We start from the raw sequence: 115,000 nt of genomic DNA, 5'->3' as shown, positions 1-115,000 counted from the left end.
CTCATGGCCACCATATCGCCCTCCTCACTCATCTCACTCAGTCTCTGACACAGGAACACTTCCAACTAGGCAGTCAGACAGAGAGAGGAGAGCATCACAACCTAGCAAACATTTCCACCCAAGATAAGCCACCATTACAGCGAGAAAGCGGTTTATGATGAAAGACGTGCACAATATTATTTATGTGATTGGTTTAAGCTGGTCATAAAATGGGCTGTAGGCCCAAAACTTTAGCACATTTATAGTCAAGCATCATAAAATTATGTTTCAGTGTTGCGATGAAGTACCTCCATCAATTCATCGATAAACTGACTTCGTGTCTGTGAGTTCTCGAGCAGAGAGAGTGCATCCTCACCTCTCGCAACACCTTCAGGACCTGTAAAACCAGCAGTCTGGCTCATTAATCTTGTGAAGACATTATGCTCATTTCAAATGTGTAATTTAATACAGAAAGCAAATGCATATTTACAGTCGGTGCCTGCAGCAACAACTTCGATTTCCACTGGAGCAGTTTCAGTTTCACCCCAGTCAATGGCACCATCACCTGTTTCCTTATATTGAAAAAGAAATAGTAAAAATATGCTGCATCAATATTACTACCACTGTGGAAATCGATGTTCAACAATAAAAAAAAAAATCTATATATGTTCATACAGTCACATACAAGTGACTACTCAAACAGCAGCCACTTGTGCTCTTGTACCTCTTTGCCAGACTCTGGTACAATGCCCCAGTCTACCCCTTCCTCAACTGTGGTCCCAAAATTCACCTCCTCAGCACCGCTGCATAAATCGCCCCAGTCAATCTGTATAAAAGGGTGCACACACACACACTTTAAAGTGCCATTCCACCATTGGATGTATTCTTTGGCATAAAATACAATATATTTTGACAACATATATAAATGGTATCACTAGATAGAGAAATCTTTTAGCTTCAAAATGATATATCAAACATAATTTTTTGACAACGACAAGTATATTAATTTTGCGACCAAAGTCACCTACCCTTTTAATTTCCGCGCGTGATGTCATCGGCAGGTTCCCCTTCTTGTGTGCCACGTGACGTGTGACGTGGCACATATCAGCAATGGCGGATAGAACCAGGGCTTTGAATCGGAATTTTTTTCCTATTGGTTCGTTCCGAACAGAAACGGAATTTTAACGTTTCCGGTTTTGGGTTCCACCATTAAATAGACGTTCCCGAATCGGTTAGAACAAAAAAATTTTGTTCCCGGAACGGTTAATTACGTTCCCTGCCAGCTGTTTAACAAATGGCTATAAAGTTATGTCTCTGTCTCATCCAGCTTAAGCCAAATGTAGGCTAATTCTATTACAACCTTCATTAAATAAGACAAGAAATAATTCAAAACAATTATTATTTCAAATGTTGGCAATTTGGATTCTCAGTATGTCTTCCCATCTACACAAACAGAAAAAGTGCCAAAAATGAAAGAGAATTCGTTTAGTGTGTTACCAAAGGCTAGTCAGGCCCTATAGAGGGCTACCGCATGACGTCACCGCGCTGCAAGATTTTGTTAGGCGCCATATTGGAAGACCAAGTACACATCTATGCAAGTACATACATACATAAAACAAACTACACCTGAAATGTAGCCAGGGCCGGTTCTGCCCTAATCTGGACCCGGGTGCAACATTGCGCAACCCCGCCCCCCAAAAAAAACCACCAGTCTAAATCAGGACAACCATCACATAACTATAACTATAAAACATTTTAGATCAACTATTTTAACTAAATGGGCTATAATAAATAAGCCTGCAGGCAGCCACGGCGGGCTGCCTCAGAAAAGTAACCATTCAATGACACAACTGAAAGCCTGCAGCCACGGCGGGCTGCCTCAGAAAAGTAACCATTTGTCCTACCTTAAAACTCGTTTTGCATTTTCTGCCTCCTTTTTTGTATTTTCGACCCTCCGTTTATTTTCTTTCCTTTTCTGAAAACCTGATTTGTGTCCAGACATTTTGTTCTGCTACCAACGAACTAACTCGTCAGGTCTCGTCTCTCGAGCCCGCGATGATTCCCGTGGGAAGGGCAACAATTGATACATTTTTACAAACAGCCAATAGAGAGGTTGCATCGTTCAGGCTCTTCTTTGCTCAGACACTCAGTAATGGAGATGTGATAGCAGTCCACCTTCCCGCTCTCTCCATTCAGTCAGCGAACGTCACACAGGAAGTGAACCCCAGCGGGTCATAGAAACTTGCGCAGGAGAAGAATGACTATTTGTAGGCTACAGAAACTTTGAGGAACGAAATAAAAACCGGTATTAACCGGTTACCATTATTTTTAATAAGCGTTTCTATTCCGGAACATAAACAATAATAAAGTTTCTGGTTTCGTTTCTGTTCCATGTGAAACAGAAAAAGTTCCCGGTTTTCGTTTTCGTTCCTTGAACCGGTTCAAAGCCCTGGATAGAACGCGATAAAAATAATACCAATAAATCTAGCTAATACCAATAAATCTAGCTAACTGAAAGATTAACTCAATTTTTCGCAATTTTTTTGGCCCCCATATACGAGGAGAAATGACTCTCTCACTTTGGGGGTTTCCTGGTCTAAAAATAGACCGACACATGGTACACAAGAAGGGGAACCTGCCGATGACATCACGTTTCACTACCGCGCGGAAATTAAAAGGGTAGGTGACTTTGGTTGCAAAATTAATATGCTTGTCGTTGTCAAAAAATTATGTTTGATATATCATTTTGAAGCTAAAAGATTTCTCTGTCTAGTCATGTTGTCATAAAATATATTGTATTTTATGCCATTTTATATAATATATTGTATTTTATGCCAAAGAATACATCCAATGGTGGAATGGCACTTTAAACAACAAAAAGACTTTGTACTTATATGCAAGCAGACAACCTGTTCATTTGATTTCTTACGGTTCTATTTGATTACTCACTGTTTCCTCTGTGACAGTGTCAGGTGGTGCTTCCTCTACTACAGGTCTCTCTATAATCGCTGGAACATTTCCGGTCTTCCACTCATACATGGTTGTATTTCCTTTTTGCTGAATGAAAGACAGCATAGGTAGAACAGGCTCAGACCTGAAGAGATACGAAAGATCCCAATTTAATAGCAGGCTCCAAAGCTAAGCAGTTCATCTTAACCTAAAAAATATTTAAATAATATTGGCTGGCTTTTTTTCGTGGTATATCAGATATATTCCATTCAGCTAGCATGATATTGAATGAGTCGAAGACTCATTCAATATCATGCTAGCTGAATGGAATATGTCTGATACACCATGAAAAAAAGCCAGCCAATATTATTATACATACACACACACCCTCTTCATATCAGCATTCTCGAAAGCCAATGCTAGCTTACCTGCAAGTTGGCGCTATTAGCATGGCAGTGGAGTCACCTACAGCCACTGTAGGGTTCATTAGTGCGACAGTGAAGTCACCTATAGCGTTAATCAGTAGCACAGGCTAATGACTGAGAAACTAAGATTTATGTCCCAAGACTCTTCTCCCACGCACACTCGCCACAGCATTTTTCACCCAGACTTAAGTATTCATTTCCTGATGTAATTTACTTAGTTACTTTTAAAATAAACATCAACAACTATACACAGCAGAGCAACCTGGCAGCCAAAATTCTCTCAAAATCTTCTGCTTTTAACAAAGCAAACCTCGCAGCCATGTTTGTTTACAAACGGTCACAGTCACTCGCTAGTGCAGAAGTTTTACATCTCCGATGTGTCTCTTTTCCAGTTTTTCAATGTCTGTTGGCATGTTTTTCTCTTTGTAAATACGCGTGAAGAATATATAATGAAGTTTTGGTAGCCTTTCGGGTGTTCAGCACGTCTTCGGTTTCAGTTTTTAGTTTATTTATTTAGTGCTTAATTATAACATGGGCTATGATAGCTAATCTTAGCAGGAGCACTGGATTAGCCTCGTTTTCTCTCTTTCCCAGCAGACAAAGAAATGATTCTGTGCGTGCGCAGCAGAAAAGTTGTCGTCATTGGATCTTCGCATGAGCTCTGACGTGCGACATCGTGTTGTCTTGACAAAATGCAATATTATAATAATATTGCACGCTCATTCTCCACTGGGGAGAGTGACGTAATACATGGAGGAAAAGTGATATGATAATGCATGCTTTCAATAAACCCACTAGAAGGAAATAGAATACATGTTTTTTTATTCCATGGAAAAAGTGGCCCGTATGTATAAAAATGTAAGATATTGCATGTAAAATATCAGTAGATGAACTACGAATGTTTAGAAATAAAATCTCTAAGCAGTCATAGTGATGGCACTCACCAATCACAGACAAACTTAGTGAAAGCTGTGTAGAGCTTTATCGTTTCCTCCAGGCAGGCAGCCTGCCTCCCCGTTTCCTCCAATACAGTGGGTAAATCCTTCACAAGGGCCTGCAGCTCCCTCGCCACGTTCTCCCCCTGAAAAAGTCAGATCAGTGTGTATTTTGCATTTATAATCTTCAGAAATGTTTCTGTAGTCAAGTGCTGGCTAGTGCTATTTATCTCATAATCAATCTGTTTCATAATTTGCAGGTTTAGAAAAAAACTGCTTTAAGAATCAGTATGAATGTACAGTGGGGCAAAAAAGTATTTAGTCAGCCACCAATTGTGCAAGTTCTCCCACTTAGGCCATGTACACACGTAGCCAGGTATTTTTAAAACCGAACATTTCCCCCCCTCCATTTATAAAAATGTTTTATCCACACCACCTCGTCTTCGAAAAAAATCCCTTCCACACATAACCGAACATCTGCGTTTTCAATCACATTCATAAGCATTCCAAACCTGTAGATGGCATTATTTCCCCAAATCCTACCCCCTAATCACATCAGAATAGCCCTCTGTTGGCGTCACTTCCGCCTAAACATAAAACATGGCGCCAAGCTCGTTCGTCTGGACAGACTTGGAGACAGAATTGCTTCTAAACACAATTTTGGAGTATAAACTTCAAAAGACGCAAGAAAACGTTGATTGGGAATCTTGTCAGTAGTTGGGCTTCTAAAATTAAACATGTAAATAGCACCTGCACAATAATTAACGCTTTCAAGGCACTACTCCGATCCATTACTCCTTGTCCATGCTTAATCTGGCTTCTGCAGTAAACAAAGGTCGCACGTTTGACGTCAGGGCAGATTTGTTGTCATTTTTTTGGCGCAGATTGTGACGTTCTAAAACGCAAAACTCCAGTTATCTCTGTCTACACGAAAAGGCATACACGGAGTTTTCAAAAATCTTCACTTTGCCTGGAGTTTTTTTAAATATTCGTTTTTGGTGTGTTTTCATGTGGATGACAGGCCAAAACGTAGAAAAATATCTTCGATTTAGCAGATACCCGGCTACGTGTGGACGGGGTCTTAGAAAGATGAGAGAGGCCTGTAATTTTCATCATAGGTAAACTTCAACTATGAGAGACAGAATGGGGGGAAAGAATCCAGGAAATCACATTGTAGGATTTTTAATGAATTAATTGGTAAATTCCTCGGTAAAATAAGTATTTGGTCACCTACAAACAAGCAAGATTTCTGGCTCTCACAGACCTGTAACAACTTCTTTAAGAGGCTCCTCTGTCCTCCACTCGTTACCTGTATTAATGGCACCTGTTTGAACTCGTTATCAGTATAAAAGACACCTGTCCACAACCTCAAACAGTCACACTCCAAACTCCACTATGGCCAAGACCAAAGACCTGTCAAAGGACACCAGAAACAAAATTGTAGACTTGCACCAGGCTGGGAAGACTGACTCTGCAATAGGTAAGCAGCTTGGTGTGAAGAAATCAACTGTGGGAGCAATTGTTAGAAAATGGAAGACATACAAAACCACTGATAATCTCCCTCGATCTGGGGCTCCATGCAAGATCTCACCCCGTGGGGTCAAAATGATCACAAGAACGGTGAGCAAAAATCCCAGAACCACACGGGGGGACCTAGTGAATGACCTGCAGAGAGCTGGGACCAAAGTAACAAAGGCTACCATCAGTGACACACTACGCCGCCAGGGACTCAAATCCTGCAGTGCCAGACGTGTCCCCCTGCTTAAGCCAGTACATGTCCAGGCCCGTCTGAAGTTTGCTAGAGAGCATTTGGATGATCCAGAAGAGGATTGGGAGAATGTCATATGGTCAGATGAAACCAAAATAGAACTTTTTGCTAAAAACTCAACTTGTCGTGTTTGGAGGAGAAAGAATGCTGAGTTGCATCCAAAGAACACCATACCTACTGTGAAGCATGGGGGTGGAAATATACTTTGGGGCTGTTTTTCTGCAAAGGGACCAGGACGACTGATCCGTGTAAAGGAAAGAATGAATGGGGCCATGTATTGTGAGATTTTGAGTGAAAACCTCCTTCCATCAGCAAGGGCATTGAAGATGAGATGTGGCTGGGTCTTTCAGCATGACAATGATCCCAAACACACCGCCCGGGCAACGAAGGAGTGGCTTCGTAAGAAGCATTTCAGGGTCCTGGAGTGGCCTAGCCAGTCTCCAGATCTCAACCCCATAGAAAATCTTTGGAGGGAGTTGAAAGTCCATGTTGCCCAGCGACAGCCCCAAAACATCACTGCTCTAGAGGAGATCTGCATGGAGGAATGGGCCAAAATACCAGCAACAGTGTGTGAAAACCTTGTGAAGACTTACAGAAAACGCTTGACCTCTGTCATTGCCAACAAAGGGTATATAACAAAGTATTGAGATGAACGTTTGTTATTGACCAAATACTTATTTTCCACCATAATTTGCAAACAAATTCTTTAAAAATCAGACAATGTGATTTTCTGGATTTTTTTTTTCTCATTTTGTCTCTCATAGTTGAGGTATACCTATGATGAAAATTACAGGCCTCTCTCATCTTTTTAAGTGGGAGAACTTGCAATTGGTGACTGACTAAATACTTTTTTGCCCCACTGTAGACATGTACCATATGGCCATAAGCATGTGGATACCTGACCATCACATCCATATATGCTTGCTTGAACATCCCGTTCCAAAACAGTGGGCATTAATATAGAGTTAATATCTTTTTTTTTTTTTTTATTCTGGAAAGACTTTCCACTAGATTTTGGAACGTGGCTGTTGGGATGTCTGCTCATTCAGACACAAGAGCATCAGGTTGGGAAAGAAGGTCTGACTCTCAGTGGGCATTCCAGTTCATCCTAAAGGTGTTTGGTGGGGTTGAGGTCAGGGCTCTGTGCAGGACACTCAAGTTCTTCCACACCAACCTTGGCAAACAAGGTCTTCATGGACCCTGTGCACTGGGGCATCGTCATGGATGCCCTGTGCACGTTTGGGCCCCTTAGTTGCAGTGTAGGGAAAGCTCAATGCTAAGCATAGAACATCATCCTACACAATCGTGTGCTTCCAACTCTGTGGAAACGCTTTGGGGAAGATCCACATACGGGTGGTCAGATATCCTCATACTTTTGTCTATGCATCTGCAGAGTGCTCATATTAGCTGTTTAACATTAACAGAGTATAAATTCATCTGCTAAAAAACTTCAGATTTCTTCTGAACTACCACTGAACTGAAGGTCTTGGTAACACTGTAAATAAAATGTGTACGGGCAATTAAACATTTCACCAATTTAGTCATTGGGAATGAGCAAACAATTAAATCTCACGAATGGCAAAATTATAGAAAGAAAAACATTTTAAACTGCATAATCCTGCCCAAAAGACGATACATACTGTTCAAAAGTGGACCATTTTGCAGATTTTTGCATGCTCGCCCCTTCTGTGAGTGAGTTTCTTCCCACTGGCCAAAAACATGCAGCTAGGCCAACTGGCTATGTTAAATCCTTTCTAGGTGTGAATGAGTGTGTAAATGTGTGATTGCATGGTGCCCTGTGATGGAGTATTCAGGGTGAATTCTCCTGCCTTGCACCATGTACTAACAGGCTCAACTCTGGATTCAAAGCAACCCTGACCAGGAACTGAAGGAGTAACTGAAGATGAATGAAAAAAAAAAAAAATCAAACATAGTGGGTATAACTGCACAACAGACTGACTTATCAAATTATGATGATTACAGATAAACTCCATGTTCTAATGTTTCTCATATGATATGCAGTTGAATGAAAAGTTTACTGTTGTGGAATTCTCATTTGATTTTCTAAACAGACATTTACTAATTTTCCACTAACAATATGCCTCATTTATCAATCTTTGTTTAAAGCTGTGTGTAAAATGTTTGCGTAAGCCAAATAAGAGTTTTTATTTTTGCCAGATTTACAACATTTTCAGAAATGCTAATTTGTATGTTGATCGCCCACGAAGCGTAAAGTGCTTTCCCAACACAATTCATCTGCATCTAGTGACACCCATAAACTCCATAAAAGGTCAAGTGCATAGAGGGCTGGAAACATGAAATGACTACTAAATGGTAAAATGCACAAGTGGAAGTTATTTTTGACTAACTTCTATCCCAATAAAAAAAAAAATGGCAGTGTGACAGCACCTAAAAATGTCAAACTCGAAATCTACACGTGTGAAGTGACGTAACCAAAAAATGGTGCAACATGAAATTAGAGGAAAAAAATGATCTACATTGTACACAGGTGATCAGCACACCAAGCACGTCATACAAGCGTACAACTATTTTTAAATACACTCATGGAGCACTTTTTAGGAACAGCGATACCAATTCTGGGCAGGGCCTCCCATCGCTTTCAAAAAAGCCTCAATTGTTCATGACATGGTTTCCACAAGATATCAGAAACATTTCTTTGAGTTTCTGGTCCATGATTACATCATGCAATTCCTGCAGATTTTACAGGTGCACTTTCAGGCTGCAAATCTCCTGTTCTACCAAATCCCAAAGGTGTTCTATTCGATTCAGATCCAGTGACTGGGAAGGCCACTGAAGAAGAGTGAACTCATGGTCATGTTCATGACACCAGATTGAGACGACTTTTGCTGCATTATCATGGGAGTAGAAGATGGTAAACTGTGGCCATGAAGGGATGCACAGGGTCAGTAGCAACACTCAAATAGTCTGTAGTCTTCAAATGATGATTGGTATTAATGGGCCTAATGTGTGCCAAGAAAATTCCCCACACCATTACACCACCTCCCCCAGCCTAGACTGTTGACACAAGGCAGGTTGAGTCCATGAATTCATCCTGTTGGTGCCAAATTCTGACCCTACGATCCGTGTGCCTCAACAGAAATGGAGATTCATCAGACCAGACTCCATTTTTCCAGCCTTCAACTGCACAGTTTCAGCAAGTCTGTGTCTACTGCAGCCTCAGTTTTCTGTTCTTGGTTGACAGCAGTGGAACCCGAAGTGGCCTTTTGCTGTTGTAGCCCATCCACCTCATAGTTCAATGTGTTGTGTATTCTGATATGCTTTTCTGCTCACCACAACTGTAGAGTGACTATTCTCCATTGACCTCTCTCATCAACCAAGTGTTTCCATTTGCAGAACTGCCGCTCACTGGATGTTTTTTCTTTATTGCACCATTTTGAGTAAACTCTAGAGTGTGTTGTACATGAAAATCTCCAGTTGAAAAGTTCAAATCAGCCCAACTTATTTTACCAGCCTTAGTTTATGGGTTTGTGTTGGCGAGACGTCTTTATTTTTCTTATTCCTTAATTAACGCCAATGATATAAAATAACTACTTTTCACAACATTTTCTCAAGGGTAATCTTAGCCCCCCTGAGTAAACTCGCATGAGGACGCATTTTTGATAGAGACTCCAAAGTCCTTTAGTAAGCTACTCTGGATCAGGACGTCTGCTAAGTGTCATCAACATTTAAAAAATAAAAATAAATTTAGCAATTTGAACTCTACAGTGGGCGGCACGGTGGTGTAGTGGTTAGCGCTGTCGCCTCACAGCAAGAAGGTCCTGGGTTCGAGCCCCGGGGCCGGCGAGGGCCCTTCTGTGTGGAGTTTGCATGTTCTCCCCGTGTCCGCGTGGGTTTCCTCCGGGTGCTCCAGTTTTCCCCACAGTCCAAAGACATGCAGGTTAGGTTAACTGGCGACTCTAAATTGAGCGTAGGTGTGAATGTGAGTGTGAATGGTTGTCTGTGTCTATGTGTCAGCCCTGTGATGACCTGGCGACTTGTCCAGGGTGTACCCCGCCTTTCGCCCGTAGTCAGCTGGGATAGGCTCCAGCTTGCCTGCGACCCTGTAGAAGGATAAAGCGGCTAGAGATAATGAGAGGAGATGAACTCTACAGTATAATCCATAAGTAAAAATCCAAACAAATTATATATGCTTCAAAGTTGATCAAGTTGAGTGTTACCGGTACATTAGTTAGTCTTCTTATGTGTAAATTCACCTAGGAGCATGAGTAGGATACAAATATTTTTCCAAAATGATGAGATTTTCATGAATACCAAAAATTGTGTAGGTGCTCCTACAAATGAATTATTAAAAAAAAAAATTGTTCATATCCAGTTCGATAAATGAGGCCACATATAACAGGAAAAAGACACCCAACACAGTAAATGTTTAATTAGAGAAACATTTTTTTTTTTCAACTTACTGATTTTGTTCTAAGAGTATGGAAACATTTGTAAGTCCTATTCAATTCTAACAATTTATTTTTTTAACTGTCAAATAATGCATAAGTTCAGGAATGGTCTTTTCTACGATATGTCTGCCTATGGGGTGACTCGCTATAGTTTTCCAGGTTCTCAAAAAAAGTATGAACTTAGTAGATGCTCACAGTAATGCCGTACTGCTTGCACGCTGCATAGTAGCGCTCCCTCATGTCTGCTGCTCCACTCTGGCACTCCAATTCTCGCCTGCTCAGCTCCTGCTGCAACTGCTGTGCTTTAGCCACTTGTTTCCTCAAAGCAGGGCCCTCGTAGCTCACACTGCGGCTCAGGAGACTGGCCAGCTCCGCTAAACGCACACAGAAGTACGTCATGTGCAACACAAACATGATTTTCTGCACCAGTGTTCAAATGCAGTACACAAAATATACATCAAGCCACTCTGATCTTCACTTACCTAGATATGCGTTGTCTTTCTCATACAAGGACACTATTTCTTGCCAGTCCTATTGAAAACAAAAACCAAGTTAAATGGTGTCTTATATGTGTATGTAGTGACACAGAGACTAGTAAAAGGCGTGCAATCACCTTCATCCTTTGTGATGAATACCTGCCGAATATATTTTTGGATGAGGCTTCTGTTCCTTTTAGTATTTCCACTATCCTTAGGCAATGAAAATAATGTATATCTGCATTGACACAAGAAAATATTTTTGTTCATGTTGTGTATGCTGTGAAATCTCACAGAAAAACATAAACGTAGACATACACTACATAATGCTTGTGTGCATGATGGCCTGAGATGGACTGACATGTCATTCAGGGTCCACCTCGGGTCTGGTATTCCCGGGACAGGCTCCAGATTCATCACAACTCTGACCAGGATAAAGCGCTTATGAAAGATGAATGAATACAAGCTACAGTGGTGCTTGAAAGGTTGTGAACCCTTTAGAATGTTCTAGATTTCTGCATAAATATGACCTAAAACATTGTTAGACTTTCACACAAATCCTAAAAGTAGATAAAGAGAGAACCCAGTTAAACAAATGAGACAAAATATTATACTTGGTCATTTATTTATTGAGAAAAATGATCCAAATATTACATATCTGTGAGTGGCAAAAGTATGTGAACCTTTGCTTTCAGTATCTGGTGTGACCCCCTTGTGCAGCAATAACTGCAACTAAAGGTTTCTGGTAACTGTTGATCAGTCCTGCACACCAGCTTGGAGGAATTTTAGCCCATTCCTCCGTACAGAACAGCTTCAACTCTGGGATGTTGGTGGGTTTCCTCACATGAACTGCTCACTTCAGGTCCTTCCACAACATTTCGATTGGATTAAGGTCAGGACTTTGAATTGGCCATTCCAAAACATTAACTTTATTCTTCTTTAACCATTCTTTGGTAGAACGACTTGTGTGCTTAGGGTCGTTGTCTTGCTGCATGACCCACCTTCTCTTGAGATTCAGTTCATGGACAGATGTCCTGACATTTTCCTTTAGAATTCGCTGGTATAATTCAGAATTCATTGTTCCATCAATGATGGCAAGCCGTCCTGGCCCAGATGCAGCAAAACAGGCCCAAACCATGATACTACCACCACCATGTTTCACAGATGGGATAAGGTTCTTATGCTGGAATGCAGTGTTTTTTCCTTTCTCCAAACATAATGCTTCTCATTTAAACCAAAAAGTTCTATTCTGGCCTCATCCATTCGCAAAACATTTTTCCAATAGCCTTCTGGCTTGTCCACATGATCTTTAGCAAACTGCAGACGAGAAGCAATGTTCTTTTTGGAGAGCAGTGGCTTTCTCCTTGCAACCCTACCATGCACACCATTGTTGTTCAGTGTTCTCCTGATGATGGACTCATGAACATTAGCCAATGTGAGAGAGGCCTTCAGTTACTTAGAAGTTACTCTGGGGTCCTATGTGACCTCACCGACTATTACATTGCTTGCTCTTGGAATGATCCTTGTTGGTCGACCACTCCTGGGGAGGGTAACAATGGTCTTGAATTTCTTCCATTTGTACACAATCTGTCTGACTGTGGATTGGTGGAGTCCAAACTCTTTAGAGATGGTTTTGTAACCTTTTCCAGCCTGATGAGCATCAACAATGCTTTTTCTGAGGTCCTCAGAAATCTCCTTTGTTCATGCCATGATACACTTCCACAAACATGTGTTGTGAAGATCAGACTTTGATAGATCCCTGTTCTTTAAATAAAACAGGGTGCCCACTCGCACCTGATTGTCATCCCATTGATTGAAAACACCTGACTCTAATTTCACCTTCAAATTAACTGCTAATCCTAGAGGTTCACATACTTTTTCCACTCACAGACATGTAATATTGGATCATTTTCCTCAATTAAATAAATGGCATGGTATGATATTTTTGCCTCATTTGTTTAACTGGGTTCTTTTTATCTACTTTTAGGACTTGTGTGAAAATCTAACGCTGTTTTAGGTCATTATTTATGCAGAAATATAGAAAATTCTAAAGGGTTCACAAACTTTCAAGCACCACTGTACATCCAAATATGAATCCGATCCACAGCACACATCTCATAACTTGACTTTTCATTCTGATTCAGTGTTTCTTTCTCTTTAACATGCCAACCCAGCCAGTTATGTAACTGATCACACACTCTACATACAAGATATCAAAAACAGGTGCACGTGCAAATCAAAATTTGAGTAGGTTAAGCCTGAAAGAGACGGACATGAGCCCATGAGCAGCTGCTTGATCTCCTCGTTCTCTGGCATGTCCTGGAGAGCAGCGTTGATCTTTTCCCTGATGGTTAACACTGCATTCTGCCATTTTAGAGAACAGTGTCTCCTGTCCACAAGCCAGTCTGAAAACAAATGTAAACATATTTTTGATATGCTTGTCCAGATGTATGCATATATATTTTTTATTTGCTTCATATAAATAAGATTTAAGTCTTACCGAGAAGTTTGCTGGTTTGAATGTCAATAGGGAGATTTTGAACATTCTGAATGACAAAAAAGAGAGAGAGAGAAGTGTTCATTAAAATAAAGTGTTAGTGAGACCTGTAACATTGTGGTGTAAAGCAAAGACTCTGGCATATCCAATGTCAAGCAAGTCAGAAACCAAAATGTAGTCCAGAAAAGTAGTTATGAACCCAAATATAATTATGACAGCTGACTTGTATACATACACAAAGCCTGAAAGGCATAAACAGAGTTAACATTACTCAAAGAGCACTTAGCAATGTGAGCTAGTGAAGCTACAAAACAACAAATGCACAGTCACCAATTGCTTTTATCCCAACCCTTACTTTACCTCCATACTCTCTATCCTCAATTTTTTTGGTATTTTTTATACACAGAATTACTATAAGATATGATACATATCCATAACGCTCTTTAAAACGAGATTTATCCTGCAGTTTTCGTTTACACGGCCATTGACACGTACTTCCACATCTAACCAATCAAAAGGCAGACTAGCTAGACGTTCCTATCCGAACCAACCAATCAAAAAGAGCAATAGTGGCAGAGCCTCTACGCAGCAAATCAGAGAACAGGTTATACACTCACCAAAATAAAAGTCCTTAATCTAATAAAACGGAGGACACCTAAATCATCATGGGGTTGTGTCGGAAACATACACTCACCGTCCACTTTAATAGGAACACTTGCACCTGCACCTTTCTGTTGTGTGTGAAAATAAGATAAGTCTTTATTGTCGTTGTCACTTTTTCAAAGGTACAACGAAATTGAAGGTGCGGTTGACTCATGAGTTATAGAAAAAAAATAAAAACAAATCAAGTATAAAAATAAATAGTAAAGTATACAGAATTGCACTGGTATAAACAGAATGTAAACATAATTCAAATCAAGTCATTTTATTTATATAGCACATTTAAATACAACACAGTTAGCCCCAAAGTGCTTCACAACATAACACAAGATTTGGAACAACATTTACAGGGAAACAGAATAAATAAAGAAATTGGACTAGATTAAGGACCTACGTTGTTTGGTCCGGACCAAACGAACCAAATTTCCCTTGGTCCGGACCTTTTGGGTTGGTCTGAATACAAACCACCGAACTCTGGTCCGGACCGAGACCGAGCTGCAAGGTCGGACTCGGTCCGGACCAAAGGAACCCTGGTGCGGACCTTTTGGAGGTGTGAAAGCAGACCGGACCTAATCTGACAGTTTTGCTTTTTTGTACCTCGGGAGCTTCCGTCGTTTGTCGAGCATTATGGGAAACAGAGTCTTGACACTCCACCGCAAAGTGCAAACACTGTTTCGGTTGTCAAGGGAACCTTACAACAGTCGTTCAGTCATTCAGACCAGTGGTAGGCTAGACTGCGGAGTACAAAAAATGAGTAGGGGGCAAACGTGGGCCGAGGAAGAAACGCGTACCCTTGTACACCTATATGGGCAGATGTCCACATATCTGAGCTTTTGGAGAGAACACACAAAAATGCCGACGTGTTTGCTGTATTCAGTGAGAAAATGAAGGAGAAGGGGTTCACGCGCTCCCCAGAACAATGTCGGCTAAAAGTGAAGAAACTCCGTCAGACCTACATTACAATCAGGGACATTCTTTCAAAAAGTGGCGGCACTAGCAACGCAAAAAAGAAATTCATCTATTACGATGGATAAGGCGAATATCCCGACACGTACCTCCTCCGTCTTGCGTGAAGAGCCAGAACTGTCACACCATGATGTGCGCTCATCAGCGCTATCCTCCGTAGCCGCCTTGCCCTTTGAAGTCTCATCTCATCTCATTCTCATCTCATTATCTGTAGCCGCTTTATCCTGTTCTACAGGGTCGCAGGCAAGCTGGAGCCTATCCCAGCTGACTACGGGCGAAAGGCGGGGTACACCCTGGACAAGTCGCCAGGTCATCACAGGGCTGACACATAGACACAGACAACCATTCACACTCACATTCACACCTACGGTCAATTTAGAGTCACCAGTTAACCTAACCTGCATGTCTTTGGACTGTGGGGGAAACCGGAGCACCCGGAGGAAACCCACGCGGACACGGGGAGAACATGCAAACTCCACACAGAAAGGCCCTCGCCGGCCACGGGGCTCGAACCCAGGACCTTCTTGCTGTGAGGCGACAGCGCTAACCACTACACCACCGTGCCGCCCCCCTTTGAAGTCGTCGTTGACAAATTACTTGTACAACAGCATAGTAATCGCACAATTGTGAAAACAGTAAAAACTGGAAAAAACATATAGCTTTGATGACATTAAAAAGAATAACAGCACGGAAAGCCTCCATGACTACTTTTGAACTTAACGCTTTGTGCGCGTGTCGTCTCTGACCAATAGCTGAACGACCTCAGGGCGCGTGGCTTCGTTGACAGATTTTGGTCCGCTTACTAAAATGTACAGTGTGAAAGCGAACCGCACCAAAATGAAAAAATAAAAAAAAACATTTGGTTCGGACCAAAGCAAGTGAACTATCGAACTATCCTGGTCTGAATACACCCTAAAATCCAAGCTAGCAAAAAAAAAAAAAGTGTAAAAAAAATTAGCATAAATCTCGTTCTCGTTATCTGTAGCTGCTTTATCCTGTTCTACAGGGTCGCAGGCAAGCTGGAGCCTATCCCAGCTGACTACGGGCGAAAGGCGGGGTACACCCTGGACAAGTCGCCAGGTCATCACAGGGCTGACACATAGACACAGACAACCATTCACACTCACATTCACACCTACGGTCAATTTAGAGTCACCAGTTAACCTAACCTGCATGTCTTTGGACTGTGGGGGAAACCGGAGCACCCGGAGGAAACCCATGCGGACACGGGGAGAACATGCAAACTCCACACAGAAAGGCCCTTGCCGGCCACGGGGCTCGAACCCAGACCTTCTTGCTGTGAGGCGACAGCGCTAACCACTACACCACCGTGCCGCCCAATAGCATAAATATGTAAAATATAAGGATAAATAAACAAAACAATTTATAAAAGTAATTAAAATAATTAAAAGGGGTAAACTTGACATCACTAATTAAAATTGAAAATAAAATCAAAATTAAAAAATGAAAATAGAAATTACTACCTCAGATTGTGCCAAAAGCAAGAGAGAAAAAAATGCGTCTTTAAATTGGATTTAAAACAATCAATGGTGGGAGAGGATCCGACATATATAGGAAGAATGTATATATAGGATCTGACATATATAGGAAGACCAGAGCTTAGGGTCAGCAACAGAGAAGGCTCTGTCACCTTTGGTTTTTAGGCGTGTGCGGGGCACTGAAAAAAGAAGTTGTGATGAAAACCTGAGGGATATGGGAGCAGAACAAGGTGTGAGGAGATCAGAAATGTACTGAGGGGCCAAACCATTTACGGCTTTTAAAACAAACAACAATACTTTAAAATCAATTCTGTACCTCACAGGTAACCAGTGTAGCTGTGCTAGGGTGGGAGTGATGTGTTGCCTTTTCTTAGTGCCAGTAAGGAGCCTAGCTGCAGCGTTTTGGACCACCTGTAAGCATGTGAGGGTGGAATGAAGCGAGCCCAGATAAAGTACATTGCAGTAGTCTAACCTAGAAGTAATAAAAGCATGAATAACTGTTTCTAGGTCTTTTGGAGCTAATATTGGTTTTAGTTTTCCAATATTTCTCAAATGATAAAAACTACCTCTCACCACATTTGCCACCTGCTTATTAAAACTCAAAGTATTGTCCATAAAAACACCAAGGTTTTTAACCTCACTGTGCAAATATGCAGACAAGGGACCAAGGGTTCCTTTGTATTGTATTGGTTCTATATGTACACAGATTGCACTGATAAAATAGTATAAACAGGGCTCTCAAGTCTCACGCATTGAGCGTGACAGTCACGCTTTTCGGTCTTTTGTCACGCACTCCTGCCATACATTTCTCACTCTGAAAAAAAATATATATAAATTTCTCTGGCACGCCGCTATCGCTATGGAAACGGCAGGAAACAAGCACATCTCCTATGAGTCAAACCTGCCACTTACCAGTCAATCAAAAAAAGGAAAGGGGCGGGGCTACACAATAGTCAGTCAAAAGCACTATTGTATCTGGGTCGATAATGCAACAACCAATGAAAAAAGCATTGTTATCCTGGGAATTGTTCACGTGATTCTGCTACAGCCAACAGCTGGTCGTGATAAATAAGGTGGTTTTGTTGTTGTTGTTTTGTGGAGGTCTCCTGTTGGGTGTACTTTCTCCCCCCTATCCGGGGTTTAGTTTTGTGGGATGTCCATTTGTGAAGTAGATCTTGAATTGGGCTTGTAGGTTTGCTGAGACACCAATTGTTCCTCATCTGTTGTTTTGTTTGCTCTGGAATGGTTAAACTCATATCTGGCTGACAGAAGCATGAGTGTAAGCCTTGGAAATTTGGAGTCCAGCTCTGCTCCACTGTTTTATGGGGTTCCACAGGGGTCCATTTTAGGGCCGCTGTTTTTTTCTTTGTATTTATTGCCCCTGGGCTCCATCCTGAGAAAGCATGGCATCTCCTTTCATTGTTACACAGACGATAGTCAGATATATGTGCCACTGAAGAAAAAAAATGCATTCTCCCTCACACCACTTCTGTCATGTCTCGAAGACATCAAGGCCTGGATGGCCTTGAACTTTTTAAATTTTAATGAAAATAAAACAGAAGTGATGGTGTTTGGCCCCAGCGGCTCTTGTGAACCCCCGCCCGTTGATTTGGGCCCTTTGGCAGACTATGTAAAGCCAACAGTCACAAACTTGGGTTTTAAGATGGACAGTGATTTTAAATTGGATCGGCAAATTAGTACCGTAGTGAAGTCCAGCTTCTTTCAAATTAGGCAGCTGGCAAAGGTGAAGCCTTTCCTTGCACAAACGCACTTTGAGACAGTAATCCACGCCTTCATAACATCTCGGCTGGATTACTGTAATGCACCTTATTTTGGAGTCAGCCAGTCCTCCCTCGCACGTCTCTAGCAGCCTCTCGCTTCCTAACTGGAGCACGTAAGAGGGAGCACATAACTTCCATCCTGGCCTCCCTCCACTGGCTGCCTGTGCACTTTAGAGTCCATTTTAAGATTCTTTTATTTGTTTTTAAGTCTTTAAATGGTCTTGCCCCCCCCCTTACCTCTTTGAGCTCCTTCAACCCTACGCTCCTGCTTGGTGCCTCAGGTCAGCTGATCTGCTGCTCCTGGAGGTACCGAGGTCCAAACGGAAGCTCAGAGGGGACAGAGCTTTCTCCACTGCTGCTCCAAAATTATGGAACGAGCTACCATTGCACATTAGGCAAGCCTCCTCACTGTCCATTTTTAAAACCAGTCTTAAAACCCATTTTTACTCCTTGGCCTTTAACTCCGCATGAGACTCTGCTCTTGTTTTAGTGTTTTATGGTTTGCTTTTATTTATTGTTTCTAATTGTTTTTTAAAACAATGAAACAACTGTTCTACTGTCTGTTTTATTTATTTCATTGCTTTTAATTGTTTTATGTCTTTATGTACAGCACCTTGTTTTCAACTACGGTTGTTTTAAAGTGCTATATAAATAAAGTTGAGTTGAGTTGTTTTCAGTGTATTGTTTTGTGTTATTGTTATATGCATAATCTTAAATAAAGAAAGAAACTGCGTTTTGTTGGTTAGTGCTGAATTAGTATACCTGCTGATGAAAGAGTGTTAAGCACATCTACTGTCTGGCAGTAGTTTTTCATATTGCATATTGCTTCATTCCTTTGTATCATTGTATCACATGGTGTTGGAGCAAATCATGTCGATTTTTATAGGTCATTTTTAAAATCATGTCATATTTTGTAATTATAATCCTTGCCATTAATCATTGCACATGTCCTTCAAAGATGTTTTAAGTGGGAGCCAACAACACAAATGATGAAGGACTCCAAAAAGGCAATTAACACTTATAATAAACAACACCAGTCATAATCTCTCTCTCTCTCTCTCTCTCTCTCTCTCACACACATACCCTGGTGAAAAATAAATGTGCTAAGTGTACTAAAATTTAGCATACTTTTGTGTACTTGAAGCCACACTAATCATCAATATACTTCAAGTGTGTTTATGATTAGTTAACTTGAGGCATGCTATTTTGGAACAACTAATTTTGTACTAAATATATTTTAATTGTAATTAAATTGTAGAAAAGTGCAACTTGAAGTGTATTTAGTGTACTTTTATGTGCTAAATTACACATAACTTTCACTTAAAGTATATTTTAGTATAATATATTTCTATAAAGTGTAATATAGTATAATTATTTTAAAGTGTGTTAAAAGTGTTAGCGTGAAAGCGTGATGTTAGTATACTTTTTATATATTTACAAAAAGTACAATTTGTGTAAGTACATTTTCAATATACTATTGAAAATATGAATATACTTTAAATACAATAAAGTACAGTTATTTTTCACCAGGGTACACTTATTCAATACACGGAAATTGAATAAAGACTTTCTATTTGGTTGAATTGTCAGTGCCATGTGTCATCCTTTCTTCTGCAAATCTGAGCATAATAATCTTATTAATGAAAGACCCTCATTCCTGCGACCCGTCCAACCGGCCCCTCCAACGGGTGTGTGTGTGTGTGTTTGTGTGTGCGTCACTCTTGCCTGCATTCAAAACTCGAGAGCCCTGGTATAAACAGAATATAAACAGAATTGTATTGGTTCTGTATGTACACAGATTGCACTGATAAGAAAAAAAAAAAAAAAATTATATATATATATATATATATATATATATATATATATATATATATATATATATATATATATATATATATTAATAAAAAATCCCAGGAGATCAGCAGTTTCTTGGAAGAACTCAAACCGGCCCATCTGCCACCAACAACCATGCCATGGTCACAACTGTCTAATCACAACTAAGTCAAAGAAATCATTATAATGGTTGATGTAAACATTAACTGAGGGTCTTGACCTGTATCTGTATGAATGTTTGCATTGTACTGCTGCCACATGATTGGCTGTTTAGATTACTGCATGAATGTACAGGTGTTCAAAATAAAGTGGACGCTGAGTGTAAAAATAACAAAAGATGCTACATTCTAAGACTGTATTTGGAACTAGGAATTCACTGAATTTTGTCAGAATCAAATGTTTTTATAGAATACTGCTCACTTTCTCAGGTATTATTTGTGTTTGCACCTGTCTGTCAAATGTTCTAATAAATGTAGATTGTTCTATTTGATGGTGTAGTGGTTAGCACTGTCACCTCACAGCAAGAAGGTCCTGGGTTCAAGCCCAGTGCCCGACGAGGACCTTTCTGTGTGGGTTTCCTCCGGGTGCTCCGGTTTCCCCCACAGTCCAAAGACATGCAGGTTAGGTTAACTGGTGGCTCTAAATTGACTGTGAGTGTGAATGGTTGTTTGTCTCTGTGTGTCAGCCCTGCGATGACCTGGCGACTTGTCCAGGGTGTACCCCGCCTCTCACCCATAGTCAGCTGGGATAGGCTTCAGCTTGCCTGCGACCCTGTAGGACAGGATAAATGGCTACAGATAATGGATGGATGGATGGATGGATGGAACCCTTTCCTGGATAAAGCATTTACTGAAGATGAAGAAATGGCTGTGGTAAAAGCATAGTGTCCTGCTGCAGGAGTACCCAGTATGTTCCCATGTAAAATCAAAATTATACAATAAACAAATGCAGTCTTAATACAGTCATTAGAGTCATATTGTTTTTGTCTTTATTTCTTATTCTTCTATAGTAAAAGAAGCTACAGGGAACTGGCTGCAAACTCACTTTTATTTGCCTGTGTACTGAAATTACTCATACCCTGACTGTCAGATAAATTTGTCACCTAAGTTTGTTTCGCTTAAACCTAGTCAGGGTAAGTCTAAACATCTCATCTCATCTCATTATCTCTAGCCACTTTATCCTGTTCTACAGGGTCGCAGGCAAGCTGGAGCCTATCCCAGCTGACTACAGGCGAAAGGCAGGGTACACCCTGGACAAGTCGCCAGGTCATCACAGGGCTGACACATAGACACAGACAACCATTCACACTCACATTCACACCTACGGTCAATTTAGAGTCACCAGTTAACCTAACCTGCATGTCTTTGGACTGTGGGGGAAACCGGAGCACCCATTTAGCAAGATGCCAACCCTTAAAAAAAGATTTGGAGAAACAGCTGGGACATTGTGGATTTGTGGACGTTGTCTAACAAATCAGCTATCAAAGCCATCATTTAATGTAATTCAATGTTTTTTGGGCTCAGGTTAGGGCCTCAGGTAATTGTAGACTCGAATTTTGGTCATGATTCATTTTTTGACCTTGTAACCGGGTGGCACGATGGTGTAGTGGTTAGCACGGTTGCCTCACAGCAAGAAGGTTCTGGGTTTGAACCCAGTGGCTGGCAAGGGCCTTTCTGTGTGGAGTTTGCATGTTCTTCCTGTGTCTGCGTGGGCTCCCTCCGGGTGCTCCGGTTTCCCCCACAATCCAAAGACATGCAGGTTAGGTTAATATGGGATGGCCTTGGGCTGAGGTGCCCTTGAGCGAGGCACCTAACTCCCAACTGCTCCCCGGGCACTGTTAGCATGACTGCCCACTGCTATGTGTGTGTGTGCTCATTGTGCATGTGTGTGTTCACTGCTTCAGATGAGTTAAATGCAGAGAGGAAATTTCACAAGTGTGTGATGAATAAAGTTGTGCTTTCTTCTATCTTTCTTTATTATTTGTCCTTGTACAACCCCAATTCCCAAAAAGTTGGGACACTGTGTAAAACATCAGTAAAATCAGAATGTGATACTTTGCAAATCATGGAAACCCTATATTGCATTGAAAATAGTACAGAGACAACATATCAAATGTTGAAACTGAGAAATTTTATTGTTTTTTGAAAAATATATGCTCATTTTGAATTTGATGTCAGCAACACGTTTCAGAAAACTTGGGACAGGGACAACAAAAGACTGAAAAAGTTGTGTAATGCTAAAAAAAGTAATTTGGTTAATTGGCAACAGGTCAGTAAAATGATTGGGTATAAAAAGAGCATCCCAAAGAGGCGGAGTCTCTCAGAAGTAAAGATGGGGAGGGGTTCACTGCTCTGTAAAAGACTGCTTGGGCAAACAGTACAACAATTTAAGAATAACATTCCTCAGTGTAAAATTGCAAAGAATTTGGGGATCACATCATCTATGGTACATGATTTCATTAAAAGATTCAGAGAATCTGGAGAAATCTCTGTATGCAAGAGACAAGGCTGAAAACTGACAATGGATGCCTGTGATCTTCAGGCCCTCAGGCGACACTGCATTAAAAGCAGACACATGTCTGTAGTGGAAATCACTGGATGGGCTCAGGAACACTTCAGAAAACCATCGTCTGTGAAAACAGTTCATTTCTGCATCCACAAATGCAAGTTAAAACTAGATATAAACAATATCCAGAAACACCGCCACCTTCTCTGGGCCCGAGCTCTTTTACGATGGACTGAGGTGAAGTGGAAAATTGTCCCGAGATCTGACGAATTGAAATCTGAAACTATTTTTAGAAATCTTGGACATCACGTCCTCCAGGCTAAAAAGGAGAGGGACCATCCGGCTTGTTATCAGTGCACAGTTCAAAAGCCAGCGTCTGCAATGGTATGAGGGTGCATTAATGTACATGACATTGGGTAGCTTGCACATCTTGGAAGGCATCATGAATGCTGAAAGATATATACATGTTTCAGAGCAACATGCTGCCTCCAGACAAAATATTTTTCAGGGAAGGCCTTCCTTCTTTCAGCAAGACAATGCGAAACTGCTTTCTGCACATTATTAAAACTGCATGGTTCTGTAGTAAAAGAGTCTGGGTGCTAAACTGGCCTGCCTGCAATCCAGACCTGTCTCCCATTTAAAACATTTGGCGCATTATGAAGTTCAAAATATGACAAAGGAGACCTGAACTGTTGAGCAACTGAAATTGCATATTGTGCAAAAATTGGACAACATTTCTTCTCAAAACTACAGCAATTGCTCTCCTCACTTCCCAAACATTTACAGAGTGTTGTTAAAAGTAAAGGTGATGCAACACAGTGGTAGACATGCCCCTGTCCCAACTTTTTTGAAACGTGTTGCTGACATCAAATTCAAAATGAACACATATTTTTAAAAAAACAATAAAATTTCTCAGTTTCAACATGTGATCTGCTGTCTTTGTACTATTTTCAAAGAAATATAGGGTTTCCATGATTTGCAAATTATCACGTTTGTTTTTATTTACAGTTTACACAGTGTCCCACCTTTTTTGGAATTGGGGTTGTACAAATTACACTTTTACAACTCAAAAAGCCGTAATTTTAAGATTTGAAGGAATTGGAAAAATTAGTCCTAAAAGTACAAGATAGCCTACTACTGGGCAAGGAAAGCAGTTAGAGACTTGAAACTCAATTCGCCAAAATTGTGGAATATGCAGAAGACATGACTTGAAACACATGCAAGTAACTATATCCCATGAATTGATCTAAATGTTTTAATTAATTAAGGTCACCAATACAGGCGGCACGGTGGTGTAGTGGTTAGCGCTGTCGCCTCACAGCAAGAAGGTCCGGGTTCGAGCCCCGTGGCCGGCGAGGGCCTTTCTGTGTGGAGTTTGCATGTTCTCCCCGTGTCCACGTGGGTTTCCTCTGGGTGCTCCGGTTTCCCCCACAGTCCAAAGACATGCAGGTTAGGTTAACTGGTGACTCTAAATTGACCGTAGGTGTGAATGTGAGTGTGAATGGTTGTCTGTGTCTACGTGTCAGCCCTGTGATGACCTGGCGACTTGTCCAGGGTGTACCCCGCCTTTCGCCCGTAGTCAGCTGGGATAGGCTCCAGCTTGCCTGCAACCCTGTAGAACAGGATAAAGTGGCTAGAGATAATGAGATGAGATGAGGTCACCAATACAAGTGAATGGAAAAACTGAGGCCTACACAGAATTTTAAGATATTTCCCTACCTAGATAGGTCACCAAAGCACCTACAGCATTGAGATTTGACATTTGAAACCTGGGGAACATGCAGATGACATAATCCAAATCACATGTATGTAACTACAATCCTTGAATTTATATAAATATTTTAATTAACCTCCTAAGGCCCAAGCTGTTTTTTTACATGCATTTTTTATTTCTCTTTGCTATTTGGGCTTATTAGAATCTGATTAGAATAAAAACTAAGCATCATCTTTTGATAAGATGTACTTTTAGAGAAAAAGTATGTCCACATATGTGGATTCTTGTTCCGAATTTCTAAAAAGTGCTGTCCACGCATGTGACCACTAAGCCCTAGGAGGTTAAATGAGGTCGCTAGTACAAGTGAATGGGAAAACTGAGCCTAAAGCTACAAGGTTTTGGCCTACCTAGACTGGCAATGAAAGCACCTACAGTATAGCTTTGAAACTCTACATGCCCAAACTGTCGAATATGTAGATGACATGACCTGAAACACAGGCATGTAACTGTATTCCCTGAATTTATATACAAATTTTAATTAATTAAAGTTGCCAATATAAGTGAATGGGAAAACTGAGGCCTACACAGAATTTCAAGATATTTCCCTACCTAGACAGTACACCAAAGCACCTAGAGCATTGAACTTTAACATCTGAAACCTGGGGAACATGCAGATAAACCACATGTATGTAACTATAATCCTTGAATTTATATAACTTATTTTATTAATTATCATTCCATCCCATTAGGCTTTATGGGCCCAAAATACCCCAGTGAAAGGGTCGTAAACTTCCAACGGTGCAACGCTTGTCCACCAAAATTGGCATGCCGCATCAAGTCATGGCCTAGTTCATGTGTGCCAAATTTGTGGCCCCTCGGAGATATGGTTTTGTGAAGGGCCCCCAAATTGCCATTCGATTCCTTCAAGGGATTTGGGCCTAAAAACACCAGAGGCTTAGCATACACCAATGGATGGGGCCATGAATCTAGAGGTCTGAAATTTAATTTGCCAACACTTGACAATGTACAGATGACACATTTATTAACATCTGAATCATGCATCTGAGTCATTTCATTTAATCTATATAAATATTTTAAATCATTTAAATCTCATCTCATTATCTCTAGCCGCTTTATCCTGTTCTACAGGGTCGCAGGCAAGCTGGAGCCTATCCCAGCTGACTACGGGCGAAAGGCGGGGTACACCCTGGACAAGTCGCCAGGTCATCACAGGGCTGACACATAGAGGCAAACAACCATTCACACTCACATTCACACCTACGGTCAATTTAGAGTCACCAGTTAACCTAACCTGCATGTCTTTGGACTGTGGGGGAAACCGGAGTACCCGGAGGAAACCCACGCGGACACGGGGAGAACATGCAAACTCCCCACAGAAAGGCCCTCGCCGGCCACAGGGCTCGAACCCGGACCTTCTTGCTGTGAGGCGACAGCGCTAACCACTACACTACCGTGCTGCCCTTAAATCATTTAAATATTATTTTAAATAATTTTAAATGATTTATGCCTATGAACCGACTCCCTCCCCCTCCCCAAGGCTTAGCATACACCAATGGTTGAGTTTTAATTGTTTTTATTTTGAATATAAGACATATATGGAAATTATGTTATTATACTTTGTTATGGGATTTGCACATTTCGATCCCACAGCAGGAAGAATGGCAGGAGAAAGGAGAAGCCAAGAAGCACTGCAGAAACAGAAGAAGGGTTCTTAGGAGACTTTGTGAAGACAACCAGCGGAAGCTTACGGAGATCAAGGATCAACTGCAAAGAGCTCCATATCACCAGCGACTCCTCAGGCTGACTAAGGAAATTGAAGTTTTGTCTGATCGACTGCATACTATGAGCTTTGTGTCACGTACTGAAACCTGCGAGGAAATCCCCCTGCATATGCAGCTTCGACTGACTATCGAACAGAGTGTCTTAGAGAACAGAGTGTTCTCTCATACGTGTAAAAAATAAACTGAGGGATTATGCGGAAAGAAATATATTTAGCCTGTCTTGCAGAAGAAGAATTATATTTAGCCTATATCGTAAAATATGTTAAAGGTAAAATAAGAATGATTCCATTCCTTTTTATAGACACATGGTGATATCATAAGGCTGTTCTGTGGTTTATGGTTTAATTTTGGTTTGGCTCATTAACTATAAAAGACACATGGTAAACACCAGTAGGTTTTGACCCTAGCATGTCAAGAATGCTTAGAACTCAGGTTCTTAGTATCCACATTTTTAAAGGCATTAAAGCCTTTTTGCTGACAGTTTATCTGTCAATCCTTTATTTGCTCCCAGATATTATGCTTAGTTTATCAAGAGTTGTGTTGATAGAATTGCTTATTGTAGCTATTTTTATTTCATTTTTTACTATTGTTTCAGATTAATTTTGTACTCAAATAGTATACTAATTGCTTGATATACTTTTAATAAACCCAAACCCTTTAAGGGTAATTCGGTAAAAGACAAAGCTTAGTGTTGTTTATCAATTCATCTGAAGACTTCACTGAATAAAAAGCCTCCACGGACATTTCTTCAAAAGAAGCCCTGCGCTAAGGTAAGAACACATTTCCTATTTTAGTGTAACTCTTTAAGGGACTGTCTCTTATGCCTCGGCTGAGCACAATTTACCTTTACACAGAAAAGTTTATCTGATACTACTAGACTTAAATTTGGATAAATTGCACCAAGGATCATTCAAATTATAAAAGTATATATAAGACTTATTTTATACACATATAAGACATTATTTTTTATTATAAATAGACAAGAGATATGTACACTGATCAGCCATAAAATTAAAAACACTGACAGGTAAAGTGAATTACATTGATTATGTTGTTACAATGGCACCTGTCAAGAGAACAGTCAGTTCTTGAAGTTGATGTGTTGAAAGCAGGAAAACTGGGCAAGTGTAAGCATTTGAGTGACTTTGACAAGGGCCAAATTGTGATGGCTAGATGACTGGGTCTGAGCATCTCCAAAATGGCACATCTTATGGGGTGTTCCGTGTATGCAGTGGTTAGTACCTACGAAAAATGGTCCAAGGAAGGACAACCAGTGAACCGGCAACAGGGCGATGGGTGTCTAAGGCTCAGTGATTTGCATGGGGCACGAAGGCTAGCCCATGTGGTCCAATCCCACAGAAGAGCTACTGTAGCACAAACTTCTGAAAAAGTTAATGTCGACACCTTTCTGTTTTAGCCAGCATTAACTTTTTCAGCAGAACCAGAGCATGAAACTTGTGTATAGTCATCCCCCCTGCCCCCCCTTCAGCATCTGATATGTCATCCTCACAGTTCCCCCCCCAAACACACACACACACATATCTCATCGTTCATTAACACACTGAACTCAGGGACCACACATCTCACTTTACCTCGCTCATTTGCACTATTCCGCACTACCTCACCTTAACAGCTGCTAGTTTGTTTATACTGCTTATTTCATGTTTACCTGCTATACCTCAAGTGCCCTTGACTGTTTGTTTATTTGCACCAATTTACGTGTGTGTGTGTGTGTGTGTGTGTGTGTATGTATGTATGTATATATGAGTGTTTAGTCTACGTCTAATTCTTATCTAGTGTTTATACTGTTTATATTGTTTGAGTGTTTAGTCTGTCTAGTTCTTACTGTATCTAGTGTTTATACTGTTTATATTGTCTGTTTGAGTGTTTAGTCTTTGTCTAGTTCTTATCTAGTGTTTACACTGTTTATATTGTCTGAGTGTTTAGTCTATGTCTAGTTCTTATCTCGTGTTTATACTGTTTATATTGTTTGTTTGAGTGTTTAGTCTTTGTCTAGTTCTTATCTAGTGTTTACACTGTTTATATTGTCTGAGTGTTTAGTCTATGTCTAGTTCTTATCTAGTGTTTATACTGTTTATATTGTTTGTTTGAGTGTTTAGTCTATGTCTAGTTCTTATCTAGTGTTTATACTGTTTATATTGTTTGTTTGAGTGTTTAGTCTATGTCTAGTTCTTATCTAGAGTGTTTATACTGTTTATTGTTTGAGTGTTTAGTCTGTCTAGTTCTTATCTAATGTTTATACTGTTTATATTGTCTGTTTATGAGTGTTTAGTCTGTGTCTAGTTCTTATCTAGTGTTTACACTGCTTATATTGTCTGAGTGTTTAGTCTATGTCTAGTTCTTATCTAGTGTTTATACTGTTTATATTGTTTGTTTGAGTGTTTAGTCTATGTCTAGTTCTTATCTAGTGTTTATACTGTTTATATTGTTTGTTTGAGTGTTTAGTCTATGTCTAGTTCTTATCTAGAGTGTTTATACTGTTTATATTGTTTGTTTTTTCAATTATTCTATCCTATTTTTATTTTTATTTATTGCATTGCCTGTTTGCACCGTGGGTCAGAGAGGACTGAAATTTCATCTGTGCTGTATGTCGAGCATGTATAGCATATTTGACAATAAAGTTGACTTGACTTGACTTGACTTGACATTGTAAGGGTGGAAATGGTCTTAATTTCACTATTAATCATAGCTGTGGGCGGCACGGTGGTGTAGTGGTTAGCGCTGTCGCCTCACAGCAAGAAGGTCCGGGTTCGAGCCCCGTGGCCGGCGAGGGCCTTTCTGTGTGGAGTTTGCATGTTCTCCCCGTGTCCGCGTGGGTTTCCTCCGGGTGCTCCGGTTTACCCCACAGTCCAAAGACATGCAGGTTAGGTTAACTGGTGACTCTAAATTGACTGTAGATGTGAATGGTTGTCTGTGTCTATGTGTCAGCCCTGTGATGACCTGGCGACTTGTCCAGGGTGTACCCCGCCTTTCGCCCGTAGTCAGCTGGGATAGGCTCCAGCTTGCCTGCGACCCTGTAGAACAGGATAAAGCGGCTACAGATAATGAGATGAGAGATGAGAATCATAGCTGTGAGTTCTACTGTCAATTTTTTTTAATGATTCGACTTTACCAAGCATTTAAATGATCTCTGATCATGGTCAGTCAGGACATTTTTCCAACCACTTTTTTCCACAAAGTTGACAGTTCATCACTATCCTTCCAGGTTTTAATAATGCATTGGACAGTTCTTAAAAGTAGACTGCCTTTCGGATTTTTCAAGTGTAGGTCATAAAAAGAATTTTCCCTGACACCCAATTATTTTTGTTTAGTGAACCAAAAGCTACTGACTTCAAATCACAGACTTCCAATTTTATTCTTTTTTTTGTTTATCAACTCATCTCATTATCTGTAGCCACTTTATCCTGTTCTACAGGGTCATAGGCAAGCTGGAGCCTATCCCAGCTGACTACGGGCGAGAGGCGGGGTACACCCTGGACAAGTCGCCAGGTCATCACAGGGCTGACACATAGACACAGACAACCATTCACACTCACATTCACACCTATGGTCAATTTAGTCACCAGTTAACCTAACTTGCATGTCTTTGGACTGTGGGGGAAACCGGAGCACCCGGAGGAAACCCATGCGGACACGGGGAGAACATGCAAACTCTGCACAGAAAGGCCCTCGTTGGCCACGGGGCTTGTACCTGGACCTTCTTGCTGTGAGGTGACAGCGCTAACCACTACACCACCGTGCCGCCCCTTTTTTTGTTTGTTTGTTTTTAAAACAGAACAATTAATGAATTTAGGGCCACATGGCCCTAAATTCTTCATTATTTTTTCTTGCTTCACCATGACCCAATTCAAGATACTATGTTATGCATCACGTGGTGGGCATTTCCTGTTCACGCAAGGCATTGTGGGATACAAATGTGAAACAGGAGAGAAAAATGGAGGACATGAATGAAACGTGAAAGACTGACTACAGTAATGGAAAGCAAGAAGAAAAGATGTTATGTTGTGAAGGACAGGAAATGCAGGACCAAACTAATAAATATTGGCGGTCAGCGAGCACCTCGGTATGATCAGCTGTTCGTTTAGCAACAGAATGATGTAACTGTCAGTGCACAGTCAAAGGTAAACCTGTGGATGGCAGTAATGCAACACTGGATGCCACCTGCCGTAAAACCCAAAAGAAGAAGAAACAGGTAAACTTGCACATGCACACGGACTTCCTCTGTCTGCTTTACTGCACTAAGCGAGCAATTTCATGCACATTATTTGAGAGGGAATCTCCTCAAATTAAATAACTTCCCAGCCACAGAATGGCCTGTTTTTTTTTTTTTTTAGATATTACAGAAATAAACATATCACAATGACCAAATTTCAGAGGGAACTAAATTTCACTGATTTTATGAAATTGAAAGGCTGTCTAGCTTTAACCCAAGTCCAATAATTTCAGTAGTCTCCTGAGTTGTTTCCTTTGCTTGATGCAGGCCACTAATTTGACCCTTCTGAAACACAGTAACATCTTTTCCATGACCATGTGATTTTGTCTTCTGACATGATTGTTTAAGAAATGAGAAGCTACTCACTGCATCAGTTAGGGTTAAAAGAATTGCTGCCAGCTGAAACATATTAATCACTGCAGTAATTATCCAGTCAAAGGCTCTTATGTATTTGCTTATTTAAATCCAAATAGTGACTTTTTTTTTTTTGGCTGGTCAGTATATTTTGGGTATGCCTATACCTGAACATAAGATTGGATTAATTACAGATTTGTTTAATTCCTACTGAGGTTAACATTTTCAAAAATTAAAGATTCCTCCTTCTTTTTGTTTTGTTTAATTGAATCTATTAATTTACTACATAATGTGTTTAACTTCTTTTATTAACTTGACTGCAGCACTAATATTGTGCCTATTGTTTGTGCATTACATGCTGATAGCAGAGGTGTATTTAGCTATTCTGAGAAAAGTGGTTACAGTAGATTCATTGCAACTGCAACAGTTTCTTTACCTCATGTTTGATTTTTTTATGCATGTTGGCCACCGTGATTTTTGCACATTGTTTGTTGTAGAAATCAGAATTCTAACCCTGAAGTCATTAAATTCAGAAGTCCTGTAAAGTGCAGAAACCACCAAAGTGTACCAACGAAGCAGTGGGAGACAAGGTCCTGCAGTAGATGACAGGGCCATTCATGGGCCAGCATATCTTTTGACAGCAGGCTGCTCGAGTCCACTAGGGGGAGCCACAATTCGCTATGAGTTGACTTGGCTTCAATGAAGAGGTCCACCTGTACCGTGCCAAATGTTTTCCAGACATGAACATCACTCTCCTGGGTGTATAGGTTGTCTCAGTCTGATAGTGGTACATATTCACAGAGTTTAATCACTACTACAGAAAATGGCATTGACCACTACTGCATTTTCATGGTTTCAATTCACATATTTAACTTATGGACATCAGGTCACAATAATCTGTGGGACCACCAGTGATGTGATGCAGATATCAACAGTAGGCATGTGGCTGAGGTCAACCTGATTGTAGCCAGTCATAGTAGCCAAAGCACGACACAAAACTGGGGAGCTACTGAGCTGTCCAAAATTTTCAATATAGTTCTTGAGAAAATCCTTGCACTGTAGTGCAGTGAGCTCTTGCAAATTGCACAACACTATCTAATCCCAGTTGGACCACTGCCATTTTGAGCTTGGCCATCACAGCTATTTCAGAACCTGTCATCAGTTCATATAAAAAGAGAGAGACCGATCCGGATTCATTTTTTGGCACTATTGAGACAGTAGTTCAACATGAAGGTTCAACTAGCTTATTATCAGCTTGGAAAAAAACTTCCCAGACACTGTTGTAGAAATAGCATCCTCCCACTATTTGAATAAGGAACAGGAAGAATGGCCAGGTCATTGAGTCCAAATTAACTACAAGGATGGCTCTGTTGAGGGACATGAGCTTCAACACCAAGTTGCCTAGAAATGAGTGGTGAGTGCCACCTCTGGGCAACAACAGTAGTAGTTAATTCAGTGAAGAGATATAGGCTAACAATATTAACAAGAAAAACATACTCAATGCTAGTAGACACCATGGCATTCTTCCACTGTAAGAAAAAAAAGAGATGACAGGAGCATTGCCGGTGGCACGGTGGTGTAGTGGTTAGCGCTGTCGCCTCACAGCAAGAAGGTTCTGGGTTCGAGCCCCGGGGCCGGCGAGGGCCTTTCTGTGTGGAGTTCTCCCCGTGTCCGCGTGGGTTTCCTCCGGGTGCTCTGGTTTCCCCCAAAGACATGCAGGTTAGGTTAACTGGTGACTCTAAATTGACTGTAGATGTGAATGGTTGTCTGTGTCTATGTGTCAGCCCTGTGATGACCTGGCGACTTGTCCAGGGTGTACCCCGCCTTTTGCCCGTAGTCAGCTGGGATAGGCTCCAGCTTGCCTGCGACCCTGTAGAAGGATAAAGCGGCTAGAGATAATGAGATGAGATGAGGAGCATTGCCTTTGGAGGATAGGATATCTATATCTGCTAAACAGATGACTCTATATGGTGTACATGCAATCATATATTAATGTCATGGAAAGAAAAAATGGATAAGATACAGTGGTGCTTGAAAGTTTGTGAACCCTTTAGAATTTTCTATACTTCTGCATAAATATGACCTAAAACGCCATCAGATTTTCACACAAGTCCTAAAAGTAGATAAAGAGAACCCAGTTAAACAATTGAGAAAAAAATATTATACTTGGTCATTTATTTATTGAGGAAAATGATCCAATATTACATATCTGTGAGTGGCAAAAGTATGTGAACCTTTGCTTTCAGTATCTGGTGTGACACCCTTGTGCAGCAAAAACTGCAACTAAACGTTTCCAGTAGCTGTTGATCAGTCCCGCACACCAGCTTGGAGGAATTTTAGCCCATTCCTCTGTACAGAACAACTTCAACTCTGGGATGTTGGTGGGTTTCCTCACATGAACTGCTCACTTCAGTCCTTCCACAACATTTCGATTGGATTAAGATCAGGACTTTGAGTTGGCCATTCCAAAACATTAACTTTATTCTTCTTTAACCATTCTTTGGTAGAACAACTTGTGTGCTTAGGGTCATTGTCTTGCTGCATGACCCACCTTCTCTTGAGATTCAGTTCATGGACAGATGTCCTGACATTTTCCTTTAGAATTTGCTGGTATAATTCAGAATTCATTGTTCCATTAATGATGGCAAGCTCTCCTGGCCCAGATGCAGCAAAACAGGCACAATCCATGATACTACCACCACCATGTTTCACAGATGGGATAAGGTTCTTATGCTGGAATGCAGTGTTTTCCTTCCTCCAAACATAACGCTTCTCATTTAAACCAAAAATTTTATTTTGGTCTCATCCATCCACAAAACATTTTTCCAATAGCCTTCTGGCTTGTCCACATGATCTTTAGCAAACTGCAGACGAGCAGCAATGTTTTTTTTGGAGACTAGTGGCTTTCTCCTTGCAACCCTGCCATGCACACTATTGTTGTTCAGTGTTCTCCTGATGGTGATCTCATGAACATTAACCAATGTGAGAGAGGCCTTCAGTTGCTTAGAAGTTACCCTGGGGTCCTTTGTGACCTCGCCGACTATTACACACCTTACTCTTGGAGTTATCTTTGTTGGTCGACCACTCCTGGGGAGGGTAAAAATGGTCTTGAATTTCCTCCATTTGTACACAATCTGTCTGACTGTGGATTGGTGGAGTCCAAACTCTTTAGAGATGGTTTTGTAACCTTTTCCAGCCTGATGAGCATCAACAACACTTTTTCTGAGGTCCTCAGAAATCTCCTTTGTTTGTGCCATGATACATTTCCACAAACATGTGTTGTGAAGATCAGACTTTGATAGATCCCTGTTCTTTAAATAAAACAGGGTGCCCACTCACACCTGATTGTCATCCCATTGATTGAAAACACCTGACTCTAATTTCACCTTCAAATTAACTGCTAATCCTAGAGGTTCACATACTTTTGCCACTCACGTATGTAATATTGGATTATTTTCCTTAATAAATAAGTCTTTATTGTCATTGTCACTTATAAATGACCAAGTATAATATTTTTGTCTCATTTGTTTAACTGGGTTCTCTTTATCTACTTTTAGGACTTGTGTGAAAATCTGATGATGTTTTAGGTCATATTTATGCAGAAATATAGAAAATTCTAAAGGGTTCACAAACTTTCAAGCACCACTGTAGCTGTATGACAGCATCATTTACTGCAAATACTATGTCATATGGTCACTTTTCAATTTGTTGAAAGACCTTGCAGGCATGTGTGTGCATATGTGCAAGAATGTATCCAGGTGATTCTCACGGCCTGATCCACTGGAAGAAATAAAACAGTACATTGGTTTAATGGATCATTAGGAAAAATCTAAGAGATAGTACATGTGTTTGCAGTCCAGTTTGTATATGAGCTGCTTTGAAGCTCCTTTAAAATCAGCATTGTTTTGTGGGTTGAGATTTGCAGGATCCCAAAGTCTGCACAATAAACAATACATTGTACTGTGCAAACAGACTAGAGTGGAAAATCATGCTCAAAGAAATTCATAGCTCTTCTATCTTTTATGTTCTAGGTGATTGGGGAGAGGGATGATTAAGGTTTATTTTCAGTTATGAGAGTGAAAGTAAGGCATTTGGGGGTTTTTTCCCTCCCAAAACCTCAAGTGTTTGCTGTCTTCATTCAAATGTTGAGGGCCCTTTGTATATACTACACAAATTCAAAGTCAACAGCACACTCCCCTAGGATTGGTTCAGTTTGACAGATTGAACCCTCCCCCTTTTCACTCACATTGCTGCAACATTTACACAAGTTCCAAAAGGTTGTCCCGAAGTTTCATCTGGGACTGGCACACTTGTGGGAGGCTCTATAAGCAGTTCTCTCAGTGTGTATGTCTGTGTATGGGTGTGTAGGGAGATAGAGGGGAAGGCAACACCTTGGTACCAAATGAAAACAAGCAGAGAGTTATTAAGAAAGGTTCAAGGTTCAAACGCTTCAGAATCGTTGACCGAGGAAGCCTGCACAGGAAAATGGGAAACAGCTGGTAGATGATCACAAACTTCTGACTTTATGTGGACATCTTTTCATCCGAAACATAGCTATCTTTGAAGCAGGTAAATCAGTTTTAAAATGACGATTGAGCACAAATCCACTGTAAATGCTTGATTAGTAAATTGTAGACCATTACACTTTCTTCTCCATACATCAGTATCAAGCAAGATAAGCTGTGTGCTTTCAGATGTGTTTTAATTTTAAGAACATACTTCTTGGCTTTTAAAGACATTTTCAGCTGGTATATGCAGCAATTTATACTGTTTAAGGCTCTCCCTCCTATTAATTAGAAGTTATTTTAAATAGAGATGCTTTATTGCTCAACATCAGATAGCAATTTTGCACTCAGCATGAACCTAAAGCATTTCTTAATAATTATATTAGATAGATCGTATCATCACTTTGAGTCAAAGGAAAAGGGTAAGATTGGGACATCAGCCATCAGGGTAAAATGGCTATGGAGAGCTGTCTTGCTCTTAAAACATTGAAACAGCTTAGTCAGAGAAATAGAAACCGATTCAGCCTCCTAAACCCCACAGTAACCATGACAATATCCACACCTATCCCAGGTGAGAGAAATATTATAAAAGCCCAGTTCAGAGAGCAAACATAATACTCCTGTGACTTTGACTTACTTCACTGGGCCTGGCTGCCCTTCGGCTAACTATTGCCTTGTTCAAACATTGTTTCAGTGAAAAGCTTTGAACTTGATTATTGATTGTTAAGGTTTAGACAGTGCGTGATATACTGTATATGCTTTGTGTTTCGTGAGGTTGCTCAGACAGAGAATGAAACGAAATAACTTTTAAAGCAATTTAAGATGTCATATAGAAATTTACAAGTAGTGTTAAATGGTAGGTAGATATAATATGGTCTTCTATTGCAGGTCATAATTCTAGATGGTTTCACAGAATATGATCAAAGTACATGACGGCTTTCTTGTCTGTGCCATGTCTTTCTCTTTGTTACCGGTCTTATCTGGATTATTGTGTAGAGAGCTATAAGAGACTATAGGTCAGCCACTTATTACTCTTCTCAGGAACACAAAACCAGTGACTTCTCTGACTGGAACAAGAGACCATCCAAGAGATGTGAAGATTAGTGTGCTCTAAATAAGTGCTGTTAAGGACAGGCAACTGTGCATTAAACAAACAAACTAAAAAAGCTTTCTGTAAAAAAAAAAAGTGGCACTCATGTAAGGGTCATTGGCATCCATGCCTCCTTTATGAAATCTGACTGTCTAATATTCCATTGGACCTTTCAATATTTTGCATTTGATAGACATTTTATCCCAGCGAACAGATACCCAGTGTTCAAAGGACAAAATAATAATCTCATCTCATCTCATTATCTGTAGCCGCTTTATCCTGTTCTACAGGGTCGCAGGCAAGCCGGAGCCTATCCCAGCTGACTACGGGCGAAAGGTGGGGTACACCCTGGACAAGTCGCCAGGTCATCACAGGGCTGACGCATAGACACAGACAACCATTCACACTCACATTCACACCTACGGTCAATTTAGAGTCACCAGTTAACCTAACCTGCATGTCTTTGGACTGTGGGGGAAACCGGAGCACCCGGAGGAAACCCACGCGGACACGGGGAGAACATGCAAACTCCGCACAGAAAGGCCCTCGCCGGTCACGGGGCTCGAACCCGGACCTTCTTGCTGTGAGGCGACAGCGCTAACCACTACACCACTGTGCCGCCTACACAAAATAATAATAATAAAAAAAACTCAAATGGTTTAGATGCACAATCTTAGATCCCATCTTAAATAATGTGCAGTCCAACTTTAAAGTGAAATAGCTCTATCATATGGCGCATTTGCCACAACGAGCTCATATGACAGTTCACTTTCAGGGGCTGAAATACTTTAGAAGAAAATGCTACACAATGAAACTTATCACTCTTATAAGACAAAAGTTCAAACTAATTACAGATTTAATAACATAAGGCATTTGATCTTACCTAAGAGAAAGTTTGGCTTGCTGGCTGTGTGTGAGAGACAAATTGTTCAATTATCAGACCTTTGCCATCAATGCTTTCTGGAGTCCTTTGTATTTACATTTGAATAGTATTACACATATACAGAGAGAGTATACATATACAGTACACGCTTACATGCAGGCTTGACAGTCACTTGCCTTACACGGAAACAAACAATTCAGTATGCAAGACAGTGCTGGCACATCTTGGATCTTAAGGAAGAGAAAGGATCCAGTGGTACTGTATATTAATTGAACAGTGTTAGAATCAGATGGCTTCCTTCATGTAATAATTGACAGAGGAGAAAGTTTGTCATATCATCCTAGCACTTCTTGATATTTGCTCAAAGTGACCATAAAATCTTCCATCTAATGATAAGAAATGTATACACTATATGAAGTTAGTGTCTAAAGTAGGTTAAGAATGTGCCATGTTCAAAATAATTTTAGGTAAAAGGAAAAAACAAACAAACAAACAAACAAACAAACAAACAATGCAGTAGATTGAGATATTCATTTTTCAAGAAAGTAAGTAACACTCATTTGTCGTGCAATAAATTGTATCAGTACTTAAAATTTAAACCAGTTAAAAGAGAAACTGGAATTTTTTTCAGTGTAAATAAACTTCATCTCATCTCATTATCTGTAGCCGCTTTATCCTGTTCTACAGGGTCGCAGGCAAGCTGGAGCCTATCCCAGCTGACTACGGGCGAAAGGCAGGGTACACCCTGGACAAGTCGCCAGGTCATCACAGAGACACAGACAACCATTCGCACTCACATTCACACCTACGGTCAATTTAGAGTCACCAGTTAACCTAACCTGCATGTCTTTGGACTGTGGGGGAAACCGGAGCACCCGGAGGAAACCCACCCGGACACAGGGAGAATATGCAAACTCCGCACAGAAAGGCCCTCGTTGGCCACGGGGCTCGAACCCGGACCTTCTTGCTGTGAGGCGACAGCGCTAACCACTACACCACCATGCCGCCCGTAAATAAACTTAAGTTTTTCAAATGTAAAATCTTTTGCGCCAGTGAAGGAGTTAAGAGTTACATTGAGGCACACTAAGCTAACATTATTTACTGCATTAGTTAACTAACAATGACCGACCATAAAGTTCAGGATAACTAAACAATGCTAATTAACATATTGAAGCCATCAACTAATATTTGTTTAACTGGTAAATAAATAAACCTATATTAGCACAATATTATATTAGGAATATCTCAAAATATATTCTTCTTTAGTGTTCTGCAAAGTTTCTCGGGAAGAATTACAGTAGTGGTTTCCTGTTGCCTTCTACTGGATTATTAGGGCGGCACGGTGGTGTAGTGGTTAGCATGGTTGCCTTACAGCAAGAAGGTTCCAGGTTTGAACACAGCAGCCAGTGAGGGCCTTTCTGTGTGGAGTTTGCATGTTCTCCCCGTGTCTGTGTGGGTTTCCTCTGGGTGCTCCGTTTTCCCCCACAATCCAAAGACATGCAGTTAGGTTGGCGTGGGGCGGCCTTGGGCTGAGGTGCCCTTGAGTAAGGTACCTGACCCCTGACTGCTCCCCGGGCGCTCTGGTGTGGCTGCCCACTGCTCTGGGTGTGTGTGCGCGTGTGTGTTCACTGCTTCCAGATGGGTTAAATGCAGAGGATGAATTTCACTGTGCTTGAAGTGTGCATGTGACAAATAAAAGGTTTCTTCTTTCTTCTATTATAGAGGTTTTCTCCTCTCAACTATTCATACCTATGGACAATTTAGAGTAGCCAGTTAACCTAACCGCATGTCTTTGGACTGTGAGAGAAACCAGAGCACCCAGAGGAAACCCACACAGACACAAGGAGAACATGCAAACATCACACAGAAAGGCCACCTGTTAGCCACTGGGCTTGAACCCTGAACCTTCTTGCTGTGAGGCAACGGTGCTAACCACTACATCACTGTGCCACTCCAAATAAGATTGCTTTTTTTCTCTAAAATTATTTTGAACACAGAGCACATTCTTACATGTGGATTTCCTTTGGGTTCTCTAACTTCCTCCCACCTCCCCAAAACATGCCAGCTGTGTGATTGGCAACCTTAATTTGGCACAAAATGTGAAGGAGCATGTAAATGTGTATGTGAATGGTACCTTGATTGACTGGTATCCCATTCCTGTTCCCAGGATAAGGTAAGGTTATGGACAGTGTGTGTGTGTGTGTGTGTGTGTGTGTGTGAGTGCAAGTAAATAAGTAAAACTTAAAACTGCTCATTTGAGAAAAAAAAGAGGGAAGAAAACTTGACATTTACAGTGTAAATAAAATGCAAATCAAACAAAAAATAGAAGTGTAAATAAAATTAAAAAATAGATTATTTAAATTGTACATGTGCAGAAGAAAATTAATGATTTAACAGTGAGCAGCATTTAGGCTTTACAGATCTCCCTACAGAAAGGGGAGCAGCTGTAGAGTTTGATTTTGCATGAGCCATAACTCAATATGTGCCATAAAATCATCTCTATTGCAGGTCCAAAGTTTTGTCTTGTACAAGTTATGGCTGGCCCTGCCTGGTTGAATCTAACCTTCTTGAGGAAAAAGTCATCCGAGTCCAAGGTCCTTTATGAAATCCCAGCCGAATATGGAAACAACACCGGCAATAAAGAGCTGTCCAGCCCTCCTCAAAGCACAAATAACGCTGGCAGTCAACTTGAAGCCAAACTGGAAAAGATTGTGGACCAGTCTGCCACCAAAAGCTGTCATTTCAAAGTCTCTCACTCTGGCCGTTTCAAAGAGAAAAAGAAGGTTCGATCAAGTTTGACTGAAAATTCCAACATCTTCAACGAACACAACAGGACTGATGAGAAATAGCACACATTCTTAAAAAGGAGATGCTTTTCATTCATATACTGTATGTCCACACCTGCACACAGTCTGTTTTTTTTTAATTAGTGAATTCAAATTGATATACACACAATGGAATAATAGCTGATATATTGCTGCAAACCTTCCTCCTTCATCTTATCTAGTCATAAAACCAGAGATACTCTTACACAAGGCATTTTAGAGATAGACTGATTTTATTTTATGGGACATCTTATACAAGCACCATTGAATAGATCTAATGAAGAGGTGTTCTGATATCAGAAAATTTGAAGTGTGGGATATTTGCTCAGTGTACAAAGACATATATGAGCATTCTTAAAGAAAACTCATTTAAAGCTCAATTTGTAATATTACTTAATCAGACTTGTTTTATGTACATTTTAACATACTGATTGGATTGCTTGTTGAAGACAAAAGTCTAATTGTGTATTGATTATGTGATGTACTGGATGTTTAAGCAAAGGCAGTAGAACAGACATTTTCAAGGTTTTACTTTATCAGGACATTTACACAGGGCAGATGTTGTAAACCAATCTACTTTAGTGCTGCTGTGACTCATTGTAATAATCAAGCAACTAACAAAAGAAAACTGTTCTCACTGTAAAATAAACTGGGGCTAACTGCAGTATCATTTGCTACAGCACTGCCATCTACTGGCCTTCCAACTGCTGAACAACACATTACTCTTAAACCCACGGTGGTGCTCGAAAGTTTGTGAACCCTTTAGAATTGTCTATATTTCTGCATAAATATGACCTAAAACATCATCAAATTTTCACACAAGTCCTAAAAGTAGATAAAGAGAACCTAGTTAAACAAATGAGACAAAAATATTATACTTGGTCATTTATTTACTGAGGAAAATGATCCAATATTACATAGCTGTGAGTGGCAAAAGTATGTGAACCTCTAGGATTAGCAGTTAATTTGAAGGTGAAATTAGAGTCAGGTGTTTTCAATCAATGGGATGACAATCAGGTGTGAGTGGGCACCCTGTTTTATTTAAAGAACAGGGATCTATCAAAGTCTAATCTTCACAACACATGTTTGTGGAAGTGTATCATGGCACAAACAAAGGAGATTTCTGAGAACCTCAGAAAGTGTTGCTGATGCTCATCAGGCTGATAAAGGTCACAAAAACCATCTCTAAAGAGTTTGGACTCCACCAATCCACAGTCAGACAGATTGTGTGCAAATGGAGGAAATTCATGACCATTGTTACCCTCCCCAGGAGTGGCCGACCAACAAAGATCACTCCAAGAGCAAGGGGTGTAATAGTCGGCGAGGTCACAAAGGACCCCAGGGTAACTTCTAAGCAACTGAAGGCCTCTCTCACATTGGCTAATGTTAAATGTTCATGAGTCCACCATCAGGAGAACACAATGGTGTGCATGGCAGGGTTGCAAGGAGAAAGCCACTGCTTTCCAAAAAGAACATTGCTGCTCGTCTGCAGTTTGCTAAAGATCATGTGGACAAGCCAGAAGGCTATTGGAAAAATCTTTTGTGGATGGATGAGACCAAAATAGAACTTTTTGGTTTAAATGAGAAGCATTATGTTTGGAGAAAGGAAAAAACACTGCATTCCAGCACAAGAACCTTATCCCATCTGTGAAACATGGTGGTGGTAGTATCATGGTTTGGGACTGTTTTGCTGCATCTGGGCCAGGACGGCTTTCCATCATTGATGGAACAATGAATTCTGAATTATACCAGCAAATTCTAAAGGAAAATGTCAGGACATCTGTCCATGAACTGAATCTTAAGAGAAGGTGGGACATGCAGCAAGACAACAACCCTAAGCACACAAGTCGTTCTACCAAAGAATGGTTAAAGAAGAATAAAGTTAATGTTTTGGAATGGCCAAGTCAAAGTCCTGACCTTAATCCAATCGAAATGTTGTGGAAGGAACTGAAGTGAAGAGTTCATGTGAGGAAACCCACCAACATCCCAGAGTTGAAGCTGTTCTGTATGGAGGAACGGGCTAAAATTCCTCCAAGCCGGTGTGCAGGACTGATCAACAGTTACTGGAAACATTTAGTTGCAGTTATTGCGGCACAAGGGGGTCACACCAGATACTGAAAGCAAAGGTTCACATTTTTGCCACTCACAGATATTGGATCATTATCCTCAATAAATAAATGGCCAAGTATAATATTTTTGTCTCTTTTATTTCACTGGGTTCTCTTTATCTACTTTTAGGACTTGTGTGAAAATCTGATGTTTTAGGTCATATTTATGCAGAAATATAGAAATTCTAAAGGGTTCACAAACTTTCAAGCACCACTGTAGTGTACTGGGGACAAATTAAAGGAAATCCCAGTGGCTCTGTGATGTTGTCAGAGATCTGGATTGGGTTTAGGTTATTCCCATCACCTTTATCCTGTGAACAAACCTCTCTCTCCTGATGGGAATGGTCTCTTGCAAATGCTTTGATCCATATGAAAATGTCAAGAAATTGTTTTGGTCTTCACAGTCACCAGACTTCAACTCCAATATGAGGGAATATAATTTGAGAGGAATGATCTTCAGGTCACTTCAGTACAGTTGCAGAGACTCAAATAACTTTTCCCTTGCTACACTACAGTTAAAAAAAAAAAAAAAAAAACCTTGGGTAAAATGGTTGGTAAGAGTTTTATTCATTTCACCTTGACTTAAGTTTTCTTGTAGAACCAGTTGAGATCCTTTATCTGGTAAAATATCATTCAGATTTCTATCAAATTAAGTTGTAGTTAAATTTGTTTGAAAAAAAAAAGGTTTCTCTGGGAATTCTATTTAGGGATATCACTGCTGTGCCACCAAATGCCACCAAAGATCACCTTACTAAACTTCAGCGAGTCCAAAACAAGGCAGCACGTCTTGTTCTTCAATGTTCCTACACAACAAACATCAATTACATGCACTCAGTTTTACAATGGTTAAGAGTGGAGGATAGGTTTTATGTCTCCTTATTAACAGCAACCTGGGCAGTTTTACATAACAAGACTCCATTAAATCACTATAATCTGCTCTATAAAAGTTGTGACATTCATACATATAACACAAGGCTTGCAGCAGCAGGGCGACTGAGCGTCCCAAAGATTAATACTAATGCATTTATATGCACTGTTGAATACAGATCAATTAAAGCATGGAATAAGCTGCCAATCAAGTTAACTACATTGAATAGTAAAGTAGTTTTCAAAAAACACGTAAAAAAATATCTGAGCCTATCATATATAAAATAGGTTAATATAGAATCGAGGTAGAGATTTTTCAGGTTTAAAATCATTATTAAAGTAATTAAATTATATGTTTTTTTTTGTCTTCAATTGATGGTTGATTGAATGAATGTATTGAATTGTATAGAATTTTAACTGTATATGATTTTATTGTTGGACCCCAGGAAGAATAGCTGGGTTTGTGCCCAGCTAATGGGGATCCTAATAAACTAACAAACTAACTAACTAACTAACTGCTGTAATAGCAAGTGGCACGGTAGTGTAGTGGTTAGTGCTGGCGCCTCACAGCTAGAAAGTTCTGGGTTTGAGCCCAGTGGCCAATGGGGGTCTTTCTGTGTGGAGTTTGCATGTTCTCCCTGTGTCTGTGTGGGTTTCCTCCGGGTGCTCCAGTTTCCCCCACAATCCAAAGACATGCAGGTTAGGCTAATTGGTGGTTCTAAATTGACTGTAGGTGTGAATGGTTGGGTGTCTGTGTGTCAGCCCTGCGATGATTTGGCGGCTTGTCCAGGGTGTACCCCACCTCTTGCTCATAGTCAGCTGGGATAGGCTCCAGCTTGCCCGTGACCCTGCACAGGATAAGCAGTTACGGATAATGGATGGACAGCAATAGCAAAGAAATCTGCTCCAACTGTGCTTAAGTAGCCCAGCTGTAAACACGCAACCTCTTCCAGTCATGGCTGTGATCTGGCAGCCAGATTCAGAAAATTTCATCACCGTTATTCCTAGTGGGACAGACGAAGCATGGACCATTATTCCCTTGCTATCAGAGATGTAACTAAAAATCAAACAATAAAAGTAGAATCGTAAAATGTATTTTAACCCAAATGATGACATTATCTACAATAGAGACAATATCAACCAGTTAGGTGTATCATCACCACCAATACTGACCTTTGCAATACTAATGTGCAAATAATCACAATAACAAACCACAACTCTCAGGAATTCCAGATCAGCTTTATGTGAGAATTTTGAGAACTTCTTGCATTTGCCAAAAAACAAACAAACAAAAACCCTCCTTAGTTACAACATACAAAAGCAACAAAGCTTTTGACAGAAAACAAGTTACTCAAATTCATAGTACCATACCAAGTGAAAATGTCTCCTGCTTTCTTTGTGTTATATTCTGTGTTATTTAGGACGGAGTACAGGCATCACAGTCAGTCAATCAATAACCTATTGAACAGACTCAAACATTACAGACAAACATTTAAAGCTACTCATTTTACAGGACAATAACAATTTGTCTGAAACAGATAAAACTACAACTTTAACAAAGTGGCATATCTTACCAAAATAAGAGACATCTGTGTTCAGCTTAACTTCTTAATATACTGTAATTAATCCATGAAATGATAAGCGTTTCCTATCAGGGTGCTAACCGGTGGTACACCCAGCCTCCCTCAGCCTGATGTTGCATCTCCTGGAGTTCAGTCTCGCCTTCCTTAACTCTTGTAAAAACAATACGATCATGCAGTCTGTTGGTTTGGCCTTGCCAGAACTCAATCAGATACGGCTTGACAATGTAGCCTCCCCTACACAAAAAACAACAAAACACTGGATAGTTATGATAAAAAATAACCATGAATCAAAGGAAAATGTCAGAATAACTGCCGTGAAAGGAAACATTCAGTGTTCATCTCTGATTATTTCCCGCCTCATAACCAAATTGAACTCCTACTTGGTAAAGCTACTTGGTTCTTTGACACGTACCAGTAATCCGGTATGGGGACCTCCGAATCCTTGTATTTCTCCTCCAACTTTGCATTCTTCTCTCTTAGGTACTGAGTAAAATATCAGGCCATTAACACAGGACTTTGCATCCATTTAAACGGCACAGCTTGGTACAGAATGGAGACGAGAAATTGTTTGCTCACCTGTCTGTCAGGTATCAAGCTGCTCTGCTTGCTCACAACTGCACCGATCTGACTGCTCTTGGGTCTCAAATGAAAATACTCGGCAGAAATCTGACGTGTGGTTTTCTCCACAGTGCCTTCAATACGAACCTGTCGGGGGACAAGTTTACATTTGTAAAGAAATAAGCTACCCTAGAACCCAGATCTTATAATTATTGGCACCTTTCATAAAACATACACTGTTCATTTAAATTAAATAATATGGATCTACTTTATTGTACATATATAGAAGACATTTTAATCTGCATATGTATTTTTTTTATCTTGTGCATTAGAGTCAACTATCAGTCTCTAATACAGTATGTTCCCAAAGTAAAAGATGGCAAAGGGATTTCATATGTATGTAACCTCATTTATTAATCGGAGAAACAAGTCATATATTTCCTGGAAGTATTCAATTATAGACAGTTTTCTTTAAAGTGTTAAAAGGGGTAACTTTAAAGTCTTCTTTAGAGGTAACAATAATTCTGCTACACATGCTTTTGCATGAAATGCTATTATTGTAATTCTTATAAAAAAATATCATTAGAAGAAAGTTACATCAAATGACCAAACGTATACAGACACCTGACCATCACACCCACCTGTGGGTCTTTTCCAGACTGTTGCAATAAAGTTGAAAGCACACAGTTATCTAGACTGTTTTGTATGCTGGAGCATTATAATTATAATTTCTCTTCATTGGAACTAAGGGGTCCAAACATGTCCCAGCATGACAATGCGCCTGTGCACAAAGCACTGTCCATGAAGACATGGCTTGCCAAGGCTGGTGTAGAAGAACTGTACCTGACCTCACTTATGCCCTCATGGTTCGAAAATCTAGTGCAAAGACTTCCCAGAAAAGTGGGGGTTATTATAACAGTAACAGGCATCCACATATTTTTGGCCATATTGCGTATTTGGAATTATCTGTAATGTTTATTTTTATACAATTATTTTGTCCATTCTCTTTATTCCAATAATCCTGCAGTATGTCAAATGAACATGTACTGTATGTATACACTCACCTGCTTATTCAGTGGTTCCCAGTAAAATACAAGACAGGCATGGGGATTTATCTCCTACAAGAATGGATTAAAAAATGGACCATGTAAATTTTATGTGATTCTGACTTTGAAACAAGCTATAAGGAGATCAAAAACAGTTGAGAAAGACTGTTTGGAAAGACTCACCAACTCTTTACCTTTACGGCTTTCGTAGTTTGTGAAGAAGCGGAAGCCCTCGTTACTGTAACCTTTCAGCAGCACCATTCGAGCAGACGGCCTCGCGTCCCTTTAGACATGACAAATTACAAAATCTGGAGCAAACCAATGCCTAAGTGTTGCACATGCATCAGTCACACAGAAGCCTATTATTTAGGTTCTTAAAGTGAAGCACGACTCCTCTTCAAATAATAACAGAATGCATAACATTCTCACTTGGTTGCTGTTGCAAGGCACATGGCGTTGGCCTCACCAATTTCAGGGCACTTTGTTGCTTGATCAAACCACTCGCCAAATTGCTTAATAGGGTTGAGGGAAATGAGCTGATCCTCTTCAAAAGACTGTGGGGTTAAAGGAAAACTGCCATGAATATGCCTGGGTCCAGGGTTCCCACTCTGTGTGAAATGTCAAACTCCGTGACTGAATTTCCCATGATCTACAGTGGTGCTTGAAAGTTTGTGAACCCTTTACAATTTTCTATATTTCTGCATAAATATGACCTAAAACATCAGATTTTCACACAAGTCCTAAAAGTAGATAAAGAGAACCCAATTAAACAAATGAGACAAAAATATTATAATTGGTCATTTATCTATTGAGGAAAATGATCCAATATTACATATCTGTGAGTGGCAAAAGTATGTGAACCTTTGCTTTCAGTATCTGGTGTGACCCCCTTGTGCAGCAATAACTGCAACTAAACGTTTCCGGTAACTGTTGATCAGTCCTGCACACCGGCTTGGAGGAATTTTAGCCCATTCCTCCGTACAGAACAGCTTCAACTCTGAGATGTTGGTGGGTTTCCTCACATGAACTGCTCGCTTCAGGTCCTTCCACAACATTTCGATTGGATTACGGTCAGGACTTTGACTTGGCCATTCCAAAACATTAACTTTATTCTTCTTTAACCATTCTTTGGCAGAACAACTTGTGTGCTTACAGTCGTTGTCTTGCTGCATGACCCACCTTCTCTTGAGATTCAGTTCATGGACAGATGTCCTGACATTTTCCTTAGAATTCACTGGTATAATTCAGAAGTCATTGTTCCATCAATTATGGCAAGCCATCCTGGCCCAGAAGCAGCAAAACAGGCCCAAACCATGATATTACCACCGCCATGTTTCACAGATGGGATAAGGTTCTTATGCTGGAATGCAGTGTTTTCCTTTCTCCAAACATAACACTTCTCATTTAAACCAAAAAGTTCTATTTTGGTCTCATCTGTCCACAAAACATTTTTCTAATAGCCTTCTGGTTTGTCCACGTGATCTTTAGCAAACTGCAGATGAGCAGCAATGTTCTTTTTGGAGAGCAGTGGCTTTCTCCTTGCAACCCTGCCATGCACAACATTGTTGTTCAGTGTTCTCCTGATGGTGGACTCATGAACATTAACATTAGCCAATGTGAGAGAGGCCTTCAGTTGCTTAGAAGTTACCCTGGGATCCTTTGTGACCTCACCGACTATTACACACCTTGCTTTTGGAGTGATCTTTGTTGGTCGACCACTCCTGGGGAGGGTAACAATGGTCATGAATTTCCTCCATTTGTACACAATCTGTCTGACTGTGGATTGGTGGAGTCCAAACTCTTTAGAGATGATTTTGTAACCTTTTTTCAGCCTGATGAGCATCAACAACGCTTTTTCTGAGGTCCTCGTAAATCTCCTTTGTTCGTGCCATGATACACTTCCACAAACATGTGTTGTGAAGATCAGACTTTGATAGATCCCTGTTCTTTAAATAAAACGGTGCCCACTCACACCTGATTGTCATCCCATTGATTGAAAACACCTGACTCTAATTTCACTTTCAAATTAATTGCAAATCCTAGACGTTCACATACTTTTGCCACTCACAGATATGTAATATTGGATCATTTTCCTCAATAAATAAATGACCAAGTATAATATTTTTGTCTCATTTGTTTAACTGGGTTCTCTTTATCTCCTTTAGGACTTGTGTGAAAATCTGATGATGTTTTAGGTCATATTTATGCAGAAATATGGAAAATTCTAAAGGGTTCACAAACTTTCAAGCACCACTGTATAATGAATGGAAAAGCAGGTTGCCTTTATGCTGAGACAAAAACCAGTCACAGTATTTTAAAAATACATCAACATGTGAGGTTTATTTAAAAGCTCACAGACAATTCCAGTGCAAAACAAAGTTTTCCCTGCTTAAATATAGTGAAATAACCTGATAAAGAAAAAAAAATACTACATGGAAAACATTGCATTTTGATAAATGGTAACTAAAATTTAAACATGCTTAAAAAGAGTCCTTTGACTTTCCATGTATGACTTTTAAAAGTTCCAGAAATTCCACAACTCGTGTTTTACCTGTAGGTCTCTTCAGAAAAAGGGCTTGTATCAGGTTGTGTGTGATACTGTCTGATATGGTGCTCATGAATACATGCACCTGTTTCATTAGTAGTACATTATATTTTGACAGCTGGATCATAATAATTTGACAAACTGATCAGGCGGGCCGGCTCTGTGGTCAGCATGAAGCTGGACTCTCTGGTGACGGTGGCAGAGAAGAGGTCTATGGACAAACTATTGAACATCATGGACGATGACGGTTACCCTCTGCACACCATCATCAGCAACCAGAGGAGCCTGTTCAGTGACAGAATGCTCCTTCCCAAGTGCAGGACGAACAGACTTAAAAATTCCTTTGTCCTTCACGCCATCAGACTGTACAACTCCTCTCTGGGGGAGAGGACAGAGGACGGGAAGGAGCAGTAGCCTAGCCTGACAATCAGCAATACTGGACAATGTGCAATATAATGTGCAATATCTCTCCTGCTGCCCCCCTTTTTTTCTTCTTTTCCCCTTTCTTCCCCCCTTCCCTATATCTTATTCTTTTTATATTGTATATGTAAATATTTAGGCGGCACGGTGGTGTAGTGGTTAGCACTGTCGCCTCACAGCAAGAAGGTTCTGGGTTTGAGCCCCGTGGCCGGCGAGGGCCTTTCTGTGCAGAGTTTGCATGTTCTCCCCGTGGGTTTCCTCCGGGTGCTCCGGTTTCCCCCACAGTCCAAAGACATGCAGGTTAGGTTAACTGGTGACTCTAAATTGACCGTAGGTGTGAATGTGAGTGTGAATGGTTGTCTGTGTCTATGTGTCAGCCCTGTGATGACCTGGCGACTTGTCCAGGGTGTACCCCGCCTTACGCCCGTAGTCAGCTGGGATAGGCTCCAGCTTGCCTGCGACCCTGTAGAACAGGATAAAGCGGCTAGAGATAATGAGATGAGATGTAAATATTTAATTTATCTAGAAGTTTTTTCTCTATTTTATATTCTCTTTTTATTCTGTAATGATACTGCTGGAATCTTAATTTCCCTGAGGGAACCCTCCCAAAGGGATCAATAAATTTCTAATCTAATCTAATCTAATCTAATCTAATCTAATCTAATCTAATCTAATCTAATCTATGCACCTGCCATCATATAACACACCTCCAAATACTCTGTTAATGCCAAAAGATAAACATTAAACAAGTTTTCTGTTTACAAACTGGAGCTGTAATTCAGTTTGTTATGCTATGTGTTATGTGCTGGGTCTCAGCCACTGCACAGCCGAGTTCAGGTGCAAAGATCAGTTATAAACATGCACATTACCTCCTTATCGTCTTTATATTTCTTTCTCATGTCACTCAGATCCATTTGCGTGTCCTTATCCGTCGATTTCGTGCAGAAATGGAAAGCAGGTGAGGTGTATGTGAGTGAATATCCAGGTGAGATAACCTGCCCAGGGTTACTGATCAACTTCAAAACACTGAAGCTCAACAGACGTCTCATGCTGTCGTGGCTGTGACGTAATCACGTCGCCGCAAAAGAACACAAACCGAGATGTTGAGTTTGGTCGCAAAATATGACACCCGGCTGACTGGTACAACAAAAGTCCGTTTGGAGTTTGCTTTAATAGCAGTTATAAATAGTATATTTACCTCCTAAAGAAAGCAACATCTTGCTTTTTATCACATGGACTAGTATATCCACTTTTACATAGGTCCAGATTTGCAAATCATTCACTTACAAGAACACGGCATGGAAATGTTTTGAAGCTCAGCTCTGCGGAAACGCAGGAGGACCGGTATCCGCTAACGTCACATCCGGTACAAGATGGCAGCGACCTTGTGTGGCAGAATAATTACCAAAACAGGTATTTTTTTCCTCGATTAATGTATTGCATGAAATTTAGAATTGTCCAAATTCTAATTAATTCCTACTTTTTTTAAACTGTATCTTAGTATCCCTGTGTACTTTTTAACTGAGTAATTTAATTAAAATCGCGTCTCTTTGGTCTGTACATGCTATTTTTTTTTTTTTATATATATATTTGCTCATTTGGATGGAGAGTTTACCCAAAGTGAATTACAGCTCCATCTTCTAAACAGTATGATCTATTCCAGTGTTCTTCAGGCAAATGTTGTTGTAGAAGTATTTGTATAAGAATATTTATTTAATTTTTCCAGTCCATCATGATGAATAATACTAACTGTGTTCTTTATACCCTTGCAGGATGTCTGCCTTTGGTTCAGAGTGTGCGTCATGGCTCCAAGGCTGTAACCCGTCACAGAAGGCCCATGCACTTTCTGAAGCAGAAGCTAATGGCTGTTACAGAATACATTCCCCCAAAACCTGCTGCTCCTCCTGGAGCTCTCGCACCACGCAGCCGGAAGACTGAAGAGGTCAGTGATAACTAAACCAGCTTGGAGCATTTAATAGTGAGCTCAGTGGTGTAACAGGAAGTGTCAGCCTTTTATTATATTCATATATTTAGAAAAATCAAATGTCGTTTTCTAAATGATTATAAGTAGTGCATTTTTTTCATGTATAAATTACACACCCTTCCTAGAACTGCCACCTTATTGTGGTGGAGGGGTTTGTGTGCTTGAATGATCCTAGGAGCTATGTTGTCGGGGGCATTATGCCCCTGTTAGGGTCTCCCAAGGCAGACAGGTCCTAGGTGACAGGCCAGACCAAGAGCAGTTCACCAAAACCCTTATGGATAAAAAAAAATCAAGGACCGTGATGTCGCCTGGTATGGCGCAGCCGGGGCCCCACCCTGGAGCCAGGCCCGGGGTTGGGGCTCGTATGCGAGCGCTTGGTGGCCGGGCCTTTGTCCATGGGACCTGGCCGGGCTCAGCCTAAAGCGGTGATGTGGGCCCGCCCTCCTGTGGGTTCACCACCCACAGAGGTAGCCGTAGGGGGCTGGTGCAATGTGGATTAGGCGGCAGTCGAAGGCAGGGGCCTCGACGACCTGATCCCCAAACACAGTGGCTAGCTGTTGGGACATGGAATGTCACTTCACCGGGGGGGAAAGAACCTGAGCTTGTGCGGGAGGTTGAGAGGTACCGGCTAGAGATAGTCGGGCTCACCTCCACGCACAGCTTGGGCTCCGGAACCCAGCTCCTCGAGAGGGGCTGGACTCTCCACTTCTCTGCTCCTCCTACTCAAGCGAGTAGGACGCTTCTTTGCTTTGCTCCTGCTTTCTTGGGCTTTATTTCTATACTTTACTTTCTCATTTTAATTTCCACTATTTTTTTCATTTTATTTTTCATCTTTATAAGTTGGGGCGGCACGGTGGTGTAGTGGTTAGCACTGTCGCCTCACAGCAAGAAGGTCCGGGTTCGAGCCCCGTGGCCGGCGAGGGCCTTTCTGTGTGGAGTTTGCATATTCTCCCCGTGTCCGCGTGGGTTTCCTCCGGGTGCTCCGGTTTCCCCCACAGTCCAAAGACATGCAGGTTAGGTTAACTGGTGACTCTAAATTGACCGTAGGTGTGAATGTGAGTGTGAATGGTTGTCTGTGTCTATGTGTCAGCCCTGTGATGACCTGGCGACTTGTCCAGGGTGTACCCCGCCTTTCGCCCGTAGTCAGCTGGGATAGGCTCCAGCTTGCCTGCGACCCTGTAGAACAGGATAAAGCGGCTAGAGATGATGAGATTCCACATTTCTGTTATAATAACCACTACATTTCAGGGATTTTCTTATTCAGCCACAAGAGCATTAGTGATGTCGGGCAGGAATCCAAGGTCTTTAGAGATTAGATTAGATTAGATAAAACTTTATTGATCCCTTTGGGAGGGTTCCCTCAGGGAAATTAAGATTCCAGCAGCATCATTACAGATAAACAGAGAAAAGAAGTAGAGAAAAACTTCTAGATAAATTAAAATAAATTAAGTATTTACATATACAAATATAAAAGAATAAGATATGAGGAAGGGGGGAAAGGGGGTAGAAGTGGGGATAGGGTAAGTGTGTGTGTGTGTGCGTGTGGGGAAGCAGGAAAGATATTGCACTTTATATTGCACATTGTCCGGTATTGCTTATTGTTAGGCTACTGCTCCTTCCCGTCCTCTGTCCTCCTGTTACCCCCCCCCCCCCCGAGAGGAGTTGTACAGTCTGATGGCGTGAGGGACAAAGGAGTTTTTGAGTCTGTTCGTCCTGCACTTGGGAAGGAGCATTCTGTCACTGAACAGGCTCCTCTGGTTGCTGATGACGATGTGCAGAGGGTGACTGTCATCGTCCATGATGTTCAATAGTTTGTCCGTAGACCTCTTCTCTGCCACCGTCACCAGAGAGTCCAGCTTCATGCCGACCACAGAGCCGGCCCGCCTGATCAGTTTGTCCAGCCTGGATGTGTCCTTCTTGGATTTGCTGCCCCCCCCCCCCAGTACACCACGGTGTAAAACAGGACACTGGCGACCACAGGATAGAACATCCACAGGAGTTTCCTGTAGATGGTAAAGGACCGCAGCCTCCTAAGGAAGTATAGCCTGCTCTGTCCCTTCCTGTATAAGTGATTGGTGTTACAAGTCCAGTCCAGCTTGCTGTCCTGCCACAGCCCGAGGTACTTGTAGGAATCCACAGCCTCCACCTCGACTCCCTCGATCAGAACTGGTCGTGACCTTGGTCTGGACCTCCCAAAGTCAATGACCAGCTCCTTGGTCTTCGAGGTGTTGAGCTACAGATGGTTCCTGTTGCACCACACAGCAAAGTCCCTCACCAGGCTCCTATACTCCTCCTCTCTGTTGTCACTGATACACCCAACGATGGCTGTGTCAGTTGGGTGTGAGGGGTTGAGATCAGGTCTTTGTGCAGGCCATTCAAGTTGAACCTTGGCCAACTTTGGACCTCGCTTTGTGCACAGGAGCATTGTCATGCTGGAACAAGTCAAGTTTATTTGTATAGCGCTTTAAACAACAGACATTGTCACAAAGCAGCTTCACAAAAAAGTAAAGACTTTTAAACATGAGCTAATTTTATCCCTAATAAATTTATTTATCCCTAATGAGCAAGCCTGTGGTGACGGTGGCAAGGAAAAACTCCCTCACGTGGCATGAGGAAGAAACCTTCAGAGGAACCAGACTCAAAAGGGAACCCTTCCTTATTTGGGTGATAACAGATAGCATAATTATAAATAACTTTGATTATAAGTAACTTGCTTCAATAACTTTGTCATAAATTACAACTGTGTAACCAGGAAATTCATTAGTTTTATCATAAAGTCTGTTTTGTTGAAGTTATTAACTGTTTATTGATGGAGACTTGAGTGTAAAATTGTTCATGACAGCTACAGTCCTAAATTTATCATGGCGATTGGTTTGGGCCACTTAGTTCCAGTGACAGGAAATCATAATGTTAAAGTGATCGTAGAAAATTGTTTGCTTCTTTGCAGCAAAACTTTGTGGCAACAGTTTGGGGAAGCTCATGTGGGTGTGATGGTCAGGTGTCCTCAAACTTTTAGTCACATAGTGTATATTCACAGTTCAAAGCTTTGAAATACATGATGTTAATACATTTGCCCTATATAAAATAGGGGCTAGAAACAATTTATTTCCTTTAAGTGCCTCATTATAACTCCCAGAAAACAAAATCTCCAGTCAGATTACAACTGTATGATCTCACTACCATAATAAACAGTCCAATTATAATACGTTATGATGGAATTGTATGTTAAATCCCAACTGGAAAATGTAATAAGTGAGTGTTTTTCTATTGATTTCTGTATGTCAAATTTGAGGTTAAAATTGTAATGTGAACTATTATTCAAAGTTAAAAATTTAAATTCTAGAATGTTATCTCTCCATTAATGTGTCTTTTATAGGATATTGGTACCAGTGAAAAGTTCGGGGACACCTTTTAATCCAATGGTTTTCCTTTATTTTTATTAATTAAAAGACACTTCATGTTTTAAAGTAATGATTGATGTCGTTTCTCTTTACTTAGCTGAGCGGTTCTTGATGTAATATGGATTACTACAGTTGTGAAATAGGGCTATTTACTATATTTTATTATTTACTATTTGATGATAAATTGCACTCATTAACTTTTGACGAGGCACCTGCTAATTGAAAAGTATTCCAGGTGACTACCTCATGAAGCTGGTTAAGATAATGCCAGTAGTGTGCAAAGCGTCATCAAGGTAAACGGTAGCTACTTTGAAGAATCTAAAATGTGGAACATGTTCTTTTAACACTTTTTTTTTTTTAACCACATAATTCCTTATATGTTCCATATGTTATTTCATACTTTCGATGTCTTCAGTATTGTTCTACAATGTAGAAAATAGTCACAATACAGAAAAACCTATGAATGAATAGGTATGTCCAAATGTTTGATTGGTACTGTAAATTAATTTTTTTCTATAATGAACATCATTTGGAGGCAAAAGAGACGGGTGCTATTTGGTTCTTGAATGTTCTTGAACTACGGAATGCAATTTTGACTGTTTGACTAATTTGTGATTCTTAATTTCCTGCAGGAAAGTAGTCTGTTGAGGCTCTTAAAGAGAAACCTGGAGACAGTCTTTAAAGAGTGTAAGATGATTGCTGTGCTCCAAAACAATGCCACCAATGCTGAGGACATGTTGATGCTGAAGCACAGGCTAAAGAAACATGACATCACTATTAAATTTTTCCCCAACCAGGTAATGACTGATTTCAATGAACTGCAAACTGTCTTCTGTGTTGCAGAGCTTTAAACTGTTAAGTATTTTTCATAAATGCTTTTTTTTTTTTTGGCTTTCTTGCTTTTTAAGGTGGTGAGATCCTTTCTTCCTGGCAGTCCGTATAGCAACATGCAGCCTCTGTTCATTGGACAAACTGTGTTGTTTGTCAGCAAAGAGCCAAAAGTGAAGGAAATGTTACAAGTGTTGAGGAATAGTCCTCAAATGGTACTCTTGGGTGAGATTTTCATCCTTATTAACAGGCTGCATAACTGTCTTCAACATTTTTTCCATCTTGGGTTCTGCAACAGGGTGACAAAAATTTGTTTTTCCAGGTGCCTGTATTGAGAACACGCTACTCTCACGAGAAGGGATTCTTAACTACTCCAAGCTACCGTTCATGCGTACTCTCCATGGTGAGCTGGTTGGAGGTTTGACCTTGATGACTTCCCACACTGTTTCTATGCTGCATCGGCACCCTGCGTACCTCTCGGCTCTCCTGCAGCAGTATATCAAACAGCAGCAGCCTGCAGGCAGTGCCCAGCCCGAGGCAGCACCTAAAACTGAGGAAACAGCCTCATTGTAATTATTTGCCCTCGAAGAGGCTGAAGAAATTTCTTATCCGTCAGCGTGAACTCTGATAAAGAACAGTAATGCCGTGTAGACATAAATATGCCGTGTGTTTATGGATTGATCAGTGGAAGACTCAACATAAAGAGATACTTAAATCTGACATCTTACATCTTATTATTGGTGGCCCTGTCACCTGGTTCTTTTATTATATAAAATTGTAGATTTATCTGATATCACAAACAGCAGTGTTTGATGGACAAATAAATGGTGGTAAAGTCGTTTTTTTGGATGAATAAAATAATATTTCTGGACGAGAAATTTGTAGAATATTTAGAAGAAACATTGGATTCCACCACAGGTGATACATCTGGTCTCATGGATCCTGTTATTAATCTCTGAATTATCTTCTCATTATGTCTTTCTGCCACATTAAACATCTATATTGAGCAACAATTAATATTTAAAGGAATAACCCATACAATTAAGCTAGTATCTCACTGAGCTGTGACAGCTTGCGACAAATTGCGAACGTCATTCGCGAGAGAGTTTCAAAAGTGTTTTGAAACATTCGCGGGGCTTGTCAATTTCCTCACATGAGTTGCAAAGTGTCGCTCCTTTGTCGCTGAAATTTTGAACATGTTCAAAAAATTTGTGCGACAAAATTTCTCTCAAAATAGCCGCAAATGCGTCGCTGGTGTCGCAAAGCCGTCGCGAACCCTTCTCAAGCCAGTTTCCGTGAGGCTTCCTCTACTTCCCTGCCTGCTGAGGGAAAGCCGGGCTGCGACAGTCTGCGACTAGTTGGGGACACGACAATTGCAGTAAAATATGCGAATATCAATTTAGTGTGGTTCCAAGTGAAAATTGTTGCTAATTCGCATATTTTATCGCAATTGTTGTGTCTCCAACTAGTCGCAGCCCAGTGAGATACTACCCTTAGTTCTGTTTTGAGCTCAAACATAGTTTTTGTTATCCCCCGCTGGTCGAAAGGCCCGAAGGGGGATTATGTCGTGGCAATGTCTGTCCGTCCGTCCCAGGAAGGGTGCTCACCTTCTGAAATCAACTCCTCTCACAATTTTTGGAGGAATTTCATGAAACTTGGCAAAACGCATTGTTATATGTCTGTAATATGCATATTGTTATTTTGTTCAATTCGGTCGCATTTTACCAGAGTTGTGGCCCTTGACTAACAACCTTGTACTTTCACAATTTCATGAAGGTGTGCTTGCCTTCTGACATCAACTCCTTTCATGATTTTTGGACGAATTTCTTGAAGCTTGGCAAAAGGCCTTGCTATATGACGGTAATACGCAGATTACGATTTAATTTCATTTGTGAAAATTTTACCAGAGTTTTGACCCTTGATTAAATAACTTGTACTTTGACAATTTTCATGAGGGTGTGCATTCTTCTGAAATCAATTCCTCTCACAATTTGTGGAGGAATTTCATGAAACTTGATAGGATTCTTTGTTATATGTCGGTAATATGCATATTGCAATTTCATTCAATTCAGTCGCATTTTACCAGAGATATGGCACAGTTGCCAGTGGGGGATATCGTGCTCTCAGAGCACTCTTGTTTTGTTTGTTTGATAAATGCATTTCTTCTTCTAAAAAGTAATGGATTCTAAATTGTCAGCACTCTTTCAAATAATATTTTGAGATGTCTTCCCTGGAGAAAATAACAGCAGAGTCTCTTTTTGTAATGTCTAATAAGATTGGTGAAATTTGTAGTGTCCCTCTATCTATTTTATTTCATTTGGTTTGTGTATGTGGACTTGCCTCATCAATTCAGATCCCAGGTTTATAATAAAGTTCAAACCCAGACAATGAGATTGTCATTGCAAAACATTGTTTTTGTTATTATCGGTTTGTGTTGATTTGGAAGTATGCTTAGTTCATCTTTTTAAAAGCTCTATGGGCTAGTCTGGATCTCCTGGCAGAGGCAATCAGGCTATGGGCTGAAATATCATCATGCCATCTTCACAAGAATCTCTGAACCACCAAAACTGTCAAAACTACTCCAAAGCATCAGTGATGCACACTGTAAAGTATGGTAGTGTATGTTGTATGCTGATGGTGCGAATGACCAAAATGTTTGACATGTTGATCTCACAGCCACAACACATGATGCCATTTGTAGTTTAATGACACTTGGTGAAATTCAGGCACTGTATATCTTTAGATGCTATAAAGAAGGGTTTGTTTCTTGCAAAACTGTCAATTGCAATATTGAACTAAATTGTAATTCTAAAACTATGATCTTTGGGCTCTTTCACCTTCCTTCCCTAGTCTCCTCACCATGTTCAGGGACAGTGCGTTCAGGGGTCCAAATAATGCCATGTTTTTTGTTGTGTTTTTTTAACCTCTGCCAACTGTTGGAGGAGGTTATGTTTTTACCTCCATTTGTTTGTTTGTCTGTTCCCAACGTAACTTGTAGTGAACAGATTTTGATGAAATGTTGAGGAAAGATGGGCCATGGACCAAAATACAGTTGATTAGATTTTGATGCAAATACAGATATGTATACAGATCCAGGATTTTTTTTTTTGTCTGTTCCCAACATGACTCAAAAAGTACTGAATGAATTTTGGTGTACAGCTTTAGTATTGTCCTAGGTTCAAATGATTTGATGTTGATAATATGGTGGAGGTAATGTATACACTCTACTGAGCGTTCTTCTAATTTCGGCTGTTTTAGCCATGGGAAGCTTTTTGTCTTGGCCCTAATTGTAAGTAATAGTGATTTTTTTTCTTTGTTTTTATTCCATGATAATGTATGAAAAAAGGTTTTACATGTGTGCAACCTCATATTTATACACATGGAGAGTTCCTTGGGGAAATTATACATTTTATTAGTACAAAGAAACAAAATTTGTCCTTTCATTTAAATGGAAAATATGAACTACTGTGTGTAATGTTTATTTCCTATATTTTATGAAGGGGCGGCACGGTGGTGTAGTGGTTAGCGCTGTCGCCTCACAGCAAGAAGGTTCTGGGTTCGAGCCCCGGGGCCGGCGAGGGCCTTTCTGTGCGGAGTTTGCATGTTCTCCCCGTGTCCACGTGGGTTTCCTCCGGGTGCTCCGGTTTCCCCCACAGTCCAAAGACATGCAGGTTAGGTTAACTGGTGACTCTAAATTGACCGTAGGTGTGAATGTGAGTGTGAATGGTTGTCTGTGTCTATGTGTCAGCCCTGTGATGACCTGGCGACTTGTCCAGGGTGTACCCCACCTTTCGCCCATAGTCAGCTGGGATAGGCTCCAGCTTGCCTGCGACCCTGTAGAACAGGATAAAGCGGCTAGAGATAATGAGATGAGATTTTATGAAGGGGTTCAGTAATTCTGGAGGGCCCTGTGTCAATGTCTTTCTACTCCACTCAGAATTAATCTATATATATCCATTTCAGTTGATATATATGATATATTTAAATGTATACTTAAAGATTACTTTCTTAAAATAATCTCTAGGTGGAGATTCAACTCTTTCAGAATCCTTCACTGAAGGATGAAGGATGCAAATGAAGCTTGCATTGAAATGGAAGCTGAAGATTTGCTGTTAGGCGTCTCTTCAGAGCCAATTCGTCTGTCCCTCTAATTCCTCTGGCTCCTTCGTCACTAATGCGGATAACGGTTTATCTCTGGAAGAGGTTAAGACCCTCATTAGGGCAGTTAAGGTATTCAAGGCAAATATTCTGTTTTGGAGCATACTCAGCTGGGATATGCATTTACAAATGAAGAAACAACTCATGTATGTGGAAACATGGATTCTGAAATATTTTTGAAGTAGATGTTGGATAGGAGTGTCAGGTAGGAGGTAAACACACATGGTGGATACATTTGCTTGTCTTGATGCTCATGAGAACCACATATTGTAAAAAAAAGTATATCTAGTTTGTGGACATAAAATCTCGATACTGTTTTTTTTCTGGGACATTTTAAACTTCTTGAATTATAGGAATTATGTTCTCATACTGTGTAGAGAATTGTTTTTTTTTTGACTACTACAATCTCTTTCAATAATCGTTTAAGCTAAGTGACACTTTACCCGACTAAAATACAAAAATAAATAAATAAAAATTGGTGAGGAAAATAACATAAAACGTGATTTCATTGTACAGTGCAATTGCCTGTTCCTTGTGTATACAATAATAAAGCCTTGAATCTTGATGCTATTAAAAAAAACATTCAATGTATCAAATACCCATATGTTGCATAATACAATATATAAAATTAATGGATTATTTAATAGAGAATGTGACAAATAGATTGCGCCCGAACACTGATTTTATTCAACTGTTACAAATCTTTACAGTTCATTCTGCAGATTTGCACAAGCTCAAGCTTTGTGTCATGGTCATTCCCTTTTAATGGGAGACATGAGTCTATACCAACAACCGCACCACCTTTAATCATGTTACTGGGTAGAATTACATTCAATTTATTCATAGAATTCTTTTTAGTCATGTTTTTATTTATTTTTTTAATTATTCACTCTTTGTAGTACCTCGAAGGACCCAATTTGAGACACACTACTCTCACAAGCATACACAATGTAATACTATAAAAATGCATCAGTTATGTAGCGTTGGACACATCACATTTTAATGTGTGTGCCATGTCTACTCTAGTTTAAAACCAGTCTAAATGTAATGATGTAAGTAGAAAGAAAGTGGAGAAAATGATGAACACTGTCTAATAAATAGTCCTTACAAAATAAATAGCTTAACATAACCACGATCAAGTAATGGTCCAATGTTCTGTATTTTTTTCCCTTTCATGGGTAAGCAAAGCTTTGGCACTTGGTAAAATCTCTTTATCCTGTTTCCTCCTGCATGCTTCTGCAGCTAAGGTCAATCCAGCCTCAGTGATAAATCTTTTGCGATCCTTCACTTGAACAGGGTGAAAGTCTATAACCAGGAAAAAAAACCTTTGTTATTGCAAAAGTATTTAACTCATTCAATTTATCATTTCACTAAACTTGTCTTTTCTTTGTCCTTTATTTGTTTACAAAACTGAACAGTCTTTTAAAAATTTATTTAGTTTCCTTACAGAGAGGTCAGCCCTGTGATGGCCTGGTGACTTGTCCAGGGTGTACCCCACCTCTCGCCCATAGTCAGTTAGGATAGGCTCCAGCTTGCCCATGAAAAGCGGTTACAGATAATAGATGGACAGAGAGGACACACAAACTTCCATCCATCCATTATCCAAAACTGCTTATTCTGTACAGGGTCATGGGCAAGCTGGAGCCTATTCAAAGTCAAGTCAAGTCAACTTTATTGTCAAATATGCTATACATGCTCAACATACAGCACAGATGAAATTTCAGTCCTCTCTGACCCACGGTGCAAATAGGCAATGCAATAAATAAAAATAGAATAATTGAAATAAACAATATAAACACTCTAGATAAGAAATAGACATGGACTAAACACTATTATATATATATATATATACACACACATACATACACATATATACACACACACACACATATATATATATATATATATATATATATATATATATATATATATATATATATATAATTGGAGCAAAAGGACATAAAATAAACAGTTAAGGGCACTTGAGGTATAGCAGGTAAACATGAAATAAGCAGTATAAACAATAAACTAATAGCTGCTAAGGTGAGGTAGTGCGGAATAGTGCAAATGAGCAAGGTCAAGTGAAATGTGCAGTCCCTGAGTTCAGTGTGCGAATGAATGTTGGGTGAGAGGCGGGGTACACCCTGGACAAGTCACCAAATCATCGCAGGGCTGACAGAGACAAACAACCATTCACATCTACAGTCAATTTAGAGTCACCAATTAGCCTAACCTGCATGTCTTTGGACTGTGGGGGAAACCCGGAGCACCCGGAGGAAACACACACAGACACGAGGAGAACATGCAAACTCCACACAGAAAGGCCCCCATCGGCCACTGGGCTTGTGAGGTGACAGTGCTAACCACTACACCACCGTGCCACCACACACAAACTTACACATCTAAATACAATCCATCCATCCATTATCTGTAGCCGCTTATCCTGTCCAACAGGGTTTCAGGCAAGCTGGAGCCTATCCCAGCTGACTATGGGCGAGAGGCGGGGTACACCCTGGACAAGTCGCCAGGTTATTGCAGAGCTGACACATAGAGACAGACAACCATTCACACTCACATTCACACCTACGGACAATTTAGAGCCACCAATTAGCCTAACCTGCATGTCTTTGGACTGTGGGGGAAACCGGAGCACCCAGAGGAAACCGACACGGACACAGAGAGAGCATGCAAACTCTGCACAGAAAGGCGATCGTGCTAACCACTTACACCGCCATGCCACCCATCTAAATACAAATCACATGAAATTTATACATGTGGCTTTTAGAGAATTTGATAGGTTTCACAGGTTTTGCACATGTGGTTTATTTTTTTGCATGTGGTCACATTATGTACATGATATCATGTGTGTTTTGCTTTAATTTTCATCTGCAATTTCAAATGTCTTGTATTTATTATTATTATTGTAGTAATTAATAATAATAATAATAAATTGTAGGGGAAGTCTCAAACTCGAAGTAACATCCCAACAACTGCTTGGTGGGATCGTGATGTGGCCAGACACATAAGTGCTGGCTAATTTACCATAATAATAATAATAATAATAATAATAATAATAACAAGTTATTTGCTTGTCATCTCATTAAGTCCTGGTCCTGGGCTATACAAGCAACAGGTAAAACAGGAATGCTAAAATAGCATTGCTTAAAGCCAGTTATCTTAAGCCTTAATACCTTAAACAGACTCTTGCTGGTGCTAGATCTTGTGCTCCCTGGTACCGTATACTGTAACTGGTCTTTTTGCATGAATTTGTATTCATTCATTTTCATGTCACAGATGAGCTGGACCCAATCCTATCTAGTATTGGGCAAGAGGCAGGGTACACCCTGGACAGGTCACCAAACTATCACAGGGCTAACACAGAGAGACAAACAGACATTCACACTCACACCTATCGGCAATTTAGAGTAGTGAGAGTTGACATAATTTGCATGTCTTTAGATTGTGGGAGGAAACCAGAGCGCCCACACAGGCATGAGGAGAACATACCAACTCCACACAGAAAGGCCCCAGTTGGCTGTGAGATTCAAACCCAGAACCTTCTTGTTGTGAGGTGACAGTGCTAACCACTGCACCATCATGTCAAGTCAAGTCAAGTCAAGTTTATTTGTATATGGCTTTTAACAATAAACATTGTCGCAAAGCAGCTTTACAGAATTTGAATGACTTAAACCATGAGTTAATTTTATCCCTAATCTATCCCCAATGAGCAAGCCTGTGGCAACGGTGGCAAGGAAAAACTCCCTCAGACGACATGAGGAAGAAACCTCGAGAGGAACCAGAGTCAAAAGGGAACCCATCCTCATTTGGGCAACAACAGACAGCCTGACTATAATATTAACAGTTTTAACATGAGGACAGTTTTGTTGATGTTATAACTCTTCATTGATGGAAACTTGAGTGCAAAACTGTTCATGATAACTGCAGTCCTAAAGTTAGCAAGACAACTGTAGTCCTCAGCCATAAAAGCATTACTGTAAGAGTCCAGAGCATCCTCCAGGTATAACCCTCAACTGTCCTCATGGGGCCGTCCTTCACAGGAGTGGGGCGATAAAACTCCGACCAGACACAGGGCACCAGGATGGATCAAGCAGGTCCGAGGGGCAGAAGAGGCCAGCATCTCATGCCACCCCATAACTGAATATGTACCAGATATTTTTTGTGATTATTATGTTTTTTATCTTGATCTTTTTTGATTATTGATTGGTACTTTTGCAGGCATTGATCTAGCAGGAACTCCCAAACAGGGGTGGTTACATCATCACATTTCCCAACTGTCAATTTTTGTGAAGCCAAAGAGGTATTGTTCATGATCCCTGTCTTGGGCATGTGTGAGCATGTTGGTATTGTAAGCAACTTTACTTGTTTTAAAACACACCCATCTCTCTACTTTTCTTATTGTCAGTGTTATTATACTTTTGGTTTACAGTTTTATGGTTATAAGGGTAAACCTGAAGAAGTTCTAAATTAGGTCTAAAAACCCCCAATAATTTTTAAAACCAGCAAGTGTTGTAAATATTCATCAAATATAATTGCTCTGAATATTTCTGTGAAGGTTCTCAGTCATCCAGGTCATCATAAACTGTAGGTGTTAAAGAAAGCAACTGGACTTCCTTGAAATTCTTGAAGGCGTTTCACCTCTCATGTGAAAGGCTTCTTCAGTTCTGTCTGACTTGTGGGGAGTTCACTACTAGTCAGACAGACCTGAAGAAGCCTTTCGGATGCGAGGTGAAACGTCTTCAAGAATTTCACGCAAGTCCAGTTGCCTTCTTTAACACCTACGGTTTGTTCTAAATATTTTTCACTGACTTGATATCTCTGGTTGACTGAGCTTCACAGTATTTGTTGTGTTGAGCAGTCAAAGTGTCATTTTAACAAAATTTGGAGTGTTATATGGAGCTCTTTCTATATGTAATGTTTTATCCTATTGCATTCAACAAATAGCTCGATAAGGTGAGTGCTTTGTGCTTTGTGCTTGGTTTCAAAAGGGAAATGCACAGGCCATCTCTCTGTAAGAATGTAGTGTGAAAAAATGCTGTGACTAAATTAATAGTTCTTTGTTGCAGAGAAACTGATCTTTACACAACCTTGTTGAAGAAGAAAACAGAAATAAAACTTATTTGTTAAGATGAACAGTCATGCAATAATGTGTAATATTCTTGTTTTCAGATATATTGTCCTCTTGTCCACAATGAACATCTAGAACAGATTACATTTACATTTAAGAGTTCGACCAAGAAGCGCAGAGAGCATTTTCAGTATTATGGAGCCTTATGGATCGATGCCAGACCACATCCAGTTTCAGGATGGACTGGACAAAACATCTGCTGGATGGCAAAAGCCCACTCACTCCCGGAGCAGCAGTGTTGCATCGTCTCGTCACTCACGACAGGTGTCTCCACCCACAAACACCCTGGTTTCTCACTGACTTTTCACCATGGCATTGTGTTTTTTAAGAGCAGAAAAAATAAATACACCCATAAGAGCCTTCTCATTGGGTGTCAAGAACCTGTTGTTCAACCTCTAAATCTCAAATTAAATACCAAACAAGTCTTAACCAGTCCCATGAAGCATGTGCTCTTCACTACTGTGTACTGTAGGGTGGATTTCTCTGTACAGTTAACTGAACTGAACAGTACATAGTTGTGAATATTAGATTTAGATATTTCTACTGATGCAGTGGGTGAAAGATAGGTTTTGCTTTGGTCTAATCTCCAGCATATAAAAGATTGGGAGATAATGGATGATCTGCAGGGGGATTTTGGTGCCAGTCGTGAGACCATGCAGGATAAGAGTCCTCCTGGCATCTGTCAAGGCTACTTGATGAAGAGGAGAAAATGGCCTCTCAAAGGCTGGCACAAGGTTAGTAAAGCTCATAAAACTCTTTTAGGTTTGATTTAATATTGCCAAAAAGTCAGAGATAACAAATTGAGACCTAGGAACCATAGGAACTAGGATCATTTTGTCTAAAGCATCAGGAAGATCTTGTACTTCTATGGTCTTGAAAAATGGATGATTATATTTGATAAATATGGAAAGCAGTTGTTGGTTTATGTGGTTGTGTAGTCAGTAATTAGTGTTGTTTGAGGTTTACTTTTTCGTAATCTATTAAGTCCAACCCTAACCACTTAGCAAGTATTAATATAAATTATTAGAATTATTACAATAATAATGTCTGTTGTTTGCAGAGATACTTTGTGTTGGAAAAAGGGATTCTCCGATATTCAAAAAACCAATATGATGTAAGTAGGATGTGATTTGTTAAACATGTTTTAAGCTTCACACTTCATACACATGCCCATCTCACATGTTATACAACCAACAGAGTTCGAAAGGGAAATTAAACGGGTCAATTGATGTCAGTCTCGCAGTAATGTCAGTAAACAAAAAGGCAAGACGGATAGACTTGGATACTGGAGACAGTCTTTATCACATGAAGGTAAACTGTCAACTGATTGAATACAATATTTATTTCTTTAGTGCTTTTCAAGCTAAAGAATGTTAAATGCATTTATGCAAGTAGTCATGTGTTTTTTATTAATTTTTATTATGTTTTCATCAAGGCAAAGAATCATGATCTGTACTACATATGGGTGACCAAATTGAGTGCCCATCGGATGTATAAGAGGAACGAGGCAGCACATGTTCATAACAGCTTGCTGCAGGCCCTATCTCATGGCAACAATGTGCTTCAGGGAAATGGTACCACGCAAAATGTGGTAAGCTGTGAATATTAACTCTCTTCACCTTCACATGAGCAAGGAAACATTAATACTGTGTTCATGAATCAAAAGAAGAAGAAGCCTTTATTTATCACATGTACACTCAAGCACAGACTGAAGCACAGTGAAATTCCTCCTCTGCATTTAACCTATCTGAAGCAGTGAACACACGCATGCACACACAAGTGAGCAATGAGCGTGCACACACACACACACACACACACACACACACACACACACACACACACACACACACACACACACACACAGAGCAGTGGGCAGCTATGCTACAGTGGTATAGATTAGTGCTAATATGTAATGTAATGTAATGTGTTTACTTGAATTAAAATATCAAAGTAAAATTAACCTACTGTAAAAGTAAGAATCAGAAATGAGACGTGCCTCAAATAACTGCTGATTTTACTTACTGATAGTATATTAATGCACCAAGGAAACCTTAACTAAAGCTACAGTGGTGCTTGAAAGTTTGTGAACCCTTTAGAATTTTCTATATTTCTGCATAAATATGACATAGAACATCATCAGATTTTCACACAAGTCCTAAAAGTAGATAAAGAGAACCCAGTTAAACAAATGAGACAGAAATATTATACTTGGTCATTTATTTATTGAGGAAAATGATCCAATATTACATATCTGTGAGTGGCAAAAGTATGTGAACCTCTAGGATTAGCAGTTAATTTGAAGGTGAAATTAGAGTCAGGTGTTTTCAATCAATGGGATGACAAATCAGGTGTGAGTGGGCACCCTGTTTTATTTAAAGAACAGGGATCTATCAAAGTCTGATCTTCACAACACATGTTTGTGGAAGTGTATCATGGCACGAACAAAGGTGATTTCTGAGGATCTCAGAAAAAACGTTGTTGATGCTCATCAGGCTGGAAAAGGTTACAAAACCATCTCTAAAGAGTTTGGACTCCACCAATCCACAGTCAGACAGATTGCATAGAAATAGAGGAAATTCAAGACCATTGTTACCCTCCCCAGGAGTGGTCAACCAACAAGGATCACTTCAAGAGCAAGGCGTGTAATAGTCAACGAGGTCACAAAGGACCCCAGGGTAACTTCTAAGCAACTGAAGGCATCTCTCACATTGGCTAATGTTAATGTTCATGAGTCCACCATCAGTAGAACACTGAACAACAATGGTGTGCATGACAGGTTAGCAAGGAGAAAGCCACTGCTCTCCAAAAAGAACATTGCTGCTCGTCTTCAGTTTGCTAAAGATCATGTGCAATAGCCAGAAGGCTATCGGAAAAATGTTTTGTGGATGGATGAGACCAAAATAGAACTTTTTGGTTTAAATGAGAAGCGTTATGTTTGGAGAAAGGAAAACACTGCATTCCAGCATAAGAACCTTACCCTATCTGTGAAACATGATGGTGGTAGTTTCATGGTTTGGGCCTGTTTTGCTGCATCTGGGCCAGGACAGCTTGCCATCATTGATGGAACAATGAATTCTGAATTATACCAGTGAATTCTAAAGGAAAATGTCAGGACATCTGTCCATGAACTGAACCTCAAGAGAAGGTGGGTCATGCAGAAAGACAACGACCCTAAGCACACAAGTCGTTCTACCAAAGAATGGTTAAAGAAGAATAAAGTTAATGTTTTGGAATGGCCAATTCAAAGTCCTGACCTTAATTAAATCGAAATGTTGTGGAAGGACCTGAAGTGAGCAGTTCATATGAGGAAACCCAACAACATCCCAGAGTTGAAGCTGTTCTGTATGGAGGAATGGGCTAAAATTCCTCCAAGCCGGTGTGCAGGACTGATCAACAGTTACCGGAAATGTTTAGTTGCAGTTATTGCTGCACAAGGGGGTCATGCCAGATACTGAAAGCAAAGGTTCATATACTTTTTCCACTCACAGATACTGTATGTAATATTGGATCATTTTCTTCAATAAATAAATGGCCAAGGATAATATTTTTGTCTCATTTGTTTAACTGGGTTCTCTTTATCTACTTTTAGGACTTGTGTGAAAATCTGATGATGTTTTAGGTCATATTTATGCAGAAATATAGAAAATTGTAAAGGGTTCACAAACTTTCAAGCACCACTGTAATTAAAGGTAGACTGCTTTTCAGATTTTTCAAGTGTAGGTCATAAAAAGAATTTTCCCTGACACCCAATTATTTTTGTTTAGTGGACCAAAAGCTACTGAATTCAAATCACAGACTTCAATTTTATTAGTTTTTTTTAAATAGAACAATTAATGAATTTAGGGCCATGTGGCCCTAAATTCTCCACTATTTTTTCCTGCTTCACCATGACCCAATTCAAGATACTAGGTCATGCATCACGTGATGGGCTTTCCCCCTTCACGCAAGGCATTGTGGGATACAAATTTGAAACAGGAGAGAAAATTGGAGAACACGAGTGTGCGAATGAAATGTGAAAGACCGACTACAGTAACAGAAAGTGAGAAGAAAAGATGTTATGTTGTGAAGGAAAGGAAAAGCAGGACCAAACTAATAAATATCGGTGGTCAGCGAGCACCTTAGTGTGATCAGCTGTTCGTTTAGCGACAGAATAATGTAACTGTCACTGTACGGTCAAGGTAAACCTGCGCAGGCGCACATGGACTTCCCCTGTTTGCTTGACTGTGCGAAGTGCGCGATTTCATGCACATTATTTGCTAGGGACTCACCTCAAATTAAATAACTTCCCAGCCACAGAATGGCCTGATATTTTGTGAGATATTACAGAAATAAACATATATCACAATGACTAAACTTCAAAGGGAACAAAATTTCATTGATTTTATGAAATCGAAAGGCTGTCTAGTTTTAATGTCAGTAATATCCATAATGTCTCATTAACTAGCATGATGATATGTCTGTGAAGTTTCTCAGTCATCCAGGTCAGTAAACTGTGGGTGGTAAAAAAAAGCAACTGGACTTGCTTGAAGATTCTTGAAGACGTTTCACCTCTCATCCGAAAGGCTTCTTCAGTTCTGTCTGACTAATAGGGAGTATCAGGTATTTATCCTCTCATGGATGAAAAGCAATCCTCCTAAGGTGTCGTTGAGTCATCCTGTTGGTGTGGGTCACTGGGGACTGGGTGTGAACAGCCTAGAGAGTCGTTGGGGTGATCAATGGATTGTTGGTTCTCTCTGTCCTCCTGTGAGTCACTGAAAACAGCTGGGTTTTGGTGTGCATTCAGTTGTCTGGGAAGTGTGCCAAGGACTGCATTGTAGGTGGCTGATAAATGATGTCTTAGACCACCACCTCTGTTCAGTGATGGCCATTCCAGGTTGACAAAAATGGCTTCTTTAACTCCTCGCTCATACCAACGATCCTCTCTGGCTAAAATGTGTACATTGCAATCCTGAAATGAGTGTCCTTTGTTGTTAAGATGAAGATAGACAGCAGAGTCCTGGCCTGAGGAACTCACTGTACTGAATTGCATGCACTACGTTGTCCTGTTTGTGTCTGGCTATTCTGTCCTTAGGGTGGACCAGTTTCTGCTTCAGAGAGTTAAAGAAGCCATGCAGTGTAGCATGTAGTGTATGCAATTCAGTGCAGTGAGGAAAGCACAGACTCGTATATTGGGGATACAAAACAACCGCTTCACAGATGCATGGCTCAACACAGGAGAGCCAGTTCCTCAGACCAGGACTCTGCTGTCTATCTTCATCTTAACAACAAAGGACACTCATTTCAGGATTGCAACGTATGCATTTTAGCCAGAGAGGATCGTTGGTATGAGCGAGGAGTTAAAGAAGCCATTTTCGTCAACTTGGAATGGCCATCACTGAACAGAGGTGGTGGTCTAAGACATCATTTATCAGCCACCTACAATGCAGTCCTTGGCACACTTCCCAGACAACTGAATGCACACCAAAACCCAGCTGTTTTCAGTGACTCACAGGAGGACAGAGAGAACCAACAATCCATTGATCACCCCAATGACTCTCTAGGCCGTTCACACCCAGCCCCCAGTGACCCACACCAACAGGATGACTCAACGACACCTTAGGATTGCTTTTCATCCATGAGAGGATAAATACCTGATACTCTCTATTAGTCAGACAGAACTGAAGAAGCCTTTCGGATGAGAGGTGAAACGTCTTCAAGAATCTTCAAGCAAGTCCAGTTGCTCTTTTTACCACCCACAGTTTAGCATGATGATAGCTCTACTGATGCAAGCTAGCTTGCATGCTTTATATTTTTGTGGTTTTTAATTTCCTTTTGGTTTGAGACGCTTGAAGAAGAAGCCTTTATTTGTCACATGTACACTCAAACACAGCAAAATTCTTCATCTGCATTTAACCCATCTGAAACAGTGAACACACGCTCACATAACCACAGCAGTGGGCAGCTATGCTACAGCACCCAGGGAGCAGTTGGGGTTAGGTGCTTTACTCAAGGGCATTTCAGCCATGATACAGACGGAGGGGAAAGTGCTGTTCATTCACTCAATTCCCCTTGCATTTTTCCTGCCAGTCACAGGAATCAAACCAGTAGCCCTTTGGGCCCAAGGCTGCTTCTGTAACCTTCAGGCCATGGCTACCCTGTTTGTACTTGAATGGGTGTTTAAAAAGCCAAATGCACAGGAAATGTAGCCAGTTACAAATAAATACGCTAAAGGATTATTCACCTCCTATTCTTATTATCAAGTGTGATAGAATTTAAATTTGATATGTATTTTAAGCGGGGCGGCACGGTGGTGTAGTGGTTAGTGCTGTCGCCTCACAGCAAGAAGGTCCGGGTTCGAGCCCCGTGGCCAGCGAGGGCCTTTCTGCGTGGAGTTTGTATTTTTCTCCCCGTGTCCACGTGGGTTTCCTCCGGGTGCTCCGGTTTCCCCCACAGTCCAAAGACATGCAGGTTAGGTTAACTGGTGACTCTAAGTTGAGCGTAGGTGTGAATGTGAGTGTGAATGGTTGTCTGTGTCTATGTGTCAGCCCTGTGATGACCTGGCGACTTGTCCAGGGTGTACCCCGCCTTTCGCCCGTAGTCAGCTGGGATAGGCTCCAGCTTGCCTGCGACCCTGTAGAACAGGATAAAGCGGCTAGAGATAATGAGAATGAGATGTATTTTAAGCAAGGAATAACACAACACAACAGAACCAGGTGTGTAAAGATAATAGAAATAACATAACAAATGATGGGATGGTGTGATGCTGTTACCACAACAAAATGGATTAGTTTCCTCTAACAGCACATCCCAAAGTGTTTTACTTCTCTTGTACTGCAGCAATTTGCCAACAATTATACTTTTTAATTTATTTATTGATGTCTCCTATGGGCGGCACGGTGGTGTAATGGTTAGCGCTGTCACCTCACAGCAAGAAAGTCCTGGGTTCGAGCCCAGTGGCCGGTGAAGGCCTTTCTGTGTGGAGTTTGCATGTGTCTGCGTGGGTTTCCTCCGGGTGCTCCGGTTTCCCGCACAGTCCAAAGACATGCAGGTTAGGTTAATTGGTGGCTCTAAATTGACTGTAGGTGTGAATGGTTGTTTGTCTCTATGTGTCAGCCCTGCGATGATCTGGCAACTTGTCCAGGGTGTACCCCGCCTCTTGCCTATAGTCAGCTGGGATAGGCTCCAACTTGCCTGCGACCCTGTAGAACAGGATAAGCGGCTACAGATGATGGATGGATGTCTCCTACTTGTAGCCGTTTATAGTTACATGCGAATTAATTTTATTATTTGAGTTGTGATAGTAAAACAGTATAAACAGTTATTCCTTCTACCAGCCTCTCTTTTTTCTCAAACACCACAGCTTGTCAGGTTACTGAAAAACCAGAAGATCTTCTGTCATGAGCATTCTCTTGTGATGGAAATTTACTGACTGTTAAAAAGTGCTGACACTCATGACTCCCTCCATAAATGTTAAATAACTGTCTCCTTACAGAAAGCTTCACCATATCAACAATTGCATCCTTTTCTTTAAGCAACAGCATATAATTATTAATAAAGAAAGGCAAAGATACTTGAAAATGATATATATTATATATATCATATGTAATGTACAGTAAAGTTCTCATACTTTTTATTTCCCACCTCTGCCAACGGTTAAATAGAGGTGAAATAGAGACCATACAGGTTTGATATAAATGTTCAGAACACAATCTCTCTGATGGATGGAATGCTTAATAGACTGAGGTTTAAGATGTGCCTGAAAATAATGATGACTTTTTCAGTACCAGAGCATGTCTGACTCTTACCTGGGCGATATGGCAGCTAAGAGTGAAGACCCGCATGTTGCAGACACTGGTGTCAGTGGGAAAGTGTGTGCTTGGCTGCAGCAGACCCAGGGCCGAGACAGCTGCACTCACGGTATTTTAATACTTGGTCTTGCCTGCAATCTGTTTATTTTAAACACACACATACAGAACCATGAAAAACCTTTAAGCTCATAATATAGCCAGGTAAATGCTTCTGTGGAGTTGTAGTGACTGGAATTTAAGAAGACCCATGCCCTTAACATAAGACGACGTGCCCGTGGTTTTAGCTGTATTGTCTGTATTTCTGTCCAGAACTGAACCGCTGTCAAATCGATCTGAATGATTTAAATTGCTTGGTCCAGAAGCTGCACACTCTAGAGTTAGGCAAGACTGTTAACAATGGAGAACTAAAGAGGATCATCAGCATGCAGGTGACGAAGACTTTCTACAGTCTTAATACTATGTGACTATTAATCTTTTAAAAATAAAATTGGGTACAGAGCAGATGTTTGACCAGTGCGTTATGTTTAAACCACAGAATCTTACACTTGAAAAGCCCAAGAAGAAATCTGGCAGGATATGGGGACACTCTAATACACTTGGAGTGGTAAGCCAGATGTTTTAAAAGCTGTGTGATTACATAATCATGTCTAGTTTTGGGAACCAATATTAATTCCTCCCGCTCACTTATACATATTTAGTATTTTAGTGAAGCAGAAATTAGTAATGAGATAAACATTCTCCATACAGTTTAATTTCAATCATTATAATTATAATATAATTATTTTTTATTTGTGTTGTCAGTTAGTGTAAAACTGTCAATAATTAAATTGCCTAATTTTTTTTAACATTAAGCCATTGCATAGGATTACTAAATCGGTGAGTCAAGAGGATTTTTAAGTGATTTTACTTTCCAACATAAAAGCCCCCCTATACTCTACACCTTTGTATGGATAAAAAGTCCCTATTATAATTTTCATCCTATGACTTTTGAGACATTGAGAAGCAAAAGTAATTCTTTATAAGATGCATTTTTCTCCTCTGAGAATTGGACTATTATGTTTTGTCCTATCGTTTTCAGTTCTCATCGTCCCACCTGGGTGCCTCAGTGCCATCCATCCCTGACTATGTCTACACCCAGCTTACTCCCTCAGCCTCCTCTAGCAACCCTGAAAGCAGAAAGATCTACCAGGACATCTGCACCGTGTCCCAAAGATGTGAGGAATACTAGAACTAAACAAAAAAAATCACATTTTTTTTTCTTCAGCAGGAAAAGATCTCACTACTTGGAAACAAAGAGACAATGAATGATATTTACTTGAAGAACGTTATGTAACCTCAAAACTGATAGTTTGTCCTCTTGCTCCAACACAGTGCATACCTCTCTGAGGTCTGTGCATGAAGCTCTGTTTCAAGAGCGCCAGCGACTCCAGGACACCTGGTCCAGCAGCGATCTTCACCAGAACACTTCTGCTCAAATGAATGACATATGTAACACCCTGACTGAGGTAAGATTGTCCATCAGTTATTCAAAGCATAGTCAAGTTTGTTTTGAATGCCTGAAAATGAATCGTTGATGAATTCTGTTTTAATGCTGTTGCTGTACGCTTCTGTAGCAATGTGCAGGATATGCATTCGCCATTGTGTAGAAGTATGCATATGTGTGTATGTTCAGTTAGATGTGAAGTTCCGGCAAACACAAATCCACACAAGGTCAGAGTGCTCTGACTCCTCTGAGGAATCCTATCGCACTGTGACCCTGAGAAAGGTGTGTCCCTCCCCAAGCTGAAGCTCACCACCTAGCTAATTTCCCATTTCTTTTTTTCCTCATGCTTCTCTTCTTCCTCCTCTCTCAACAGTTTCTTTGCATGTGCCTGGGTTTCATCAGCTCGATCAATTAAACGCTCGTCAGCATTTCTCGCTTCTCCTTCCAGTCATTTTCAAAGCATTTGAGTGACATGCACTTTGATTTCTCAGTACATTTCTTGTTCCTGCTCTTTAGTCTGACTCCATATGCCGTTCCTCAGTGGCAGACTCAGTGACGGAGTATTTTGATGCATATGATGAGATTTGTAGGAGATTCTCTGAGGCATCAGATGAGTCAGGTCTGAGTGATGCCTCCAGCAATTCAGAGCCTGAGGAAGACCATGGTTGGTATCCATATTCATATGATGTTTGGGTTTCTGGAATCATACCATGATCATGCTGCTCATGTGGTTTATTTGCCAGAAAGATTATATGGATCAGTTTATTGAATTATATCATTTCCCCTCTACTCATATAATCTGTAGTAAGAACAACACAGAAGTACCGTGCCAGTCTTTCCAAAGCATCAGCAAAACCCAGCCGTATCTTGGGAAGCACTGGCCACCGCACCAAACTGCCTGCAGTTTGCCCTGATAACAGTCACGTAGGCCTTATAACCATCCTTTATAACAACATCGGGAAGGACCTGTCACGTGTATCCATGCCTGCAGTCCTGAATGAGCCGGTCAATCTACTCCAGAGGCTCTGTGAGGAACTGGAGTATTCAGAGCTACTGGACACAGCCAACAATACTGACGACCCTTACGAGAGAATGGTATTGATTACGATTTAGAGTTAATGAGTGTTATGCTATGTATATATATGACATACAGTGGTGCTTGAAAGTTTGTGAACCCTTTAGAATTTTCTATATTTCTGCATAAATATGACCTAAAACATCATCAGATTTTCACACAAGTCCTAAAAGTAGATAAAGAGAACCCAGTTAAACAAATGAGACAAAAATATTATACTTGGTCATTTATTTATTGAGGAAAATGATCCAATATTACATATCTGTGACTGGAAAAAGTATGTGAACCTCTAGGATTAGCAGTTAATTTGAAGGTGAAATTAGAGTCAGGTGTTTTCAATCAATGGGATGACAATCAGGTGTGAGTGGGCACCCTGTTTTATTTAAAGATCAGGGATCTATCAAAGTCTGATCTTCACAACACATGTTTGTGGAAGAGTATCATGGCACGAACAAAGGAGATTTCTGAGGACCTCAGAAAAAGCATTGTTGATGCTCATCAGGCTGGAAAAGGTTACAAAACCATCTCTAAAGAGTTTAGACTCCACCAATCCACAGTCAGAAAGATTGTGTACAAATGGAGGAAATTCAAGACCATTGTTACCCTCCCCAGGGGTGGTCGACCAACAAAGATCACTCCAAGAGCAAGGCGTGTAATAGGCGACAAGGTCACAAAGGACCCCAGGGCAACTTCTAAGCAACTGAAGGCCTCTCACATTGGCTAATGCTAATATTCGTGAGTCCACCATCAGGAGAACACTGAACAACAATGGTGTGCATGGCAGGGTTGCAAGGAGAAAACCACTGCTCTCCAAAAAGAATGTTGCTGCTCGTCTGCAGTTTGCTAAAGATCACGTGGACAAGCCAGAAGGCTATTGGAAAAATGTTTTATGGATGGATGAGACCAAAATAGAATTTTTGATTTAAATGAGAAGTGTTATGTTTGGAGAAAGGAAAACACTGCATTCCAGCATAAGAACCTTATCCCATCTGTGAAACATGGTGGTGGTAGTATCATGGTTTGGGCCTGTTTTGCTGCATCTGGGCCAGGACAGCTTGCCATCATTGATGGGACAATTAATTCTGAATTATACCAGCAAATTCTCAAGGAAACTGTCAGGACATTTGTCCATGAACTGAACCTCAAGAGAAGGTGGGTCATGCAGCAAGACAACGACCCTAAGCACACAAGTCGTTCTACCAAAGAATGGTTAAAGAAGAATAGAGTTAATGTTTTGGAATGGCCAAGTCAAAGTCCTGACCTTAATCCAATCGAAATGTTTTGGAAGGACCTGAAGCGAGTAGTTCATGTGAGGAAACCCACCAACATCCCAGAGTTGAAGCTGTTCTGTATGGAGGAATGGGCTAAAATTCCTCCAAGCCGGTGTGCAGGACTGATCAACAGTTACCGGAAACATTTAGTTGCAGTTATTGCTGCACAAGGGGGTCACACCAGATACTGAAAGCAAAGGTTCATATACTTTTTCCAGTCACAGATATGTAATATTGGATCATTTTCCTCAATAAATAAATGACCAAGTATAATATTTTTGTCTCATTTGTTTAACTGGGTTCTCTTTATCTACTTTTAGGACTTGTGTGAAAATCTGATGATGTTTTAGGTCATATTTATGCAGAAATATAGAAAATTCTAAAGGGTTCACAAACTTTCAAGCACCACTGTATAGTTGAGAGGTTTGAAGAATTGATTTGTTGTATCCATGTGTAATCAGGCTGAGGTACAATTACTTTGGCCTACGGTACACTGACTACACAAAGAAAAAAATGTAGCTTCTTACCTCTACGTAATAGTGGCTTCTATTAAAGTATAAATCATACAGCAGGCAAATCAGGTGAAAGTTCAAATCCAGTCCAAATTGCTTGAAACTGCTCTCATTGAATTCAGAATTGAAAGCAGAACAACATACTTTTTACAGAATTAAAATATGTTTATCCGTTCTTGAGATATTACAAAGCAAAGACTGAAAAAATGGATTCATTTTTAGAAAACTGCCGTTATATTCTGTATGAGGATAATATGGTCCAAAATGGGCCTCATTAACGAATGAGATCAAATGTTTTTTTCTTCATAACTTTTGTATTTTTCAAGATATTTACATGGAAGTTGGCAGGTGCATATAATAGTTGTGTACTAAAGACAAAGTTTGAAATTTTAGTAAAAACAAATTATGCAAATTAGTATTTAATTAGTATTAATTAGGCAAAATAGGTAAAACTGTTAAATCGGTACGCTCAATAAAAAATTAATAAAAGATTATTTCTACTACCCTCTTTGTGCTCTGTTGGCCTCTGTATTTCTCAAAAGTAGGGCCTACTAGTGTTTATATTAAAGAAAATAAATGACAATATTCACAGCTTTCAAGGCGAACCTCGAAAAAACTGTGTGATCCACATCCAATAAACAATTCCCATTAATTGAAATGAAATTGACACTCGCATTTCTGACCTCCGTTTTTAAAAGAAATATCATTCTGACCACTAAGATCTCAATATTTTTCATTAAAACAACTACATTTATATTCTAAAATAGTTGTTTATCTACATGAATCAGTTTTATTTGAAAAAACAAGTAGGTAAAGCTATGAAAACTCACTTCAAAGTCTCCCGTGAAGCATAACATCAAAACTAGCAGATGGAAAATTTTGCTGAATACTTCATCAGAAACAATAAGAGCTGGGGAACATCCCTATAAAAATCATCTGACTGATATTCATGAGTGACCCAGTCAGAAACCGATCAGAAGAAAGAGAGCCTGACTGCTTTCCTGTGACTCAAAAAGGACTGGCAGTTTTCCGACATCCTGCGAGCAGAGAGTGTACTCTGTTGTACCAACTTCAACCTGCCGTTACTTCCAAAGTACTGAACAGATCTTAACAAGATAAATTTCTTTGAAAAGCAGAGATTATAAGCTTTTTAATGATATCATTCATGATAGAAAATATTCAAGAGTTAAGCCATGACAGATTTGGAAACTTAAATGAGCGTCTGCATGCGCAATTTTCACAGCACGGCCAGCAAGCGTCTGATATACCTGCATACAGGTTTAGAGTTTACTTTACAAATGCCTTTGAATAAAGGATTCATGAAATTATAAAAACATGCTTTGCATTAATGTTTTTTTGACTGCCCCAACAACCGCCCTTAGATATCCACTATAACTGAATTAGCATTAAACAGATTGCATTTATAGTTCATGGTAATTACACAGATGCTACAGATGCAGTAGATAGTTATGAATTTGAATTATGCATAAATATTCCTTTAAAAACATGCAATATAATATATTGTTAATTGCACATATAAATGTATGCTGTATATATAACATTTAATATACTGTTAAAACTCAGTTCAGTGTTTAGTAATGTTGTTTTGTTTATGTTTAGGTGTACATTGCTGCCTTTGCTATCTCTGGCTATTCTACAGCTCAGTATCGTAACCGTTATAAGCCCTTTAACCCAGTGCTGGGAGAGACATTTGAGTGTGTAAGGGAAGACAGGGGTTTCCGCTATATTAGTGAACAGGTAGGTGACAGTTCAAACTGAGTTTAAATTAGAAAAATCTGTTAAAGGGCTCTTTCTCATTCACTACCTTTCTATCCTCAGGTGTGTCATCACCCACCCATCTCTGCCTGCCATGCTGTCTCTGACAACTTCTGTTTTTGGCAGGGTGGGCCCTCATAACAAAAGTTAACAATTTACATTAAAAAAATATGCATCATGGATCAACAATTAAAAACACTTTGTGTAAGTTAAAATTTTTTTTGTGTGCAGATCAGCGATGGAAGAATAAATTCTGGGGAAAGTCTTTAGAGATAATGCCAGCTGGAATGGTGAATGTGACTCTATCAAGGTAATATCCCTATTTTCTTTCAAATGGATGATGTGAATATTTTAAACAGATGCAAGGAGTCTGAGCATTTGTGTGTGTTTAGGTATGGAGACCACTATGAATGGAATAAAGTGGTGACGTGCATTCATAATGTTCTCAGTCAGCAGCGCTATCTAGAGCACTATGGAGAAGTAACAATCAGCAACCTGAACAATTCGGTCTGTACCTGTAAAATCACGTTTGTTAAGGTGAGAGAAGTTTTTGAGTCCAGCTTTTGTGACAGCTTTTTCATCCATATACTGAAAAGAACAATCACTATATACTCAGTTGATCATTCAAATCCTTCTCTCTGTTCCTCTGTCAGTCTCGCTATTGGGGCTCAAATGCAAATAAAAATGAGGTTCAAGGCCAAGTACTTGACCAGAGTGGTAATGTAATACACAGATTCGGAGGATTCTGGCATGAGGGGATATTCTGTGACACACTACCCAACCCACAATGTATTTGGAAGCCATGTAAGTTAAAATTCTAAGATAAATAAATCTTATTTAACTCTTATTTAATGTAATTTTATTTGTTTATTTATTTATTCTATCCACATTCACTGGATATGAGCAATCATGTGCACTGATTGGCTAAACAACTACTAGGCTATCAGCTCATATACCATGAGTAGAGAAAAACAAAATAGCGGAGCATATTGCTGAACCAACTGAGGATGAAATAAAAACTGTACTTAAAAACAAACCCCCAAAAATACAAAATAAAAGCAACAAAATATGGAATAAAAGTATTTCATGGAAAGAATATATATATATATATATATATATATATATATATATATATATATATATATATAATTTTTTTCAATAATTATTATAATAGCATTTTTTACAAATTGCTACTGTCATTTCGCCGGTTTGTTTACATTCTAAGCGGAAATGATTTTGTCGGACGTTATGTATAAAGTTTTAATTTATCAAATTTGCAAAATAAAAATGCTTTGTTTCTAAAAATCCAGTGAATGTGGATAGAATAAAACAGTTCTTCCATTCAATCTTGTTGTACATGGCTTATAGCCAACTTGGCGCTATTGTGCCTCATCAGCTATCAGTTAATGTATGACTTGATTTCATGGAATAACTGTTTTAATAATAATAACAATAAAAAATAAATTTTATATATATATATATATATACACATACATACAGTGGTGCTTGAAAGTTTGTGAACCCTTTAGAATTTTCTATATTTCTGCATAAATATGACCTAAAACATCATCAGATTTTCACACAAGTCCTAAAAGTAGATAAAGAGAACCCAGTTAAACAAATGAGACAAAAAATATTATACTTGGTCATTTATTTATTGAGGATAATGATCCAATATTACATAGCTGTGAGTGGCAAAAGTATGTGAACCTCTAGGATTAACAGTTAATTTGAAGGTGAAATTAGAGTCAGGTGTTTTCAATTAATGGGATGACAATCAGGTGTGAGTGGGCACCCTGTTTTATTTAAAGAACAGGGATCTATCAAAGTCTGAGCTTCACAACACATGTTTGTGGAAGTGTATCATGGCACGAAGAAAGGAGATTTCTGAGGACCTCAGAAAAAGTGTTGTTGATGCTCATCGGGCTGGAAAAGGTTACAAAACCATCTCTAAAGAGTTTGGACTCCACCAATCCACAGCCAGACAGATTGTCTCGTCTCGTCTTCTTCCACTTTATCTGGGACCGGGTCGCGGAGGCAGCAGTCTAAGCATGGAAGCCCAAACGTCCCTCTCCCCAGACACCTCGGTCAGCTCCTCGGGAAGAACACCGAGGCGTTCCCAGGCCAGCCGAGAGACATAGTCCCTCCAGCATGTCCTGGGTCTTCCCCGGGACCTCCTCCCAGGGGGACATGCCTGGAACACCTCCCCAGGGACACATTGGGACACATTGGGACCTCCCCAGGGACAGATTGTGTACAAATGGAGGAAATTCAAGACCATTGTTACCATCCCCAGGAGTGGTCGACCAACAAAGATCACTCCAAGAGTAAGGCATGTAATAGTCTGTGAGGTCACAAAGGACCCCAGGGTCTAAGCAACTGAAGGCCTCTCTCACATTGGCTAATGTTAATGTTCATGAGTCCACCATCAGGAGAACACTGAACAACAATGGTGTGCATGGCAGGGCTGCAAGGAGAAAGCCACTGCTCTCCAAAAAGAACATTGCTGCTCATCTGCAGTTTGTTAAAGATCACGTGGACAAGCCAGAAGGCTATTGGAAAAATGTTTTGTGGATGGATGAGACCAAAATAGAACTTTTTGGTTTAAATGAGAAGCATTATGTTTGGAGAAAGGAAAACACTGCGTTCCAGCATAAGAACCTTATCCCATCTGTGAAACATGGTGGTGGTAGTATCATGGTTTGGGCCTGTTTTGCTGCATCTGGGCCAGGACGGCTTGCCATCATTGATGGAACAATGACTTTTGAATTATACCAGTGAATTCTAAAGGAAAATGTCAGGACATCTGTCTGTGAACTGAATCTCAAGAGAAGGTGGGTCATGCAACAAGATAATGACCCTGAGCACACAAGTCGTTCTACCAAAGAATGGTTAAAGAAAAATAAAGTTAATATTTTGGAATGGCCAGGTCAAAGTCCTGACCTTAATCCAATCGAAATGTCATGGAAGAACCTGAAGTGAGCAGTTCATATGAGGAAACCCACCAACATCCCAGAGTTGAAGCTGTTCTGTACTGAGGAATGGGCTAAAATTCCTCCAAGCCGGTGTGCAGGACTGATCAACAGTTACCAGAAATGTTTAGTTGCAGTTATTGCTGCACAAGGGGGTCACACCAGATACTGAAAGCAAAGGTTCATATACTTTTGCCACTCACAGATATGTAATATTGGATCATTTTCCTCAATAAATAAATGACCAAGTATAATATTTTTGTCTCATTTGTTTAACTGGGTTCTCTTTATCTACTTTTAGGACTTGTGTGAAAATCTGATGATGTTTTAGGTCATATTTATGCAGAAGTATAGAAAATTCAAAAGTTATTTTTTAAAGTTATTATTATTAAAACAGTTATTCCATGAAATAAATAAATAAATAAATAAATAAATGTGTATATATATATATATATATATATATATATACACACACACACACACAAATTTGTTGGTACCCTTTCACGAAAAAAGGTTGTTGCAACCTTTAGCCGCAGTTACTGCTAACAAGCGATTTCTGTCACTCTCAATGAGACTTCTGCATCTGCCAACAGGTAGTTTGGCCCACTCTTCCTGAGCAAACTGCTCTAGCTATCTCAAGTTTGAAGGGTGCCTACACTGCACGTTTCCACTCTTTCCAGAGATGTTCTACAGGATTCACATCAAGGCTCATAGAAGACCACTTCAGAATAGTCCAGTGTTTTGTTCTGCGCTATTCTTGGGTGCTTTTAGCTGTGTGTTTTGGATCTTTATCCTGTTGGAGGACCTATGACCTGTGACTGAGATAGAGCTTTCTGACACTGGGTAGTACGTTTCACTCCAGAATGCCTTGATAGTCTTGAGATTTCATTGTGCCCTGCACAGATTCAAAACACCTTGTTAGTGTTTTGCTGGGATTCGAACCTGGTTCGTTGGTGTGATAATCCAGCAAACCCCCACTAGGCCACCAGGGGGATGACTCAAATGCAGAGGCGTGAGGCGGAAGTAGAAAAAGAATCAAAAGGTTTATTTAAACTATATACACTATATACAGGGCAAAACAAAAGACAAAAAAACCCAAAGAGTATAATCCAAAAGAAAAGCAAAGTGCAAAAATTCAAAAGCTAAGAAGATCAAAAAACACAGTACAAAGGAAACTGGAGATAAACATAACAGCACAAAGACTCCGTGACAAGAGGACTGAACTCAGGGGTATAAATAGACAAACTAATTAAGGACACAGGTGAAGATAATTAGGCAATTAACACAAACACAAAACACAGGAACAGTGGCGGCCTCTAGAGGCCAAAATAAACACGACATGAAAAGGAAATAACAGCGGCCTCTAGAGGCCAAAACAGTCCTAGTCCTAACAGGACCCCCCCCTCTAGGAGCGTCTCCTGACGTTCCCAGGGCGATCCGGATGGGCCGAATGGAAGTCCCGACATAGTTCTTTATCAAGAACATCCCGAGCAGGAACCCAGCAGCGCTCCTCAGGACCATAGCCCTCCCAGTCCACCAGATATTGCAACCCGCCGCGGACCCGGCGGGAGTCAAGCAGGCGATTCACAGTGAACACAGTCTGCCCCTGGAAGATGCGGGGGGGTGGGGGGTTCCTAGGGGCAGGGGCATACGTAGACGTCAGTACGGGCCGTAACAGGGAAACATGGAAAGTGGGGTTGATCCTCAGAGTCCGGGGCAACTGGAGCCGGTAGGAGACAGGGTTCACCCTGCGCACCACCTTGAAGGGGCCAATGTAGTGAGGAGCAAGCTTGCGGTTCTCCACCCGCAGTGGAAGGTCCTTAGTGGACAGCCAAACACGCTGCCCAGGGCGGAAAGCGTGTGCAGGTCTTCTATGGCGGTTGGCCTGAGTCTGGTTGGTTCTGGAGGTCTGTATGAGGGTCTTCCTGACCTTGCTCCAGGTCTTGCGACACCGTCTCACATATTGGTTGACCGAGGGCACCCCCGCGTCCTCCTCCTGGTCCGGGAACAGAGGTGGCTGGAACCCGAATTGGCACTGGAATGGCGACAGCTTGGTGGCCGATGACTGCAGGGTGTTGTGGGCGTACTCCGCCCATGGCAGCCAGGTGCTCCACGATGTCGGGTTATCCATAGCCAGGCCTCGCAGGGTGGTTTCCAGGTCCTGGTTGAGCCTCTCCGTCTGACCATTGGACTGTGGGTGAAACCCAGAGGAGAGGCTGGCAGTGGCTCCGATGACCTTGCAGAACCCGTGCCACACTCGGGAGGAGAACTGGGGCCCTCGGTCTGAGACGATGTCCTGTGGAAGACCAAAGACTCGGAAGACATGATTAAACAAAAGTTTCGCAGTTTCAAGAGCAGAGGGGAGTTTGCACAGTGGTATGAAGCGGCAGGCCTTGGAGAATCTGTCAACTAAGACCAAAATGACCGTGTTACCTTGTGACTCAGGGAGACCCGTGATAAAGTCGACTGCCACGTGGGACCAGGGACGCCGGGGAATGGTCAGAGGATGCAGGAGACCCTGGGGACGCTGTCGTGGGTTCTTGGTTCTGGTGCAAACCTCACAGGACAGGACAAATGACCTTACTTCCTTCTCCATGTTAGGCCACCAGAAGCGTCTTTTCAGGAAGTCCAGGGTCCTCCGAGCTCCCGGGTGGGCGGTGAGAGGGGAAGAGTGACCCCACTGGAGAACCTTGGCCCGGGCTTGATGTGGGACGTACAAGAGGCCTGGTGGCCCCGTCCCAGGACCGGGGTCCTGGCGTTGGGCTCGTCGGACAGCCTCCTCAATACCCCAGCGGACAGGGGCCACAATCCGGGACACAGGGATAATAGGCCCGACTTCATTCTCCCTGTTAGTGGCAGAGAACAGTCTGGACAGTGCGTCAGGTTTGGTGTTCTTGGAGCCGGGGCGGTATGAGAGGGTGAAGTCAAACCGACTGAAAAACAGGGCCCACCTAGCCTGTCGAGGGTTCAGTCTCTTGGCTTGCTGGAGGTACTCCAGGTTCTTGTGGTCAGTCCAAACCAGGAATGGATGTTGTGCTCCCTCCAGCCAGTGCCTCCACTCCTCAAGGGCCAGTTTGACCGCTAGCAGTTCTCGATCCCCCACATCGTACCGGGACTCAGCAGGACTCAGGCGGTGGGAGAAGTAAGCGCAGGGGTGCAGCTTTCCTTCCGAACGTTGAGAGAGCACCGCGCCGACACCACTGTCCGAGGCGTCCACCTCCACGATGAATGGTTGGGAGGTGTCCGGGAGAACCAGAATGGGTGCCGTGCAGAAGCGGTCCTTGAGGTCTTTGAACGCCTTTTCTGCCTGAGGAGACCAGCCATAAGATCCACCTGTCCCTTTGGTGAGGTCTGACATGGGTGCTGCCACAGAACTGAAGTTCCTGATGAACTTGCGGTAGAAGTTAGCGAATCCTAAGAACCGCTGAACCTCCTTAACGGACTTGGGAGTAGGCCAATCCCGGACGGCCAGGGTCTTGGCAGGGTCCATTTGGAGTTGGCCTGTCCGTACAATAAATCCCAGAAAGGAGACCTCGGGAACATGAAATTCGCATTTCTGGGCCTTGGCGAACAGATTGTTCTGTAGCAGCCTCTGGAGAACCTGGCGGACATGGTGGCGGTGCTCCTGCACGGTCTTGGAAAAGATAAGGATGTCGTCGAGGTAGACAAAAACGTATAGGTTAATCATGTCCCTTAAGACGTCGTTGATTAGGGCCTGAAAAACAGCTGGTGCGTTGGTGAGTCCGAAGGGCATCACCTGGTATTCGTAGTGCCCAGACGGGGTGTTAAAGGCAGTCTTCCACTCGTCTCCCTGTCGGATACGGATGAGGTGGTATGCGTTCCGTAGGTCCAACTTGGTGAAGACGGTGGCGCCTTGGAGCAGGTCGAAAGCTGTGGACATCAGCGGAAGGGGATATCGGTTGCGCACAGTGATCTTATTCAGGCCCCTGTAATCAATACATGGTCGGAGCCCCCCATCCTTCTTGCCGACAAAGAAGAAGCCGGCTCCAGCAGGTGAAGTGGAGGGTCGAATAAACCCAGAGACCAGGGCATCTTTGAGGTATTCCTCCATGGCCTTGCGTTCTGGCTGAGAGAGTGAAAACAGTCTGCCACGAGGAGGGGTAGTCCCAGGGAGCAAGTCGATGGCACAGTCGTAGGCCCGGTGCGGAGGAAGAACGGCGGCCCTGCTCTTGCTGAATACCTCCTTGAGATCCCAGTACTCTGTGGGAACTTGAGATAACTCGGTGAGATCAGGGGGCTCGGCAGGAGACACAGGAGAGCTAGAGAGCAGACAAGAGGCATGGCATGCAGGGCCCCATTCCACAACCTGGCTTGTTACCCAGTCTATGCGAGGGTTGTGGCGAGTAAGCCAAGGAAGGCCTAGAATAACTGGGAACTCAGGTGAAGGAATCAGGTGCAGGGATATTTCTTCCTTGTGACCTTGAGACTGGAGGAAGACTGGAGAAGTAACTTGGGTGACTCTACCATCACCTAACGCTTGGCCATCGAGGGCAGACACAGACAGAGGGACTTCAAGAGGTGCAGTAGGTATATTGATGCTTTGGGCAAAGTGAATATCCATAAAGTTCCCAGCCGCCCCTGAGTCTATCAAAGCTTGACAAGAGTGGACAGACTCACCCCAGGAGATGGAGACCGGGATGTAGATTCCTTGACCAGGGAGTCCGGGAGAGAGGGTAGGCCCCGTCACAACCCTCCCTCGGCTGGACGGGGCGGTCCTTTTCCCAAGAGTTCGGGACATGATGCTCGGAAGTGACCAGGCTTGCCACAGTAGATGCAGCACTTGTCCCTCCTTCTGCGCTCCCTCTCAGATGCGGAGAGGCGAGTACGACCCACTTGCATGGGTTCTGGACAGTCACTGAAGGAGGTAGATGGTCTCCAGGTAGAGGTAGGGAGGCTGGGGGGGCTCAAGGCTTGGTGGCGTTCTCTCATCCTGTTGTCCAGACGAATAGCATGTGAGATGAGGGTTTCGAGGTCACTTGGGCATCCAATAGAGGCCAGACCGTCCTTGATGGGGTCAGACAGACCATGGTGGAAGGCTGACACCAGGGCAGTCTCGTTCCATCCACTTACTGCTGCGAGTGTTCGGAACGAGATGGCGTAATCTGCGACGCTTCCTCCTTGCCGGATGGACATGAGCTTTCGGGCTGCGTCGGTACCGATGTCTGCCTGATCGAAGACCCGAAGCATCTCTTCAGAAAACAGCTGGAAATCAAAGCACTCAGGTCCATGTCTTTGCCAGATAGCAGTAGCCCAGGCTCGCGCCTTACCAGCTAATAAGGTGATCACAAAGGCAATCTTGCGGCGATCCGTAGTGTAGGTGGTAGGCTGAAGCTCAAAGGTGAGTTGACACTGGGTAAGGAACTCTCGGCACTCACTGTGCTTGCCGTCATACCTCTGTGGTGCAGGAAGGCTGGGTTCGCGAGGTGAAGAAGGCAGCATTGCAGGAGGCACTGGAGCAGGGGTGGGAGCTAGATCAGGAGCAGGAACTGGATCAGGAGCAGGAGATGCAGGCAGAGATGTCAGCTGTGCCAGGGTTTTCCCAATTTGCTGAAGCAGTTCCTCGTGGCGAGCGAGGGCCTCACGTTGGCTGGTGAGCGTACGTCCATGAGCGTCCATGGTCGCTCCGAAGCGTGTCAAAGCTGCCATAATTCCCTGAAGGTTGGCCGGGTAGACAGTTGAAGCAGCCTCTGCTGAGTCGGTCATGACGGAGTCTTTCTGTTAGGGTTTTGCTGGGATTCGAACCTGGTTCGTTGGTGTGATAATCCAGCAAACCCCCACTAGGCCACCAGGGGGATGACTCAAATGCAGAGGCGTGAGGCGGAAGTAGAAAAAGAATCAAAAGGTTTATTTAAACTATATACACTATATACAGGGCAAAACAAAAGACAAAAAAACCCAAAGAGTATAATCCAAAAGAAAAGCAAAGTGCAAAAATTCAAAAGCTAAGAAGATCAAAAAACACAGTACAAAGGAAACTGGAGATAAACATAACAGCACAAAGACTCCGTGACAAGAGGACTGAACTCAGGGGTATAAATAGACAAACTAATTAAGGACACAGGTGAAGATAATTAGGCAATTAACACAAACACAAAACACAGGAACAGTGGCGGCCTCTAGAGGCCAAAATAAACACGACATGAAAAGGAAATAACAGCGGCCTCTAGAGGCCAAAACAGTCCTAGTCCTAACACACCTAGTGCCAAATGCAACAAAGTAGCCCCAAATCATAACCAAGCCTCCTCCATTTTTCATAGTAGGCATGGTGTTCTTTTCTTTGAAAGCCTCATTTTTTCTTCTGTGGACATAGTGTTGACGTGACTTGCCAATAAGCTTGAGTTTTGTCTCATCTGTCCAAAGGACATGTTCTTGGAAGCATTGTGGCTTATCAAGATGCATTTTAGTAAATTCCACTCTGGCTGTTTTTTTTTCCTTTCAACAATGGAGTCCTTCCATTGAGCCTGCTGTCACTCAAAAAGTAATGGATGGTGCAATCAGACATTGATGTACATCATTCTCATCTCATTATCTCTAGACGCTTTGGAATTTAACTTTTATTTCTTTGGAAGTTGTCCTTGGCTCTTTTTCTACTATTGCCACCATCCTTCTGTTCAATCTGTGGTCAATTTTCCTCTTGCAGTCATATCCAGGAAGGTTGGCTACATCCATCCATCCATCCATTATCTGTAGCCGCTTATCCTGTATAGGGTCGCAGGGAAGGTTGGCTACAGTCCTGTCAAATTTAAACTTCTTAATAATATTTGTGACTGTATTCACAGGAACATGAAGCTGCTTGGAGATGGTCATATAGTCTTTGCCTTTAACATGCTTGTTGATAATTTTCTTTCTGATCTCCTCAAACGTCTCTCTCCTTTGCTTTCTCTGGTCCATGTTCAATGTGGTGCACACGACAGCGATACCAAACGGCAGAGTGATGACTTTTCTCCATTTAAATAGACTGAATGATTGATTACAAGATTGAAGACACCTGTGATACTAATTAAGATTAAACAATTACTTTGAAATATCACTATAATCCAATTATTTATTATCTTTTCTAGGGGTACCAATAAATCTGTCCAGGCTATTTTAGAATATTTTTCTAAAATAAACAATAAATCATTTCTTTTAACACTTTTTTTTTGCTTTACTCTATCATACCAAAGGCATGCAGGTATACATGAGAAAATTGCTTTTAATTTCATTACTTTTCAGGAAGAATAAAGCATTGTTTTAATGAGCTGTAAGGGTACCAATACATTTGTTCATGTTTGTATATATAATAGACTGCAGGTCTGGATAATATACTATGTACATTAAAGCTAAAACATCCATCCATCCGTTATCTGTAGCCGCTTATCCTGTACAGGGTTGCAGACAAGCTGGAACCTATCCCAGCTGACTATGGGCGGGAGAGGCAGGGTACACCCTGGAAAAGTCGCCAGATCATCACAGGGCTGACACAGAGACAAACAACCGTTCACACTCACATTCACACCTACGGTCAATTTAGAGCCACCAATTATGGCCCTTTTCCACTACCCTTTTTCAGCTCACTTCAGCTCGCTTCAGCTCACTTCAGCCCGACATGGCTCGCATTTCGACTACCAAAAACCAACACGACTCAGCTCGTTTCAGCCCTGCTTAGCCCCTAAAACTCGCACCGTTTTGGAGTGGGGCTGAAGCGAGCCAAGCCATGCCGAGTGAGGCTGGGGGCGTGAGCAGACACTCCCCTGTGCACTGATTGGTGGGGAGGAGTGTCCTCACATGCCCACACACGCCCCGCGAGCACGCTGGGATCTGTAAACACCGCAAACCCGGAAGAAGAATAATTACGAATTACGAGAATTTCTGAAGCCTTATGCGCCTCGCCTCATCTATACGCTCTTGCCAGTATCTGTCCGCGTTGTCGGTGACAACAAGCCACAGCACCAAGACCAGCAACACTAACAACTCCATGTCCTCCATGTTTATTGTTTACTATTCGGGTCGTGAGACTACCGCTTAAAAGATCACTGATGTCACTGTTTGCGCTGCTTAACGACATCACCTGACATCCACCCACTTTCGCTAACTCCACCCAATGTGTCCACCCACTTCCAGCCAGCATGGTTCAGCGCGGTTGTAGTCGAAATGCAACTCCAACAGCCCCGCTCAGCCCGACTCAGCCCGACTCAGCCGCGTTTGTAGTGGAAAAGCGGCATTAGTCTAACCTGCATGTCTTTAGACTGTGGGGGAAAACCAGAGCACCTAGAGGAAAGCCACACTGACAGGGGGAGAACATGCAAACTCCACACAGAAAGGCCCTCCTCAGCCACAGGGCTCGAACCCAGGACCTTCTTGCTGTGAGGCGACAGTGCTAACCACTACACCACCGTGCCGCCCCTGAAGCTAACACATGAAATATATTTTCAAAATCAACAGCATAGTAAAATTTTAAATGGTAAAAAAAAATACAAAATAAATTTTCAGGGGGTATTGAAGATACAAAACTATCATATTCTTGATATATGCATGCCATTGATAACGTTACCACTGAGCAGAGATGCTCACAAGTCATTTTTTGCAAGTCCAAGTCAAGCCTCAAGTCTCTTATGGTTGTAATCAGCGTTTTATCATCTGTTGCATTCCATCTGGTCTGCTTAGAAAACTGCATTGCAAATTCTAAGGAATTCAAAGCATTTATTGCGAGATCATCACTCCTTTATCTATTAGCATACAGTATCAGCATTGATAGTTGTTTAGTATATGTAGCTGACGTTAATAATTCACGTGGTCTTTCTCACGGATTAATGTTAGCCAACGGATGGTGGGAGTGGAACGTGGTTGATTAAGTTACCTGACCATTTTTTATAGTCATGGCAAAACCAACACTCTATGCGAGCAAGTATGTCAAGCAAACAAACATTCATTCATCTTTTGAAAATATTCCAATCTAATCAGGTTAATCTCCCTTAGCTACAAAGCTACTAACAAGCTAATGTTAAATATTTGACGCTGAGATAATATGTGTGCAAACCAGTGCTAATGTTATCTTGTCTTTAACATTAAGAACTGATTGACCACTCAGGATGTTTTGAGGTGCCTGATAAAATTTGATGTGGTCAATCCAGCATTCTTTATTTTGATAGAGCACACCTTGCATTTAGCGTTTCTTTTGTTTGGACCTTGTGTGAAGGCATTATAGCCAAAGGTTATCACAAATGGCACAGCAGCTGCAGATGAGCTCTCCATGGTCACAGTGTTATTGCTGACATACTGCAGCTTACAGTCATCTGTGGTCACGTGCATGCGTAAAGGAGGAAATTATATTACGCATGATATTAAGGGAGTGAATGACATTCAGCGTGTGAGATAGTTTCTTAATTTTAATGCACCAATAAATAAATAAATAAATGATTGGGCGGCACGGTGGTGTAGTGGTTAGCGCTGTCGCCTCACAGCAAGAAGGTCCGGGTTCGAGCCCCATGGCCGGCGAGGGCCTTTCTGTGTGGAGTTTGCATGTTCTCCCCGTGTCCGCGTGGGTTTCCTCCGGGTGCTCCGGTTTCCCCCACAGTCCAAAGACATGCAGGTTAGGTTAACTGGTGACTCTAAATTGACCGTAGGTGTGAATGTGAGTGTGAATGGTTGTCTGTGTATATGTGTCAGCCCTGTGATGACCTGGCGACTTGTCCAGGGTGTACCCCGCCTTTCGCCCGTAGTCAGCTGGGATAGGCTCCAGCTTGCCTGCGACCCTGTAGAACAGGATAAAGTGGCTAGAGATAATAAGATGAGATAAGAATAAATGATTGTTCACGATTCCTAAATCTTGAGTCCGAGTCGAGTCTCAAGTCATTGTGTGTGCAGCGTCTGCTAACCATACACTTGAAGAGTTTGAAAGACTCTGAAAGGACTTTTTGTTGGTGGCATGGTGGTGTAGTGGGTAGCACTGTTGCCTCTGGGTTTGAGCCCAGTGCCCGACGGGGGCCTTTCTGTGTGGAGTTTGCATGTTCTCCCCGTGTCCACGTGGGTTTCCTCCGGGTGCTCCGGTTTCCCCCACAGTCCAAAGACATGCAGGCTAGGTTAACTGGTGACTCTAAATTGACCGTAGGTGTGAATGTGAGTGTGAATGGTTGTCTGTGTCTATGTGTCAGCCCTGTGATGACCTGGCGACTTGTCCAGGGTGTACCCCGCCTTTCGCCCGTAGTCAGCTGGGATAGGCTCCAGCTTGCCTGCAACCCTGTAGAACAGGATAAAGCGGCTACAGATAATGAGATGAGATGAGATTGTTCACAATTCCTAAATCTTGAGTCCGAGTCGAGTCTCAAGTCATTGTGTTTGCAGTGTCTGCTAACCATACACTTGAAGAATTTGAAAGACTCTGAAAGGACTTTTTGTTGGTGGCATGGTGGTGTAGTGGGTAGCACTGTTGCCTCACAGCAAGAAGGTTCTGGGTTTGAGCCCAGTGCCCGACGGGGGCCTTTCTGTGTGGAGTTTGCATGTTCTTCCCATGTCTGTATGGGTTTCCTCTGGGTGCTCCGCTTTCCCCACCAGTTCAAAGACATGAGGTTAGGTTAACATGGGGTGGCTTTAGGCTGAGGTGCCCTTGAGCAAGGCACCTAACCCCTAACTGCTCCCTGGGCACTGTAACATAGCTGCCCACTGCTCTCCACCATACCTAGTGTGTGCATGTGTGTGTTCACTGCTTCAGATGGGCTAAATGCAGAGCGCAATTTCAGAAGGGTATGTGCGATGAATAAAGTTCTTAAATTAAAAGACTAAAATCTGACACACTCTCTATCTAAAGACAATGTGCCATTAGTCACATATTTATGTCGACCTTACACCAAATGACTTTTCAACCAATTATCTATGATTTTACAAAGACCGGAGATTTTGCAGTGTCACTATTTGCATGAGCCGAGACTAAAGATGATATTAACCCTTTCGGACACAAGGAAAAATGCTATGGAACGTCATGCTATGGAACTTCCTGTGTACAATTGTACACATTATGTCCGAAGGGGTTGATTTTATTGGAATGTCAAGACGATAAAAAGACTGACTTAAGATAGCTACCCTGATCATCTTACACCAAACAGCTGAGACGATGGAATCGCATCCCAACTTGAGCAAAACTCTCATGATTTTATTCTGATATTGGAAATTTGTCTGCAACACTCAAACCACTTGAAAGGTCATTTTGTGTAAGGCCAGCATGAAGTGTGACTCGATTCCAAGTTGCAAACTTGAATACTCATCTCTGCCACTGAGCAAATCTGTGAAACTCTTGCATGAACTGCAGCAGTTATCTCAGAATTATCTCAAAGTTATCTCAAAGCCATAACCACAAGGTCATACCACTGCACTCCTAGACAGAGACAATGATATCTGGCCCATGAATCACGATGAACAGATGTGACGTATAAGTTTGAGATGAACTCTTTTTATACCTGGCAGATCCATTCATCAGAGTGACTAGTCCTTGCACTGATAATTTGGAAGCTTTTACTGTGCAGAGGATGCATTTATCACTATATCTGTACTACCCTGCAGACCCTCAGCCTAAGGACCACACCCTTTACTATGGCTTCTCCAGCTTTGCAATGGAAATGAATGAGCTGACTCTTGAACTTGAACCTCTGCTACCCCGAACAGATACACGGCTGCGTCCAGATCAAAGGTCAGTCTATAGCTGGATGTCTAACAGAACTTATTGCTTGCTTCTTCTAGAAACCTCTGCACAAGTGCTGTTTAGGTTGGTTATATATAAATAACCTAAACCTGTAAATAACCTAAACCTCATTACTGTGGCCAGGATGTTGGAAGAAGGCAAGGTGGAGGAGGCTGACATCAAGAAAGATGAGGTGGAGGAAAAACAGAGAGAACGGAGGAAGATTTTGGCCAAGAGAGGAGAGCACCATATCCCTCGTTTCTTCAGGTAAGGGGAGTGATCAGAATATCCAAAATGATTTTTGGATTTTTGGTTGTTGAGCATGTCCTCTCCTTTTTCTTATGCAGGAAATCTGTTGATGCGGCTGGTAGAGAAGTGTGGCTCACTAATGGAACTTACTGGAAGCTCAGAGAGAATCCTGGATTCACAAACATGAAAACCTTGGAATTATGGTGAAGTCTCAGTCGAGTTTGAGACTTTGGACTGTAAAACTTTCTTGCATCTTTCTTAAAGTACGTGGGCTTGGACACAAAGCAAATTGTAGAGCACAGATGAACTACCCAGGATAGACTGGGCAAGGATAAAGCCCTTAACCAAAGACCGAGTTTCTTTTTTTTCTTGCCCCCTGTTGAAGTATTCAGGCTCTCACTTCTTTTATGGTTGAACAATGAAACCAATATATTTAGGGGGTTAATCCATGTCTGAACCAAATATTGATTGTTATGCAAACAGGAGAGATAAACTTGGGAAGGTTGTGTTGTTAGTGATTTTTATCAACACCGTGCGGGTTTTAGCAAAATACTGTAATATAGGATATTTTGTAGTTTAAGTTAGAGGGGTGTGCAGAATTGTTTTTGTAATCTCACTCCCACCCACTCTTGTTGGAATTCTGATCAAATCCCATCCACTTCTTCACTTATTATTTTTGTTTATACCTGCCTGTGATATCTTGTAAAGAATTCAGTGTGTCCCACATTATAAGCAAATGTGTAATTTCAACTTCACTGACCCTGATCAGGATCATCAGTGAAGATGAGCCATTCCTGCCTACATGCGTAAAGCTTTTTTTTTTGTCCCATGATATCCCAATCGTGATGCATACTTCTAGCTTAAGCCATAACGGATGTATAATAGGCATACTTTTTTTTAAATTAAAAAATTTCTTAATGGGGAATGTCATTTACCCGTACAACTGAAAACAGGAGTGAAGAGAGATTTTAGCGCACACAGCATTTTGTAGTACTCTGGCAGTACAATAACAAAAAATGGGACAGGCTTGTGTGACGGGCTCATACATTTGTTTTCAAGGGACATATATTTCTTATTAGTTTATGCACATTCTTATGATAACACATGGTAAGTATTTACTTATAATAAAGGGGGTTGTTGAATTAACTGCACAATTGATCTTGCTACTTGACTTTTTCTTGGATGGAATTATTTTAAAAAAGGTATTCTTTTGCATGTGTGTGGATCTTTTTTCTTTTTCAAAGCCATCACATCAGTGAGGCTTCCTGTAATAGGATTTATTCTAAATGGGATTAGAAAATGCACTTCCTCTTCCTCAAAGCCTTAGGCTTTGCGTAACCTGTGTGTACAGTGAAACTACAATGATTAAAAAAGTATTTAATGAAAACTTTTACATTCTAATGAATAAAAGATTCATAATGAAAAATGACATGTTTTATTACAATTAGAACAATTCAAATACATCATTTCACTCTGGACGGTTTTTATGCATTATTTAGGGAGGATTCCTGTTATTTATGAACCTTGGCTTCAAGTTGACATTGGGGAAAATTTAGTATAAATAAAGAGCATATTTTTCATTCATACAGAAGATTGTTAAACTCATGGTTCAGTGGAACATCATATAAATATACCTTAAAGACTATCTGATAATGGCACTGCTAGTCCATAAAAAAGCTTGAGAGGGGACAGCTGGAGGGTAAAATCCCTCACATATGTGGCATTATTCATCAAAGGTGCATTTGAGCAAAGATGTACATAGATTTATCTGAGGGTAAACTTAGTTCTGCTGTGTGTGTATAACATGTAAATAAGGGATGAGTAGATGGGAGCTTATGTCTCAAACAAAACCGATTTATTACTTGAGCCTAATTACTCATTTTACGTCATATTATCATTCTGTGCAAAAAAAAAAAAAGCACCAATTTTTCTGTAACTTTGATAAATAATTGCCATTATTATATCTGAAGAGGGAGATACTCCACTAGGGGTCACCTAAAACATATCCTATCAATTATCCTAACAACACTGTACACTTGTATTCTCAGTGTTCATAAAATATTCAAACAGTGGTTTGAATGCATATTCAAGAATTGTTCATCAATAAAAAACTTAAATTAATATGAACACTTTTTAAATTGCACTTGAAATTAGAAACAGTTTACCAAAAATAACTTCCAGTTAAGCTCATACCTATAAATTGTTTGCACCTTACTACTTACAACCAGGAAACAATTAAAAAAAACAAAAAAAACCCACCCTGTTATTTTAAACCAGTATTAACTTTCAGCATCTCCATTACTTGCACAAAATGAGCTGAATATTCATTGGCACATACTTGACCTGAGTAATATCAAACCATATGCTTATAACCGACCTGTAGCAATATGAAATACAATATCTCACTGTGATTGTCCTCTTCATTATATTGCTAATATGTAATTTGGTTTAGCACTGAAATACACACACTGCTCCCACATTAAGGTAACTCACTGGTTTGAAAGTCACTGACCACGTACTGAAGCTTTGATATTCCACTATACGGGTTTTTGGGAAACTCTATAAAATACTGACAGAGAATTAAAACAACAATTTCATAAAAAGTCACATCATAAGCATTTCTGTTTTTAACAATGTACACAGTAAGTAAGTGCAGTCTTATTACATAATTGTTTACAGTTTTGAGTTGCTCAAACAAAATATAAATAATAAAAAAAAAATAATAATAATCTTGTCACCCCTCTTTGCATGTGCATGCTCATGTGTGTACTGGACCGTTATGTGTTATAGTAAAATATGTTGTTGTGGGAAGTAATTTTATGTGGTTCACTGAAAAAAATCACATTAGTTGATGACCAGTGAAATGTGTCTAAATTCTGAAAGGTGAACCATGTCCTATATTGTGCGTTTTCCTCCACAGTCAGTGCGTTAACATTCTTATGGCTGTCGCCCACTGAGCTGTCGAAGGTCTTTCTCACCTTTGGAGGTCTGCAGGCCCTGATAAGGTGAGACTAAGGTCTCGTTCTTCCTCTGTGTCACTGAGGTCTGTGGTGTGTGAGCTGTTGTCTGATTATGATGTCCAGTCAATGCCCCTTCCAGGTGTCCATTTTCCCACCCTGTCTATCTGCATGTTGTCTTCCTTGTCCTATTTGTGAGACTTGCTGATGTTGGGGTTAAGGATATTCTTTTGACACTAATCAGACTGACATTGCTGTGTTTGTGTTGACCACGTAAATACTGTAACACCTGATCTGAAACTGGCAATTCATCCTGTATGAATCCAAAGTTCAACAAAGATGAATTTAAAGCAGAACCTTTATGTTTACTTCATTATTGTGCGGTATAGTGGCACTGAGCCATATGCAACAAGATGAAATTAGAGCCAGCCTGTTTGGCACATGATCTAGTTAGGGAGATTTAGTAGTGAGAATGGGAGGTTAACAGGAAGACAGCTGATAGGATGAGTCGAACACGTTCTTACCTCTCTGTGGAGATAGCTATACTTTGTTTCCTCTAATAGCACTTAGCAATCACTTACATCATCTGATTTCATTGGGCACTCAAAGACTTATTTGGAGTAAAAATGTGAATGAATTGGAATCATAAAATATAAGTACATACTCAAAACTACATAGCTATATTCTTGGGAAAAATTTCACATCTAATGTGTGTGTGTGTGTGTGTGTGTGTGTGTGTGTGTGTGAGAGAGAGAGGACTGGGAGACTGGACAGGTCCTTGAGGGGAGTGTCAGCAGGTGTACAGACTTCTTTAAATGTTAAACAGTTACAGTTTCTGAATTCATCCAGGTCTCTGTGTGTGTGTGTGTGTGTGTGTGTGTGTGCATATATCTCTCCAGGCCAGTGTTTCAGCCCAGTCACATTGTCTTGACTTGCTGGTCCTCACCATGACAGTGACCTTCAGGTTGAGTGGAACACCTCCACCTGACCTTACCCATACAGTGCTCCCATGGGGAAGCAGCACACCAAACGTGAGAAGGCCAGCAATAACACTGTAGGGATAAAAAGGCAAACAGCACCAGGTCTATAAAGGAAAAAATAATTGAGAATTCTGCGTTAGCTGTTACTGGCCTCTGTTGTCCTTCGTCTCGACTCCCACAGAGCTTTGTCCCAGAAAGCAGTGCAGCTCTGTGGGTGGGACACAGCAGGAGTGCTACACTAACTCAGAGACGATGGCGCTCAGTGACTGTAGAAGCCGTAGTAGCCTGCATCGCTGTTATTGTCCTTTTCACAGGCTTCACTGCTTCGAATGGGAGGAGAGTTCTCAGTGCTGGAGGCATAGGGTGACACTCGTCTTTTCTTGCTCTCTGCACCCTCAAAAAGACCGGAGTCGACTGAGTCTACTGATTTGACAGAGGGGGTTTCCATCCACGTGTCCTCCACCACCTCTTTTGACTTGTCCTGTGGTACTGGCAGCCTCAAGGACTCAAGAAGTGATGGTGAAGGGTGAAGACGGGAATTTACTGCTGGAGGAGAGGAGGACATAGCGGGAGAAGACATGGGGCAGAACCAGCTCAGGCTAGATGTGGCTTTCCCAGGATGGGGGTGGCTGAGGTACTGTGGCGAAGGTCTCGCTGTGCTCCATGTGGCAGGGCTAGCACTTGATATTGGCCCAGAAGTGAAGGGGTTTTCAGGATAGTAGCTCAGTGGGTGGTGGGGTGATGTCTGTAAAGGAAAAGGCTTGTATAGGCTGTTGGCCGTATAGTCACCCTCGTAAGAGCTGAAGTCCAGTAGATTGGAGGGCGTGCCTTGCTGCCCAGGGAGGTACCAGCGCCCATGGTGACTGCCATTTGGGTCTTTGGGACACCCCTGTGCCATGCTTACAGGCTCGCAGCTATAGAAGCGGCTGTGCTGCAGCGGACTAATGTATTGCTCAGGCAGGTAAGGCTGGCGGGGATAGCAGCTGGCTGCCATGAGCTGTTGGCCCTCAGTGGGCGACGGGGTGATACGATCCGAGTCAGGCGGGGCATACAGTCTGTATAGGAACATCAAGGTCAAATTCAACTGACAAAACCCATGTAAAAGTGATAAACACAAATCACACAGGGCTCAGAGCTACAGTGTGAGCCGTAACAGTTTACAGAGATCTGAATATAGCATTTGGGTTTAGTTTTCTGGAAGAGATTGAGTAGTATTATACTTTACATTATTATTTTAAAGTGGATTTCCTGGTAAAATGAAAAGGTTACATGTATTAATAGTCTCATAAAGTAATTCTAGAGGACGGTTTTGTTTTAGGTTTACTTACGTGTCATAATTGTCTCGGAAACCTTTCGCAAAAGGGTTATGGTCTATTTTCAGCTGAGTGATCTGTGAAAGAAATGGCAGGAGCAGGAGCCATGACAGATGCGACGAGTATGGTCAGGATGTCAAGAGAGGAGGAGGGGGGATGTATGTGACAAGAAAAGGGCACACAGAGTTAACAGTTAGAAAGTAAGTGATTAAATTGTAAACTACAAACTGATTCTTAAGGTATCAGAATATCAGATATATGAAACTTTGTATGTATTCATTGTAATTTTAATTTGTTACAGCACAGCTTGTCAATTTGCTTACAGCTGTTTTGTTTCATTGGTGGTTATGCTGTGGGTATCAGCTGATTAAAACAGAGAATAAACCCCACTGATGGTGGAGGAGTGAGGGGGCAGGAGGAGCTGTGACTCACGTCTGCATTCTGGTAGGCAGTGACTGCAATGAACTGGGTCTCGGGGAAGATGAAGGTGAGTGGCTTACAACTGCGGAAGGGATCTTCTGTTCCATCCTCCTTCACCTCCGTGATATGCAAGCGTGGCTGGTACTTGTGGAGAGACTGCAGCACTATCATCTGTGTGGGGAACGTGAGATATGACATGCAATACGAGTAGACAAGAGCAGAGATGGGTTGAGAAGAGGAAATTCAAAGATACCACTGACCACAAGTGATCATGTACACTCCAACTAACATTTTTCTCAGTGATACCTGTGCCATGTTGTTGGAGCTGCCCTTGTTGTTGGTGAGTTTGAGCTTGCCAAATGAGACCTCCTGCCTCATCCAGTGAGTACCTGTGTTAGGAGAGTCAGGATGCATATACATCCTGTTTCCTGTAGAAAAAAAAAGTATGATACACTTTTTATAGAACACCTTAGTGAATTTATGTGGAATTTATACAATAACTGTGCTATAAATACATGACCTTTTCTTGAGAACATTTTAAAACTTGGATTTGACTGCAGTTTTAAAGTTAATGCAGAATGAGATTGCAGTTGGTGATGCCAGACTGTTGCAGTTCACACAGTCATAGTGGCAGGTGTGCATGCATGGGTTTGTTAGATTGTGGTATACAGTGACACCAGATATATTCTTCTCATGGCCACAAAAAGACATAGGACTGAGAAGCAGAACTTTTTTTCCCTCCAAAGCACACTGACATTCAATGCAAAAACCACAATACAGATAAAGCTCTCCTTGACGAAAAAGAACATACTGGGTAAAAGCAAGTATCTAATTGCTGGTTAGTGATTATACCTGGCATATTGCCCTCTGCTTTGCCACACTGCACCCACTTGCCTCCCTGGTACCTCCAGTGGTGCTGGTCAGCCAGAACCACATCCACGTACACGTTGTAGTGAGCCGAGGGGTCCAGAGCACTGATATTAAAACTGAGAAACGGGAACATCCTCCTGTTCAGACAGACAGATACAGGAACCAATTGAGGATAAACAAGAAAGCGAGATGCTTTATGAATCTCTCACCATAAGCCACAAGGCTGGTGCACAGTCACTAATGCTCTGCTGATTCTTCTGTCAACTATCAGACTTGAAGTTATGAGGTTATAGCTGTTGCATAGATTCCAAACAACTGTTTTTTTATGAATAAAATTTTAAGTGCAATTTCATATTATATATATATATATATATATATATATATATATATATATATATATATATATATATATATATATATATATATAAAACTAGCTTTTACTGCCTAAGACAGAAGTAGTCTGCTCCTTTGAAATATCCACGCTTGAGATTACCCCACATACTTCCAGAGTTTAGTACAGTGAAGCAAGTTTTGAAACAAACATGCACAAATTAGTGCATCATTTGGTAGTCCATACATAATATGTAGATCATCAATAATACTGGATTAAGCATGATTTATTCACGCCAAGCTTGTCAGAGTCTCACACACAAGCTTGTCTCTATATCGATGGAATGGAATGCTTTCATATTAAATCATGCCTACATAAGCTTTACATGAATTTGGAAATACTAAATCTAATCATTTTATTTAGTAAATTTGAAATCTGTCATATTCTTTAGTTTTCCAAAATTTATGACAAAATTTATGCAACAAAATCTCTGGCACATGCTCGTCAAAAGCAAGCCGGAAGACAAAGTGAAGGAACCTATGGCTGAACATCCTGTCCACATACAAGCAATTAATAGCCATCACGCTGATAAATGTGGTATAAAGCACTGTGAATCAAAATATAAATAATAGATGATTAAGTTCTTCTTCAGTAACAGCTACGTATCAATATACTGTATGTGAAAACAGAAACTAGTTCCAGGATTCTGTTTTTACCACTTTACACACTCTCTGCTCAATATGATTTATAACCAGAGTGTGCCACAGCCACTCCTCTTCTCTGACTAGCTTTCATGGGCATACTTACCTAAAAGAGACGATTTATAAGAAATCAGTACTTGGTGAAGGGGAAACTTAAAGGTTTACCACAGAGAGTATGCTTTGCATAAGTAGGAGGCTTAGGTTTACTATGACAGAAATTGTTAACCTGTGGAAACTTAGTGACTCGTTGACTCAATAGTCAGTACTCGCCTGGTAGGTGGTTGCCAAACAAAGATACATCTTCTCTGCTGTCTAGGACTCTGTTATATGTCTGCTAGCTGTATGTTCCTACTAATACATATCTCTTCAAATGTAAAATGAAACTTTCAAAAATTAAAAGCATACTACGGTATCACTTCCTTAAAAATGCAAGAGGTAGCACAGTCAGAATTGTACAATTAGAAGGAAGCCTGAGGCAAATCGATTAGTAGTCTGATAGAGGTAAGTGAAAAAGAGAAATGTGAGATAAAAGTGTATGATGTATGTGTAAGAAGTAGTCAAGCAGGTATGTTAGGCAAATGATAGCTGTGTGACTGAATATTCACTGCAGGAAAATTATTCTCCTTGAATGCACTCACTGATTCGCCAGGACAAGAGTTCAGGTCCAGTTTATGTCATCGTACTTACATGCGCTCGTTTGTGATGATATATGCCAGTCTGCAGCTGCTGGTGGACACAACGACTCTGACTTTCTACACTGTATTTTAACGCATTTTTGATTAGATGGCACTGAAACCTTGTCCAAGATAAAGCTGGGTGAGTGAATGATTTGATGGATTTTGCTGTAGCACAGATTTAACTGCACTGCAGATAGATATAGATATGCTTTTTTTGGGATTATGACTATGTGGTGAGTTTAGAAACCACTTAACAAACTCTGTTGGTGGAGCAATGTCACTGTACTAAACACCGTGCAGCTTTTACTGCTGAAAAACAGAGTGAGTTCAGCAACCACAGTCACATCCCTCATAACAGACAATCCCTTTGATCTTGATGCAGTTTTACCGAATTGCTTGTCACTTATTGTCCGTATCTAATACGCTCGTACTTGTAGATCCTCCTAGAGCTGCAAACACGTGCAACAAGTCGCTTTGTAGTGAGAAACTGCAAGTCTGCGACTTAATATGTACTTTATTGCTGAGGCCTGGCCCTTTGCTGCAAGGCTCTGTATACTCCACGTTACCATCAACAGATGAACAGGAAGTGATGTTCAGTGAAAAAAAAAAAAAAAACATTGAGCAAACACTAACATCAAAAATAGCCAGAAATATCTTCTTGCCTTTGCAGCACAGGGCACAGAAAGCATGTACAAGTGGTACAGGAAACAGGCTGCTTTTCATTGTTCCTAAAGTCACAACAATATTATAATAATTAAATATATAATATAAAGTGATTTATACATCATAAATGAGCCAAAAAATGTATAATACCAAAGCTCTGCCTTTATCAGAATATAGAAATGGGGTTTGTGCTGCTTTATTTGGTATTACAAATGAGATATGATGACCATAATAAATGAACTTTCTGCATAAATATTCACTGCTTTTCTGCACCTTATGAAATAATATTTTTCGAACTGTGGGGTTGAATACACAGGCATCAACAACACAAAGTCTCATCTCATCTCATTATCTCTAGCCGCTTTATCCTTCTACAGGGTCGCAGGCAAGCTGGAGCCTCAACACAAAGTCATACAATATATTCACTTACACTGCTGGAATTGTATATAAACCTGTATAATTACAGTAAAAAGTGTATCATGAAACACTATGTCACAGGACTCAATTTTCAGTTGTGCTATATGAACTCAGTGATGCGAAAAAGATCTTTTATTTCCACTGATTCATCTGAGTGTAGAATTTGCCAAAGAATATATAATGTTCATGGATATAGTTTAAGGGATATAGTTCAAGTCATGTCTTTGTGATTAGTACTTTTAGAAATTATATTGTTAGATGCTATATTAGACAAATCATATTTAGATTAAAAATTAGAGAACTAAATGTAAAGAAATAAGGAAATGTTTAATTAAATTGTATACATGTTTGCGCGTTAAATATTTTGCATCCCCTAAAACTGGATTTTAGAAATACAATATTTCTAAAGAAGCCTGGTAGAGTACAAAGCATTTATTTAAAGCATTTTTGCTATATCATGGTCATTATTTTGAAGAATTCATACAAATGCACAGATGCATCATTTGGCCCTATACACAAAATTAATTTTGAGCCATCATAGAGAATCTTTAATCGGTGATGTGGATGTCAGTGAAGTGGGTGTTAGAAGCAGAGATGGTACTGGAGAAAATGTGGCCAGAACTTGAAAAGGGCCAAAGAACCTCTGTTCTCGTTTCAGGCTCTTGGTCTTACAGCAAAGATTTCAAAGCCTTATCTTGGACTGTGTCTCACCTCACTTCTGAAGAAACCTGCCTTACTACATACTCTAACAGACCAGAGGAGAGAGAAAGAGAGAGAGTGAGTGCAAGAGAGGGAAAAAGCACCTTTCTTCATTTCCTGCACTTCAAAGCCACCTCCACTGATGTACGGCCATCAGACTTTCAGCCTCCCCAAACCTTACCACCGCTAGCAGCACATCACCCCACTCTTCCACCCCCATAGCAGAATCAACTGAGCTTGAACACTTCTTGGTATGGAGAGACTCAATTTAAAACTCCATTATGTAAATGTATCACCCACTCTACTTGGCTGATACAGGAACATAAAAATCATTGATTATTTACTAGTATTATCTATAAGTATTTAATTCAAATCTACAATTATTCTGTCATTTAAGTCCTTAGTCTTATTCAAATGAGGGTCAAGAATAACTGATGAAAATTACAGGGACTGAAAATTTAAGGAAATCTGTGCTGTATTGCCACATTAGTGCTGTTACACAGAAATGAAACAGACTTTTTCCCCAAAAAATTTGCTTTATAGTATTTTCTCTAATAATTACATATTTAGGAAAAAAAACGATAAATCTGGGATATTAGTGGCAACCACAAGAGCATTATGTGCCATTATACTCCTTCATAACACAGAATAATTAATTTTGCTGGCCAAGTTCAAAGTCTAGTATGTTTCTTGCATGACTTGTAAAAAGGTTGCGGTGGTGACTGACTAAACAAAGTGTATGTGTGTGTGTGTGTGTGTGTGTGCGTGCGTGTGTTTGTTTTCTAGGGGAGATATTTCAATTACTTTGATTATACGAGGAGGGCAACCGTGGGTACAGTGTCATTATGCACAAGGTGTTAAGGCATTTGCCAGTACAAGTTACACCAAAATGTGTGCATTTTCATATACTCCTGCTGCAGATCCACCCCCGCCCCATCTTAACCCAAGATACACACATACAAATGTACTTATATAAACTGACTGCAATTGAACAATGCAATCAATTTTGAATAATTCAATGTAATGCCTTATATATATATATATATATATATATATATATATATATATATATATATATATATATATATATATATAAACTGCATTTACTGCAGCAATGAATCTGTAAAAAGTAATAGGTTTTACATGAAGAACTCATTGTGCTGCTGTAATATAGCACAGAGTGAGATCTCGACAGTAATTAAGACATTTGTTAGAGATAGAAAAACATATGATTATAGATTATTTTACTGCTAGGTTGTATATTTTTGTGACTTTTTAAACTTATTTCAAAAAGGTGAGTGCACTACTTTAAAGTAGTGATAACTGCTGGTTAATATGAGACACTGCATTTTGACAGAAAACAAAACTTTCACAGAAGGCCTTTTTTTCTTTCTTTCAGAAAACCTATTTGTTAAACTATGACTCACATTTAGAAAGTGACTTTCAGGGAAGAGAGTGTTTAGCTATCTAGGCCTAATCTGAACAGGCTGTATAATAGCAAACTTTGTTATATTTATCCGAAACCGCTTACAGAATTATAGTACAACACGAAATGGTTTGTTTTTCTGAACACGAATTATAGATGAAGCAATACTATAATTGTATTGTATACTGGGCATTTCGCAAAGAATTTTCAACATATAAATATTTAAATAAATAAAATAGTTAGTCATGATATTGCACTCATAGTCAAACAAAGCAACTGTCTCTCATAATATAAGGATTTAATAGTTTTACATTTTCCCCTCTGATATTTCAAAAGAAGCAAGAAAACCAAAATAGGAGACGTCTTTTTTAAGCTCCTGATCCAAATTAAGTGTAATATAACTGACTATAGAACAGCTCATTGAGGGTATTTGTTTACTCTGACAATAAATAAATAAATAAATAAATAAATAAATCAGGTTTTATTCAAGATTAGGCCGCTTCTACAGCCTTATTTCTTTATATCCAGTTAACAAAACTTTATTAGACTCCAGAAAGCAGTGGGATTGCTCTCCTGGGCAGATGCTTTAGGTGTCAGTGAGCATTCTGGCATTCAGTGCCAGATGCCTTTTATTTCCAAATAAAATGCAATGATTCTACTCAGTTACTCCATGTATTTATTATCTGTTTATTTTTGCACATTAAAGTATGTTGAGATCACTTTTGTAACCTATTAAAATTTGTGCTAAGACATAGCCTACGTACCTGCCCTGTTTGGTGATGATCATCTCGGTTTGGTACTTGTGAAACTTGGTCCACAGCGGGCAGTTGTTGAGAAGCACCTGCGTCTTGCCGCACACCTGTAGGCCAGGTAAGGAATAGAGAGGCGCGCGCGGGTAGCCATGCTGAAAGTGCGCATGGTACGAGTCCGCGCTGGCCGGGTAGCCGTCTTTACTGTCCGGTGAATACCCATCAGCCCCTGCGTAAGCCGGGACCGCGCTGCTGCGGCTGAATGTACAGTTACCAAGCGGAGCCGCCGCTGCCGCCGCCGTGGAGTAAAACCTCCCCGCCTGCGCTCCGAGCTCGCCAGCGCCCTGCTCACCGTGGTACGGCAGCGGAAAGTTGTCCTGGCCATTTACAACCGAGTCCGAATAGTACTGCCTCGCGTCTTGGACGCCCATTTTGTAGTCCACTAGCTCCTTGCTCCGGTGAAGGTGACCGCTCGTCTCTGCGTTTTTGGCCAAACTTTGCGCGTCGCTTCCATTGAGCATGTTGATATAGAAGCTGCCGCCTATGCCGCCCATTTGCAGGCTCGCTCCACGCTTACGTGTAGTAACATAGGTTGACAGCTTACTTTCTTCACCTATTAAAACAAATAGGCTCCACAGGAAACTTTAATGGACAGGAGCAAAAGCAAAACGCACCGCTTTTCTCCCCTCTGGCTCTCTTGAGCACAAGCTTCCGACTTCTGAGAACTGCTCCTGTCTCTTTTACGGCCAAAATAAGACCCGTCTCATGTCTGACATGCCTAACATATCGGTGTTTCTTGATTTATTTCATTGTACTGGGTCCATTACTGTAATATAAATAACATTTGCATCACTTTTTCTTTTTAATTTTACATCAGAATGAGAGCTGCCGGTCTCCCAGCCTATGATATACATTCCGTGAGAGGTAATTGGAAAGGCGGGGACTGGAGCTCAGGCAGGACGGTGATAGGTTGATGTTTGAGCAAGACCCCGCCCCTGTTCCAATAGTTCACCGGACCGGTCCGAAATGAGCGAGTTTATCAGTTATTCATCAAACACGATATGATATGATATGATATGATATGATATGATATATGACATGTGATATGATATATGACATATGATGTTATGATATATGATATGATATATTATATGACATATGATATGATGTTATGATATGATATATGACATGTGATATGATATATTATATGACATATGATATGATGTATGATATATGATATGATATGATATGATCTGTGCTCCTGCATTACTACTTTCCTTATTCACACGTCTAAATTCAAAACTGTGTAAACCTGTCTGTGATGGATCATTAGTCAGGAAATAAGGACACTTTCACCCACTTCTCCAGACTGATATGAGTGGACCTGATAGCTACGATTCATGATGAGACTGACGAGTAACAACGTCAATGGAAAATCTAAAGTGTCCTGAAATGCAGTTACTACATAGCTGAGATTAAGATGCACAAATCATTGCATTAGCACAATGTGTAAACATTTATGATAAAAATTAAATTGGCTGATGTGAGAACAGGTGCTAGGAAACAGGGTAAGTTGAAGAAAGAAAAATGAAGAAAGTTCACTTGAGGTTCACTATTATTCAGTGTGAATTCATTTATATTTATTTACGGATATACCGAGCATAAAAAAAAAAGTTCAGGTTCATGTATATTTACATACATAATCTTTATAGTTTTACAGTAATTAGTTTTCTAGTACCATACTTATTTTCTAGTAATTAATTTAATAAATTCGTAATAAAACAGACACCAAACAGAAGATAATAATAATAATAATAAGAAGAAGAAGAAGAAGAATGAGGTATTTGATGTAATATGCACATTTTGAAAGTGATGTGTTTGAGTTTTTAATCCATCTTCTGCAACATGACACATATCACACAGCCACACATATGTACTACTCTCTCTCTCTCTCTCTCTCTCTCTCTCTCTCTCTCTCTCTCTCACACACACACACACACACCACACACACACACACACAGAGGAAGAGCAAAAGAGTCCCCCTAGTACAAATATGACACAGTTCACGTTCAATGCTGTCATTGCACTAATTCCACTTTTTTGTCTCTCCAAGCAAGGTGAGCTCACAAGGTCAACATGCTGAACTCACTGGTGTTGACATCAGCGGCAGGGGCTGATCATCTCCTGAGTTACACTGAGCAGGCCAGCCGTGCGTTCCTCTCATTGCCCCGAGGCCGAACATCACCTCTCTGGGTTTATATACACTACCTCGCTGCAGGAAATCCACCAGTGTCCCCATGGTAAACTCACCTTCTGTCCACAGTTAGCCTACTCACACATTCACAAATAACATGTACACAGGTGTTACATTTACAGTGGTATCTTCCTCTGTAGCTTGCGGTGGTAAGATAGTTTATTCACTGGTTTCAAATGTAAAAGTTTCACATATTCAGTAGTCATAGTTGTTGTCAGCAGATCATGGTTTTGTTTTCTATTTCTTGTATAAGACATTTTTGAATCTTTCACTTTTACTAAACCCCATTTCCAGAAAAGTTGGGATATTTTCCAAAAAGCAGTAAAAACAAAAACCTGTGATTTGTTAATTCACCTGAACATTTATTTAACTGACAAAAGTACAAAGCAAAGATTTTCAATAGTTTTACTGACCAACTTAATTGTATTTTATAAATGTAACTGAAGTTAGAATTTGATGCCTGTAACACTCAAAAAAAGTTGGAACAGAGGCATTATTACTATTGTGTTACATCACCTTTCCTTTTAATAACACATTTTAATCATATGGGAATTGAGGATACTAATCATATGAGTTAACAAATCATGGATTTTTGTTTCTATTGCATTTTGGAAAATATCCCAACTTTTCTGGAAATGGGGTTTGTATTTCAATAATTGGCATGTAAACATGAGAATGCACTAGATTGTAGAAAGTCATTTTAAATAATACATATACATTACTGTATATCCCTTCTATTCTCCACTAGAAATAATTCAGTTGCTTGAAACCATAATTTTTTTTTCCAACAAGCCTCAAGCATTAAGATTATGGTTAGAAAGACATTTTGTTTTGTTAACGTGTAAAATAGATCATCAGAGCTGTTATATCACCTTGGCTAAATACTGACATGTTTGTTATAACTGTACCATGAAATCCCAGGGAACACTTTATAATATATATTGTGTAAATTAAAGTGTAATAGTAATGAAAGTGATGACAAAATCAATGTCAGTATGCCTCATGCCTACTGACGTTTATGTTTCTGGCACGTGTCTGACACCTTTATCCAGAGTGACTTACAGAAACAAAAGGTTTCATTTATACAACTGAGCAGTTGAGGGTTAAGGGCCTTGCTCAAGCATCAGCTTGGTGGTGTTGGAAGTTGAATTTCTGATTAGTAGTCCAATGCCTTGACCACTGAGCGACCGCTGTCTGATATCTTCTCATCTTTTCTATATTAAATCAGAAAGAAATAAAGTGAACACATTTGCATGTTCTTAATATAGCTAGCTGTTGTGTTTTTGCCAGAGTTTCACATGTGTCACTTAGTTATATGGTAGAGTGGTGATCTTCTGACTCATTGTGTGCAGTACTTTTTCTACAAGTATGAGGTTATATAGTGTTTTAGATGTTTAAATTTGTGCTTACTAGCAGTATGCTCTAGACCTCTGATCCTGTTGCATTGCATCAGTGCACGCTGTGGCTGTTTTCTGTTGATGATAGCTCTCTCTCTCTCTCTCTACGCATGGAGGAAGGTAGAAGTACTCCTGATCCCCGCTCCCCCCATTGAAACCTGACCAAGGCCAGTGTTCCCATGGACCCTAGCGCTGAGAGATAGGCCCTGCCACACTGTACTTCATCACTCATGTCAAGCAGCACTTGTGCACTGTGCTTAAAATGTTCATGCTTTTTACTTTTTCAGATGGCTTTTATGCTTGGTCAACATGTCAAATAAATTTCAGCATGTGGAATCTAGACCATATGGGTTCAGCCAGTCGAGAAGGAGCCACGTTATTAGTAAAATTATTGGTTTGCTGATTTGACAGTCAATAAACCATGATAAGTAACAGTTACAGGGGGTTACACAGTGCAGCGAGTTTTTGAATTCGGCTTGTGTGTGTGTGAGGAGCCAGAAGTGGGACAGGCTTCATAATCATTGTGCAAATAGCTTTGATTAGACAGCCTTAGCAGCATGTCTTTCCAACCCAGTCCGTGCACTAGGCCTTCCTGTCTGAGCATACAGAGACATAGGGACCTAATTAACACAACATATGTTTATTTGAATCCCATGTCGGGTGTGAAAGTAAGCTTTGGAGAGGCACCACCTACAGGGGCTGTGAACGCAGTGGGGGGCTGTGAAAAGAGGCAGTAAAATTAAAATATGGAGAGAGAGAGAGAGCTGAGTGAGTGAGAAAGAGACAACTTGACGAGAGAGGAGAAGAGAAGGTAGCACTTAGTGCTCTGTGGAATTTGCACCCAATATCACATGAACTCTTGAAGAAGTGTAAATGTATTCCACTGCAACTTCTGAAAAAAGAGACTGCCACTTCCTTAGTTTATAATTAGCTGGTAATCAATGCTAAGTCTCTTGGAGGGAAGAGTTTAACCCTAGTAACTGGGGGCTGCATGGATGCACAGGGACCAGAGCTCCTTGAGCTAAGTCTCATTATGATTTATCACTTTGTAGAGTGAGAACTGAATGAATCACCAATTTACCAAGAGTGCTGACAGTAAAATCAGTTTTAACAATTAATTTAGATTGACAGTCACAGAGCTGAGGACAACTAATAATCATATGAAAATATGCCTGAAAGACAACCAAGTTTTAAAAAATTACTGTTGGACAAAACATGGTTTTACAATTGTAACATCCCTTGACATTCTAATTACTTTGTTTCTGTCAGGATGGTGGTGTTATGCAGTTTAGTGGCATGGTAAACATTCTCTGAAGATTTTTTAAAGCATGTGTCAATCCATAAACAGGTGAGGTGGCGTACAAAATGAAGACATGACATTTCATGCTGCTAATGCTATCAATAAGAGACACCACACAAACATGTTCACAATTACTGTTCAGTCACCAAACCTGATGCAATGCTACAATTTATGTACTTGCACAAGATGTCTGTTAACGTCTGTTAACGCAGACGAATTGGAACTACACCAGGAATGCAGAGGTGGAGGGTATAAGTGGCACTTGGTGTGGCCATGTAGAATTGTGGCACGTTGTTGGGGGGGGGGGGGGGTCTTGGAGATTAAATGCTTTGCTGTGCTTGCTGAGTTGCTCAGACAGCGCAGTGCCTGCATTTGACAGAACAGGGCAGCTGTGCTCTCACTTGCATTCCTGTGGCTTGCTCCAGTGGCCCAAATGATTCCCTCCAAAACCCACTCTTCCTCAGCTTGGCAAAGTGCCATAATATTCCATCTATTCCTCTAGGCTACTTCTCTCTGGCTGCAAGACCAAGGCAAATCTTAAAGACTTGTGAAGCAAAGCACAGACTTGTGTTGCCCCCACTCTGTCTGCTCAGAGTGAAATCATGAATGAAGCAGAGTGTATCTGTGTATGTATCTGTTGGCCCATGGCCTGGAAAAAGCACTTGGCCCAGTGTCAATGCTCGTCTGTGTTAGCGAGCAATGACGATCATAAATCACTATGAAAGCCAGTTTAAATCTACCTTTATATATATACTCTAACAATACGAGGCTACATGAGAACTTTTTAATACACACAAGAGCAAGTGAGAGGAGACTAAGACAAGTGAACAGATGATGTGGAAAAAGACATCAGTAACGTAGTGGCTAGAGGCATGTGGCTTTAAAAAGACATTATGTACCTACCGTATGTGCTGAGCACATGCAATGTTGAAGTTAATTACGGTACTTTTATGAAGCTGCCTGTTAAGAAAAGCCGGCCCTGTCCACACGGCAACGGATTCAGGTGACTCCGATACAATTGCTTATCGTTTAGGCCTGGCATCCACACGGCACCAGCGTTTTGGGTGTCCAAAACGCAATCTTTTTGAGGACGGGTTCCAGAGTGGAAAGATCTGGCAACGTTGCCATTGTGAAGTCGTCTGGATGAGTAGAATGGATTTGTTTACGATGACGTCACAACCACATGGCTGTGAGTGCTTCACGCCGGGTAGAAGTGTAACGAACTCGATGCGAGTTGTCAACAAATCCTATAACTTGGTTCATGAAACGCGCTTACAAAATATTTTCACTGTGAATATTTATTGTGTAATGGTGCAAAGTGAGAGAGAGAGACTCTGCCCTTAGGGCAGAGTCAATCCCGCCAGCAAAAATAGGGAAAAAAAAGGAGCGATCCTCTTCAGATGTTGGTTTAAGTCCGACAATACATTCCTCAAAAAGGGTGTAGAAGAGCAAATTAATCCATCAACGTGTAGCATTCAATTTATTCCGGACCATTAAAGACGCTGCCTTCCGCGTAGAATCATACGTCATCCTCGCCACCATATTGGATAGGTCAAAGCGGAGAATAAAGATTCATGTGCTGCGTTTAACTGTACCAACAGGTTTACCGTCCAAACGAGATCACATGGGATTACCTTTCACAGGTGAGACTGGAAAAATACTTTTAATTGTATTTGGTCATCGGCTTTTGGCTTCGGGAGTATGGGGTTCGGGGCTCTTTGCTAAGGGCTGTCCGGTCCCTGTATGAACGGAGCAGGAGTCTGGTTCGCATTGCCGGCAGTAAGTCAGACCTGTTCCCAGTGCATGTTGGACTCCGTCAGGGCTGCCCTTTGTCACCGGTTCTGTTCATAATTTTTATGGACAGAATTTCTAGGCGCAGCCAGGGGCCGGAAGGAATCCTGTTTGGGAACCACAGGATTTCATCTCTGCTTTTTGCGGATGATGTTGTCCTGTTGGCTTCTTCAAACCAGGACCTTCAGCATGCACTGGGGCGGTTTGCAGTCGAGTGTGAAGCGGCTGGGATGAGAATCAGCACCTCCAAGTCCGAGGCCATGGTTCTCGACCGGAAAAGGGTGGCTTGCCCTCTCCAGGTTGGTGGAGAAGTCCTGCCTCAAGTGGAGGAGTTTAAGTATCTCGGGATCTTGTTCACGAGTGAGGGAAGGATGGAGCGTGAGATCGACAGGCGGATCGGTGCAGCCTCCGCAGTGATGCGGTCACTTTACCGGTCCGTCGTGGTGAAGAGGGAGCTGAGCCAAAAGGCGAAGCTCTCAATTTACCGGTCGATCTACGTTCCGACTCTCACCTATGGTCATGAGCTTTGGGTAATGACAGAAAGAACAAGATCGCGGATACAAGCGGCTGAAATGAGTTTCCTTCGCAGGGTGGCTGGGCGCTCCCTTAGAGATAGGGTGAGAAGCACAGTCACTCGGGAGGAGCTCGGAGTAGAGCCGCTGCTCCTCCACATCGAGAGGAACCAGCTGAGGTGGCTCGGGCATCTTTTTCGGATGCCTCCTGGACGCCTCCCTGGGGAGGTGTTCCAGGCATGTCCCCCCGGGAGGAGGCCCCGGGGAAGACCCAGGACACGCTGGAGGGACTATGTCTCTCGGCTGGCCTGGGAACGCCTCGGTGTTCTTCCCGAGGAGCTGGCCAAGGTGTCTGGGGAAAGGGAAGTTTGGGCTTCCATGCTTAGACTGCTGCCTCCGCGACCCGGTCCTGGATAAGCAGAAGAAGACGAGACGAGACGAGTATTTGGTCATTATAATGTAATTTTACGAACAGATTTTCCTGACTTTGTGGCTAATATGAAGTCTCGCGCATAATAGTTTATGCGCATGCGTCCTTACTTCTTCTATTGCTCTGGTGTCTCCGAAGGGACCGTCTTACAGTGCCCATAGAGGTGTGGCATGTGTATTGCATCGTTTTCAGCAAGCGTTGCGTTGCCATATGGACCTGATATTTTACTGATCGTTGCCCATTTGGACACGATATATTTTTAAATAACATCTCGTTGCCGTTGTCGTGTGGATGTAGCCTAAGTGTGAGTCAGTCATGTTCTCAGTTCCCTTAAGTTCACAAGTTAATGTGTACTCAGGTCAGTGCAGATTAGCAGCCACTTCCTAAAAGCATTAGAACTGTTTCACTTCCTAATTAGAATTTACCTAGTGGTTTCGAGGAAACATTTTGTTTTCATCAGTATTTAAATGGTTTCTAAGGGTCCACTCATTTCTGATTCAGATAAAGACAGACAATACTGCATATTCAGCGTGTAAAAATTTCCCTAGTTCTAAGATAGCCTTCCCTCCCTCCATCTATCTATACTTCTTATCCATGAGGGTCGTAGGGGAAGCTGGAGCCAATCCCACCTGACTTCAGGTGAGACGTGGGGTACACCCTAGGCAGGTCTCTAAGATAGCCATGAATGCAGTATTTCAGTGTCTTGCTTTTGCTTTGTTGACTGCCTGAAATACAGCATCATTCAACTTCAGTTATCATTTTACAACTTGGTAACAATGTGTTCACAAATTGTACAGTGTCACGGTGTAGGCACTTACGGATGTATGCGCAGAAGAGTAGCGAGGAGCAAACGGTGTCAGAGCCAAAATGTGAGACTAGAATCAGAGTCGTAGAATAAGTGAGGGTTGGGCGATCAGCAAACAATGTAAAGGAGGAAAGACAAAGAGCGTAAATGAGGAAAGGAGAAGAAAGAGTCAGAAAAACAAGAGTCAGTCAGAAACAAGTCAAGTCAACTTTATTGTCAAATATGCTATACATGCTCAACATACAGCACAGATGAAATTTCAGTCCTCTCTGACCCACGGTGCAAACAGGCAATGCAATAAATAAAAAATAGAATAAATGAAATAAACAATATAAACAGTATAAACACTCTAGATAAGAAATAGACATAGACTAAACACTCATATATACACACATGCATCTCATCTCTCATCTCATTATCTCTAGCTGCTTTATCCTGTTCTACAGGGTCGCAGGCAAGCTGGAGCCTATCCCAGCTGACTATGGGCAAAAGGCAGGGTACACCCTGGACAAGTTGCCAGGTCATCACAGGGCTGACACATAGACAACCATTCACACCTACGGTAAATTTAGAGTCACCAGTTAACCTAACCTGCATGTCTTTGGACTGTGGGGGAAACCGGAGCACCCGGAGGAAACCCACGCAGACACAGGGAGAACATGCAAACTCTGCACAGAAAGGCCCTCGCTGGCCACGGGGCTTGAACCCGGACCTTCTTGCTGTGAGGCGACAGCGCTAACCACTACACCACCGTG

General features: G+C 41.0%; 6 protein-coding genes across 7 annotated transcripts in view; 3 read left to right on the top strand and 3 right to left on the bottom strand.

The window, feature by feature from the left end:
- The window catches only part of cdk5rap3 (CDK5 regulatory subunit associated protein 3), a 15,716-nt gene extending 1,738 nt beyond the window's left edge, over window positions 1–13,978 (bottom strand). The window contains exons 1-12 of the mRNA XM_060939899.1: window positions 13,820–13,978; window positions 13,463–13,508; window positions 13,236–13,367; window positions 11,100–11,200; window positions 10,969–11,017; window positions 10,682–10,860; window positions 4,298–4,434; window positions 2,929–3,073; window positions 704–805; window positions 470–551; window positions 288–376; window positions 1–65 (exon numbers count right to left, since the gene is read on the bottom strand). The exon at window positions 1–65 is cut by the window's left edge and continues 141 nt beyond it. Of these exons, the coding sequence (XP_060795882.1) occupies window positions 1–65; window positions 288–376; window positions 470–551; window positions 704–805; window positions 2,929–3,073; window positions 4,298–4,434; window positions 10,682–10,860; window positions 10,969–11,017; window positions 11,100–11,200; window positions 13,236–13,367; window positions 13,463–13,508; window positions 13,820–13,825 (1,133 nt within the window). The 5' untranslated portion in view covers window positions 13,826–13,978. The remainder of the gene's footprint in view (window positions 66–287; window positions 377–469; window positions 552–703; window positions 806–2,928; window positions 3,074–4,297; window positions 4,435–10,681; window positions 10,861–10,968; window positions 11,018–11,099; window positions 11,201–13,235; window positions 13,368–13,462; window positions 13,509–13,819) is intronic.
- A 25,841-nt stretch (window positions 13,979–39,819) lies between these two features.
- prr15lb (proline rich 15 like b) lies at window positions 39,820–40,134 on the top strand. The gene has a single exon (XM_060938864.1). It carries the CDS (start codon window positions 39,820–39,822, stop codon window positions 40,132–40,134), a length of 315 nt encoding a protein of 104 aa, XP_060794847.1.
- Window positions 40,135–44,303: 4,169 nt separating this feature from the next.
- Window positions 44,304–50,494, bottom strand: pnpo (pyridoxamine 5'-phosphate oxidase). The gene is made up of 7 exons (XM_060939897.1): window positions 50,107–50,494; window positions 46,702–46,826; window positions 46,456–46,555; window positions 46,291–46,344; window positions 45,245–45,373; window positions 45,081–45,151; window positions 44,304–44,902 (listed from the first exon to the last, which is right to left on the bottom strand). The coding sequence occupies exons 1-7, from the start codon at window positions 50,284–50,286 to the stop codon at window positions 44,737–44,739; spliced, it is 825 nt and encodes a 274-aa protein (XP_060795880.1). The 5' UTR covers window positions 50,287–50,494; the 3' UTR covers window positions 44,304–44,736.
- Window positions 49,830–57,838, top strand: mrpl10 (mitochondrial ribosomal protein L10). The gene is made up of 5 exons (XM_060939898.1): window positions 49,830–50,650; window positions 51,010–51,179; window positions 55,255–55,419; window positions 55,531–55,675; window positions 55,773–57,838. The coding sequence occupies exons 1-5, from the start codon at window positions 50,611–50,613 to the stop codon at window positions 56,021–56,023; spliced, it is 771 nt and encodes a 256-aa protein (XP_060795881.1). The 5' UTR covers window positions 49,830–50,610; the 3' UTR covers window positions 56,024–57,838.
- A 6,463-nt stretch (window positions 57,839–64,301) lies between these two features.
- osbpl7 (oxysterol binding protein-like 7) lies at window positions 64,302–94,979 on the top strand. 2 transcript variants are annotated; one of them, XM_060939895.1, is made up of 22 exons: window positions 64,302–64,409; window positions 64,796–65,018; window positions 65,345–65,488; window positions 65,815–65,868; window positions 65,952–66,065; window positions 66,190–66,345; window positions 72,515–72,650; window positions 72,851–72,969; window positions 73,077–73,145; window positions 73,620–73,755; window positions 73,913–74,046; window positions 74,214–74,306; window positions 74,541–74,688; window positions 74,830–75,119; window positions 78,503–78,640; window positions 78,722–78,785; window positions 78,890–78,968; window positions 79,051–79,195; window positions 79,312–79,462; window positions 93,187–93,313; window positions 93,449–93,571; window positions 93,652–94,979. In XM_060939895.1, the coding sequence occupies exons 2-22, from the start codon at window positions 64,890–64,892 to the stop codon at window positions 93,758–93,760; spliced, it is 2,658 nt and encodes an 885-aa protein (XP_060795878.1). In that variant the 5' UTR covers window positions 64,302–64,409; window positions 64,796–64,889; the 3' UTR covers window positions 93,761–94,979. The 2 variants fall into 2 exon arrangements, 1 of the variants encoding a protein (XP_060795878.1); XR_009656496.1 differs by lacking the exons at window positions 93,449–93,571; window positions 93,652–94,979 and having other exon boundaries at window positions 79,392–79,462; window positions 93,187–93,277.
- On the bottom strand, window positions 94,970–106,644 carry tbx21 (T-box transcription factor 21). Its single transcript, XM_060939896.1, has 6 exons — window positions 105,772–106,644; window positions 100,076–100,230; window positions 99,530–99,651; window positions 99,236–99,394; window positions 98,819–98,880; window positions 94,970–98,545 (listed from the first exon to the last, which is right to left on the bottom strand). The coding sequence occupies exons 1-6, from the start codon at window positions 106,308–106,310 to the stop codon at window positions 97,750–97,752; spliced, it is 1,833 nt and encodes a 610-aa protein (XP_060795879.1). The 5' UTR covers window positions 106,311–106,644; the 3' UTR covers window positions 94,970–97,749.
- Between the last annotated feature and the right edge of the window lie 8,356 nt (window positions 106,645–115,000).

This window comes from Neoarius graeffei, chromosome 14, assembly GCF_027579695.1.
Source record: "Neoarius graeffei isolate fNeoGra1 chromosome 14, fNeoGra1.pri, whole genome shotgun sequence".
In the NCBI taxonomy this organism is placed as follows: domain Eukaryota; kingdom Metazoa; phylum Chordata; class Actinopteri; order Siluriformes; family Ariidae; genus Neoarius; species Neoarius graeffei.
The sequence above is the reverse complement of the archived record's forward strand: the minus strand, read 5'-3'. Positions and strand labels throughout refer to the sequence as shown.

Coding starts and splice junctions, on each gene's coding strand:
- prr15lb (XM_060938864.1), top strand. CDS start 39,820: ATGGCTGGCCCTGCCTGGTTGAATCTAACCTTCTTGAGGAAAAAGTCA.
- pnpo (XM_060939897.1), bottom strand. CDS start 50,286: ATGAGACGTCTGTTGAGCTTCAGTGTTTTGAAGTTGATCAGTAACCCT. Junction 46,827..50,106: donor AATATAAAGACGATAAGGAG/GTAATGTGCATG, acceptor TTAACCCCACAG/TCTTTTGAAGAGGATCAGCT. Junction 46,556..46,701: donor TGCCTTGCAACAGCAACCAA/GTGAGAATGTTA, acceptor TCATGTCTAAAG/GGACGCGAGGCCGTCTGCTC.
- mrpl10 (XM_060939898.1), top strand. CDS start 50,611: ATGGCAGCGACCTTGTGTGGCAGAATAATTACCAAAACAG. Junction 51,180..55,254: donor GCAGCCGGAAGACTGAAGAG/GTCAGTGATAAC, acceptor AATTTCCTGCAG/GAAAGTAGTCTGTTGAGGCT. Junction 55,420..55,530: donor TTAAATTTTTCCCCAACCAG/GTAATGACTGAT, acceptor TTGCTTTTTAAG/GTGGTGAGATCCTTTCTTCC.
- osbpl7 (XM_060939895.1), top strand. CDS start 64,890: ATGGAGCCTTATGGATCGATGCCAGACCACATCCAGTTTCAGGATGGA. Junction 73,756..73,912: donor CTGCACCGTGTCCCAAAGAT/GTGAGGAATACT, acceptor GCTCCAACACAG/TGCATACCTCTCTGAGGTCT. Junction 74,047..74,213: donor TATGTAACACCCTGACTGAG/GTAAGATTGTCC, acceptor GTGTATGTTCAG/TTAGATGTGAAGTTCCGGCA.
- tbx21 (XM_060939896.1), bottom strand. CDS start 106,310: ATGGGCGGCATAGGCGGCAGCTTCTATATCAACATGCTCAATGGAAGC. Junction 99,652..100,075: donor AGCAGAGGGCAATATGCCAG/GTATAATCACTA, acceptor TTTTTTCTACAG/GAAACAGGATGTATATGCAT. Junction 98,881..99,235: donor CTGCCTACCAGAATGCAGAC/GTGAGTCACAGC, acceptor TTTCTTTCACAG/ATCACTCAGCTGAAAATAGA.